The sequence below is a fragment of the Narcine bancroftii genome, chromosome 7 (assembly GCF_036971445.1).
Source record: "Narcine bancroftii isolate sNarBan1 chromosome 7, sNarBan1.hap1, whole genome shotgun sequence".
Lineage (NCBI taxonomy): Eukaryota > Metazoa > Chordata > Chondrichthyes > Torpediniformes > Narcinidae > Narcine > Narcine bancroftii.
This window is the reverse complement of record NC_091475.1, coordinates 210,681,467-210,787,380: the sequence shown is the minus strand read 5'-3', so window position 1 is coordinate 210,787,380 and position 105,914 is coordinate 210,681,467. Positions and strand designations below refer to the sequence as shown.

At 49.0% G+C, this 105,914-nt stretch overlaps 1 protein-coding gene across 4 annotated transcripts; it reads left to right on the top strand.

Moving 5' to 3' along the window:
- The first annotated feature begins 8,402 nt into the window (after positions 1-8,402).
- On the top strand, positions 8,403-88,215 carry arrb1 (arrestin, beta 1). 4 transcript variants are annotated; one of them, XM_069892175.1, is made up of 16 exons: positions 8,403-8,725; positions 48,770-48,800; positions 58,844-58,904; positions 59,708-59,752; positions 60,278-60,474; positions 64,570-64,629; positions 67,527-67,594; positions 70,652-70,787; positions 71,934-72,018; positions 73,946-74,018; positions 79,258-79,395; positions 80,472-80,555; positions 81,801-81,824; positions 84,996-85,066; positions 85,657-85,708; positions 88,002-88,215. In XM_069892175.1, exons 1-16 carry the CDS (start codon positions 8,706-8,708, stop codon positions 88,111-88,113), a joined length of 1,257 nt encoding a protein of 418 aa, XP_069748276.1. In that variant the 5' UTR covers positions 8,403-8,705; the 3' UTR covers positions 88,114-88,215. The 4 variants fall into 4 exon arrangements, with proteins under 4 accessions (XP_069748276.1, XP_069748274.1, XP_069748275.1 ...); XM_069892173.1 differs by lacking the exon at positions 8,403-8,725 and adding an exon at positions 15,515-15,674; XM_069892174.1 differs by lacking the exons at positions 8,403-8,725; positions 81,801-81,824 and adding an exon at positions 15,515-15,674.
- Positions 88,216-105,914: the final 17,699 nt, after the last annotated feature.

The window sequence follows — 105,914 nt, the reverse complement described above, 5'->3', positions numbered from 1 at the left end:
TGGGGAGAGGGTGGTGGGGATTGAGGGGAAGGGAGGGTTGGAGAAGTCAGCAGGAAAATACTGATTTCTGGAAAAGGTTCATGAGGATATCAGTGGAACTGGAGGGTGTGAGAGGTGAGAGTAACTGAGCAGACTGGAACCTTTCTCCCTGGGGTGTGGGGTAACCTTGTACAGGAATGACAAGTCACGACGGACATGGCAAACGAAAATGGTCAGTTTTTTAAAGCCAGGGTAGAGGGAAATGAAAGTCCGATTTAACATGAGAGGGGAACACTCAACATCTCACTTGTCAGGAAGGCACAACAGTGACTGCAGTTTCTGAGAAGACTGAAGCGGGCAAGGCCACCGGCCACCATAACTGTCACTCTTGTGCTCCATTTCTCTGTACCCACACAGTGATGCAGCCAGCAGGACCCTCTCAATAGAGCTCCTGTGGAAGGTTGACATGATGGTGGCCAGTAGCCTTGCCTACTTCAGTCTTCTCAGGAAGTGGAGTCGCTGTTGCACCTTCCTGATGAGTGAGGAGATGTTGAGTGTCCCCGATAGGTCACTAGTTAAGTGAACTCCAAGGAACTTGGTTTCTCTCCACTCTCTCCACTACAGAGTTGTTGATGTGTAGTGGAAGGTGGTTATTCCTGGTCGTCCAGAATCATCTCCTACATCTTGTCCACGTTGGGACTCTGGTTGTTCCCCTTGCACTAGTTTATGAGATTTTCCACCCCTTCTCTGTAGTGCGACTCATCGTTGCTGACAAGGCCGATGACCGTTGGGTCTTCTGCAAAACTGATGGCGCCGCTGTGGCTGGATCTGGCGACACAGTCATGGGTCAGCAGCATGAACAGGAGCGGGCTGAGGTGCACCAGTGTTCGGCGTGGTGGCGCTCGACGTTCTGCTACCGACCTGGACAGATGGCCTTTCCATTAGGAAATCCAGTATCCATGGTGTCCAAATCAAAGAAAATCTCTCTGCTGCAAATGGTCCATATCACTCCATCTGCATGTTCACAAGTCAAACAAGAAGCCTCTCAAAAGCTCTGCTTTCAGCGCACCAGAAAAGAAATGGTGGTGTACCAGGGCTGCTGTAATACTGGTGCAGACCTGCGGAAAGCACAGATGCAGTGCTCCATCTGACCTCTCGAGAACTGCACTGGTTCACAATGCTCACCAACACCATCTCCCAATAGCCAGAAGGCCCTTCAACGTGCTCCAGGTGAAGGGAGGAAAGTTTAGGGGAGACTCAGAGAGTGGAATGTATTGCACAGAGGCTGGAATAACAGGAACTTTCAAAACACTCCGATTAAACCCATGGATATAAGGAAAATAGAGGGGTTATGGGTGTGAGGGTTAGATTGTTTAATATCTCTTTCCGTTCTGGGGCAATTCAATGAAACATGGACGTCTGCAGATGCGGTGATTGTAGTAAAATGAAAGAAATGCTGGAGGAACCCAACCGGACTTGCAGTGTCCACTGAAAGGGGGTGGGGGGGGGGGGGGGAGATACACTATATAACCAACGTTTCAGGCCTGAGCCCTTCTTTAATGTACAAGCAAATGTGACAGAGTATATGGGTATGTTTTGGGGAGATAAATTGGAAAAGGTTTGTTAGTGAAGGTCACATACAAACACTTTACAACATCTTATTTGAAAGACTGGAACTCAGCTAATGCTGTACATATCAGCTCCACAGGTTTCGCAAGAGTTTTGCAGAGTACCCAAGAGTCTACACTAATGGATTGTTGTTTACAAAAAGGCAACAGATGAAAGAGCTTGTCAGAGTCGATTCTGTCTAGACCTGTTCTAAGAGGGTCATGTGGTTTTGCAAGCAGAGAGAATCAAACAAGGTTTTTCTCAGAGAGAGAGAGACACACACACACACACATCACTTCTAGAGCGTTACAGCCAGCAATAGAAGTTGGGACTGGAACAGGACAAGCTGGCAAGCTTGTGGAAAGCCCCATTTGGAAGATGGCCTGGTCAAAGCCCTTGTGGTTCATGCAAGAGGAGAGGACTGGCTGTCTAATGTTTCACTTGGAATAAGTGAAACAAAAAGGAACTTTGGTGACCTGAAAGAAAGAGGTTATCATCTGGAGAACCCTGAAGGGGGCAAGTTTCGTCAGCAAGACACTGGAATGGCTGATTAATAAGGAATCAGTTGTGAGTGCCCTAGAACAACAAATCTCTCTGAAAACCAGCAAGAACCTTCCTGAGTGGTAACCATTTACTTTTCAAGCACCAAAGCCTGGTGAACTTTATAAATGTTACATTCTGTGCACAGTCTAAGAATTGCCTGCAACAGTGAACTTGGAGGAATGGGAAGTGAGATTGGACTGTGAACCAAAGAACCTTTCTGAGCTTACCCACACAATACATACATGCGCTTAGAATTAGAAGGGGGCTAAGTTAGGTTAGTTAAGTTAAACTGTGATTCTGTTTTCATGTTCAAAGATAAAAGCAACTTTTGTCTTGGTGAATATCTATTGCTGCTGGGTTTATGGGTTATAACACAAAAAACTGAAAGTTGTCAGAATAAAGACTGAAGAATGGTAATTTAACGTACAGTATTGGAGTTGTTCCCACCCCCCCCCCCCCCTTCCCAAAATACCTACTTGTTTGGTAGCAGGAAGTAAGAATCCCAGAGTGCATATGACAATAAACACATGATCATCTCAGCGTTCCGATCCAATCCGGACCTCCTGTCTGGTCAGGCTGTTCCATTCTGGTCCACGCCATCCCAGAAACCCACCTCGCTTCTAAACCTTGGAATGTTCCACCGGGATGAGCACGGAGAAAACTTCCCAGCCACTGGAGGGGAGATTGGCCATCGCTCCACAGAAGGTGAGTCAAACAAGGTGCTTCCTTTTCCTCACCTACTGCCCCACCAGCCTCCAATTCCAATGTGGCATCCTGTGGGACGTGCCACTTCCAACAGGGTCCCACCACCACACATACCTTCCCCTCCCATCTCCGCTTTCCATGGGGGGGTTCACTAACTTTGTGACTCCCTCATCCACTCATCCCTTCCTATCAATCATCTCTTGATACTGTAATGGAATATTTAGGAGATAAATTATTAAAATTAGAGTAGGTTACATACATACACACACTTTAAAATAGATCTTATTTGAAATATTGAAGAATTCATATTCAGTGACTTTACAGAAACTATGGAGAATGCTGTGCACATTCCACAAGTAGGTCTTAATTGAAATTATGTCATTAAAGCAACAAGCAGGAACACTCTGGCTGTTGAAAGCTCTTTGCAAGGGTTTTAACAGAGTGCACAGAAAGATCACTCCTGGGTTTTTGTTTACCTAAAGACAACAGCTTGTCCAAGAAGACTAACTCCTATTTGCTGGAGAAGGTCAAGGGTTTTGCAAGTGTGAGAGTCACATGGGCTTTCTGGCAGTTGGTATCTCAGATGAGAGAGAGAGAGAGAGAGATTCACAGCTGAAACAAGCCAGGAGAAGCTGGTTGGAACAGAAACAAACTCCAGAGTGGCGGATGGCTGGAAGTGCTATCTGTCTGATGTTTCTCTTGGAATAAATGGAACAGAAATCTGATGTAGCCTGAAAGAAATAGGTTATAATCCAGAGAACCATGATGGGGCAAGTTTCATCAGCGAGACATTGAGTTGACTAATGGTGGTACCTCAGTTGTGGAAATCCTGGAACAACAAATCTCTCTTTGCCAACCCTACGAGAACCTTCCTGATCAGTAAACATTTACCTTTCGAGCACCAAAGCCTGGTGAACTTTATATGTGTTAAATGCTGTGCACAGTATAAGAATTGCCTGCAACCAGAAAACTTGGAGGAGTGAGAAGTGAGATTGGACTGTGAACCAAAGAACTTTTCTGAACTTACACACAAGTGTGCTTAGAATTAGAAGGGGGTTAAGTTAGGTTAAGTAAATAAATAGAGTTAAGTTAAAGTTTGATTCTATTTTCATGGTTAAAGATAATGAAAGCAACTTTTGTTTTAAGTAGTAACTACTTGTCTTGGTGAATGTCTATTGCTGCTGGGTTTTGGGTCCTTTGGGCTCGTAACAATAACCCTGTGACCACAGTAATGTTCCACTCTGATAGACAGCCATGAGACAATGCATCAGGATGCCTTCTCAATTATTGTGAGAGATTTCAATCAGGCCAACCTGAAGAAGTCTCCACCAACATGTCACATGCGAGACCAGGGGAATCAACACACTCGACTACTGCTACACCACCATGAAAATGCCTACTGAGCCATACCACGACCACACTTTGGCATGTCTGATCACCTGCTGTACTTCTAGTCCTGGTGTACAAGCAGACACTGAGGACCACACCACCAGTGGTGACGTCAGTGAAGGAGTGGTTGAGGAAGGTGGAGGAGTGTCTGCAGGACTGCCTTGAATCAGTGGCCTGGAACGTACGTATTCAGGAACTCATCCGTAGACTCAAATGAAATTGCGACAGGTGTCACCGACTTCATCAAGACCTGCATGGATAAGTGTGAGCCCACACGCACATAGTCACTGCTCCCCAACCAGAAGCCCTGGATGAATCAGAGAATCTGCCACTTGCCGAAGGTGGGAACAAGGGCGTTTAAGGCCAGGGATCAGGATCTTTACAAGGTCCAGGTACAACCTGCGGAAGGCCATCTCTGAAGCAAAGTGCCAATTCTGGAGGAAGCTATAGTCAGAGACGGATAGACACCAGCTATGGCAGAGAGTACAGGCCATTACAGTCGACAAAGAGAGGGCAAACACTATAGATGGCCGCAATGTTTCACTACCCAATGAGCTTCTATGGCCACTTTGAGAAGAAGAACTAAACAGTGCCTACTGCAATCTCCGAAAAGGCTGAGGTCCCTGGGATCTGTGACTCTGAGGCTGACGTCAGAACAACACTCAAGAGAGTGAACCCTTGCAAGGCGTCAGGCCCTGACGGCGCACCAGGCAGGGGACTGAATATCTGCCGGAGTGTTCACGGACATTTTCAGTCTCTCATTGCTGCAGTCAGAGATTCCCACCTGCTTCTAAAGGGCATCAATCATCCCGGTACCCAAGAAGAGTAGTGCGAGCTGCCTCAACCACTACCACCCAGAAGCACTAACTTCTACTGGGATGAAATGCTTTGAGAGGCTGGTCATGGCCAGAATTAACACGTACCTGAGGAAAGATCTGGACCCGCTACAATTCACCTATTGTCACAATCGCTCCACAGCAGATGCAATATCGCTGGGTCTCCACTCAGCTCTGCATCACCTCGAAAACAGTAACTCACACACACAGCTTCTCTTCATCGACTACAGCTTGGCCTTCAACACCATCATTCCCTCAGAGCTGGTCAAAACGCTACAAACTCCAGGCCTCCGTACCCCCCTCTGCAACTTCGACTTTCTCATTGGAAGACCACAGTCAGTACAAATTGAAAACAGCGTCTCAACCTCACTGATTACCAACGTAGGCTCATCCCAAGGATGTGTGCTAGCCCACTGCTCTACTCCTTATTCACCCACAACTGTGCGGCCAGGCACAATTCCAATGCTATCTACAAGTTTGCCGATGACATCACAGTTGTCGGCAGAATCACAAATGGCGATGAGGAAGCGAACAGGAGGGAGATAGAGCAGCTCGTTGAATGGTGTAATGACAGTGATGGAGAGGGTCAAGAGCTTCAAATTCTTGGGTGTCAACATCTCTGAGGATCTGCCCTGGAGCCTCCATGTTGATGCAATCAAGAAGGCTCACACCAGCGGCTATACCTTGTGAGGTGTCTGAGGAGATTCAGTAGGTCACCGAAGACTTTCGTAAACCTCTACAGGTGTACCGTGGAGAGCATTCTGGCTGGTTGCATCACTGCCTGGACAAGAACTCTCAGGACAAGAATAAACTCCAGAGGGTTCTTAACTCCTCTGCGACATCACAGGCACCAGACTCCACTCCATCGAGGACATCTACATGAGGCAGCCTCTATCCTCAAAGACCCCCACCACCCAGGCCATGCCCTCTTCACTCTGCTACCATTGGGGAAAAGGTATAGGAGCCTAAAGACAAACACTCAGCGGCACAAGGACAGCTTCTTCCCCACTGCCATCAGATTCCTGAATCATCAACGAACCGAAGACACGGCCTTACTTTTCATGCAGTTTTGTTGTTATTTTTTTACAGTAACGTCGTAAGATGGTTATAATATGAATGTTTGCCCTTTGATGCTGCAGCAAAACCCCGAATTTCATGTCAATAAATCCTGATCCTGATTCTGACTCGCTGCCACTTCATGTGGAGGGCCCCAGTCCCTCCACATGAAGCAACACTTGTAACTCAATCAGAGACTAATTTACGGTCTCTTGCCTTGCACATTATTTAGTTCTGAATATTTTTTTCTGTATTGTTTACATTCCTTTCTTTATATTTCTCTCTTTCCATCTCATTTTCTTGAGTAAAGTAGAAATTCTGCCTGACCCGTGGGAAAAGAACGTCAGGGTTGTCCGTGATGTCATGTTCGTAATAAAACTGAACTTTGAACTTTTAAAACTCTGGGGAAAGAAAAGAACAATCTCGATTCATTGACGGCAGTTCGATTGGAAGGTGAATCTGCAACACTCATCTAGTGCTCCCGATGTGGCCTCCTCTACATCAGGGAGACTGGACGCCAACCGGTACGTCGCTTCATTGAGCACCTTTGCTCTTTCCACTGCAATAGCAAGGACCTCCCAGCGGCCCCTCATTTCAAGTCCGCACTGACATGTCTGTCTGTACTCTCCCGTTCTACCAAGATGAGGCCACCCGTGCATTGGAGGAACGCCTCGTGTTCCGTCTCGACGCTCAACAACAAGACGGCGTGAACCCCAGCGGATCCAATTTCCCTTCATTCTCCCCCCTTGCTTTCCCTCCTCCCCAAATCCTTTCCTTCCCTTTCGCCTGCCCGTCGCCCATACCTTGCTCCTGTGAGAGAGCGCCATTTTCAGCCCTCCGCCCTGCCCCAGCACCGCTTCACTCCTTTCTTTTCTTCCCTCTCCCACTGGCATTCACATCACCTGATCCCAACGCTCCTCCCTAGCTCTGTAACCCCCCTCTGGCCCCGACAACCTTCACGATCTCTCTGACCCCCCTCTGGTCCCCACAACCCTCAATATCTCTCTAACCCCCCTCTGGTCCCCACAACCCTCACGATCTCTCTGACCCCCCTCTGGTCCCCACAACCCTCAGTATCTCTCTGACCCCCCTCTGGTCCCCACAACCCTCAGTATCTCTCTGACCCCCCTCTGGTCCCCACAACCCTCAGTATCTCTCTGACCCCCCTCTGGTCCCCACAACCCTCAGTATCTCTCTAACCCCCCTCTGGTCCCCACAACCCTCACTATCTCTCTGACCCCCCTCTGGTCCCCACAACCCTCAGTATCTCTCTAACCCCCCTCTGGTCCCCACAACCCTCAGTATCTCTCTGACCCCCCTCTGGTCCCCACAACCCTCAGTATCTCTCTAACCCCCCTCTGGTCCCCACAACCCTCAGTATCTCTCTAACCCCCCTCTGGTCCTCACAACCCTCAGTATCTCTCTAACCCCCCTCTGGTCCCCACAACCATCAGTATCTCTCTAACCCCCCTCTGGTCCCCACAACCCTCAGTATCTCTCTAACCCCCCTCTGGTCCTCACAACCCTCAGTATCTCTCTAACCCCCCTCTGGTCCCTACAACCCTCACTATCTCTCTGACCCCCCTCTGGTCCCCACAACCCTCAGTATCTCTCTAACCCCCCTCTGGTCCCCACAACCCTCAGTATCTCTCTAACCCCCCTCTGGTCCCCACAACCCTCAGTATCTCTCTAACCCCCCTCTGGTCCTCACAACCCTCAGTATCTCTCTAACCCCCCTCTGGTCCCCACAACCCTCAGTATCTCTCTAACCCCCCTCTGGTCCTCACAACCCTCAGTATCTCTCTAACCCCCCTCTGGTCCCTACAACCCTCACTATCTCTCTAACCCCCCTCTGGTCCCCACAACCCTCAGTATCTCTCTAACCCCCCTCTGGTCCCTACAACCCTCACTATCTCTGTAACCCCCCGCCCCCTACACACCCCAGTATCTTTGTATCCCACCCATCCCCTGCACCTTCCATAACTCCTCCAAGTCCTCAGCACCATACTCTCCTCCTACAACCTACCCCTCCGACCTCCTATTTGACTTTCTTCCATCAAACCCCTGGAGCTGATTCACGGGGAGGTGGGGGGGGGGGGGGGATGTTTCGGGGTCTCTGCCACCTGCCTTTTACAGACCATCATTTTCCTGTCTCCAAGAGGCTCAACAATGTTTTAACCAGTCCTGCGTCTTTAATCGGCCCTGCATTTCTACCCCTGCAGTCTTTTATCTCTCTTTCTTTCTTTTTCTTCCTTCTTTTTATCTTTCACCCCCCCCCCCCCCCCCCACTCTCTCTCTCTCCCATTCCCAAACGCCAGGTATTCCAGATCAAGACATCATTCCCCTGCCCAGCGGCGAAGAGGGAAGAGGCGCGGCTTCGAGCCGTGTTGGGAGGGAGGGAGCAGCTATTCAGACGGTGTTTGCTGCCTCTCTGGCCCCTCCACCCTCGGAATGGGGCAAGAATAGAGGGCGTTCATAGCTGGAACAGTTTCCCAGGAGGGGTGCGTGTGTCAGCAAGAGCAGAGGACGAGCGAGGCGGGACAGAGACAGAGGGAGAGGGACATCGCCCGGAGCAAGACGGCGAGGAAGATGAGCGACAGGGGGACGAGGTGAGTGAGGACTGTCTGCGGGCTGGGTGACGGGGTCCGGGCAGGGTGATGGTCTGGGTGCAGGGTGCTGTGTGATGGGGTGTGGGTGAAGGGTGCTGTGTGATGGGGTGTGGGTGCAGGGTGCTGTGTGTTGGGGTGTGGGTGCAGGGTGCTGTGTGATGGGGTGTGGGTGCAGGGTGCTGTGTGTTGGGGTGTGGGTGCAGGGTGCTGTGTGTTGGGGTGTGGGTGCAGGGTGCTGTGTGTTGGGGTACAGGCTGGGTGCAGTGTGATGGGGTGTGGGTCCAGGGTGCTGTGTGTTGGGGTGTGGGTGCAGGGTGCTGTGTGTTGGGGTGTGGGTGCAGGGTGCTGTGTGTTGGGGTGTGGGTGCAGGGTGCTGTGTGATGGGGTACAGGCTGGGTGCAGGGTGCTGTGTGATGGGGTACAGGCTGGGTGCAGGGTGCTGTGTGTTGGGGTACAGGCTGGGTGCAGGGTGCTGTGTGATGGGGTGTGGGTGAAGGGTGCTGTGTGTTGGGGTGTGGGTGCAGGGTGCTGTGTGATGGGGTACAGGCTGGGTGCAGGGTGCTGTGTGTTGGGGTACAGGCTGGGTGCAGGGTGCTGTGTGATGGGGTGTGGGTGCAGGGTGCTGTGTGATGGGGTGTGGGTGCAGGGTGCTGTGTGTTGGGGTGTGGGTGCAGGGTGCTGTGTGATGGGGTGTGGGTGCAGGGTGCTGTGTGTTGGGGTGTGGGTGCAGGGTGCTGTGTGATGGGGTACAGGCTGGGTGCAGGGTGCTGTGTGTTGGGGTGTGGGTCCAGGGTGCTGTGTGTTGGGGTGTGGGTGCAGGGTGCTGTGTGATGGGGTGTGGGTGAAGGGTGCTGTGTGTTGGGGTGTGGGTGCTGGGTGCTGTGTGATGGGGTACAGGCTGGGTGCAGGGTGCTGTGTGTTGGGGTGTGGGTGCAGGGTGCTGTGTGATGGGGTGTGGGTGCAGGGTGCTGTGTGATGGGGTGTGGGTCCAGGGTGCTGTGTGATGGGGTGTGGGTGCAGGGTGCTGTGTGTTGGGGTACAGGCTGGGTGCAGGGTGCTGTGTGATGGGGTGTGGGTCCAGGGTGCTGTGTGATGGGGTGTGGGTGCAGGGTGCTGTGTGTTGGGGTGTGGGTGCAGGGTGCTGTGTGATGGGGTGTGGGTGCAGGGTGCTGTGTGTTGGGGTGTGGGTGCAGGGTGCTGTGTGATGGGGTACAGGCTGGGTGCAGGGTGCTGTGTGTTGGGGTGTGGGTCCAGGGTGCTGTGTGTTGGGGTGTGGGTGCAGGGTGCTGTGTGATGGGGTGTGGGTGAAGGGTGCTGTGTGTTGGGGTGTGGGTGCAGGGTGCTGTGTGATGGGGTACAGGCTGGGTGCAGGGTGCTGTGTGTTGGGGTGTGGGTCCAGGGTGCTGTGTGTTGGGGTGTGGGTGCAGGGTGCTGTGTGATGGGGTGTGGGTGAAGGGTGCTGTGTGTTGGGGTGTGGGTGCAGGGTGCTGTGTGATGGGGTACAGGCTGGGTGCAGGGTGCTGTGTGTTGGGGTACAGGCTGGGTGCAGGGTGCTGTGTGATGGGGTGTGGGTGCAGGGTGCTGTGTGTTGGGGTGTGGGTGCAGGGTGCTGTGTGTTGGGGTACAAGCTGGGTGCAGGGTGCTGTGTGATGGGGTGTGGGTGAAGGGTGCTGTGTGTTGGGGTGTGGGTGCAGGGTGCTGTGTGATGGGGTGTGGGTGCAGGGTGCTGTGTGTTGGGGTGTGGGTGCAGGGTGCTGTGTGTTGGGGTGTGGGTGCAGGGTGCTGTGTGTTGGGGTACAGGCTGGGTGCAGGGTGCTGTGTGATGGGGTGTGGGTGCAGGGTGCTGTGTGTTGGGGTGTGGGTGCAGGGTGCTGTGTGTTGGGGTGTGGGTGCAGGGTGCTGTGTGATGGGGTGTGGGTGCAGGGTGCTGTGTGATGGGGTGTGGGTGCAGGGTGCTGTGTGTTGGGGTACAGGCTGGGTGCAGGGTGCTGTGTGATGGGGTGTGGGTGAAGGGTGCTGTGTGTTGGGGTGTGGGTGCAGGGTGCTGTGTGATGGGGTACAGGCTGGGTGCAGGGTGCTGTGTGTTGGGGTACAGGCTGGGTGCAGGGTGCTGTGTGATGGGGTGTGGGTGCAGGGTGCTGTGTGATGGGGTGTGGGTGCAGGGTGCTGTGTGTTGGGGTGTGGGTGCAGGGTGCTGTGTGATGGGGTGTGGGTGCAGGGTGCTGTGTGTTGGGGTGTGGGTGCAGGGTGCTGTGTGATGGGGTACAGGCTGGGTGCAGGGTGCTGTGTGTTGGGGTGTGGGTCCAGGGTGCTGTGTGTTGGGGTGTGGGTGCAGGGTGCTGTGTGATGGGGTGTGGGTGAAGGGTGCTGTGTGTTGGGGTGTGGGTGCAGGGTGCTGTGTGATGGGGTACAGGCTGGGTGCAGGGTGCTGTGTGTTGGGGTGTGTGTGCAGGGTGCTGTGTGATGGGGTGTGGGTGCAGGGTGCTGTGTGATGGGGTGTGGGTCCAGGGTGCTGTGTGATGGGGTGTGGGTGCAGGGTGCTGTGTGTTGGGGTACAGGCTGGGTGCAGGGTGCTGTGTGATGGGGTGTGGGTCCAGGGTGCTGTGTGATGGGGTGTGGGTGCAGGGTGCTGTGTGTTGGGGTGTGGGTGCAGGGTGCTGTGTGATGGGGTGTGGGTGCAGGGTGCTGTGTGTTGGGGTGTGGGTGCAGGGTGCTGTGTGATGGGGTACAGGCTGGGTGCAGGGTGCTGTGTGTTGGGGTGTGGGTCCAGGGTGCTGTGTGTTGGGGTGTGGGTGCAGGGTGCTGTGTGATGGGGTGTGGGTGAAGGGTGCTGTGTGTTGGGGTGTGGGTGCAGGGTGCTGTGTGATGGGGTACAGGCTGGGTGCAGGGTGCTGTGTGTTGGGGTGTGGGTCCAGGGTGCTGTGTGTTGGGGTGTGGGTGCAGGGTGCTGTGTGATGGGGTGTGGGTGAAGGGTGCTGTGTGTTGGGGTGTGGGTGCAGGGTGCTGTGTGATGGGGTACAGGCTGGGTGCAGGGTGCTGTGTGTTGGGGTACAGGCTGGGTGCAGGGTGCTGTGTGATGGGGTGTGGGTGCAGGGTGCTGTGTGTTGGGGTGTGGGTGCAGGGTGCTGTGTGTTGGGGTACAGGCTGGGTGCAGGGTGCTGTGTGATGGGGTGTGGGTGCAGGGTGCTGTGTGATGGGGTGTGGGTCCAGGGTGCTGTGTGTTGGGGTACAGGCCAGGTGCAGGGTGCTGTGTGATGGGGTGTGGGTGCAGGGTGCTGTGTGTTGGGGTACAGGCTGGGTGCAAGATGCTGTGTGATGGAGTGCGGTTGAAGTGTGCTGTCTGATGAGTCCAGGCAGGGTGATGGTCTGTGTGCAGGGTGCTGTGTGATGGGGTGTGAGTGCAGTGTGCTGTGTGAATGGGTCCAGGCAGGGGTGATGGTCCGGGTGCAGGGTGCTGTTTGATTGAGTGTGGGTGAAGTGTGCTGTGTGATGGGGTCTGGGCAGGGTGATGGTCTGGGTGCAGGGTTCTGTGTGATGGGGTGTGGGTGCAGGGTGCTGTGTGATGGGGTCCGGAAAGGTTGATGGTCTGGGTGCAGGGTGCTGTGTGATGGGGTCTGGATGCAGGGTCCAGTGGAGGGGAAAGTTGGGTACTGTTGTGGGCTTGGGGCACCAGCGTCTCTGGCACTCCTGGGTCGCTAAGGCTCCTTGTAATGGAGATAGCTGCAACCCTCTCCATGGCCGTTGGAGCAGATGGAGCGTTGCATTTGTGGGAGGGGGAGTAGTAAGGGAGTGCCTCACCGCAGGAGGCGTGGGATTGAGGGAGCACCTCACTGCCATCCTGGAAATATATGAATGAGATTGAATGAGTGCAGAGAGGATTTACTTGGATGTTGCCCGGACTTCAGAAACTGAGTGCCAGGGCAAGGTTAAAAAGGTTAGGCTGGGGTTCTCCACCTTTCCCTCTCCACTCACATCCTACTTTAACTAATCCCTATGCCTTCAGGGCTCTGTGATAGTAAGGGATTGCTTAAGGTGGGATTTGGTTGGGAAGAAAAAGTTTGAAAACCCTTGTTTTAATCGTCGCTCATGAACTTGTTATGTGCACGGTTTCAGAACTCCAAAGGAAATGGACCAATGACAATTTTTCTCAAGCCAACTATTTCACTAGCAATTGGGTCTAGAACAGTGATTCTCAACCTTCCCTTCCCACCCACATCCCACCTTAAACAGCCCCTGACTAATCACAGAACACCAATGGCACAGGGATGACTTAAAGTGAGTGGGATGTGAGTGGAAAGAAAAAGGTTGAGAACCACTGGGTTAGGATTTTATCTGGAGCATAGAAGAATGAGGAGAAATTTGATTGAGGTATTTAAAATTGAGGGGAATAGACAGAATAAATGCAGGTCGGCTTTTTCCACTGAGGGAGGTCAGGTACATATCAGAGGACATGGGTTAAGGGTTAAAGCGGAAATGTTTAGTGGATAGATGAGGGGGAACTTCTTTATATTGAGGGTGTTGGGAGTGTGGAACAAGCTTCCAGCTGAAGTGGTGAATGCAGGCTCAATTTTAACATTTAAGAAACATTTGGAGAGGTACCTGGATGGGAGGGGTTTGGAGAGTTATGGACTGCGTGCAGGTCAGAGGGTCTGGACAGAACAATAGTCCGGCACAGACCAGAGAAGCTGAAGGGCTTGTTTCTGTGCTGTGATGCTCTATGGTTCCATTTAAGCAATGCTCCTGGTCAACATCATCAGTACAGACCCCAGTGATCTTTTAAGTACAACACATTACAGATCCATTGGCCCATGATGTTGTATCGACCTCTATTAGCCTACTCCACAACAATCTGACCCTCCCCTCCCGCACATCCATAAGCCTCTCTTTTTCTTACATCCATGTGCCTGTCTAAGAGTCTTTCAAATGTCCTGATTGCGCCAGCCTCCACCTCCACCCCTTGGCAATGCATTCCAGGCACCCACCACTCTCTGGGTTTAAATTAAAATGACCCCTAATGTTCATCCACTCACCTTAAACAGATGTCCTCTGGTGTTCACTACTCTCACTGTGGGAAACAGGCGCTGGCTCTCCTTCTTATCTCTTCCTCTCATAATATCTTGTCAACCTCTATTAAATCTCCTCTCATCCTTCTTTGCCCCAGCTCTGCTAAACTTTGCCTCGTAAGACACTTCCTCTACTCCAGGCAACATCCTGGGTAAATCTCCTCTGCGCCCTCTTCAAAGCTTCCACATCCTTCCTATAATGAGGGGACCAGAGATGAACACAAATATGGTCCCATCAGAGATTCACACCTCCTCTCTATCTTGTCCTAAATCTGCTTCCCCCCACCAAACTTTGAGGCATTGTTCTAGTCTCACCTGCCAGTGGAACCAGCCTCGGGGTGTCAGATCTTGCAAAGAAGATACCGATTGAGGTCTTGGGGGGGCGTGTGGTTGATCACAAGTGGTAGAGTCTGTTGGAGTCAAATTCTTCCCTCATTTTTCTTTGCCATGTGATGAATTAATTAACAGCTGAGGTATTTCCATCTGCACTTCATTCTGGCAGAGAGACTTCTGCTCAATGCAATTATTCAGGGGCCATCTGTTCCACATGCTGTGGATGTCCACAGAACAGGGGAGTCACGAGGATGTTCCCTTCTCTGGGAACGGAGCGGTTAGCGTAGAGGCTAGTACAATGCCAGCGACCCGGGGTTCGAATCCCCCGGTGTCTGTAGGGTGCTTGTATGCTCTCCCTGTGTCTGCGTGGGTTTCCTCCAGGTGCTCCAGTTTCCACCCATCATTCAGAAAACTTAAGTCAATCGGGTGCAGTTGGGCAGTACAGGCTCGTGGGCCGGAAAGGCCTATTACCATGCTGTATGTCTACATTTTAATTTGTTGTTGGAATGCTCAGCCAGTTGAGCAAGCTCAGCGACGCAGAAACAGTCAACGTTTCAGACCTCCCAGTTCCAGTGACCCCGGGTTTGGCAAAGGTTTGGTTCAACTTGCATTGCTTTCACTGGAGTGTCAGAGGCGGAAGGGAGACCTGATAGAGGCTTATAAAATTTATGAAAGCCATTGATATCTTATTCCCATGGTAAAAATGTCACGTACAGCACAGAAACAGGCCCCTGAACCATTGCTGAACCATTTTTCTGCCTAGTGCCACTGACCTGCACCCAGTCCATAGCTCTCTGAATCCCTCCCATCCATGGACCTCTCCAAATTCTTCTTAAATGTTAACATTGAGCCCACATTCACCACCTCAGCTGGCAGCTCATTCCACACCCTCCCCACCTCTCTCTGTGTGAGGAAGTTTCACCCCATGTTCCCCCTAAACTTTTCCCCTGTCAATCTTAACCCATGTCCTCTGGTTTTTATCTCACCTACCCTCAGTGGAAAAAGCCTACTTATATTTACTCCATCTATCCCCCTCAGAATTTTAAATACCTCTATCAAATCTCCCCTCATTCCACAACACTCCAGGGAATAAAGTCCTAACCTGTTTAACCTTTCCCTGTAATTCAGTTCCTGATGTCTGGACAACATCCTAGTAAATCTTCTCTGCATTCTTTCTATTCTATTAATATCTTTCCTGTAGTTAGGTAACCAGAACTGCAAACAATACTCCAAATTTGGCCTCACCAACATCTTATACAACTTTACCATAACATCCCAACTCCTGTTCTCAATACTTTGATTTATGAAGGTCAATTTGCCAAAATCTCTCTTTACAACCCTATCCACCTGTGTCGTCATTTTCAGGGAATTATGTATCTGTATCCCTGGTCCTTCTGTTCTCCTGCACTTCTCAGTGCCTGACCATTTACCATGTACTTCCAAAACCCTCACACTTGTCTGCACTTTGGAAGGATTGAAGATGAAGGGAGATGTGTGGCCCATATATTACATCAAGTGGACGCAGATACAAAATCAGTAAATCAGGATCAAAGGTAAGGTTAACTGGCATAGGGAACCCTAGTTTTCAAGGTATGGTATTGATCTTGTTAAGAAGACATGAAGTTGCTTTGGTAGATAATGTGAAGGTAACCCGAAGGGTTTCTACAAGTATGTTAAGAGTAGAAGGATAGTAAGGGTCCCCTAGAGGACCAGAGTGGTCATCTATGTGTGGAGCCCCACGAGATGGGGGAGATCCTGAACAGGTTTTTTTGCATCAGTATTTACTCAGGAAACTGGCATCGTGTATAAGGAAGGAAGGGAAACAAGCAGTAGAGACATGGAACATGAAGAGATTAAAGAGGAGGAGGTGCTTGCTGCTTTACAACGAATAAAGGAAGATATATCCACCGGGCCTGAGAGGATTTCCCTCAGACCTTGAGGGAGAGGATGGTAGAATTTGCAGGGGACCTGGCAGAAATATTTCAAATGTCTTTAGCCACTGATCCGGAGCTGGAGGATTGGAGGGGAGCTCATGTCCATCTGCTGTTTAAAGAAGGCTCAAAATGTAAACCAGGAAATTACAGGCCGGTGAGCCTGATGTCAGTAGTGGGCAGATTATTGAAGTGTGTTCTGAGATATTTGGACGGCCAAGGGCTGATTAAGGATAGTCGGTGCCTTTTGTCCGTGATAGGTTGTGTTTAACCAATCTTATAGAGTTTTTCTAGGAGGTTACCATGAAAGTAGATGAAGGAAAGGCTGTGGATGTTGTCTACATGGACTTCAGTAAGGCCTTTGACAAGGTCCCACATGGAAGGTTAGTTCAGAAGGTTCGGACATTAGGTATCCATGAAGAGGTTGTAAACTGGATTCGAAATTGGCTGAATGGGAGAAGACAGGTGGATGGTTGCTTCTTGGATTGGAGGTCTGTGTTGAGAGCTGTGCCTCAGGGATCGGTGCTAGGATCATTGTTGGCTTGTCATCTATATCAATGATCTGGATGATAATGTGGTAAATTGGATCAGCAAGTTTGCAGGTGACACTAAGATTGGAGGGGTTGTGGACGGTGAAGAAGGTTTTCAAAGTTTGCAGAGGAATCTGGAAAAATGGGCTGAAAAATGGCAGATGGAATTTAATGCAGACAAATGTGAGATGTTGCATTTTAAAAGAACAAACCAAGAAAGGCCGTACACGGTAAATGGTTGGGAACTGAGGAGTGCGGTAGAACAGAGACACCTGGGAATACAGATACATAATTCCCCGAAAGTGGCATCACAGGTGGATAGGGTTGTAAAAAGAGCTTTTAGCACATTGGCCTTCGTAAATCAAAGTATTGAGTACAGGAGTTGGGATGTTATGGTAAAGTTGTATAAGACATTGGTGAGGCCAAGTTTGGAATATTGTGTGCATTTCTGGACACCTAACGATAGGAAGATATCAGTAAGATTGAACGAGTGCAGAGATTTACTAGGATGTTGCCGGGTCTTCAAGAACTGTGTTACAGGGAAAGATTAAACAGGTTAGGACTTTATTCCTTAGAGCGTAGAAGAATGAGGGGAAATTTGATAGAAGTTTACAAAATTATGAGGGGTATAGACAGAGTAAATGTGAGAAGGCTCTTTCCAGTTAGATTAGGAGAGATAAATACAAGAGGTCATGGCTTTATGGTGAAAGTGGAAAGGTTTAGGGGGACCGTATTCATTCAGAGACTGGTGGGAGTTTGGAATGAGCTGCCATCTAACATGGTAAATGTGGGCTCGATCTTAAGGATAAATTGGATAGATAAATGGATGGGAGAGGGCTGGATTGTTATGGACTGGGTGCAGGTCAATGGGACTAACGGAATTATGTTTTTGGAACAGACTTGAAGGGCCAAAGGGCCTGTTTTCAGTGCTGTAGGGTTCTATGGTTCAGTGTTTTTGGCTTCTCGGTAGGCACGTGACTATTGAAGAATATCATTTCAAGCAGGAGGGTTTAGTTTGATTTGGACATCATGTTCAGTACAGATACACGGGCCAAAGGGCCTGTACTTGTGCTCTTCTGCTCTGTGTTCTGAGTCGCTTTTGATGGCCCTGATTGATTTCTCTGTCACCTCCCCTCTCTGCTGATCCCTTCTTGGGAAAGGTGCCTTAGCCTTTTACTTGGGCAACCTTGCGCGCCCAGCAAGATCCCGCAAAGAGCAGCGTGCTGACAAGCTGACCCAGCAGCTTTAATGGCGTTGGGACCTTCGAGGAGCGCGCTCCTTCTCCAAACGCGGCTCCCTCTTTCGCTTTGTTGCACAGAGTCCCCCAGCCAAAGGGTCTGCTCTCTTTCCGACTGCCCCCCCATCAGCTCAGCCATTTTCTCCTCTACCCACCCACCTGTATCCACCTATTGTTGCGGACCCCTTCCACCCCACGCACAGCGTCTTTCAGCTGCTCCTGTTGGGGAAGAGATACGGGAGGATCAGAGCCAGCACCGCCAGGCTGAGGAACAGCTTCTTCCCACGGGCAGTGAGAATGCTGAACGACCAAAGGAACTGCTCACACTGACCCTCCATTATTTATTCTATCTATAATGGTGTGATTTCAACTTCCCTAATATTGACTGGCACCTACTGACTACAAGGGGATAGATGGGGCCGAATTTTTCTGGTGTATTCAGGTAGGATTTTTGATACAGTCTGTGGACCAGCTGACGAGAGGAGAATGAACCTGGTCAGGTGGCAACCTCTCGGTGGGGGAGCATTTTGGTGAGAGTGACCATAACTCACCGAGCTTCAGAATAGCCATGGATAAGGATAAAAACAGACAAAGTGGGGAAGGACTAATTATGAAGGGATGAGGAAAGAACTATTGAGAGAAAATTGGAACCAGATTTTCAAGGGTGAAAGCACAGAAGTAGGGTGGAGGAAAGTTAGGGAATAACTGTGCAGGCTTCAGGATAGGTTTGTCCCACTGGGAGAAGGAAAAGGGAACCGTGGCTGACGAAACAGGTGAGGCAACTAGCGAAGAGGAAGAAGGAAGCGTCTATTAGATAGAGGAGGCAGGAAACAGGAAGGGCTCATGAGAAGAATACGGTAGCCAGGAAGGAGCTTAAGAAAGGATTTAAGAGAGCCCGAAGGGGGCATGAGAAGGCCTTGACATGTAGCATTAAGGAGAACCCCAGGGTGTTCTATGTGTATTGAAGAACAGAAGGATGACGAGAATGAAGGTACGGCTGCTAAGACAGTGGTTTTCAATCTTCTTCTTTCCACCCACATCCCACCTTAAGCAATCCCACAGAGCATCTACGGCATAGGGATTATTTAAGGTGGGACGTGGGTGGAAAGAAAAAGTTTGAAAACCACTGTTTTAATTGACTCATTGACTCGTTATGTGCACGGTTTCAGAGCTCCAAAGGAAATGGGCCAAATGACCATTTTTCTCAGGCAAAATATTTCAGTAACAATTGGGTCTAGAGCAGTGATTCTCAACCTTTCCTTCCCACCCACATCCCACCTTAAGCAACCCCTTACTAATCATAGAGCACCGATGGCATAGGGATTACTTAAAGAGGGATGTGAGTGGAAAGTAAAAGGTTGAGAACCACTGCGCTAATGGATAAAGGAGACAACATGTGTCTGGAGGTGGAGCAGGTCGGGGTCATCCTAAATTAATACTTTGCTTCAGTATTTACAAGAGAAAAGGACCTTGATGAGGGTGAGGTTGAAATTGAACAGGACTGTGTGTTGGGCAGTCTGGAGATTAAGGATGAGGAAGTGTTGGATCTACTTAAAAAAAACTTCAAGATTGTTAAGTCCCTGGGGGCATCTGCAATGTACCCCAGGCTGCTGTGGGAAGTGAGAGGAGAGATAGCTGGATCAGTAGCTATGATCTTTAAATCCTCTTTGGCTGCAGGGAGGTGCCGGAGGATTGGAGAATGACAAATGAAGTCCCCTTATTTAAAAAAGGTGTTCTAGGAGCCGTAGGTGGTGCCGGTAGAGGACCCATGATTCGGAGCCGAACAGGAGTGTGGGTATGACAACGGCTCTGTATACGCTTGTCTTTGTGAGGTTTTTCAGTTGGTTGTTTTTCCAGACTCTTTTGTGTAGTCTTCCAAAGGCGCTATTTGCCTTGGCGAGTCTGTTGTCTATCTCATTGTCGATCCTTGCATCTGATGAAATGGTGCAGCCGAGATAGGTAAACTGGTTGACCGTTTTGAGTTTTGTGTGCCCGATGGAGATGTGGGGGGGCTGGTAGTCATGGTGGGGAGCTGGCTGATGGAGGACCTCAGTTTTCTTCAGGCTGACTTCCAGGCCAAACATTTTGGCAGTTTCCGCAAAGCAGGACGTCAAGCGCTGAAGAGCTGGCTCTGAATGGGCAACTAAAGTGGCATCATCTGCAAAGACAACCAGCGTTGTCTCCGCTCCATCCTCAACATCCATTGGAGCGCTTACACCCCTAACGTCGAAGTACTCGAGATGGCAGAGGTCGACAGCATCGAGTCCACGCTGCTGAAGATCCAGCTGCGCTGGATGGGTCACGTCTCCAGAATGGAGGACCATCGCCTTCCCAAGATCGTGTTATATGGCGAGCTCTCCACTGGCCACCGTGACAGAGGTGCACCAAAGAAAAGGTACAAGGACTGCCTAAAGAAATCTCTTGGTGCCTGCCACATTGACCACCGCCAGTGGGCTGATAACCCTTCAAACCGTGCATCTTGGCGCCTCACAGTTTGGCGGGCAGCAACCTCCTTTGAAGAAGACCGCAGAGCCCACCTCACTGACAAAAGGCAAAGGAGGAAAAACCCAACACCCAACCCCAACCAACCAATTTTCCCTTGCAACCGCTGCAATCGTGTCTGCCTGTCCCGCATCGGACTTGTCAGCCACAAACGAGCCTGCAGCTGACGTGGACTTTTTACCCCCTCCATAAATCTTCGTCCGCGAAGCCAAGCCAAAGAAGATTTAAAAAAGGTAATAGGGAGAATTCTGGGAATTATGGACCGGTGAGTCTTATGTCAGTGGTGTGTAAACTATTAGAGAGGATTCTGAAGGATAGGATCTATGAGCATTTGGAGAAGTCCAGTCTACTCAAGGACAGTCAGCAGGACTTTGTGAAGGGAAGGTTGTGCCTCGTAAGCCTAATTGAGTTTTCTGAGGAGGTAACAAAAGGAATTGATGAGGGTCGGGTGGTAGATGTGGTCTACGTGGATTTTAACAAGGCATTTGACAAGGTCCCCATGAAAGACTCGTCCAGAAAGTCATGAGGCTCAGGATCAGTGGAACCTTGGGTGTGTGGATAAAAAAAATGGTTTGTAGGAAGAAAGCAGAGAACAGTAGTAGAAGGGAAGTATCTGCCCGGAGGTCGGTGACTAGTGGAGGGGCCGCAGGGATCTGTTATGGGACCCCTGCTCTTAGTGATTTTTATAAATGACCTAGATGAAGAGGTGGAAGGATGGGTCAGTACGTTTACAGCTGACATGAAGGTTGGAGGAGTTGTGGATGGAGATGAAGGTTGCAAAAGGATATAGACAGGATGCAGATTTGGGTAGAAAAGTGGCAGATGGAGTTGAATCCGGATAAGTGTGAAGTGATGCATTTTGGAAGGTCAAACCAGAAGGCTGAGTACAGGGTTAATGGTCGGTTACTTAAGAGTGTGAATAAACAGAGGGACCTGAGGTTCAAATCCATACATCCCTCAAGGTCGCCGCACAGGTTGATAGGATGGTGAAGAAGGCCTATGGGATGCTGGGATTCATTAATAGGGGACTGAGTTCAGGAGATGAGAGGTTATGTTGCAGCTGTACAAATCTCTGGTAAGAGTTGTGGAGTAGGCTTATATAGGACGATACAACATCATGGGCCAATGGGCCTGTAATGTGTTGTACTTAAAAGATCACTGGGGTCTGTACTGATGATATATTGAGTGCAGTTCTGGTCACCTCATTAGAGGAAGGATGTGGAAGCTATGGAGAGGGTGCAGAGGAGATTTATCAGGGTGTTGCCTGGATTGGAAAACAAATATTATGAGGCAAGGTTGGGCAGAGCTGCGACTTTTTGGAGCATAGAAGGAGAGAGAAGACTTGATAGGGGTCTACAAGATTAATAGAGGCATAGATAGGGTGGACGGCCAACTCCTGTTTCCCAGGGCAGGAAAAGCAAACACCAGAGGACGTGTGTACAAAGTGAAGGGAGGGAAGTTTAGGGGAGACATCAGGGGTAAGGTTTTTACACCGAGGGTTGTGGGTGCCTGGAAAGCCTTGCCAGGGATGGTGGTGGAGGCTGGAACATTAGGGGCATTTAAGAGACTCTTAGGCAGACACATGGATGGAAGAAAGATAGAGGGTTATAGGGTAGGAAGGGTTTAATATGGGTCAGCAGAACTTTGAGGGCTGAAGGGCCTGTACTATGCTATAGTGTTCTATGTGCATACCTGTCCTACATATGTATTCTTTGTCTGTACGTGTGTTATGTCTGGTTGTGTGTCTACGTGTTTTGCACCGAGGACCAGAGAACGCTGTTTCGATGGGTTGTACTTGTACAATCAGATGACAATAAACTTGACTCAGTGACCTCTTTCCTGTCAGCTTGTGCTTGTCCCCATGCCCCTTCCTCCCTCCACTCCTCTTCCCCTTTCACCCCAGCTGCCTGCCTGTGTTTCTTTCCCCCCCCCCCCCCCCCCCCCAAGTTCCTCACGAAGGGCTCAGGCTCGACACCTCGACTGCCTTGCCCTCATTTCCCTGCTCCGACCCTTCTTCGTCCTCTCCATCCAGAGAGTGGCCCCCTCCCCATTACCTCGACTTACTGCTCATCTACCCTTCCACTGTTAACCTGTGCTCCTCATCCTTGCCCCTCCTCTCCCCCCTTCCCCCTCCCCACCTTTGCATTCAGGTCTTTTTTTTTGCTTTTTAGCTTGACCAAGGGTCCAGGCCCGAAATGTTGGTTCCCCTTGACTTCCTGCAAATGCTGCGCGACCTGCTGAGTTTCTCCAGCACGTTTGTCTGTGGCCCTCAACTCCAGTGCCTGCAGACGTTCTTGTTTAACTCTGCAGGCCAGGAACATCTCATTCAACGATCACAGAGAGGCTGCTTTTGTATGGCCTGATAGTCTTATTAATTCAGGGCATCCCGTTCATGTCAGCTCCTGTTAATTTGGCTTTTGCAATGTTGCTGGGGTCACCGATGCTTTGAGTAATTCCTCTCAATAATGTCTTCAACGTCTGATAGTCAGCACTAATGGGAAAAAAGATCGGAACTTTGCCAGGTCTAATCTAATCCGCACTTTTAAATTTAAAAAAAAATTAAGTCATACAGCACAGTCAACCCCCATTTCAGCCCATGAGTCCATGCCTGCCCAATTACACTACAAGCCCCGGCATATTTCGAATGGTGGGAGGAAATCGGAGCACCTGGGGGAAAACCCACGCAGACAGGGGGAGAACGGACCAACTCCTTACAGACCGCGCCGGATTTGAACCCAAATCGCTGGCGCTGTAACATCGTCAAGCTAACTGCCATGCAAACGGTGCCGACCCTTCACCTTTCACTGAAAGGGAGTTGCCTTGTTTAAAAAAATGACCCTGATGAGGAGAGACATTTTGGGAAGTGGTGGTGGATGAAGGAGGTGGGGGGTGGGGGGTGGGGGAGGACAGAGAGACTTTTACACTGGCCTTGAAAGACAGTAATTAACTGCCTTTTTACCATCACACTAACCTGTGGGAACACGGTGAACATGGGATGGGAATCATTCTCACCCTGGTACTTAGCTGCCAAGGTCGGTAGTACCACACCCGATATGTTTTGCGTAGGCTCCTGTGTAAAAGGCTTACTTCCTTCCCAGGATGCCCATGCTGTAACGCTGCAGGTCCCACCTCCTTTTGACCTGGGATGCCATGTTGCTGTGTAAAAGGTCACACTGAACCAGCTTTTCTTGCTTCAGTGTGAATGCTCCAATCCGACCTGGCTTTAAACACAGGTCATTGACGGGTCATTTACCCAGAGAAGTGTGAATCTGTGGAATGCTCTGCCACAGAGGGTGGTAGAGGCAGATTCGCTGATTATGTTCAAAAGAGAGTTAGATAAGACTCTAGTGGGCAAAGGAGTTAAGGGTTATGGGGATAAGGCTGGAAAGGGGTACTGATGGTAGTGATCAGCCATGATCTGTAAAATGGCGGTGCTGGCTCGACAGGCCAAAGGGCCTACTCCAGCTCCTATTGTCTATTGTCTATTGTCTAATGGGCAAGGAGGTGGCATACAAGAGCAGGGATGTAATGATGAGACTCTATCAGGCACTGGTGAGGCCTCACTTGGAGAACGGGGTCCAGTTTTGGGCTGCCTATTTAAGAAAGGATGGGCTGCTAATGGAGAGGGTTCGGAGGGGGTTCACAAGAATGATTACTGGAATGAAGGGATTAGCTCATGAGGAACGTTTGATGGTTCTTGGACTGGACTCCTTGGAGTTCAGAAGAATGAGGTGGGGGGGGACCCCATAGAAGCTTTTCAACTGTTGGAAGGCTGGACAGAGTTGATGTAGTGAAGTTGTTTCCCACAGTAGGACAATCTAGCACAAGAGGGCGCAACTTCAGGGTTGAAGAGTGTCAATTTAAAACAGAGACGCAGAGGAATTTCCTCAGCCAGAGAACAGTGAACTTCTGGAATTTACTACTGTGGAGGTCAGGTTGCTGGGTGTATGTAAGGAAGAGTTTGATCAGTATCTGAATGGTCAAGGTGTCAAAGGTTGTTGGGAGAAGGCCGGGGAGAGGGTCTGAGTGGAAGATTGGAGCAGTCCATGATGGACTGGGCCATCTTCTGCTCCTATACCTATGGTCAACAGGGGGAAAGGGAGACCCCAGGGATCTTCTCGGCCGTTGTGACGATCCTCTGTATTGACGTCTGGCCCGAAGCTTTTCAGCTACCGACCCCCACAGCGATGCAGCGGACAGGACCCTCTTAATTATGCTCCTGTGAAAATGGTCAAAATGGGGGCCGGTAGCCCTTGCCCTCCTCACCCTCCTTTAGGAGTGTAGGTGCTGGTCTTGCTCTGTTTCCCAGACAGCCGGTGGGTGAGGTCCTTGTTATCCAGTGAGAGGTTCCATCTTGCCCAACTGATTTCTATTTGCCTTTTGAAGCTTTCCTTTTGCACTCTAGACATTGACCCCACCCCCCCCACCCCCCAACCCCACCCCACTCACCTGGTGAAATGTACAAGTCAAGTTTATTGTCATCTGATTGCACAAGTACAACCTGACGAAACTCCGGTCCTCGGTGCAAAAAACACTCAGGCACGACACACATGCTGACAAATAATACATAGGCAGGACAAGTATTTCATCTGTACAAGTAATTAAAGACTGTTTTGTGTATATGAGAGTCGCGGGTGATTCGTGTGAGCAGTTCCTTTGGTCGTTCAGCGTTCTCACTGCCCGTGGGAAGAAGCTGTTCCTCAGCCTGGTGGGGCTGGCTCTGATCCTCCTGTATCTCTTCCCAGATGGGAGCAGCTGAAAGATGCTGTGTGCAGGGTGAAAGGGGTCCTCAATGATTTTGCGTGCCCTCTTCAGGGCGAAGATCCCAGTAGATCATATCAATGTGGTGGGCGGGGGGGGAGGGAGACCCCAGTGATCCTCTCTGCCACTCTTATGGTCCTGTGGATTGACCTCCTATCCATTTCTCTACAGCAACCGTACCCACACGGTGATGCAGCCGGCCAGGACGCTCTCGATAGAGCTCCTGTAGAAGGTTGACGTGATGGTGGCCGGTAGCTTTGCTCGCTCCAGTCTTCTCAGGAAGTGCAGTCGCTGTTGCACCTTCCTGACCAGTGAGGAGATGTTGATGAAATTTGAGTGAATACACTTCCTTGTAATATTTCCGTCAACTAGGATAAAGTCCATTAGTGAGCCCCCTCTGTGATCATCCACTCATCCCTTCCCGCTTATCACCCCTTGGCACCTTCCACCAGGACTGCAGGAGATAGTCTGCGTGCACCCACACCTCCTCCTTCACCGTCATTCGAGGCCCCGAACCGTCCTTCCACCTGAATCTGCAGGGGTCGTGCGGTTCTCCCGCTGTGGTCTCCTTTATGTCACAGAGACTGGATGCAGACCAGGAGATCGCTACGTTGGGCACTTTGGCTCTGTCCGCTGCAGGAGCGGGGACCTCCCAGAGGTCCACCCAATTCAATGTCCTGCGCCAATCCCTTGCTGTCATGTCTGTCCTTGGCCCTCATACACTGCCAGACTGTAAATCGGAGGAATCGCACCTCATCTTCTGCCTGGGCATCCTCCGACCAGATGGCATTAACGTCGACTTTGTTTCCGTGAGGCCACTCCTCTGTCTCCTTTCCTCCTGCCCACCACTCCATTCCCTCTCCATTCAGAGAGCTACACCCCCCACCCCCATCACCTCCCGGCTCTTTTCCCTTCTACCCTGCCCTTCCATATCCACCGCTGACCTCTTGACCATGGGCCACTCCTCTCCCCACCACTTTTTTCAGCCACCTGCCTTCTTTCTTTTCTCATTCCTTAACAAAGGGCTGGAGAGGATGGTCTCCTTATCTTTTCTGCAATAAAGAACTCTGCGTGACCTTGCGCTTGCAGACTTTCTCATTTAACCCCATCGATGCCATTTCCTTCGAAAGGGTTGAATCTTTCCCAAGAGTGGCTTGGCTAAAGGGGTCTTGGTGCCTTGGCAGAAGTTCTTCAAGTTCTGATGGGATCCACAAAATGACGATTAATTGGAGCTTTATCCACTCGACACCGAATTAACCTTCCCCAGAGCTCTCCCAACCCACAGAACGAATGAGGACCTGATCCCCAGGAGCAAGAGGCTTTCTTGCGAGAGATTTTGAACAGAGAAAGAGGGTGCGGTGGGGGGGGTGGGCGCTTCTCACTGCAGCTGTGGGTACCAGGCTCTCCCATTTTGAGGAAGAACATTCCTGCTATTTAATCGGAGGCTAAACTGGGAGGCACACGGCTCTGATAGGGAATCATCTGAATGGTGAGGAGTTAGGAAATGGAAATGGGAGTCGTGGTACATCAATCTTTGAAGTTTGGAATGTAAGCACACCAGGAGAGCAATCTTGATTGATTTGTCAGATAACTGCATCATAAATGTAACACATGATGTTTTTCAACTTGTGCCAGTTGTAAAGGCAACTAAAGAGCTACCATGAGCTTTGCTTAGCCCCCCTAACAATAGGAGAAAGAGAAATTCTTGTTGGAGCCAGGCAGATGCTTTGTAAAAAAAGACAATTCCAATTATTTCCGCTGAATTAACGTTGGAAAGAGATGATAAATATTCACATTTGCAGTTGGTTCAAGGGGAAAAGAAATGACGTTTTAATCGTGTGGAGCCATCTTTTTGTGGATCTAGAGTAGGTTATAGTTAAGTGGTACAAGGGGGAGGTTCAAGAGCCTGATAACTGCTGGAAAGGATCCAAGGGGTGCTGGTCTTCAGGCTTCTGTGCCTTCTGCCTGAGAAGAGGTGGTGACCAGGGTGATGTGGGGGGGGGGGTTACATTTATGGTGTCGGCTGCCTTCTTGAGGCAGCGCCTCGCGTCGATGTCAGCAGTGGACGGGAGGCCGGAGCCTGTGATGGGCCTGGCTGTGTTTTTATTTTCCTTCTGGAGCTTTCTACGTTCCTGGGCAGTCGAATTCCCAGACCAGGCTGTGATGGAGCTGGACAGTGAACTTCCCACAGGACAGCTGTAGAAGTTTGTTAGAGAAACTGATGACATGCCAAATCTTTTTTTTAGATTTAGACATATAGTGCGGTAACAGGCCATTTTGGCCCATGAGTCCACGCCACACGATTTACCCCCAATTAACTGACACCCCTGGTACGATTTGAACAGTGGGAGGAAACTGGGGCCTGAGGAGAAATCTCCTCAGACAGGCATGTGGATGAAGAAAAAATAGAGAGTTTTGGGGTAGGGAGGGTTTAGTACTGTTTTAAGGACGACATTGAGGGCTGAAGAGCCTGTACTGTGCTGTAGTGTTCTATGTTCTTAGAAAGTGTGAGATGGAAGGCATTTGACACATCGGTCGATCTTAGGAAAATTGTAACCCTGCCTTCCCCCATGTCATCCATCCTCCCCAAATTCCCAAATCCTACCCCTCACGTACACCCCGGGGGAGAATTCGCAGTGGCCAATTAACCCATCAACTCCTCCCCTCTCCCCTCTGCCTTTGGGACGTGGGAGGAATCCGGGGTGGGACAATGGGGGTGGGGTGAAACCCACAAGGTCACAGGGAGACCATGGAAACTCCTCGTTGACAGTGCTGGAGCAGGTCAGGATCGAACCAAGGTCTCCGGGACTATGAGGCAGTGGCCGCTCGGGATCAGACTTAGATTGCAGGGTCTTTGTGGACTTGGATCACGGCCGCAGCAGAGGGAGTTCAGAGAGGGGGAGGTCTGTTTGCACAGAGGGGTAGTGGATATTGGGCGCGGGTTACCAGAGGACGTGGCAGAGGCTGGTTGAATCCTGAAGCCTCCATGTCGATGTAATCACGAAGAAGGCTCGCCAGTGGCTAAACTTTGTGAGGTGTCTGAGGAGATTCGATATGTCACCGAAGACTCTCGTAAACCTCTACAGGTGGACCACAGAGAGCATTCTGGCTGATTGTACGAAGGCGCCAACTCTGAGGACAAGAGAAAGCCAGAGGCTTGTTAACTTGGCCTGCGACATCACAGGCACCAGACTTCCTCGAGGACATCGACATGAGGCCGCGTCTTAAGAAAACAGCCTCTATCTTCAAAGATCCCCAACACACAGGCCACTCTGCTACCATCGGGGAAAAGGTACAGGAGCCTGAAGACGAGCACTCCGCGGCACAAGGACAGCTTCTTCCCCCCGCCATCTGATTCCTGAATAATCAATGAACCACAGACACTGCCCGACTGACTTTTCGTCCACTAATTTTGTTGATTGTTGTAAGGTGGTTTATATGAGCATTTGCCCTGTGACGCTGTCGCAAAACAACACACTTTGTGGCTTGTTCATGACAGCAAATTTTGATTTTGAATTAGAACATTTAGACAGCTGCTTGTGGAAGGGTGTTGGGGCCAGGGTGTGGTTGGTGGGATATGGGCCTGCAACAGGCAAATGGGATCAGAGCAGGTGGTGATGGGTCAAGGGGCCTGATTCTGCACTGCTCTGTTCTACGACTCAACGATCTCAGTGCTGAGATTGTTAAAATGTTCTGGGAGGATCACTGAGCTCCTGGGAACGGAATTTAATCATCCACCAGAAGAGAGTGGTTGCCAAGGGAAACCACAAGGCTTGCTTAACTTGAGAGGCTGCACTGAATACAAATCATTAAAAATGCTCAGAGCCAGAAAGCTTTGGCAGGAGATTCTTTTGCCAAATGTGTTTATTTCCTTCAGGGCCGAGCCTTTCTCCTCTCTCTCACGAGAGAGTTTAAAAAGGGAACAAGCATCTTTTTTTATTGGTTGACAAAGCAAACTTCTTTGCAGATCAATCTCTCCTTCCTCCGGGACACAGCCCCAGTCAGCTCGATAAGGCTTGGCTTAGGCCGCACTTGGAATGCTCGTGGGCATTTCTGGCCGCCCCATTACGGGAAGGATGTGGAGACTTTGGAAAGGGTCAGAAGAGGTTTACCGGATGCTGCCTGGTGTGGAGGGGATGAGCTCTGCACAGACTCTGGTTGTTTTCTCCAGAGCACTGGAGGCTGGGGAGAGACCCCGATGGAGGCTGATAAAGTTGTGAGAGGCTTCGATAGGGTGGCCAGCCTGAATCTATTTCCTCAGAGCCAAAGCATCTCATGCAAGTTACATTCCAAATGTAGTATTACGTGACAATAATGGAGCCTTTACCTTTATTTACATACTTTTTATTTATTTATTTTAATTATTAACAATAACTTCAGGGCATCAACATTATTACAATGCCAGAGACCCGGGTTCGAATCCGGCGCTGTCTGTAAGGAGTTTGCAAGTTCTCTCTGTGGGTTTCCTCTGAGTGCTCCAGTTTCCTCCTTCAAATATTTACTGGGGTGGGGGGGGTTGTAGGTTAATTGGGGTATTTGGGTGGTACGGGCACATGGGCTGGAAGGGCCTGTGGGTCTAAATTTAATATTAAAAAAATCAAAGTAATTGTGACCTCTATTTAATTTAATTTAATGAATGCTATTATATATTTTTTATTGGCGAAGTATCTGTTCGGCTGCAGCAAGCAGGAATTTTGGTGAATCTGTTCATCGTACAATGGGCATGACAATAAACTCCTCCTTGTTATTACATGCTGGAGGCAGAATTTTAGTTGAAATTGGACATCGTGTTTGGTGTAGACATGTGGGCCAAAGTCCCCGCTCCCGTGTCAGCACCGAACCAGGCCCTTCAGCCCATCACCTCCATGTTCCCTTTTCTATTTGTCCAAGCTAATCCCATGTGCCTTGCCAATTCAAGCACTTGGTCCAGACCATAGTTAATGTCTTTTCCTCAACTACAGTGGTGCTCAAACCTTTTCTTTCCACTCATATCCTACTTAAAGTAACCCCTCTGCCATCGGTGCTCGTGATTAGTAAGGGATTGCTTTAGGTGGGATGTGGGTGGAAAGAAAAAGTTTGAAACCCACTGTTTTAATCGTCCCTCATGGACTCGTTATGTGTAAGGTTTCAGAACTCCAAAGGAAATGGGCCAAGGACCATTTTTCTCAAGCCAAATATTTCAGTGAGAAGTGATTCTCAACCTTCCCTTCCCACCCACATCCCACCTTAAGCAATCCCTTACTAATCACAGAGGACCGATGGCAAAGGGATGACTTAAGGTGGAATATGAATGGAAAGAATAAGTTTGAGAACCACTGCTCTACAATCTTAAGGTGATCATAGTTTATAGTTCAGATTTATTGTTAGCGTACCTGCATGACATCACACATAAGCCTTTTATTAATGCCTCTCCGAGACCATTACAGGCCATGATGTTGTCCCGACTTATGTAAACATACTTTACAATTTCAGATTTATTATCAGAGTGCATCCAACTCTGAGATTCCTTTTTCCTGCAGCCCAGGCAGAATTTCCATGAATTGTTAGAGGAAAAAAATAACTGCACACAGCGTGAACATGTAAACAAACAAAGGAACTGTAAACTGATAACGAATGTAAACAAACTGACTGTGCAATACAGGAAAGAGCAAACAAAATCAATAAAGTGCCCAAGTCGGAGTCCTTAAACGAGTCCCTGATTGAGTTTGTCGTTGAGTGGTCTGATGGTGGAGGGGGAGCAGCTCTTCCTGAACCTGCGGGTGCGAGTCTTGTGGACCCCGATACCTCTTTCCTGATGGCAACAGAGAGAACAGAGCGTGAGCTGGGTGGCGTGCGTCCTTGATGTTTGCTGCTGCTCTCTGGTGGCAGCGTTACCTGTAGATGGTCTCGATAGTTGGGAGTGAGGCTGTGTCCACTACCTTTTTAACCTTTCCCTACCTCACACCTATAAACCTTCTAATTTTCTTGCATTCATGTGTGTCTAAATGTTGTTATGAGCCCAGAGGACCCAAACCCCAGCAGCAATAGATATTCACCAAGACGAATGGTTACTTAAACAAAAGTTGCTTTTAATTATCTTTGAACATAAAAACAGGATCAAACTTATTAACCTAATTTAACCCCCTTCTAATTCTATGTAATGTGTGTGGTATGTAATGTGTGTGTAAGTTCAGAAAAGTTCTTTGGTTCACAATCCAATCTCACTTCTCACTCCTCTAAGTTCACTGGTTGCAGGCGATTCTTAGACTGTGTACATTTATAAAGTTCACCAGGCTCTGACGCTTGAAAGGTAAATGGTTACCACTCAGGAAGGTTTTAGTTGTTCCAGGACACCCATAGCTGATTTACTTCCATCAACCACTTCAGTGTCTTGCTGAAGAAACTTGCCCCCTCAGGGTTCTCCAGATGATAACCTCTTTCTTTCAGGTCACTGAGTTCCTTTTTGTTTCTCTTCTTCCAAGTGAAACATTAGACAACCAGTCCTCTCCTCTTGCATGAACCACAAGGGCTTTGACCAGGCTGAACTAAGCACTCACAACCCGTCTTCCAAATGGGGTTTTCCACAAGCTTGCCAGCTTGTCCTGTTCCAGTCCCAGTTGCTGACTGTAATGATGTAGAAGTGATCTGTGTGTGTCTTGTCTCTCTCTCTCACACTCACACACATACACACACACACACACACACACAGAAAGTCTGTTTGACTCTCTCTGCTTGCAAAACCACTTGACCCTCCTAGAATAGCAAGTTCCCTTCCAGACAGAATGTGGCTCCAAGAAGCTCTTTCATCTGTTGCCTTTAAATACATATCTATATAAATCTCACGATGTCCCTATTATTCCAGCCTCCCCCACTGGGCATAAGCATGCCTCTGACATCTTCCCTAAACTTTCCTCCATCCCCCCCCCCCCCACCTTAAACAGATGTCCTCTGGTGTTTGCTATTGTCACTCCAGGAGAAATGGTCCACCTCTGGATCTCATAATCTTGTCGACCTCTATTAAGACGTCCCTCATCCTTCATCACTCCAAAGAGGAAAGCCCATTGGATGTCTTCTCCAATGCAGGCAACATCTTAGTAAATAACCTTCTCCACATCCCTCCTGTAATGAGATGACCAGAACTGAACACAATTCTCCAAATGTGGTCTCACCACAGATGTGTAGAGCTTCATGGCTCTTCTACTCAATCCCCTAACCAATGAAGCCCAGCACCCTGTTTACCTTCTTAACCACCTTGTCAATTTGTGCGGCCACCTGGATCTTGCTGTTCTTCCACACTGTTCCTGCAATTAATCATGATTTTTATAGAACTCAAAAGGTCTCCCCCCCACCCCCTGAACCTCCTACACTCTTGGAACAAAGACCTTCTAGTTCTACAATTAGCTTCCCTGGGAAAAAGATTGAGCATTCACTTTTCTCTCGGCCCCTCCTGATTTTATAAACCATGCACTCCAGGGAATAAAATCCCAACCTCTCCCTGTAACTCACCACCCCCCCCCACAACATCCCCAGTCCCGTCAACATCCTGGTAAATTTCTTCTGCATCCCTTCCAACATTTTGACCTCTTTCTGACAGCTGGACAATCCGAACATCACACAGCACTCTGTAAAGGCACTGATTTACCGCAGCTTACAGAACAAATAAAAAATACATGTTCATTTCTTTCGGCACACCATGAAGTCGGGCAGTGTCTGTGGTTCATTGATTATGCAGGAATCTGATGACAGGGGGGAAAAGCTGCCCCTTGTGCCGCTGAGTGTTCATCTTCAGGCTCCTGTACCTTTTTCCCCGATGGTTGTAGAGTGAAGAGGGTGTGGCCTGGGTGGTGGGGGTGGGGGGGGGGCCTTCAAGATTCAATTTATTGTCATTGCAATAAAACAGGGTCATCTTACATAAAATTGCATGCTGCCTGCTGTAAGGCAGACAGATTCGCTGCCGGCAGAAATTTCCTGATGTGCCTCTTACAGAGAAAGAGAACCATTGGAGTCCTCCACCCCCAGATCACCGAGCATCCGTCGATCCACCTCCAGTGTTTCCACAGCCACACACACTCCAGTCCCAAACCATTGGCAGCCCGAGCTCCAGATTCTAACTTACGACATGGTCAGGAACCCCTCAGTGCCTTCGGCACCGCCTCGCATCCCTTTTCCGATACCTGGTACCTCTTCAGCCAGTTTTGAGCCAGTCTCCAGCAGCCTGCAGTGTTCATGGGTTTCTCGCCCCGAGCCTGCCACATGCATTGGTCTTTCAGCTGCAGATCCCCCTTGAGAATAGAGGCTGCTTTCTTAAGACACCACCTCTTGTAGATGGAGCGAAATCTGGAGCCCGTGATGTCATGGGCCATTTTTTTCTTGTCCTGAGGGTTGGCGCCTCCATACCAGGCAGTGATGCAACCAACCAGAATGCTCTCTACGGTACACCTGTAGAAGTTTACGAGAGTCTTCGGTGACGTACTGAATCTCCTCAGACCTCACAAAGTATAGCCGCTGGCGAGCCTTCTTCACAATTGCATCAATATGGAGGCTCCAGGACTGTTCCTCGGAGATGTTGACACCCAGGAATTTGAAGTTCTTAACCCTGAGACCTCAATGGGCCAGGGGAAGGTGGCGGCCAACTCCCCTTTTAAATACATCTAATGAACTGGCCTCAAGAACTTTCCGTGGTTGGGAGTACCTCAAGTTCACAACTCTCTGAGTGAAGATGTTTCTCCTCAACTCAGTCCTAAATGGCCTCCCCTTCCCCTCAGACCCCTTGATCTGTTCCTGTGCTATTCCGTTTTATATTTTCTGGTGACTCCTTGTAATCAGGATCAAGTTTACTGTCATGAGCATGTGTCACAAAGTATTGTGATTTTGCGGCAATAGTTATTGTGCAAAATTACTATAAATTGCAATTCTGTTAATACCTCATTTAAAAAAGTAATTAGTGCAAAAGAAGAGAGAAGGTGAGGGAGTGTCTGTGGTTCATTGTCCATTCAGAAATCTGATGGCGGAGGGGAAGAAGATGTTTTTGTAACATTGAGTGTCTGTGTTCAGGCTCCTGTACCTCCTTCCTGATGGTCGCAGAGCGAAGAGGGCGCAGACTGGGTGGTGGGGTGTCCTTGAGGATAGAGGCTGCTTTCTTAAGACATCACCTCTTGTAGATGTCCTTGATGGAGTGAAGACTGATGCCCGTGACGGCGCTAGCCGAGTTCACCGCCCTTTGTAGCCCTTTCCTGTCCTGAGCTTTCGCCCCCTCTGTACCAGGCAGTGATGCAACTGGTCAGAATGCACTCTGCGGTCCACCTGTAGAAACCTGTAACTGTCTGTGGTGACATGCTGAATCTCCTCAAACTCCTCACGAAATATCGTCTCTGGTGAGCCTCCTTCATGATCGCGTCTACACGATGGCCCCAGGATGGGTCTTCAGAGACGTTGGTACATTGCCAATAGTGTTGAAGGGCGGTCCCCCACTGATTACTTTTCCAGTTTAATCGCAGCTTTCCCTGCAACACAGTGACCAGAGCTGGTCCCCCACACGATTAGCGTAGCAGTCATTGTGACCCTATTACAGCACCAGCGACCTGGGTTCGAATCTGGTGCTGTCTGTAAGGAGATGGAACATTCCCCCCCCCCCTTACCTGCGTCTGCGTTTCCTCTCACGTTCCAAAGATGGATGGGGGGAGGGTCAATTGGTCACATTGGGTGTAATTGGGCCACCCTTCCCCTAAATCAGCCGCGCAAAAGAAGATGGGTTTTGTGATCTGATGCGGAGGGATGTTGAGAAATTGGAAAGCGCTGGCCTTCAGAGGGACCTGGGAATCTTCATCCACAAATTGCTGTAGCCTTATGTGCAATTTCAGCAGGGAGCGAAATAAGATGCTGGCCTTGCGGAAGGGTTTGAGTGCTGAAGGGAGAGATCTTATGGTAATTGCGTTGGGCCCCGGTGAGACTGCACTTAAGAGTATTTCAGACACATTTCGTCTCCCTTCCTGAGGAAGGACAGATTCATGATGAAGTGCAAATCTCCACTTCGGTTAAGTTCAACATCAGCTTACTTCTCAATAAATACCTAATGCAATGAGAGTGGCTTGTCTGCGAGCAGTCTGGCAGGTTACCTCTAACATTCTTACAGCCGCGTAAACAGCATTAATGTCGGACTCTCGGCTTTCATTAAAACCCGCCTTCCCCCTCACCTCTCCCCCCAGCTTTGTCTCCCCCTTCCCTCTCTCCCTTTGCACAGGCAGGATCAATTCTTACCTGTCCCGATTAACACTCTTTTGCTGGTCTGGCCCCTTCCCTCTCTCCCTTTGCACAGGCAGGATCAATTCTTGCCTGTCCCGATTAACACTCTTTTGCTGGTCTGGCCCCTTCCCTCTCTCCCTTTGCACAGGCAGGATCAATTCTTACCTGTCCCGATTAACACTCTTTTGCTGGTCTGGCCCCTTCCCTCTCTCCCTTTGCACAGGCAGGATCAATTCTTGCCTGTCCCGATTAACACGCTTTTGCTGGTCTGGCCCCTTCCCTCTCTCCCTTTGCACAGGCAGGATCAATTCTTGCCTGTCCCGATTAACACGCTTTTGCTGGTCTGGCCCCTTCCCTCTCTCCCTTTGCACAGGCAGGATCAATTCTTGCCTGTCCCGATTAACACCCTTTTGTTGGTCTGGATTCCTCCCCTGGCCAGGCTCTGTCTGAATTTTGAAACTTTCCGATATTTCCTGCTTCTGGCTTCTTCCTCGAGGAAGGGTTCAGGCCTGAAATTTCGTCGACGTATCTTTGTCTCCTCTGGATGCTGGAAAGACCGGCTGAGTTCCTCCAGCATTTCGGTGTGTTTTTACTACAATCAGACTATTATCACCTGGTGTAAAGGGCACAATCTACACCCTACAAAGAGTGTATAGCTATAAATTTGCACCAAGCAAAGGTGTCTTGCAAGCACTGTTGTGAGGTCCCTTCAAGAGCCTGATGGCAGCGGGGAAATAAACTATTGGTGCACACTTTCACACTCTTAAGCCTTCTCCCTGAGGGGAGGAGGGAGAAGACAGTGTGCCCGGGGTGGGATGGGTCCTTCAATGTATCGGCTACCTTTCCAGGGCAGCGGGTGGAAGGGGGGAGGATGATGTTCTGAGCTGTATTCCTTACAGCACGGGAACAGGCCCTTCAGCACACGATGTGTGCGCCGAACACGAGGCCAAAGTCAACTAACCCTCTGTCGCCTGCACATGATCCATATCCCTCCTTCCTCTGCAGGTTCATGGAATTATCTAGGAGGCTGGTAGTGGTCTTCTTCCGCCACTCCCCTGGCCACCCATTCCAGGAACCTAGCACTCCCTGTGTAAAACCATTTGGCCTGCACACCTCCTTTAAAATTTCACCCCCCCCCCCACCCTAAATGTGCATCCCCTAGAATGCGACGTTTTTACTTAATATGCATCAGGAGCAGGAGTCGGCCGTTCAGCCCATCGAGTCAGCTCGGCCACTCAATAAGTTCATGGCCGTGGACTCAGCTCCACTTACCTGCCTGTTCCCCATTCCTTAAATCCCCTGCTATACAAAAAAAAATCAATCTGTATCTTCAATACATGAGGCGGCCTCCACTGTTTTCTTGGGCAGAGAATTCCACAGATTCACTACTCTCTGGGAGAAGCAGTTCCCTCCCCCCCCCCCAACTCATCTTAATCAACTCCCCCAAATCTTGAGGCTCTGCCCCTTAATTCTAGTCTGGCCTGCTGGTGGAAACAACCTCCCTGCTTCCAGCTCATCTCTTCCTGCCATCCTTCTAAATTCCAGCCACTCAATTTCTCCACATGCTAACCCCCAAATCAACCTGGTGAACCTGCTTTGCACCCCCTTCAAAGGCTGTCTATCCTTTCCCCAGCCAGCAGACCAGAACTGCCTGCCAGCATTCCAGCTGTGGCCTCACCTATCCCCTGTACAGTTGGATCAGAACAGATCTGTTTTAAAGTGTTTGTATGTGATCTACATGAACAAACCTGTCCCAATTTATCCCCAAAAACACATCTATATTCTGTTACATGAACAAGTCACAAAATTCATGGTTTTGCGGCAGCATTCCAGATGGAAAATGTTCATAGAAATCACCTTACAACAAGAAATAAAACTAGTGCACAAAAGGTCAAAGTAAGACCATCTGTTTAATGTAGGCATCCAGCACGGTCGCCATGCACCTCACCACCCAAATACACTCAAGAGGTGAGAGGAAACTGGAGGGCCCCCCCCCACCCACCTCACTCTGGGGAAGCCCCACGCAGGTACAAGCTCCTCACAGCGCAGGATTCAAAACCCGGGTCTCTGGTACTGTAATAGGGCTGCGCTAACTGCCTTCTTGATAAGCTGCTCCAAGTCAAACACTCTGACCACCCACTGTGTGAGGTCGAGTGGATGTAAAGAGGCTTCGGGGGGGGGGATGTGAGGCAGTGGGTAAGAAAAGTCCGTGCGAGGAAACGAGGGCATGTACCCTGGAACACAGCATTTGTTCAATGGTGTGAGATCGGGTGGTGCTGATGTTCAGAGAGACCTGGCAGACAGGTGAATGAAGATCAAATCCAAGTAATGTGCTTGTCTTCATGACAAGGAGATGTTTGTGAATAATTAAGACTGACCTTCTGTAATTAAGACTTTAAATTTTATTTACAACACGATCGAAGCCGATTCCGGCCATTGAAACCCACGCGGGATTCGAACCTGGATCTCTGGCGCCATAGCAACATTGTGCTAATCGCTATGCTACCGTAGTGGTGCCGGCCAAATGTGCAGGGCACGCAGCACCTACAGGAAGGAAAGGTGGTGGGGGTAGGTCAGACGTTTAGGGCCTGAGCCCTCCAACAAGGCACGAGCAAAAGGCAGGCAGGCAGCTGGCTCTAGAGGTGTGGGGAGGAGAGGAGAGAAGAAGGGGCAAAGGTGTAGGCCAACAGGCAAGAGGTCACAGGTGGGTAGAGGCTGAGAGGTGATGGGAAGGGGGGAGCTCTCTGAATGGAGAGGGAAGCAGGCAGGGAGCTGGTGTAAAGGAGACAGAGGGACAAGGAGAGAGAGAGAGATACAGGAGATGGGTTTAACCGAAACTGGTGATCGATGTTAATGCTGTCAGGTTGGAGAGAGCCCAGATGGAGTATCAGGTGTAAATTCTACTGCAATCACAGCATCTGGAGACATTCCTCTCTGTAATAACAACTCCGTTCTCAGTAATTGGCCTCCATTGCCCTCTGAGGCATAGAATCCAAAGGTTTCTTTGGAATCTGCTATTTGGGAGAAGAGAGATCACGTCCCCTTCATCCTTAATGGTCAACTACTTGTTCTGAGATGCTTAGGTAAAAGAAATAGAGGGTTAAGGGTGTGGGGAAGGAAAATATTAGATTGCTGTGGAGTTAGTTTACAGAGGTTAGCACAACATCGTGGGCCAAAGGGCCTGTACTGTGCTGGATCATTCTATCTTCTGAGTTACAACCCAGGGCCTCCTTTTAAAGATGAGTTCCCTCCCCGCCAGGGATCCATCTAAACGTGGGTCTCCTTGTCAAGGAAAGTGGGTCTCCACATAAATGCTATTCCTGGTGATAGACCTCCAAGCCAGGAGAAGCCTGTGTCCTTCTTGTCAAAATCTTTGCCAGTTTTGACGAGATCTTCTCCCATTCCAATCTCTGGATAACACCAATCAGATCGAGTCAGCCCCCCCGTGTCTGATGGTCCTACCATCCCTGGACTCAGTCTGGCCAATCTTCACTGGCGACAATGAGTCCCCAGGCAGATCTAAACTCTCAATGCTGGAGAAACTCAGCAGGTCAGCATTCCCTTACATAGCCACCAACGTTTTGGGCTTGAACCCTTCATCAAGGGTAAAATATAGGCAGGAGCATGAACAAAATGGTGTGTGGGAGGGGGGCAGGGGGAGGAGCAGAGGGCAACAGACAGGAGGTAATAGGTGGATAAGGGAGGGAGGGCGCAGCAGAACCTTTGGTTATGGACACACTTCAGGTTTCAGATTTTTTATCAGAGACCATATCTGATGTCACTTCCAAACCTGAGATTCTTGTTCCTGTGGGCATGGCAGAATTACCACTTATTGGGGGTGAAAAAAGACATGAACAAGCAAAGAACTGTAAACAGATAACGAATGTAAACAAACTGCAATACAAAGAGAACAAAAAAAATCTGTAAAATGCACAAGTCAGAGTCCTTAAATTAGTTTGTCCTTGAGGAGTCTGATGGTGGAGGGGGAGCAGTTGTTCCTGAACCTGGAGGGGCGAGTCTTGTGGCACCGATACCTTTTTCCTGATGGCAGCAGAGAGAACAGAGCGTGTGATGGGTGGTGGGGGTCCTTGATGATTGCTGCTGCTCTCCGACGGCAGCGTTCCCTGTAGATGTTCTCAATGTTGGGAAGGGTTTTGCCTGCGATGTCCTAGGCTGTATCCACTACCTTTTCCAGGCCTTCATGCTCGGGGGTATTGGTGTCCCTGTACGAGCCGTGATGCAGCACACTTTCCACCACACCTCTCTAGAAATTTTCCAGGGTTTCTGGTGTCATATCAAACTTTTGCAAACTCCTGAGGAAGTAGAGGTGCTGACGTGCTTTCTTCATGATACCATTAGTGTGTTGGGTCCAGGAAAGATCCTCCAAGATGGTGACTCCCAAGAACTTAAATTTGCTCCCCCTCTCCACCTCTGATTTCCCCAATGATCACTGGATTGTCCACCACTGGCTTTCCCTTCCTGAAGTCAACAATCGTGGTGAAGGGTTCATGCCCGAAACGTTGGTTATGTACATACCTTGATGAAAAGCTTGGGCCTGAAATATTGGTTCTATATTTTTGCTCCATATAAAGGACGCTGTCTGACCCACTGAGTTTCTCCAGTATTGCGATTTTACTCCAGTCACGGTGTCTACAGACTTTCGTGTCTTATTCCTTTCACAGACAGTTGGTCTTTTCTCCTTGCTGTAACAGACGATGATAGAGGCTTTTCCCCCAGGGCTGTAATGAGGGGGTCAGAGTTTTAAGGTGCTTGGGAATGCAAGAGGTAAGTTCTTCACACAGAGAATGGTGGGTGCATGGGATGCGCTGTCAGCAATGACAGGTGGAGAAAGGGACAATAGGGTCATTTAAGAGACGGTTAGATAGGTGTGTGAAATTGAGAGAAACAGAGGGTCATGCAGTAGGGAAATTACCGGTTATTGGGTCGGCACCACACTGTGGGCCGAAGGGTCTGGCCTGTGCTGTAGATTTCTACCGTATGTCCAGTAAAGAAGCCAAAACTTTGCACGATTTTCCAGGTGCCAATTCACCAAGGCCCTGGTACCGTTGCAGTGGGGGGGCCCAACACCATGTGGAAAGAATCCATCCAAGGTTTCAACAATGATTGTGCTGGGTTTCGGAGGGCCAGGTCAATATTGAGAGTCAATATTGTCAAGGCTTTCTCGAGAGCATGTCAATAATTATAGCGATTTAATCTCAACCTTTTATCAATATCCCAGGAACACCAATTTTCAGGGATTCCACTGCTCTTTGAATTGCGTCAAAGGTCCAGGATTTCTTGCTCCCTTGATGGATTTATTTTTGGGAGTCAGGTAACAGTCACAGAAATGCCCGGTTCAGGAGTGTGTAGAGGGCGGAGGGATGGGGTGTGTAGGGTGGAGGGAGGGAGTGTGTAGGGTAGAGGGAGGGAATGTGTAGGGACAGAGGGTGGGAGTGTGTAGGGGACGGATGGAGCGAGTGTGTAAGGTCGGAGGGTGAGAGTGTGTCGGGGTGGAAGGAGGTAGGGATGGAGGGAGGGAGTGTGTAGGGGAGGGAGGGAGGGGGTGTGTAGGGATGGAGGGAAGGAGTGTGTAGTGGTTTTAGGTGCCTACCCCTGACCTCTGGTGAGTAGTTCCCAGTAGCTCAGTCCTGACCCCACGGCCAGGCCACTGACCCAGCTCTTTCTGAAGCCACGTCATGTTTCTGTGAGGGCCTGAGTTACTGTTCTCGAATGTGCATCAGCAGGTCCATGAGTTAGTGCATAGCTGTTCAACAAGGAACACTTGGCCGATCACTCTCTCCACAGATTAGAACATCAAAGTGATTTTTGTAATTAATATCAACCTTTCTCAGCAGCCGTATTGATTGGAACCAAGAGTTGGCATAGCAACGTCTAATAAATGTGGAGACATCCAACTGCCTTTCCTTGCCTCTCCCTCTCTCTCTCTCTCCCTCTCTCCTATCTCTCTTGCTCCCATCTCTCCCTCCTCTCACTCCACCCTCTCTCTCCTTCCCCTTCCCCTCTCTTTCTCCCCTCTCCCTCTCTCCACTTCTCCCACTCTCCCTCCGTCCCCCTCTCTTTCTCCTTCTGTCACATCCCTTCCCCTCTCACCCTCTACCCTCTCTTCCCCCCACCTTCCCCCTCTCCTCCATTCTCCCCTCTTCTCCCCTTCCCCTTCTGCCCCTCCCCTCCACTTTTCCTCTTCTTTTCCCCTCCCTCCCCTCCCCCTCTCTTCTCCCCTCTATCTCCTTCCCCCTTGTTCCTCTTTCCCTCTCTCACTTTCTTCCCCCCGCCTCTCTCTCTCTCTCTCTCTGAAGAATATCCCAGAGCTACTTATCAGTTTAATTAGAGAATGGGAACAATTTGAAAATGTTTGAATCAATTTGAATTCTAACCGAACTAAGAGGCCACAGAGTGTGGAACCCAGAAGACTGCAGTTGCTGGAGTCTGGAGCCAAAAACAGACATTTAGAGCAACTCTGTGACGCAGGCAGCATTCGTGAAGGTTGTGATTTCATCCTGAGACCCTCAGGGGCAGTGACAGAGGTTGTTTTGCGAGCAGTCCAGTGGACAACAAGTAAGACACTGTACAGAAACAGAGAGTGATTCAAGTGATCAGTTGGTACAGTGCAGCGGCATTGATCTTAGGTGGGGTTCATTCAGGAGTCTGATAACGGCAGGAAAGAAACTGTCCTTGAATCTGGGGCTGCGTGATCTCACGCTCATGATGGTCTTCAGATTTACCGTTAGAGTACATACATGGCATCACATACAAGCCTAAGATTCTTTTTCCTGTGGGCCAGGCAGACTTGCCACTTATTGGTGATGTAAAGAAATACTCAATGTGCGCATAAAGAATTGTAAACAAACTCTGCATTACAGAGAAAGAAAATAAATGCACAAGTCAGAGTCCTTAACTCAGTCCCTGATTGAGTTTGTCATTGAGGAGTCTGATGGTGGAGGGGGAACAGCTGTTTCTGAACCTGCTGGTGCGAGCCTTGTGGCACCGAGACCTCTTTCCTGATGGCAGCAGTGAGAACAGAGCGTGCTGGGTGGATTCTTGACAATGGGAGGGAGGACGGTGGGGGGCGGGGTGAATCTTTTAATATGTTGGTCGATTTTCAAAAGCAGGGGGTATGCGGATGGAAGGAAGGAGGGGTGTTATTAGGTACAGATGGAGGAGAGAGGTGTGCGCGCGTGCGCGTGCAATAAGAGTCGATAGAGTGCAGGAAGGCATGCGATGGTCTGAGACATCCCTCTGCCGTTTCTTGCGGTCTTGGCCGGGCCAGTTCCTCACCCCAGGCAGTGACGCACCCTGACAGGATACTGCCAATGGTGCACTCATTGAAGTTAAGGGATACAGGTCACATGCTGAATTTCTGCAATGTCCAGTGTTTCTGGGGAAGGCCCCGTTAAGTTGGGCAAACCAGTGCCAACTCCTGTTAACCCTGATGGGATCCCAGGAGCTGGCAATGGCTGACCGATGCCTGAACTTCATTTCACCAATCCGAGAGCATGGAAAACCATGGTGTGGCGCTTCACCGCTGAGAGACCGTCGGATAACTCTACCCTTGTGTTTAAAAAAAAAGCAATGAAGTGCAAATCTCAAGTCAAAGCAAACAATTCTGGGGAGGTTCAACATGAGAGAGATTTTTAAAAAATGTTAATTAAATTTATACATAGAGCACGGTAACAGGCCCTTTTGGCCCACGAGCCCATGATACCCAAAGCTCTACCTTTCATTTACCCGCTCGAGCTGCTGAATTCAGAATCAGAATCAGGTTTTTTGTCACAAAGATTTGTTGCTTGGTGCAAACCTGGTAAAAATGACAGTTCAACGAATACACGATTTGAAAAATAAATAAATCGTGCAAGAGAAGAGAGAGAATGAGGTCATGTCCGTGGTTCGTTGTCCGTTCAGGTATCTGACGGCGGAGGGGAAGAAGCTGTCCTTGTACCACTGGGTGTTCGTCTTCAGGCTCCTACACCTCCTCCCTGATGGTATCAGTGAGAAGAGGGCCTGGCCTGGATGGTGCGGTGGGGAGGAGTGGGTTCCATGAGGATGGAGGCTGCTTTCTTGAGACACCGATGTCCTCGATGGGGTGGAGACTGATGTCCGTGATGGTGCTGGCCGAGTTCACAACCCTCTGTGGCCTTTTCCTGTCCTGTGCATTGGCCCCTCCGCACCCGACAGGGATGCAGCCAGTCAGAACGCTCCTCGCGATCCACCTGTAGAAATTTGCAAGAGTCTTTGGTGACGTGTCAAATCTCCCCAAACACCTAAGGAAATGTAGCCTCTGGTGAGCCTTCTTTTTTTTTTTTTTTTTTTTTTTTTTTTTTTTTTTTTCCACACCATAAATCACAATAGCCATGATATACACTTTTTCTTTTCCACACATTTATAGTGACTTTTTCTCCCTCCCCCCTCCCTCCTCCCAAGCCACCCCCCCACCCCCCCCCTCTCATCCATTTTAGGTATACAATCTAGGTTGCATTAATTCAGTTAGACAATGTTGTCATTCAACAAAAATACACCAGAAATTCTACTGAGTCCATTCTTTTCTTTTCTTCTCCTTCCATCAACTTAGGTAATGTTTGTTCCCGGTAGGTTTTCGCTATTGTATTTAATGTAAGGCTCCCATACTTGTTCGAATATTTCAATATTATTTCTTAAACTATATGTTATTTTTTCTAATGGAATACATTTATTCATTTCTATATACCATTGTTGTATTTTCAAATTATCTTCCAATTTCCAGGTTGACATAATACATTTTTTTGCTACGGCTAGGGCTATCTTGACAAATCTTTTTTGTGCATCTTCCAAGTCAATTCCAAATTCTTTATTTTTTATGTTACTTAGGAGAAAGATCTCTGGATTCTTTGGTATATTGTTTTCTGTTATTTTATTTAATATCTGATTGAGATCATCCCAAAATTTTTCTACTCTCTCACATGTCCAGATTGCATGAATTGTTGTTCCCCTTTCTTTTTTACATCGAAAACATCTATCAGATACTGTTGGGTCCCATTTATTTAACTTTTGCGGTGTAATGTATAGTCTGTGTAACCAATTATATTGTATCATACGCAGCCTCGTATTTATTGTATTTCTCATCGTTCCAGAGCATAACTTTGTGAGCCTTCTTCAAGGAATTTGAAGTTCTTTACCCTCGCCACTGGTAACCCCTCGATGAGGACTGGTTCTTGTTTGTTACTGTGTCTTCTTGTTGCTGCCACGTGACAGAATTCTTTGGCTTGGCTTCGCGGACGAAGATTTATGGAGGGGGTAAATGTCCACGTCAGCTGCAGGCTCGTTTGTGGTTGACAAGACCGATGCGGGACAGGCAGACACGGTTGCAGCAGTTGCAGGGGAAAATTGGTGGGTTGGGGTTGGGTGTTGGGTTTTTCCTCCTTTGTCTTTTGTCAGTGAGGTGGGCTCTGCAGTCTTCTTCAAAGGAGGTTGCTGCCCGCCGAACTGTGAGGCGACAAGATGCACGGTTGGAGGCGAGATCAGCCCACTGGCGGTGGTCAATGTGGCAGGCACCAAGAGATTTCTTTAGGCAGTCCTTGTACCTCTTCTTTGGTGCACCTCTGTCACGGTGGCCAGTGGAGAGCTCGCCATATAACACGATCTTGGGAAGGCGATGGTCCTCCATTCTGGAGACGTGACCTACCCAGCGCAGTTGGATCTTCAGCAGCGTGGATTCGATGCTGTCGGCCTCTGCCATCTCGAGTACTTCGATGTTAGGGATGAAGTCACTCCATTAATGTTGAGGATGGAGCGGAGACAACGCTGGTGGAAGCGTTCTAGGAGCCGTAGGTGATGCCGGTAGAGGACCCATGATTCGGAGCCAAATTTTGCTGTATATTACCTTTAAAATTTGCTGGTGCAAACAAGGAGAAAGTGAGAGGGAGCCTGTGGTTCATTGTCCGTTTGGGAATCTGATGGCGGAAGGGAAGAAGCTGCTTTTGCACCGCTGGGTGTTCGTCTTCAGGCTCCTGGACCTCCTTCTCGGTGGTAGCAGTGAGAAGGGGGCATGAGCTGGGTGGTGGTAGTCCTTGAGGATAGAGTCTGCTTTCTTGAGGCACCGACTCTTGCAGACGTCCTCGATGGAGTGGAGACTGAAGCCCGTGATGGCGCTGGGTGAGTTCACAACCCTCTGTACCTTTTCCTGTCCTGTGCATTGGCCCCTCCGCACCAGACAGCGATGCAACCGGTCAGAATGCTCCCCGCGGCACACCTGTAGAAATTTGAGAGAGTTTCTCCAGCAGTTCACTCCTTGCTCCAGATTCCCCAGCGCCTCCAGTCTATTCTGCTCAGTCTTGTTTGACAATGTTGGCGTTGTCGCCTCCCTCAAGTTGGAAGAAAGAGATTGAATTCCAACAGTGTCGACGTGTTTGATGAGCGCTACACTCGATGCATTTCGCATGGTAGCTGTGATCTTGTCTCTGTTACTGATGACGCGGCTATTTTTCTCACTCTCAACACCTTGTTGTAATTTCCTGCCCATTTTTGGAAAGCTCTACTCTGCGTTCTGCCAAAGTCACCCAGTGTTTGATGTGACTTGTGCAGATTTGGCTAAATCTTCCCTCGACCTTCCCTCTGTGTCCTGCCTCAAGTCAGAATGTCATACACAAGTAAACCGCGAAGGTCTGCAGACCATGTGGTGGAAATACAAACATGAGGCTGGAGAAACTCAGCAGGTCAAGCAGTATCCTTTATGGAGCAAAAATACAGAGCCAGTATGCTGGCCTTGAGCCCTTCATCAAGGTGTGAGAGAATGTCTGTAGAGACATGGAGATCTTGATTCGAAGGGGGAATGTGCGCAAGTTTGTTTTTATGAAGCATTTCATAACCCAAAGTGAGGGCCAAAACCCGGGCTTACACAGGTCGAGGGAAAGGTGGGAGTGGGACTTGGGAACAGTAATCCACGAGCGGTGCTGGACAGACTTGTTCCGGGATAGCATGACGGCAGTTATTAATGCCAGGTACAGGTTGGTACAATACAATCTCCTGCCCCCCTCACCACAAAAATTACAAAAACCTATATTAGAAATCTCAAAATTGTGGTTCAGATGTGGTGTGAAGGTTGGAACCTTTACCCCTTCCACCTGGCTGTGTACAAGGGTGAGAACCTTCTGGGTGGACCTGGGGGACACTCAGGGAAAAAAAAATTACAGAGGTGGGTTGCCCACAGGGTACCTTCTGGGAAACATTATGGACATGTGTTTTAAACTGTCCAAGCACCAAACTCAGTTTGTAAAAGTCATCTTATCAGTTTATAGGGGTCAGGTGGAAGTCCGACTTCCAACTAAACATGACATGATGGAACATGAAAATGCAGAGTTGTATTCCCCTGGAGAAAATCGCGCACAATTACTTGGTAAAAAGAAAAAGTTTGAAAGCCCCGTTTTAATCGTCCCTCATTGACTCGTTATGTGCATGGTTTCAGAACTCGAAAGGAAATGGGCCAATGACCATTTTTCTCCAGCAAAATATTTCATTAACAATTGGGTCTAGAGCAGCGATTCTCAACCTTCCCTTCCCACCCACATCCCACCTTAAGCAACCCCTTACTGATCACAGAGCCCCGATGGCATAGGGATTACTTAGAGTGGGATGTGAGTGGAAAGAAAAAGGTTGAGAACCACTGGGTTAGAGTGTCACCACCCTATCTGAAACAAAGTTAACCTGTCCCAGCAGGGAAACGATTGGGATCAAAGGAGGGGCACGTGGCATAGACGACGGGCTCTTGGGTGTTTGTCCCTGACCCCTTTTTATTTAAGTACTGGGGGACTTCCTCAGTTTTTCACCAGGGTCATCGACCTCACTGGGGATTTGTGGATTTTTTTGTATTGATTCTGTATTTTATACGTGTTGTAAGAAAATGTATTGTCTGAATTTATATGAGTCTTTCAAAATCAAAATTAGAATATTCAAAAAAAAGGCATAGAAAACTGTTAGCAGGCATCTGGAAAAAAAGGGTAAGGGGGAATCCTTGATGATCGCTGCTGCTCTCCAATGGCAGCGTTCCCTGTAGATGGTCTCGACAATTATTCCTGCGATGTCCTGGGCTGCATCCATTACCTTTTGGAGGGCTTTATGCTCAGGGGAATTGGTGTCTCTATACCAGACCATGATGCAGCCGGTCAGCGCACTTTCCCCCACACCTCTGTAGAAATTTGCCAGGGTTTCTGGTGTCATATCAAAACCTCTGCAAACTCCTGAGGAAGTAGAGGTGCTGACGTGCTTTCTTCATGATACCGTTAGTGTGTTGGGTCCAGGAAAGATCCTCTGAGATGGCGACTCGCAGGAATTTAAATGTGCTCCCCCTCTCCACCTCTGATTCCCCCAACGATCACTGGATCGTCCACCTCTGGCCTTCCCTTCCTGAAGTCAACAATCAGCTCCTTGGTTTTGGGGACATTGAGTGCGAGGTTGTTGTTGGTGCCCCATTCAGCCAAGTTTTCCATGTCCCTCCTGTACGCTGATTCATCCCCCGCCCGCCTTTTTATACAACCATGGTATTGTCAGCGAAGTGTATAGTATAGTGAGTAGAGCAGGGGGCCCTGTGATGCTCCGGTACTGATGGAGATTGTGGAGGAGAAGTTCTTACCAATCCTCAATGATTGGGATCTGGAGGTGAGGAAATCCAGGATCCAATTACCCAGTGAGGTGTTGACTGTGGCCTTGGAGTCTGCTGATCAGTTTTGAGGGGTTGCTGGTGGTAAATGCCAAACTCTTGTCCACATAGATAGGTGTCTATCTGGAATCCTCTTAAATGTTCTGCTGTACCTGCTTCCACCACTACCCCGGCAGCCTGTTCCAGCCACCCTCCACTCTCTGCGTAATGAAAAAACTCCTTCCCCCTCGACTTCAGGGTGGTACCGTCGGCACAATGCTGTCACATCCTGGGTTTGAATCTGGCACTGTCTGTAAGGAGTTTGTCTGTTCTCCTCATGTCTGCGTGGGTTTCCTCCCACCCTTCAAAACATGCCGGAGTTGTAGGTCAATTGGGTGGAATTGGGCGGCACGAGCTCGTGGGCCGGATGGGTGTCTGTCTAAAATTAAATATTAAATTAAAATTAATGCGTGCCCCCCAGTGTGTGACGCTTTTACCCCGGAAAAAAGATTCTGACTGTCCACTCCATCAATGCCTTTCACGATTTTATACACCTCTATCAGGTCTCCCACCCGCCCACCTCCACCTGAGCCTCTCCAGGGAAAAGCAAACCAAATTTGTCCAATCTCTCTCCCCCCCACACTTCATACCGTCGAATCCAGATCCGTTCAAGGACTGCACCTACAAGCAAGAGGTAGACAGATACTGGGAAACTGGAGCCACACACAGAAAGAATGCCGTGGGGGTCAGGCAGCATCTGTGGAAGGCACTAGACAGTCACTGTGTTTTTTGTTGTGTTCCACCAGGTCTTCCTTTAACTCTTTCTCACTTTGCATTGCAGAGTCTTTAAAAAGTCAAGTCCAAATGGAAAGGTAAGGCCTTTTTATTTTGGCTGCCTGGGGATTAGGGTTTCTGCCTCACATCTCCACACACATGGAATTCGATCCTGACCTCAGAACGCTATCTGTGTGGAGTTTGCACATTCTCCCTGTGACCCAATGGGTTCCCACCCCGTTCCAAAGTCGTGCGGTGAGTTGATCCTAGTGTACGGCTGAAGGGTGGAATCTGGAGGGGGGGGTGGGGGAGGGGAGAAAGAGATACAGGGAAATCACAGGGGAATGGCTCTGGTAGCTAGCAAACACTTGATGGGTTGAATGTTCCCCGCATAAGGAAATGTGAGATACCTGATGTGCCAGTGAGAATTCCTCCCAGTTTAAATGATTGATTAGTGGCACTAGAACAACAAAGATGGGCTGAATGGTCTCATTGCTGCTGAATAACCACAGGTTAATTTATCATGGTTTCATCAGGTAGAGAATTGAATGGTATTTCTTCGGATAACCAGACCTGGCACCTTGCATGTGCGCAAGGTATCGTTGCAGCTCGACAAAACTCTGGTTAGACCACACTTGGAATATTGCATTCAGTTCTTTAAATTTTTTAATTTAGACCTACAGCACAGTAACAGAGCATTTCAGCCCACAAGCCCAATTTACATCTAATTAACGTCCACCCCTGGTGCGCTTCGAACAGTGGGAGGGAACCGGAGAACCTGGGGAAAACCCTCGTAGACACGGGAAGTCCATACAGACTCCTTCCAGATTTGAACGCCCGTTCCTGATCACTGGTGCGGTAACAGTGTTGCGCTAACTGTGCTGCTGGCCCGGTCGCCTCATTACAGGAAGAATGTAGATTTGGAGAGGGTGCAGAAGAGATTGACCAGGATATTGCCTGGATTGGAGAACGTGCCTTATGAGGAAAGGTTGGCCGAGCTGGGGCTTTTCTCTTTGGAGTGACAAAGGATGAGAGGTGAACAAGATCATGAGGGGCTTCGATAGGGAAGACAGCCAGCACATTTATCCTGGGGTGACATGAGCAAATTCCAGAGGGCATCGATTATATGTGAAGGGAGGAAAGTTTAGTGGGGGGAGTTGCCAAGGATAGGTTTTTTTTAAGAGGGTGGTGGGTGTCTGGAATGCATTTCCAGGGGGTGGTGGTGGTGGCTAGGACAACAGGGACATTCAGAAACTCTTGGACAGGCCAGTGGATGCAAGAAAAATTGAGGATTATGAGTGTGAGGGAGGGAAAGGTTAGATTGTTGTGTAGGTTGGCACAGCATCGTAGGCTGAAGGGCCTGGACTGCGCTGGAATGTTCCATATTCTATGCAAGGAGATACCAGCATGCCTTCAGCTTTGGGCAGAGGGTTTGTGCCTGAAAAGGAGGGTGGGGGGTAGTTTGAGAGCTCGAGGTCCGGGCACTGATCGATGGGGAAGCAGCTCAAGAGAGGTCAGAACTGGAGGGGATCTCAATGAAAATGACCAAATACTTCCCATGGAGTGTGGGACCAGAGAGTACAGGCTCAGAGGTGAGGAGGGATTTCTTCAGCTAGAGGGTGGTGAATCGTTGGGGTTCGTTGCCACGGACGGTTTTGGAGGCCAAATCATTGGGGATATTTAAGAGTGAGACAGATAGATTCTTGATGAGGAAGGGAATCAAGGGTTACAGAGAGAAGGCAGGAGAATGGAGTTGAATTACTTAAATTTAAATGTAGGCACACAGCGCGGTAACAGGCCCTTCCAGCCCATGAGCCAGTGCTGCCCAATTACACCCAACTGACCTACAACCCCTGTGGGAGGAAACCAGAGCCCTCGGAGGAAACCTGTGCAGACACGGGGAGAACGTACAAACCCCTTACAGACAGCGCCAGATTCAAACCTGGGTCGCTGGCGCTGTAACGGCATTATGCTAACCGCTACTCTAGCCGTGCTGCCCCAGGATAGTAGGGTGGCAGGGCTGACTCGATGGGCTGAGTGGCTGAATTCCGCTCCTTTGCCTCACGGGCAGCAGTGACCTTGAGAGGGCCATTGGGCTGGAAGGGGTTAAATCGGGAGGGAGCATTCAGGTTACAGAAGGACTGGAGAACTGCTGGTGATGTGTTAGTGGGGAACATGTACTGACAATAACCACCCCAGCGGTGCGAGTATAAGAGAGCTTGAATGAACTAATATGTACACATGGAGGGTCTTGTCTCTGCAAGGCGAACCTGGAAGGGAGACCTTTATAGACAAGGTCACCGGGATGACCCCTGGTGACCTAGTGGCGGAATTACATCTCACCACAGAGCAGACCCAGGGAAATAGTTGTCCCCCTCCGACAGCCCGCCCGCTGGCCCAAATGCACTTCTCATCTTCCAGCGGACACTCCCAGCGAGTGAGAAAGTGTTCCATTAGTAGCTGTCGGGCTGTCTTCCTGCACCAAGGAACATTTACAGGACAGGGTAACAGTTATTCTGCAAAATTGCAGATCACAGTTCGGGATGTGTTAATTGGATCCACAGGTAACGATTGCCATGCTATTTGTTCCAAATTGGCCATGTATCTCTGATCCCAGAGGCAATCAGAATGAGATAGTGCTCCGGGGGAGGCTGTTCGGCCCCTCGAGACCCTCCTGTCATTGAGTTCACAATGAACATACCTCATCCACAGAGCAGGTGGGGCCCCCAGACCATTAAATTTGGACCTACAGCACGGTAACAGGCCCCTTCGGCCCACGAGCCCGTGCCGCCCAATTACCTATGACCCTCCCCCCCCGCCGGTACTTTTTTGAAGGGTGGGAAGAAACCGGAGCCCCCGGAGGAAACCCACTCAGACACGGGGAGAACAGACAGCGTGGAATTCGAACCCCGCACCCGATCGCTAACGCTGAATCGGCATTGTGCTAACCGCTATGCCAACCGTGCCGGCCCAATAGAACATAGAAATCAAGAGCGCAGTACAGACCCGTCAGCCCTTAGTGGTGTGCTAACCTAATAATTAACAACGGCCTAGAACTTCCCTTCTGCATAACCCTCTGTTTTCCTCAGTACCATGGAGCTATCTAACTGCCTCTTAAAAGATGCTATTGTCCCTCGCTTCACTGCCGTTGCCGACAGCATCACTCTCATTTCATCTTGCATTCGGATGTGTGAGATCTTAAGACAACATGTGGATGAATATTTTAAAGTTGATGTAAACAGCGCGAAGCCATGCGGCTGCAAGTCTCCATTACAGATCTGCAGACTGTGTGTCTCCTGCTCTGTGTCAGCCTGTGGTGGCAGCCAAGTCTAATCAATCAGGAACTATAATCAAGGCCTTGCTAGTGGCCAAGCAACTACGATTACGACCATTACATCTCCCTTTCTTGAAACAAAAGTAGTTACTTTCAATTAACAACTCTGCAATTTTAACGGTAACACCAGGAACTTACATTTTCATTATTGTTAACATTTTTTAAACTTGTTTTGTGTGTTCATATTTACATCCACTAAAACTTGAAGAATGAATAAGATAGCACTACTTCATTCTAGAACAGGAGTCTTTAAATGTGCTCAATGACTCCCTTAGGAGGACTCGCGTGTCTTGACGATCTCCTGATTGATTGTTCTTGAATCTGAGTTGTTGCCTCAGATGACGTCTTCTCGGATCTGCATTCAGATTGTTTAACAGTATCCGTCTTTCTATCTACTGTGGCTGGTCCCATTTGAAGATCTCGACGATTTCTTCACAGAACAGCACCTCCATCTGTCTGAATGGTTTATGATCTCGGTTGGACGTCACTAAGGACAGTTCCCTTCTGAGTCCATGTTTGTTTTGTCATTTAGCCTGACTTGGTCATCAGTGTGGAGTTCCGGTAGGTTCTTTGTTCCTCTGTCAAATTAGTACTTTTGCTTTTCTTTCTGTTGTTCTTTAAACTTCCTCACTTTCTCCCCCTCTTTTGTTTTTAGGAGGTTCTCCTGAATGGGTAGGTTTGATCTTAGCCCACATCCCATAAGAAGTTCTGCTGGTGACAGACCACACTCGAGCAGCGTTGTGCGGTATACTACCATGCTCTGTGAGACGTCCGTTCCACTGTCTTTTGCCTTGTTCATCAGCCTTTTCACTGTCTGTACTGATTTTTCCACTAGACCACTGGACCGTGGGAAATGAGGACTTGACGCGTTGTGTACAAAGTCCCCCTCTTTGGTAAACTGTCGGTTCTTTAAATTGCAAAACTGGGGTCCATTGTCTGTGAAGACCTCGCTTGCTACACCATGTCTGGAGAATATGGCTTTCATACCTGTTATTACAGATTCTGCAGTGGTGGTGTTCAGTTTACACACCTCTGTATGCAGGGGGTAATCGTCTGTGACTACAAGATAGTCCTTCCCTTGACATTTGAATAGGTCAGCGCCTACCTTCTGGGAAGGTCTGTGTGGTGCTGGTTGTGGCTTTAGTGGTTCTGCAGGATGGCTTGCTTGAGATTTCCGGCACATTCTACAGTTTGACACTTCATTTGTTGTACCATTGGTGATTCTTGGCCAGTACATCACCTCTCGTGCTCTTTTCTTAGACTTTTCGATTCCGAGATGTCCTCCATGGATCCTTTTTAGCATCTCTTTTCTCTTTGGGATAAGGATTTTACTTCCTTTGTAGATGATGTCTTCAACCACTGATGGTTCCGCCCTGCAGTTCCAGTTCTCTGAAACGTCAGGTGAGCAGTCCTGCTTCATGTTGGGCCGTCCATCCAAGGTGTTTCTTCTCAGTTGTCTCAGTGTTTCACCTTTGTTTGTCTCTGACTTGATGACATTCATTTTGGATCTGATATGGGCCGTGCACGTGATCATGTCCACGAAGGCGTTCACGTCTTCATCCATTCTCGTGTCAGCAGCTCTAGACAACGCGTCTGCTGTGTACATTAGCTTACCCGGAGTGTACACTACATTCAGTGTATAGCGTTGCAGCCTAAACATCATTCTTTGGATTCTCAGTGGACATTCATTTCATGGCTTTTGGAACAATGCAGTCAAGGGCTTATGGTCAGTCTCTACCCTGATTGCTTGTCCTGACACAAACTGAGGAAATCTTTCACAGGCGAATGTGATGCCGAGCAGCTCCTTTTCCATTTGAGCGAATAGCGTCTCCACGTCTGTCATTGAGCGCGATGTATATGCAGTGGGTTCCCAGTCGTCATATTTTTGCAGAAGAACTGCACTGACCACACGATGTGATGCATCTGATGATATCTTGATGGTCTCGCTGGGTCGTAAAACCTCAGAACTGGTTCCTCTGTGAGCGGTTTCTTTAGTTTGTTCCATAACTTTTCATGTTCATGATTCCACTCCCATTCAATGTTCTTTTCTGTTTGTCTTCTCAATGGAGCCATCTTTTCTGAGAGGTTGGATATGAATTTACCCCTATAGTTGACCATTCCATTAAACCTTCGTATGTCCTTTTTGCATTGTGGCCTTGGCATGTTCCCAATGGCGGACACCTTTCTGGAATCTGGTCTGATGCCCTCACTGGAAATAATATCTCCGACAAATGTTAGTTCTGTCACCCTGAGCTGGCATTTCTCTCTATTCAGCTTCAAGTTTGCTTTCCTTGTTCCTTCCAGCACTTTCCTTAGTCTCTCATCATGCTCCATTCTCGTGGTTCCCCAGACTATGGTGTCGTCCATTGAGGTGTCTGCTCCGTCCAGGTGCTCATAGACCATATGGATAGTTTTGTGATCCACTTCAGGAGCTGAGACAATTCCGAATGGTCACCTTAGGAATCTGTATCTGCCCAATGGACTATAGAACGTGCACATTCTTGAACTTGCTTCATCCAATTTTAACTGCCAAAATCCTAATGATGCATCTAAACTTGCTGAAAAACTTTGCATTTGCAAACTGAGACATGGTTTCTTCACACATTGGAAGCTTAAAATGTTCTCTCTTTATTGGTCTGTTTAGATCTCTTGGATCCAGGCAAATTCTAAGCTTTCCACTCTTTTTGTCCTCAACGACGAGTGAACTCACCCACTCTGTTGTCTCATCAATCTTCTGAATCACGTTCAGGTTTTCCATCCTGTCCAACTCGACCTTTAGTTGCTTTTGAAGAGCAAATGGAACTTTTCTGCATGGATGTATTATCGGTGGCACACGTTTATCCACTCTGGTCGTGTGTTCTCCTGGAAGGCAGCCTAGACTCTGAAATACTCTTTCCACCGCGAGGACTCTTTTTACCAGGTTCAGTTTCTCACAGGCTGTTAAACCTCGTATGGCCTGTTCATCCTTTGGTACCATGATGAATGCTGGCATGTGCTCTTTGTCCTTGTGTTTCACATTGACCCTGCATTCTCCTTGCACTGGTACATCGGTACCTGAATATCCTGTCACCTTCACTTTTGTTCCATACTTTTGGTCTGGGTCTAATCTTCTTAAAATCAGTCTCTGGAATTATATTAATTTGTATCCAGTATCCAATTTAACTGAAATGTAAATGTCATTTTCTTTTAATCTCAACATCCAGTCTCTGTTTTCTTTCTTGTTTCAGTCACAACATCTACATAGAATTCTTCTATCTCCCTTTCATCTACTGCACGAACCTTGCTTTGTTGCACTTGGTTCCTACTGCAACGGGCATAATGGTTGCTTTTGTTCTACATATAGCATGTTTTACCATATGCTGGACACTTTCTTGGTAGGTGTTGTGCGCTGCATCGACGACATGGCTTTCGATTGACCCTTTCATTTTTGTTCACTGGCCACGCCTCTCTTTCCACTTTGGCGCACTCTTTGTTAAACGGTTTATGTCCATTCTTGCTCACTGCATCCACATTGCAGCTGGTTTCATTGAACAGCTCTTTTGCCTGTGTTTTTACAGTTTCTGCAGCCCTACAGAATGCTATGACTTTTTCCAGGTCTAGATTTTGCTCTTTTAGCAGTCTTTCCCTTAGACAATTATCTTAAATACCACACACAAGTCTGTCTTTTATCAGCGAGTTGGTCAGTCCATAAAATTCACACATTTTGCTTCTGTTTCTGAATTCAGTCACATACTAATCAATACCTTCTTCCATTTTTTGTGCACACGTGAAAAATCTGTGCCTCTCAAACATCATGTTATGTTTAGGTATGCAGTTTGACTCAAACTGTTCCATTATTTCTTCCAGTTTCATTTAGTCTCCTTCAGCTGCAAATGTGAAGTTATTATACACGTCCATGGCTTCATCACCCTCGACATGTAAGAAAACTGATGCTTTCACTTTATCACTTTTCTTGCCAGCTCCGACTGCCACGAAATACAATCAAAACTGTTGTTTAAATCTGTTCCAATTTTCAGCCACATTACCTGTCAGCTGAAGTTTCGCTGGTGGATTTAATCCTTCCATTTTTCACTGTGTTCGCTTCTCTTCACTGATCAGTTGCTGACTTTAGATTTTACTTTTTAATGTATTTTCTTCATCCCACTTCTGGCACCAGGTTTCATCTTGTATTCGTACGTGTGAGTTCTTAGACAACACATGGATGAAGGAAAAGGTCCTTAGTTTAAAGTTGATATGAACAGCACCATGAAGCCACGAGGCTGCAAGTCTCCGTTACAGCTCTGCACACTGTGTGTCTCCTGCTCTGTGTCAGCATCTGGTGGCAGCCATGTCTAATCAAACTGTAGGGTATTGATAGTTGCTTTGCAACCACATCATTATCCTTACAAAAACTTGCTTCTTTCATCTCCCCTGCACTTACTTCCAATGCCCCCTCATGTTAGCCATTTCAGCCCCAGGGAAAAAGCCTCTGGCCATCCACATGATTAATGCCTCTCATCATCTTGTACACCTCTATCAGTTCACCCCTCATCCTCTGTTCCCCACAAAGAAATAAGACCAAGTTCACTCACCTCTCCTCATCAGGCGTGCTCTCCGATCCAGCCAACATCGGAGATTCACCAGGACAAGTGGTGTACACAAACATACTGGAGAAACTCAGCAGGTCACATAGCACCCATAGGAAGTTTGTGCTGGGCCTTTCGTCAAAAAAGCAGAGCGTGGTGGGGGTGTGGAATGAGCTGCCAGTTGTAGTGGTGAATGCGTGCTCAATTTTATCATTTAGGAAGAATGTGGAAAGGTACATGGGTGGGATGAATATGGAGGGCTATGGGCAGTGGGACTCAGCAAAAAAAAAGATTCAGTACAGACTAGAAGGGCTGAAGGGGCCTGTTTCTGTATTGTGATGTTCTGGAATTCTAGGTTAATTAAATCCACGAGTGACGTAGATATCGTGAATGTTCACAGTCTTTTCCACAAGGAGCTCCCTCACCCTGACCCTCAGACAATGAGTTTCTCCTTCTGCACCGACCCTCGGACAATGAGGTGCTCCTTCACCCTGACCCTCAGAGAGTGAGTTGCTTTTTCACCCCGACCCTTGGAGAGTGCAGAGCTTCCTCACCCCGACCCTCAGTCGGTGAGGTGCTCTCTCACCCCGCCCCTCGGACAGTGAGTTGCTACTCCAACCCTCACGATCCAGCTGTACAAGGGATTGATGAGACCACAATATGTGCAGTCTGGTCACCCAGCTGTAGAAAGGACATCAAGAAGTTGGAAGGGGTGCAGAGGAGATTTACCAGTTTGTTGCCTGTGGTTGAGTGATAGGGGGAAGTTGGAGAGACTGGGTCTCTATTCCCTGGAGTGTAGGGGACTGAGGTTTGGCTTTGTAGAAGTTTATAAAACCACGAGATGCGCGGATAAAATGAATGTTCCCAATCCTTTTCCCTAGCATAGATGATTCTAGAAACTGAGGGCATTGGTTTAAGGTGAGAGGGGAGAGATTTAAGGGGGATTTGAGGGTTGACTTTTTCATTCACAGGGTCCATATCTGGAATGAGCTGCCAGAGGAGGCTGTGGAAGTGGGGACAATTACAAAGTTCAAAGGACATTTGGACAGATGTATGGACGGGAGGGGTTCAGAAGGATATGGTTCAAATGCAGGCAAATGGGACAACATGGACAGTTGGGCCAAAGGGCCTGTTGAACACAATTTGACTCTATCCCAAAGTCCAAAACTGCTGAGCCTTGTATTGACTTAAAGGCTGTGACCTCCTAGGGATCCAAAGATTCACGCCTTCTTGTGAGAAGGGATTTCTCCACTGTCTGAAACGATTGATCCATTGACCCATGAGTGGATTTAGGACATTCGACCCATTGAATATATCCTGCTTTCTATTGAAATAGGCTAGTCAGAGTCTGCCCACAGTTGATCCATTTTCCCCACTCAGTCCCACTACCAGGCCTTATCCCCATAACCTTTAATGTCCTGGCTAATCAAGAACCTATCAATCTCTGCCATTAATGACCCGGCCTCCACAATCACCCGTGGCAACAAATTCCACAGGTTCACTACCCTCAGGTTGAAGAAATTCCTGTTCTCAATGGACTTCCTTTTATTCTGAGGTTGTGTCCTCTGGTCCCAGACTTCCCCACTGTAGGAAACATCCTCTCCACATCCACTCTATCCAGGCCTTTCAGAATCCAATAGGCATCAATGAGATCCCCCTCCCCCATTCTTCTAAACTCCAGCAGATACAGTTCCAGAGCTGGGGAACACTCCTTGTATGAAAACCCTTTCATTTCCAGGATCGTTCTTGTGAACCTCCTCGGGACCCTCTCCAATGCCAACACACCCATCCTTGGACATGGATCCCAATACTGTTTACTATACCCTGTTGACCCTGGTTCAGTGTCCCACCACCTGAATAAACATCCTCTGCCTGTCCCTCTCAGGACCCAGTGTCTCAGTCAGGTTCTGACTTGCCCTATCCTGGGTATGGCTCAGTAGCAGAGTGAGTGGAGGTGCTACCTCAGAGACCTGAGACCTGGTTTCATTCCCCGCTGCCGGTCCTACCTGTGTGGAGTTTGCATGTTCTCCTTTTGACTAGGGAGGGGAGAAGGGGGGAAGGGTTCCTGTTTCCTCCCATACCCCAAAGCCCTCAAGTATATTGGTTGGGGGGGGGGGAAGAATACAGTGGACTGAGTGCAGCATCAGTGAGAATGGGTGGGTTGGGGTCAGGAGGGGGATGGACCAAAGGGCCAGTTCCATGCACAAACGTAATGCTTTGCCTCTTTCTGGCCATCTCCCAGCTCACCGTCTATCTTGGCAAGAGGGACTTTGTCGACCATGTGGATTTTGTGGAGCCAGTTGGTGAGTCTATGGGGGAGAATTTCTGTGGGTGAGAATGTCTGTGGGGGGAGTGTCCAGGGGAACAGTGTCTATGGGGGAGAGTATCCGTGGGGGAGAGTGTGCGTTGTTTGAAATAGCCCTGCCTGCTCGACGTGTGACCAGTCTCCCAACTCCCCCACTTCTTGATGCTCCCTCCTCACCACCCTTTTTATCAAATAATATATTTATTTTAACACCAGCATTTCAATACATAAACTACTTTCATTAATAGAAAAAAAATTCACTTTACATTTTCAAATTATTCTTCATGAAGCACTCGACCTCCTGCGGGGCCCACTGTTCCCGGAATTCGGCCACCATCCTCTTGAATACTGCATCCTCCCACTCCAACACTAACTCCTAAAGAGGGGCAGTCAGTCAGCTCGCCCCGAACCCTCAACCGCCTGCTGCCTCTACCCGTGACCAGCCAGCTTGGCCTAGCCCAGTGACAGCCCCACAAGGAGATCTTCCGAACGCCTGACCCCCTCCCCACAACGCACAGTAAATCAGGACTGAAGTGCTGCCGGAAGTTGAGGAGCGAAGAGGGGCTGGAACCCCTCGCCTTCCACAATGGTGGTACACCATCTCCTCCCGGCTGTGGAAGTGGTGGCCAAGGCCAGCGAACCGACTCAGGGGCCATTACATGGCACTGCTATGCTCCTCGATATGAAGGAGGAGGACTTCTGTATGGAGACCTCCACTGGGGACCCCCTCAGTAATGCCTCTCCCACAGTGTCACCCTCCCTCACTACCCGTGGTGATGACTCTTCTCCCTTCTCCCTCAGACGGAGTCGTACTGGTGGATCCGGAATATCTCAAAGAACGGAAGGGTAAAAATCTCACTGGGGGGGAGATTTCCTGGGAAGCGAATCTCTCGGATCAGTTGGAGGGATCTCCGGATGGCAAATAGACTGGACACCAGAAAGTGTTCATCTTGGTTCTTCAGTGTCGGTGGGGCGAGCGGGTGATGGGGGAGTCGGTGACAAGGGAGTGGGTGATGGGGGAAAATGTCCATGCGGGAGAGTGTCTGTGGGGAGGGGTGTCCATGGGGCGAGTGGGTGATAGGGGAGTGTCTATGGGGAGAGTGTCCGTGGGGGAGAGTGGATGAGGGGGGAGAGTGTCCGTGGAGGTACAGTATCCGTGGGGGAGAGAGTCTGCGGGGTAGAATGTCTGTGGGGAGAGTACATGATGGGGGAGTGGTGAGAGTGGGTGATGTGGGAGACTGTCCAAGGCTGGGGTTCAGTGGGTGGGGTGAGCAGCTGATGGCTTGGGGGCAGAAGGGGAGAAGTGCAGACAACTGGTGAGTTCCCCTCACTCACTACCGCCAGATCATTCAGTCTCCCTCCACCTTCCAGTGTTCGTGACCTTGACCTGCGCTTTCCGATATGGTCGCGAGGATCTGGATGTTCTGGGATTAACCTTCCGGAAGGATCTCTTTGTCGCTAATGTCCAAGCCTTCCCCCCTGTGGTTGAGGAGAAGAAGCCCCTCACTCGACTCCAGGAGCGACTGATAAAGAAACTGGGTGAACATTGTTACCCCTTCATCTTCGAGGTGAGACCTTCCAGACCCATCAGAGACTGGCATCTACTGTCCATCCCAATCTGCCCTCGAGAAGGTTTGGGCAGAGATGCCCCCTTGAATCAAGGTTCCTTTATCGTCGTGGACAGTGGGACAGAGGATTAGAGGGGTCTTAATCGAGGTGTATAAGATTATGAGAGGCTTACGGTGGACAGCCAGAGCCTTCTTCCCGGGATGACAATATCAAATACCAAGAGACCAGAAACTGTAAAACATAAGAGCAGACATAGACTGTTCGGTCCATCGAGTCTGCTCCGCCATTCCATCATGAGCTGATCCATTCTCCCACTCACCCTTCTCCCCATAAACCTTTGATACCCTGGCTACTCAGGTACCAGTCAAATACACCCAACGACCTGGCCTCCGCAGACCCACCATAGGTTCCCCACCTTCTGGCTAAAGAAATTCCTCTGTTTTAATTCGTGAGGTTGCTCATGCCAGAGGACACCCATTCAAGGTGAGGGGAGGAAACTTTTGGGGAGACGTCAGGGGTAAGAGAGGGGTGGGCACCTGGAATGCATGGCTGGGGGTGGTGGTGGAGGCTGGTACAGTAGGGGCATTTAAAAGACTCTTTGACAGGCCCACTGATGTAAAACAAAATAGAGGGTGTGAGGTGGGGAAGTGTTTTAGATTACTTTAGAGTAGTTTTTTATTGGTCAGCACAACATTGTGGGCTGAAGGGCCTGTACTATAACGTTAATTAAAAAATATTAGATAACAGGCCCCATTGGCCCACAAACCCGAGCCACCCAAATACCCCCTAATTAACCTACAACCCCCTAGTATGTTTTGAAGGGTGGGAAGAAACTCACGCAGACACGGGGAGAACGTGCAAACTCTTTACAGACAGCGCGGGATTCGAACCCCCGGTCCTGATTGCTGGCACTGTAACAGCATTGTGCCAACTGTACCAGTTCATCAATCTCACAGCCTGTGGGAAGAAACTATTCTCAGTCTGGCCATCCTGATTTTGATGCTCCTGTACCTCCTTCCTGATGGTAGTGGGGCAAAGATCCTGTGGGCTGGACAGAAATTCTTTGAGCCTTTTTCTCCAATGATAGCAGAGTGAAGAGGGCATGGCTTGGGTGGTGGGGTCTTTGAGGACAGAGGCTGCTTTTTTAAGACACCACCTCATGTAGATGTCTTCAATGGAGTGAAGTCTGGTAACTGTGATGTTGCAGGCCGAGTTAACAACCCTCTGGAGTTTATTCTTGTCCTGAGAGTTGGCAGTGATGCAACCAGCTAGAATACGCTCCACGGTACACCTGCAGAAGTTTATGAGGGTCCTTGGTGATATTCCATATCTACTCAGACACTTCACAAAGTATAGCCGCTGGCGAGCCTGCTTCGTGATTGCATCGACGTGGAGGCTCCAGGACAGATCCTCGGAGATGTTTACACCCGGTAAAAACCACCACTTCCAGGCTCCCTTCTGGATCAGACCCTACCTTGACATGGAAATCCATTGCTGTTTCTTTGCCAACACCAGGACTACCTGTGGACTGGGTCTCCTTTTCCTCTGTTCATCAGGAGTGTTGTGGCCTGTGACATATCACGGGCACCAGACTTCACTCCAGCGAGGACATCTACATGAGGCGGAGTCTTAAAAAAGCAACCTCTATCCTCAAGGACCCTCCCACCACCCAGGCCGTTGCCCTCCTGTCCATCTTCCCCTCTGCGACCATTGGGGAAGATGGACAGGAGCCTGAAGACGGGCACTCAGCTGCGCAAGGGTAGCTTCTGCCCCTCTGCCATCAGATTCCTGAATAATCAATAAACCAAAGACCCGGCTTTACTTTCCAGCACTATTTTTGTTGATTGTTGTAAGGTGGTTTATATAAACGTTTGCCCTGTGATGCTGCCACAAAACAACAAATTTCGTGACTTGTTCATGACAATAAATTCTGATTCTGGTGATGTTCCCCTGCACCCACTGCCCTCCTCCTAAGTGGGAGAGGGGCCAGCTTTGAGAGGTGCTGGGGAAGAAGTATTTGAGCATAGCTTCAGGAATAGGACAGGCAGACTTTCTTCATGAAACGTTGACATTAATATCTGGAGAAATAGGTTGAGGCTTTATAAGGCACTGGTGAGGCCTCACTTGGAGAACCAGGCCTAGTTTTAGGCTCCTTGTGTAAGAAAGGATGTGCTGGCATTGGAGTGGGTGCAGACGAAATTCAGAAGTCTGATGCCTGGAATGAAGGGTTTGGCATACGAGGAAAGTTTGACAGCTCTTGGCCTGGACTCCTTGGAGAATGAGTGGGGAACCTCACAGAAGCATTTTGAATGTTGAAAGGCTTGGACAGAGTCGATGAGGCAAAGTTGTTTCCCATGGTCGGGGAGCCTAGGTCAAGAGGGCACAACTTCAGGATTGAAGGACGTCCATTTAAAACAGAGATGCGGAGAAATTTCTTTATCCAAAGAGCGGTGAACCTATGGAATTTGTTTCCACAGGTGGCAGGTTGTTGGGCGTATTTAAGACAGAGATTGATCTGTATCTGGGTATCGCAGGTTATGGGAAGAAGGCAGGGGAGTGGGGCTGAGTGGGAGAATGGCTTAGCTCATGATGGATGAGCTTGATGCTATGGCGAACTCCTCGTGAAGGATAGACGCTGGTGGGTCATCTTCGTGATTGCGTCAACATGGAGGCCCCAGGAGAGATTTTCAGAGCTGTTGACATCCAGGAATTTGAAGGTCTTGATCCTCTCTACTGCTAATCCCTCGATGAGGACTGGTTGATGTCCTCCTGGTTTCCCCCTCCTGAAGTCCCCAATCCATTCCTAACGTTGAGCGCAGGGTTGTTGGTTGTGACATTGCTCAACCAGCTGATCTGCCTCCTTCCTGAGCCCATCCTCATGGCCGTTTGTGATTCTGAGGAATATAAATATGAGGAAAACGACCAGGAAGGGGACGGGAAGCTGGAGGAAGGAAGGTTCAGGTGACGGACAGGCCATGAGAGTGGGAGAGGGGAACGAGAAGGATCAGGGAAAGCAAGGTGGGAGTTCCCCAGAAACTGGAGATGTCAGTGTTGGCACTGTCTGGTTGGAATGCAAGGTGTCTTGACCTGATAAATTTGACTGGCTGTTTCTCTCCATGGAAGCTGACCATCTTGCTGCCCCTCCAGCATCTCGTTGCTGGCTGAATGTTCAGCATCTGTAGTTCTTGCACCTCTATTGTTCCCTCACTCACGGAAGGAAGGTGAGGTTAGGGGATCGATTCCTTTGTCCTGCCAATGTTGGACTCAGGATTGCTTCCCAAGCTACTGCCTGAGAGGGGCAGGTGCTGAGCTGGGCACAGATGAGCTGGTGGTGTACCAGTAGTCGGGCCCACCCACCACCTCCTTCCCACTCCTTCCCCCCAGGGGCGCAGGGACCGTGAGTGTTGAACATGAATATTCTGCAGACGGTGTGATTGTAATTCACACGAACCTTCTGGAGAAACTCAACAGTTCACTCAGCCAATCTACATCGTCAACGTCTCAGGCCTGAGCCCTTCATCACGTTTGAACAAGAGGCAGGCAGGTGCCTGAGTCAAACGTAGAGGGGACGTAGGGTTAGGAGGGAGGAGCACAGGACCGCGGGCAATAGGTCCAAGGTGGATATGGGTGAGAGGGTAGAAGAGAAGTGATAGGGGGAGAGAGTAGTTCTGGATAGAGAGGGAAGGAGAGATTCAGAGAGGAATAGAGGCTTGAGGAAGTGAGACGGGAGGAGGTAGAGGGTGGGGTAAGTCAGGTGAGGGGTGGAGGGTTGGGGAGGACAGAGGGTTGAGGTGGCAGGCAGGCGAGGTCAGAGGGAGGCAGTGGAGGGTTGGGGAGGTGGAGGGTAGGGGATGCCAGAGGGGGGAAGGTGGCAGGTAGGGAGTTGGTGAGACGAGAGTCGGAAGGCGAGGAAGGCAGAAAGGGGGAGCTGGGTGGGGGGGGGGAATGAAGGGATTTGAAAGTTAGGGGGGTGAGAAGAAAGAGAGTTCAGTTAGGAGAAGAGATGGGAGGTCTGAGGGCTGGGAGGAAAGGGGGTGCTCAAAGGGAATGTGAGGGAGTGGGATTCTAATACTGTGGATCCCTTTTCTTTCCAGATCCCTCCCAACCTGCCCTGTTCAGTCACCTTGCAACCAGGGCCCGAGGACACAGGGAAGGTACAGATCTGTTCTCTCTATCTCTCTCTCTCTCTCTCTCTCTCTCTCTCTCTCTCTCTCTCTCTCTCTCTCCTCCTCCATTCCCACATTACTTGATACTCTGCACCTTCCCTCCTTTCATATGCTTGGCTCGTTTTCAGATCCAACCAACAGAAGGATGTAATTGATTGCCCGCCCTCTCCAATCCCACACCGCAACTCACTCCACCCAATGAGAAACATCTTCCTCCACCTCTTGGAACCATACAGCACAGAAACGAGCCCTCCTAGTCTGTACCGAACTATTATTCTGCCGAGTCCCACCAACCTGCATCCGGACCATCCCCCTCCCATCCACGCACCTGTCCAAATGTTTCATAAATGTTAAAATTGAGCCCGCATCCACCAATTCAGCAGGCAACTCATTCCACACTCCCATCTCTCTCTGAAAGAAGAAATTCCCTCTAATATTACCTTTAAACTTTTCCCCTTAACCCACAAAACCAGAAGCAGAAATAGGCCATTCAGCCCATCAAGTCTGCGATGCAATTCAATCATGAGCTGATCCATTTTCCCCACTCAGCTCCAGTACCCGGCCTTCTCCCCATTACCTTTGATGCCCTGGCTAATCAAGAACCTGTCGATCTCTGCCTTAAACAGGCCCAATGACCCGGCCTCCACAACCTTCCGTGGCAACGAATTCCACAGATTTACCATCCTCTGGCTGAAGAAATTTCTATGAATCTCTGTTCTAAGTGGACACCCTTCAATCCTGAAGTTGTGCCCTCTTGTCCTAGACTCTCCCACTGTGGGGAAACAACCTTTCTACATCTACTCTGTCTATGCCTTTCAACATTTTCTAAATGTTTCAATGAGATTCCCCCCCCCCCCCAATCATTCCATCGAGGACAAGATGGGGTGCCTCTATCCTCAAGGATCGCCCACCTCTTCTCGCTGCTACCATCAGGAAGGACGACCTCCAGAGGTACAAAAATAGCTTCTTCCGTCAGATTTCTGAATGGACTCCCTGAGTATTGCACCAATTATTTTGCTTCATTTTGGGAAGAATAACCAAAGCAGGATGTCTGCAGTGAAGGGGAGGGGGTGGGGGGCATTGAGGAATGCAGATGATCAGAGATATCTTGGAATAACAGTTCATCGTTCTTTGAAAGTGGAATTTCATGTGGATAGAGTGGTAAAGAAGGCTTTTGGTAGGCTGGCCTTTATAAATCAAAGCATAGAATATAGGATTTGGGAGGTGATATTGAGACTGTTCAAGGTATTGGTGAGGCCAAATTTGGAATATTGTGTGCAGTTCTGGTCCCCAAATTATAGGAATGATATCAATAAGGTAAAGAGGGGGCAGAGAAGATTTACTAAAATGTTGTCTGGATTGCAGTGTCTAGAATATGGAGAAAGATTGAGTAGACTGGGTCTTTATTCATTGGAGCGTAGAAGGTTATGAATTATGAAGGGAATAGATAGAGTAGATGTGAATAGACTCTTCCCCATGAGGGTAGGGGAGATTGGAATGAGAGGCCATAAGTTAAGGGTTAGGGGGCAAAGGTTTAGAAGTAACATGAGAGGAAACTTCTTCACTCAGAGAGGGGTGGCTGAGTGGAATGACCTTCCGGAAGAGGAGGTCGCAGCAGGTTCAATGTTGTCAGTTAAGAGAAGGTTGGATGAGTACATGGATGTGAGGGGGTTGGAGGGTTATGGGCAGGGAGCAGGTAGGTGGGACTAGAGGTGATCACTTAAATCGGTACGGACTAGAAGGGCCGATGTTGCCTGTTTGCGTACTGTAATTGTTATATCGTTAAATAATTATTTAATTTTTAAAAATGTAATTTATAGCAATATTTGCCCCAATAACACTGCCACAACACAACATGTTTTGTGACATGTTCAGGACAATAAATTCTGATCCTTGTAAGTCTGCACCTCCACAGCTCCAGCCGCAGGAGAGGGGATGGAGTGAAGAATCACTTGACTGCTTCCTGGGATGGTGGGTTTGGAGTACGAGGCGAACCAGAATCAAATTTATCGTCATGAACATGTGTCACAAAATTCGATGTTTTGCGGCAGTGTTACAGGTTCAAAAGTTGCTGTAAATTGCATTACAAAATACACGATTTTATAAAATTTTATAAAGATTTTACAAAAGACGAGAGAGAGAGTGAGGTTGTGTCTGTGGTTCGTTGTCCATTCAGGAATCTGATGGTGGAGGGTAAGAAGCTGTCCTTGCACCACTGGGTGTTCATCTTCAGGCTCCTGGACCTCCTTCCTGATGGTAGCAGTGAGAAGATGGCAGGGCCTGGCTGGTGGGGGTCCCTGAGGATAGAAGCTACTTCCTTGAGACACCGCCTCTTGCAGACTTCCTCAACGGAGTGAAGACTGGTGCCCGTGATGGTACTGGCCGAGTTCACAACCCTCTGTCGCCTTTTCCTGTCCTGTGCATTGGCCCCTCCGCACCAGTCAGGGATGCAACCGATCAGAACGCTCCCTGTGGTCCACCTGTAGAAATTTGCAAGAGTCTTTGGTAGCGTACGAAATCACGAAATATAGCCGATGCGAGCCTTCTGAATGATTGGATGGATTGAGACTGTACTCTCTAGGTTTCAGGAGGTCAAGAGGAGATATTAATTTTTAAAATTCAATTTTATTTAGGGATTCAGGCCGCTCCAACTAAATACCCCCATGTGACCAATTAACCTAATTGTCACTCAGGGGCTGGTGAATGTTCAGGATTCTCCCTCCCTTTGGGACATCCACAGAGTATTCCGGACAGCAGGGGAATCAAGGAAGAGCAGGGAACTAGTACTCAATGAATGGGAGAGCAGATTCAAGGGGCTGAATGGCCTGCTCCTGATCCTTCTGCATTATTCATTGTGTTTCTCTCTTTCACTCTATCCCCTCAAGGCTTGTGGCGTAGATTTTGAGGTGAAAACTTTCTGTTCAGATAACCTGGAAGAGCGAATCCATAAACGGTAGGAATTGTTTCATCCATGGCATGGAAACAGGCCATTCAGCCCAACCTGTCTCTATTGGCTGTTTTGACTGCTGGGGAGTGTGTTTTCCTTAGATGGGATATCAATAACCAGGCTTTACCATAGACATCCAATCACTATACTCCTCCATCCCCCATATCAAAGGCCTCAAAATCCTCTTCTTCCTTCTGGACATTCGACCCAACCAGTCCCCCTCCAACATCACCCTGCTCCACCCGGCAGAACTTGTCATCACCCTCAATAACTTCTCCTTTGATTCATCCCACTTTCTCCATGTCAGAGGGGTGGCCACGGGTACCCGCACGGAACCTAGTTATGCCTGCCTTTGTTTTGGCTTCATGGAGCAATCCATTGCTACAGGCCTACACAGGCCAAGGCCCCTCAACTCTTTCTCTGCTACATGGGTGACTACTTTGGGCTGCTTCACGTACCCATGATAAACTCATCGACTTCATCCACTTTGCTGCCAACTTCTATCACGTCAAGTACACTTGGTCCATCTCCAGCAACACTTTCCGCGATCTCTCTGTCCCTGTGTCAGGAGACAAACTACCAACTGTCATCTTCTACAAACCCACCAACTCCCAGAGCTACCTCTACTATACCTCTTCCCACCCTGTTCCCTATAAGGATTCCATTCTATTCCCTCAATTCCTCCACCTCCATGGCATCTGCTCCCAGGACAAGGTCTTCCATGCCAGATCATCAGAGCGGTCCTCCTTCTTCAAACAATGTGGCTTTCCCTCTACCACCATCAACTCGATCCTCACCCACATATCCTCCACTACCCACGCATCCGCCCTGGCCCCCTCTGCTCCAATGCACAACAAGGACAGGATTCCTCTTGTCCTCATCTACCACCCCACCAGCCTCCACATCCAATACATCCTCCTTTGCCATTTCCCCCACCTAATACGTGATCCCACCAGATATTCCCCACTCCTCCCCTCTCCACAAGGTACACTCCCTCCATGTCTCCCTCGTCCACTCCTCCCTCCCCACCAATCAACCCCTTGGCACCTACTCCTGTGACTGCAGGAGATGCTCCACTTTCACCCACCCCTCCTCCATCAGCACCACTTCGGGCCCCAAACAGTCCTTCCAAATGAAGCAACATTTCACTGGTGAATCTGCAGGGGTCATCTACTACATCCGGAACTCCCATTGTGGTCTCCTCTACATCGGAGAGACTGGGTGCAGAGAGAGAGATTGCTTCGCTGAGCCCCTCGGCTCTGTCCACTGCAATAGTGGGGATCTCCCAGTGGCCGCCCATTTCAATTCCCCTCCCCATTCCCAGCCAACATATCTGTCCATGCTCTCTTGCACTGGCAGACTGAGTCCACCCACAAATTGGAGGGACATCACCTCACCTTCCATCTGGGAACCCTACCACAAGCTGGCTTTAACATCGACCTCCAATTTCCAATAGCCCATCTCCCCTCCCCCTATCTTACCCTATGTCTCTTTTCCTCTAACACTGTCTCTCTCTCTCTCCCTCTCCTTCTCACCTCTCTCTCTCCCTCTCTGCTTCTCTCCCTCTCCACCCCTCCCCCAGTTCTGCTTCCACAGAGCCAAAAAACAATCCCCTTTCCCCCCAGTCATTTCTCCCCTTTTCCTCTCTCCTGTGTCCCATCCACATCCAATCATCACCTTTTGTCTGTTGGTCTGCGCTTCTCCCCCCGACATTTCTTTTATCCAGACGCTGCCTGTTTTTTCCGTATCTTGAAGAAGGGCTCAAGCCCGAAACATCGGTAATAGATCTTCATCTCCAATGGACACTGCACGATCTGCTGAGTTCCTCCAGCATTTCCATGTTTTTATTATCAAGAACCAGGCATCACACTTCAGGATAAAAGGTCGGACATTTGGGACAAGGGCAAGTGCCATGGAGTTCCACTGAATGCAAACAGGCCATTCGGCCCAATTTGTTACTGCTGGTCAATTCTACCCAAATCTGTCCCATTTGCCTGCGATTGAACCATTACCATCTAAACCAGTGGTTCTCAACCTTTTTCTTTCCACTCACTTCCCACTTTAACTAATCCCTTTGCCATCAATGCTCTGTGATTAGTAAGGGATTGCTTAAGGTGGGATGTGGGTGGAAAGAAAAAGTTTGAAAACCCCTGTTTTAATCGTCCTTCTTGGATTCATTATGTGCACGGTTTCAGAACTCCAAAAGAAATGGGCCCAATGACAATTTTTCTCAAGCCAAATATTTCAATAACATTGAGTCTAGAGCAGTGATTCTCAACCTTCCTTTCCCTTTCCCTTAAGCAAACCCTTACTTATCACAGGGCACCGATGGCATAGGGGTTACTTAAACTGGGATATGAGTGGGAAGAGAAAGGTTGAGAACCACTCGCTTACAGGGTAGGGAGGGTTCAGTACTTTTTTTAAAGGATTATATGGGTCGGCACATCGAGGGTCAAAGTGTAGTAGCGTACCATGCTCTATGTTCTACATCAGGCATGATTTGAATGGGGAGCATATGCGATAGGCTGAATGGCCTTATTCTGCACCTTAATCTTCTGGTTACCCCTTAGCCTCCTGCACTCAGGGAGAAGGGTATGTCAGTGCAGAGCAGGCCACTTGAGCTGGCTCATCTCTGCTGAACATGTTGAATATCCATTGGTCACTCTCCCTCAGGGGAGAACAAGCCCAGCCTCACCAATGCTTCTCCCGAAGTCCTCCTATCCAGGCAACATCCTCTGCAACAGGAAGGTCCACAGACACTGGGGTGAAGCGCGATGCACAAATGTGCTGGAGAAACTCAGCTGGTCACAGAGTGTAGGCAGTTCAAGGATTGGGCCTGGGCCCTTCGTCAGGTAATCCACATCCTTCCCATGGAGGACAGAGCACAACACTCTCGCTGCGGACCAATCAGTAATCCAGGGTTTGGGTGGGGGGAAGGGTCTCCCATCCCGAGAGCCTCCCACTTCGCCCACGGTGAGGCGAGGGGACCTCATTGTCCAGTGCGCTGGGCCACAGCAGCTGGAGGAATTACGAGAGGCCGGTACTTTGTTGCGTCCGCTGCAGGAACTCAGTCAGACTGGTGATACGCAAGGTGCAGTTTGCTCCGGAGAAGCCCCGGCCTCAACCCACAGCTGAGACCACCCGGCAGTTCCTCATGTCCGACAAACCCCTCCACCTGGAGGCATCGCTTGACAAGGAGGTGAGAGGTGGTTGGAGACCGGGGTAGGTGGTGGGGTCGGGGGTTCGGGCGACTGAGGGATGGAGTAATCGGGTTATTGATCGACCAGGTGATTGAGGGATCATGTGATTGTGAGGGAGGCACCAATGAATTGGGTGATTGGACGATTGAATGATCAGGTGATCGCGGGACTGGGTGATCAGGTGATCGAGTGACCCAGGAATCAATTGACTGGGCACCTGCGGACGTTATTCTGCCCGGCCACCCACCGAGGCCCACAAATACATCCCAGCCTGTGATCCACTCCAGGGGATCTATTATTCTACAATTCCCCTCGATCCCTGGATTAGATCTCAGCTTGTGACCCACTCCCAGGTATCTATAAACCCCCTTGACCCCATCCCCAGACACCTGGATTAGAATTCCAGCTGTGCCTCACTTCTGGGGATCTGCTGTTCTATAAACTCCCCGAACCCCTGAATAAAGATTCAATTTATTGTCATGTAATAACAAGTGTTATATTAGACAAAATTCTGTTGTAAGGCAGACAGATTCACTATTGACAGAAATTGCCTGAAGCCCCTCTTACGACAGAGAAAGAGAAGCAAATGAGAGTACCCCGAGAGTCACCGACTACCCGTGAATTCACCTCTCCACAGCCACCCAGAGTCCAGTCCAACCAGCCCAGCCCCAGCTCCAGATCTAAACCTCTGACAGGGTCAGGAACCCTACAGCACAATCTTGAATCCCAGTACACCTTCAGCCAGTCTTGACCTCAGTCTCCAGCAGTCCGCAGCCCAGTGTGAATCTCTTGAGCCAGTCTCCAGCAGTCCGCAGCCCGCGTGGGTTCCTCGCCTCGAGTCGCCAGAGCCCCGTGCTGGTCCGCTGGCGTGGTCGAGGTCCCCTAGGGTCATCCCCTAAACCCCTGGATCAGATTCCAGCTTGAGGCCCACTGCAGGGGAGTCTGAAAATAAACCCTTAGTCCTCTCTTTTGCTCACTTCGGTGTTTCACTCCGTGATACCTTTTGAACAAGAGGAGTGCAGGATGTGGAGAGACTTCCTGTGCTTAAAACCAGGATTGGTTGTGGGGACGGGAGTGAGAGAGCTTAACCCCTGAGTTGTCACCACCGCCTGCCCCCAAGTGATGTGGTCTTCTTGTTTCTTCAGATATATTATCACGGGGAACCAATCAATATAAACGTGCACGTGACCAACAACACCAACAAGACTGTCAAGAAACTAAAGGTCGCAGGTAGGAGAGCACAGGCCAGTTCCACAGGTTAGATCACCATCTGGGGATGATCCAGATGCTTCAGAATGGAGGTCATTGACCTGTACCACCTCAACAGGGTGCCAGCTTTTATTCACCCAGAGGATGGTGAATCTGTGGAATTTGTTGCCACAGGCAGTTGTGGCCAAGTCATTGGGTTTATTTAAGGCAGAGATTGATAGGTTCTTGATTAGTCAGGGCACCAAAGGCTATGGGGAGAAGGCCGGGCAGTTGGACTGCCTGGGAAAATGGATCAGCTCGTGATCGAATGGCAGGGCAGACTCGATGGGCTGAATGGCTATGTCTCATGTTGAGAGAGGGCTCTGTTGCAGAGGGCTTTCCAGATGTTCAGGGCCAATTGTAGAGGGTGATCCGCATGTTGAGAACTGCTGCCAAGGCCTCTGGACAGAAGTTGGTGTGGTTACCGATATTTAGGAGGGGACTTTTGCAAAGGGGGCTGCCCAGATGTTCGGAATGGGAGCAACGGCAGAGGGTATATAATGAAGCTGATGATGGAGAACAGGGTCCAGATGTTGAGGCTGATGTTTGTAGAGGATGTTACCCAGTTGTGGAGCGTCCTGGGTGCAGAGAAGATACAGTGGACAAAGATCAGAACTGACGTGAGTGATCCAGATGTGGAATGGACCTCAAATGTGGATGAATGAGGCCCAGATGTGGGCGACCGGGACCCAGGTGTGGAGGGTGGAGCCTGTGTTCAAAGGTCGCAGGGTCTGAAAGAAGCTGGCTGATGGATTAAGGGTGCTGTCCATCTACAGAGTGCGGGTACCAGATGTGGGCCCACATGTGGTGGGGTTGGATCATGTCTGTGCTGGCAGTGATGCCCAGATGTGTGGGTGGGGGGGGAACAATGGACCCACATGGACAGGGATGTGGCAAAGGTTTGGGTAGGCAATAAATGCCCAGATGTGTGTGGTGGTCTATGCCAGGATGTGGCAGATCGAATTTAATGTAGATAAGTGTGAGGTGCTTCATTTTGGGAAGAATAACCAAAACAGGACACATGCGGTGAAGGGGAGGGCAGAGGAACAGAGAGATCTTGGAATAACAGTTCATCGTTCTTTGAAAGTGGAATTTCATGTGGATAGAGTGGTAAAGAAGGCTTTTGGTAGGCTGGCCTTTATAAATCAAAGCATAGAATATAGGATTTGGGAGATGATATTGAGACTGTTCAAGGTATTGGTGAGGCCAAATTTGGAATATTGTGTGCAGTTCTGGTCCCCAAATTATAGGAATGATATCAATAAGGTAAAGAGGGGGCAGAGAAGATTTACTAAAATGTTGCCTGGATTGCAGTATCAAGAACAAGGAGAAAGATTTAGTAGGATGGGTCTTTATTCATAGGAGCGTAGAAGGTTGAGGGGGGGTGGTTTGTTAGAGGTATTTAAAATTATGAGGGGGATAGAGAGTGGTGGCTGAGTGGAATGACCTTCTGGAAGAGGTGGTTGCAGCAGGGTCAATTTTGTCATTTAAGAGAGGGTTGAATGAGTGCAGGGATGTGAGGGGGTTGGAGGGTTATGGACAGGGAGCAGTTGGTGGGACTAGTGGAGTTCACTTAAATCAGTGCGGACGAGAGGGGCTGAGATGGCCTGTTTCTGTACTGTAATTGTTATATGGTTGTATGTGAAGGGCCAGGAGTCCGGGGCGGCTCCTGAGAGCGCTCATGGGAGTGGGGCCAAGCGTAAACTGCCTTATCACAGAGCAGCAAGGCAACGGCCCTGCGGAATTGGCTGCAGAAAGTTGGAATGGAAGTAGGAGGGGTGCAATGAATCAGGTGGCCATCCAAGGTGGGTCAGTGGGACAGGGTGAGGGGGAGGGGGGTTGTCAGAGGAGAGATACCTGTTGGCAGGACATCTTGGAGCTTCTCCAACAAGCCTCTGTTGTGTTGCAGTCCGTCAGTACGCCGACATCTGCCTCTTCAACACTGCTCAGTACAAGTGTCCTGTGGCCACAGCCGAGCCTGAGTAAGTAGTCATCTCCACTTTTTATTTTTAATGTACAAACTTCACTTAAAACCACAATTACAACATGACCAGACCTACACAGGGCTACAAACCAAGAAGCGGTAATCACCATGGTCTCTCTTGTAACTCAGTAGCCCCTCTTACACAGGTGGGAATATTACGCCTCGCCATTCTGTGTAAGAGGTATGAACACAGAATTGGGGGTGGGGGGGGGGGAGCCCCGCCTTTAAGCCGGCAGTGGAGGTAGTCACAGCACTGAATCGAGGTCTGTGTAAAAAGTGTGAGCTGTCTCACTGGACGCTGACCCTGGGGTTTTACACGTCACGCCTCTTGCTTCCAGAGTGCCGGCATGCTTTGTAAAATGACACCCTGGGGCACCATTATGTTGTTTGGTTCAGCGTAAACAAGCAAAGCTGGCTTAACGATGAGTCTTCTTTACCGCAGTATTGTGGGATCTCCGTGCAAAAAGAGCTAATGCTTCACATTAAATTAGAACACCATTTTCACCATTGACCCCCGGAACTTGGCCACTGTCCCCTCGGTGTCCCCTCCAGGACCACACGGGCCCGGATGAAACCCTAAAAAGGGGCAGGCAGCCAGTTCGCCCCAAACCCTTGACCCATCCACTTCCTCGACCTGTGAATGCCCAGCTCGGCCAGGGCCCCCCCCACCCCCATCCCAAGGAGATCCTCCGAATGCCCTGACGCCGTCGGCCGCTGATCTGGAGCGCAGGGAATGAAGTGCAGCCAGATCTTGAGGAGTACCCCTTCAGGTAACCGATCAGAACCAGAATTTATTGCCATGGACAAGTCACAGAACTGGTTGTTTTGCGGCAGCGTCTTGGGGCAAACATTCATATAAACCACCTTACAAAAAAAATAATGAGAATAGCAGTGGATGAAAAGTCTTCAGTTCATTGATGATTCAGGAATCTGATGGCAGTGGGGAAGAAATGTCCTTGTGCTGCAGTCACCCCTTCCCACAATCTGACCCCCTCCCCCCCCCCCCCCCCACATTCTGTCCTAAACCCTTTTTAGTGGGAAATCAATACTACCCTTTATTATTCTAAGTTACAGGACTATGTTTGTCTATAATTCAGTTTATTCACACAAAACACAAGCTACAAATTGAAACTGATTATCGCTGTCGACACCGTCAAACCCTTGGGGAGCCGACCGCTCCCGGAAACCCTCCACACTGCCCTTGAGCACTAAGTGCTCCTTCTCCAGGGAGACACGGGCACAGGCAGTCAGCCCAAGCTGAACCCTTGTTTGCCCGGACCCATGCGTGGTCACCTTGGCCAGCACCCAGACCGGTGAGGACAGCCCTCGACCAACCCTCCCTCCTCCGTAACCGGGTGCTCCAAGATCAGGAGCGTGGGGCTGAAATGCAGCCGGAACATCCAATCTTCCAGATCATTGATATAGACAACAGACAACAATGGTCCCAACACGGATCCCTGAGGCACACCACTCGACACAGGCCTCCAGTCTGAGAAGCATCCATCCACTACCACTCTCTGTTTTCTCCCACACATCCAATTTCAAATCCAGTTTATAACCCCTCTATGTATACCTCATGCCTTAACCTTCTGAACTAACCTCCCATGTGGGACCTTGTCGAAGACCTTACTAAAGTCCATGCAGATAACATCCACAACCTTTCTTTCATCTACTCCTCCTCAAAAGACTCGACAAGATTTGTTAAACATGACCTACCAAGAACAAATCTGTGCTGACTGTCCTTAATCAGCCCATGGCTGTCCAAATACCTATATATCCTATCTCTCAGAACTCCCTCCAATAATTTACCATCTCCTGACATCAGGCTCACCAGCTTATAGTTACCTGATTTATCTTTGGACCCTTTTTAAACAACAGGTCAACATGAGCTACCCTCCAATCCTCCAGCACCTCAACTGTGGTTAAGGACATTTTGAAGATATCCTTCAGGGCCCTGCAATTTCAACACTTGCCTCGCTCAAGGCCTGAGAGAATATCATATCCGAGCAGGGGGATTTATCTCCCTTTATTCACTGTAAGGCAGCAAGCATCTCCTCTCCCTCCATCTCTATATGTTCCATGACACTTCTGTTTGTTTCCCTTCCATCCGTATGCACGATGCCAGTTTGCTGAGTAAATCCTGATGCAAAACAAACTCTTTACGATCTCCCCCTTTACGATTTTGTGAGGCCCCGTGCGACTCCCTTAGAGTCCAGGTCTTTCAGAAGACACGTCTGGCATAGTTATGAGAAACAAAAAAGTAGACCACTGTAAAAAACAAAGATCCACAACAGAGGGCAGGTCTCCCATGGGAGAGTCACCTGATGTTAAACTTTTATTGAGTAAATTAGGCGAAAGATAGTATTTCTGTGGTGGAGTAAATCCACCCTGGCAAACTGCCAGCTCATTGCTGGAACTGCGTAGTTGCAGACAACAGAGTTTTACTTGCAACCAGCAGATTTCTTCCACACAAAGTCTGCCCAAGGACTCCCACACCCCACACACAAAACCTCCTTTCCATTCAAATCCCATTTCAGACGTTGAAATCATTTATCTTCCTCTGTCTTCCGAGCAGTACAGACCCTGACTTCTGCTCCGCTGTTCCCACAGTATGACCTTCCCTTCACGCATCCAATCCATAAGGTCACTTCTTTCCAGTGCCTGTATCGTCCTAACCCCAGACCCCGAGGTCCCCTTCCCTCTCAGCAGAGATGTGTGCTTGTTCCCCAGGCAGGCAAGTCTCCATCAGCAACTCTGGAGTCTCTGCGTGCACCATTGACCTCTCACAGACCCATGGAGAATGTGGACAGTCCTGTGATGATCCATGATCGGGCCCCAACCCTGACGTCCAAACCAGGCGCCGTTCTGGTTGTCCCATGATCTCTCCCACTCTCCTGCTGCCCAGGTGACCTTACAGAAAACAGCACAGGAGCAGGACATTTAGCCCATGTGTCTGTGCTGGACATGAAGAGCTGAATATGATTTAAAGGGTGAGAAACTACAGCATGCTGTTGTGCAGAGGGACTTGGGAGGGCTTGTGCATGAATCGCAAAAAGTTAGGTTGCAGGTGCAGCAGGTTATTAAGAAGGCAAATGGAATGTGGGCCTTCATCGCTAGAGGAATTGAATTCAGGAGTAGGGAGGTCATGTTGCAACTGTATAAGGTACTGGTGAGACCGCACCTGGAGTACTGTGTCCATATTTGAAGAAGGATATACTGGCTTTGGAGACGGTCCAGAGGAGGTTTACTAGGTTCATCCCTGGGATGAAGGGGTTGACTTAAGATGAAAGATTAAATCGTCTAGGATTGTATTAGTTCAAGTTCAGAAGAATGAGAGAAGATCTTATAGAAACATTTAGGATTATGAAGGATATGGATAGGATAGATGTAGGAAGGTTTTCTGAGCTGGCCGGGGAAACTAAAACGAGAGGACACAGTCTCAAGATTCGGGGGAGTAGATTTAGGACAGAGATGAGGAAAAATAGTTTCTCCCAGAGAGTAGTGAATGTTTGGAATTCTCTAACCAGGGAAGTGGTTGAGGCTGCCTCATTAAAGATATTTAAAATTCGGTTAGATAAATTTTTACATGATAGAGGAATTAGGGGATATGGGGAGAAGGCAGGTAGGTGGAGTTAGGTCATAAATGAGATCAGCCATGATCGTATTGAATGGCGGAGCAGGCTCAATGGGTCATTTTTGGCCGACTCCTGTTCCTACTTCCTCTGTTCTTATGAGTGTCTGACCCCGAGGGTGTGTGATAGGACGGTGTGGAGGGAGCTTCACTTTTACATGATAGAGGAATGAGGGGATATGGGGAGAAGGCAGGTAGGTGGAGTTAGGTCATAAATGAGATCAGCCATGATCGTATTGAATGGCGGAGCAGGCTCGATGGGCCTTTTTTGGCCGACTCCTGTTCCTACTTCCTCTGTTCTTATGACGGTCAAATCAGTCTCGATCTCTGCACATAATCTACACCCTTCCATGTTCATGTGTCCATCTAGCAGGCCTCTTAAACTCGATTATTATATCTGCTCCCACCACTAGCCCTGGCATCCCGCTCCACACTCTGTGTCAAAAAAATCTTGCCCCCGCACATCTCCCTTAAACTTAACAGATGGGAGCAGAAATAGACTATTCGGCACATCCAGTCTGCCCCGCCATTCAATCAGGAGCTGATCCATTTCCCCACTCAGCCCCACTGCCCGACCTTCTCCCCATAACCTTCGATGCCCTGGCTAATCAATCTCTGCCTTAAATGCACCCAATGTCCCGGCCTCCACAGCCACCTGTGGCAACAAATTCCACAGATTCACTGCCCTCTGGCTGAAGAAATTCCCCCATCTCCCTGTTCTAAGCAGACGCCCTTCAATCCTGAAGTTGTGCCCTCTTATCCTAGACTCCCCCACCGTGGGGGAACAACTTTTCCCCATCTACTCTGTCCACGCCTTCCAATTCCTCACCCTCACCTTAAACACATCCTTTAGTGTGAGATATATTTACCCTGGGGGAAAATGATTCAGACTGTCCCCCCTAGCAATGCCTCTCATAATTTTACAGCCTTCTAGCAGGCCTCCGATACTCCAGAGAAAACCACTAAAGTTTGTCTGACCTCTCCCCACAATTTCTGGATCAGAATTTACTGTCATCAACACGTCATGAAATGTGTTGTTTTGCAGCAGAAACACAGGGAAAACATTCACGTAAACCACCTTACAACAATGAATAGAAATAGTTCACGGTTATGTCAAAGGCAGGCAGTGTTTGTGGTTCATTGTCCATTCAGAAAGCTGATGGTGGCGGGGAAGAAGCCGTCCTTGTGCTCGTCTTCAGGCTCCTGTACCTTTTTCCCTGATGGTAGCAGAGTGAAGAGGGCCTGGCCTGGGAGGTGAGGATAGAGGCTGCTTTTTTAAGACACCGCCTCATGTAGACATCCTCGATGGAGTGAAGTCTGGTACTTATGATGTTGCAGGTCGAGTTAACAACCCTCTGGAGTTTATTCTTGTCCTGAGTGTTGGCTCCACCACAGGCAGTGATGGAACCAGCCAGAGAGAATGCTCTCCTCCTGTAGAAATTTTCAAGATTCTTCTATGACATGCCTTCTAATCCCGGTAGCATCTTGGTAAACCTCTTCTGAACCCCTTCCGAAGTCCCCACATCCCTCCTGTAATGGGGCAACCAGAACAGTACACACAAACAGCAGAATCCTTCCTGCTTTACCTTTCCTTCTCGTTTTTCAGTGACACGGTGGCGCCGAGCTCCACCTTTTGCAAAGTCTACACCTTGACGCCTTACCTGGCCAACAATCGGGAGAAGCGTGGCCTCGCTCTGGACGGCAAGCTCAAACACGAGGATACCAACCTGGCCTCCAGCACCCTGTAAGCACTTTGCCGTATCTTTATCATTCCGTGATCCTCTGGCCCAGAGGTCTTCCCATCCCACCACTGGACACTGGCCTGTGAGTCTCTGACCCACCACTGGACACTGGGTCAGATAACCCACGACCCACCACTGGACATTAGCTCAGAAATTCCCTCTCCCAGCACTGGTCACTGGCCTGAGAGTCTCTGTCCCAGCACTGGAAACTGGCCCAGTGATCCTCAGATCCATCAGTGAACACTGGCCAGAGTGTCTCTGTCCCAGCACTGGGCACTGGCATACAGGTCTCCCATCTGACCACTGGGCAGTGTGCCAGAGATCTCCAACTCAGCACTGGACACTGGCCCAAGTGCTCTCCCCAAATTGGACACTGGCCCAGAGATCCTCTGTCCAAGCACTGGACACAGATCCAGGGATCCGATCACCACTGATCCAGAGAACCCCTTGTCCCTTTATTGGACACAGACCCAGAGGTTCCCTTGTCCGTCACAGGACAGCAGCCTTGAGATCCTGTTCCCATCACAGCACTGGACATTGATCCAAAGGTTATAGGACTCAAGTAAAGAAGTGGCGCAACTCCAGAGCCCTAGGGTTGATTCCATCCTCCGGCGCTGTCTATGTGGAGTTTTCATGTTCTTCCCAGCATGCTGTGAGTTAAATTGGCCAAACTCTTCTTAAATGTTAAAACTGACCCCGCATTCATCACTTCAGCAGTTTATATTTTCTTTTTTCAAAAAATTCGATCTGTGATTCTGTACCTTCTGCCTGAAGGGAGCAGTGAGGAGAGGTTGTGTCCAGGGTGACGGGGTGGGGGTGGGGGGGGGGTGGTGGTGCGTGGGTGGTCCTTTTTGATGTTGGCAGTGCCTCATGTCCGCAAGGGTTGGGAGGTGGGAGCCTGTGATGTTGCTGGCTGCATCTGCAGCTTTCTGCGTTCCTGGCCAGGGAGTCATGCTGGTTAAACTCATGCTGGTTAAATGGATGTGGGGAATTGTGCTATCTAAAGGACTCCGTGCGATGAGCAGTCGGTTTACCGAGGCTCTAAAGAAATGCAGGTCTTCCTCTCTTTATTTTCCAGACTAAGAGATGGAGCCAATAAGGAGATCCTGGGCATTATCGTGTCCTACAAGGTGAAAGTGAAGCTGGTGGTTTCGAGAGGGGGGTGAGTCTGAGTGTTCCGCTCTGAAACGTGGAGTGGGGTTGGTGGAGGGAAGGGGCGCAGGTGGCAATCAGTGCCCACAGTCCGATTGACTCTCAAGCAGATGGATGGAAAGCAATCGATGGCCTGTGTCCCATAGAGTTTGTAGAGCAGGCTCCGTCCATCAGTACGGTGAGAGTGGGTTCCCAAGTCGTGGGAATGGGCCCCCCCCCCCGAAACACAAACCGCGATGCGGGATGGTCCCTGAGGGGTTCAGGAACGTGGATTTGGAGAAGTGTGGTAGACTGGTGGAAATTAGGAGTGGGGATCTACCATTTCTATAATGTGGGTGTTGGATGTTGACAGTAGGAGCTTTCAAGCTGCCGTATAAAATGGGGTTGATCGGAAAATTTGCCTGGCTGGTGCCCCTCTCACAAGACAGCTTGAAAGGGTCGGACCCGGTCAGCGGGCTTCAAAATCAACCGGGTCCCTGCCCTACCTCGGAAGGGGGCAGGGAACCCAGTTAAACTTAACCATGACGCGCTGGAAACATCCTCTTCACGCCTACTCTATCCAATCCTTTCACTATTAGGCAGGTTTCAATGAGAGTCCCCCAACCCACCCGATACTTCTAAATTCCAGTGAGTACAGGTCCAGACCCCTCATTTGTTAACCCAGGGACATATCGCATACAGGGGCTGGCAGGGGAGTGGGGCAGGAAGGTTGTTGATCCCCATGCACGGAGATGCAGTGAAAATCTTAGTTTGGCGGTCTATCCAGACAGATCACAAATGTTTTTTATATAATGTCGACGTACAGCATGGTAACAGGCCCTTTCGGCCCACGAGCCCATACCGTCCAATGTATAAACTCCTTTCAGACAATGCGGGATTCGAACCCAGGTCCCGATCACTGCCACACAAAGGTCCCAAAATTTTGATCCACAAAACTCAATGGTCACAGGACGCAGTGGAAGGATTAACTCTGAGTTTAACACTTACCCCCCCCCCCACCCCCGCCCTCTCTTGGTGCCTCTCGCTCTCCCCTTCCCTCTTCCTCCACTCCCAGCCAACCCCTCTCCCAAACACACCTGGTAGGCGGGGCAGTGCGAGCCGGCAGCCTGCTCTAGCTCACCGTGTCCCGACCACTCCCCCCACCCCACCACCCCGCGCAGACGTCCGGCAGGGGCAGATCTCTGTGCCCGCACTCCGTGTAGGTCACGCTGCCAAGCTGATGGAACCTCTCTCCCTCTTTGTTTCCTTCCGCCAGCATCTTGGGAGACCTTGCCACAAGGTAAATGGCGATGCTTTACACACACTCACACCCCACCACCGCCCCCCCCCCCCCCATCTGGACATCTCATCTCATCATGCATGTCTTGTTCATCCCGCCCACGCATGCTCCACCGAGAAACCATTTCACGTTTAGGTCCTGCGTACTGAAGTGCAGCAAGCTTCTTCTGCAAAGCAATCCAGCTGGACCACGCACTTAGTGGTGCAGAGCGCACACCGACAGAGGGAGATCCATTGGTACGGAGCAAAGCCCACATCACTTTACTATTTAGGGGCTCATTCAGGAGCCTGATAACAGCAGGATAGAATCTGTGGCACGTGATCTCAGCCTCTTCCTGACGAGAGGAGAGGGGAGAAGAGTGTGTGGCCAGGGGTGGGACGAGTCTTGAAATATGTTTAAATTTACATTTCAAATTTAAATTATTTTTTAGATTTAATTAAAATTTTTAAATTTGAACGTACAGCATGGTGACAGGCCCTTCCAGCCGTGCTGCCCAATTGACCTACAACCGTTCCACATTTTGAACAGTGGCGGAAACTGGAGCCCCAGGGAAAAAATGCAAACTCCTTACAGACAGCACAGGATTCGAACCCCGGTCCAGATCGCTAGTACTGTAACTAACCATGCTGGCCTGCTTCTCCCAGATAGCAGGAGGTATAGATGGAGGCGAGGGTGTGCGTGGTAGTCTGAACCATGTTCAGGAGGGTATCTGGAGAGGTTGGAGGGACAGAGTGGGTAGGGACAGAGGGAGGGAGTGAATAAGGACAGTGGGAGGGGGTACATAGAGACGGAGGAAGGAAGGGTGTAGAGATGGAGGAAGGAAGGGTGTAGGGACAGAGGGAGGAAGGGTGCAAGGACAAAGGGAGGGTGTATGCAGGGGATGGGGGAGAGAGTGTGTAGGGGATGGAGGAAGGGAGGGAGTGTGTAGGTGCGGAAGGAGGGAGTGTGTAGGTGTGGAAGGAGGGAGTGTGTAGGGACAGGGAGGGAGTGTGTGGGGCAGAAGGAGAGAGTGTGTAGGGACAGAGGGAGGGAGTGTAGGGACAGAGGGAGGGAGTGTGTAGGGGAAGAGGTAAGGAGCGAGGGAGGGATTGGGTAGGGACGGAGGGAGAGAGTGTGTAGGGGCGGAGGGAGGGAGTATGTAGTGGATGGATTGGGTATCTCCATCTGCCCTGGATGGTTCACCTTCCAAGTGCTGTAGCATCAGCCGGATAAGTGGAGAGGGTGGTGTGTGTTGGGCAGTTACCACAGTGTCCACTGCCTCTGACCCACTCTTGTCGCCTCAGACGTTATGAGTTCAGTGCAGTCAAGCTTCTGGTCCTCACTGATCTCTGGGATGTTGATGTTAAGGGCAGGACGTGGATTGTCTTGTTGGAGACTGGCATTGCTGGCACCTCCTTGATGTGACAATCACCCCCTTCATCTGCCCCTGCCGAATGTTGCCTGGGTCTTGCTGCATCGATCATCACACCCTTCCCTCGCCATGCATTCCATTTCTGACATGGGGACTGTTTTCTGCATTTTGAGGGGATGTGGTGAGGGAGCAGGAGAGTGAGGTTGGTGTCGGGGATCATCCACGTGCTCTCCAGTTCCCAAGCAGGAAGGGGACGGAGGGTGAGAGTGACAAGGCAGGCTGGAATCCCCTGCCATAGTGAGAACGTCATCAGCTTCAGGTCTCCAACGAGAGAGAGAGAGAGAGAGAGAGAGACACACTCAGTGCGTGCTAGAACCCCTATCTCTCCACCTCTTTCTCCTTCCCCTTCCTCTCCCTCCACTCCCTCTCCCATCCCCTTGCTCTTGCTCCCCCTCCTTCCCCTTCCCCCTCCATTCCTTTCTCTCCCCCTTCCTCTACTCTCCCTAACCTCCTTTCTCTCCCTCCCATTTTTCTCTGCTCCTCTCCCTCTCTCCCTCCCCCTCTCTCCCTCCCTCGCTCTCCCATCCACTTCCCTCTCTTCATCCCTCTCCCTCCCTCCCTTCCTCTCTCTCTCTCTCCCTCCCTTCCCAACCCACTCCCACCCCCTCCTTCGCTCTCTCTCCACCTGCCCCTTTCTCCCTCCCCTTCCCCTTACCTCTCTCACCCCCCCCCACCTTTTCTTTCTGTCTTCCACTTTAGTTCCTTTCTGTATCCTCCCTTACCGTCCTACCTTTGGCCCAACTTATCCACACTCATTCCCACCTGCCTCCGATTAGTCCATATCTCTGTAACCCCCCCCCCCCACCATTCGTTCTTTAAACATTGCAAATAGTACCTGCCTCATCCACCTCCTCCTGCAGCCCGTTCCATATAGCCACTTTTTTGTGGTCTCCAGCAGTCATGGTCGACCAAGGGTACAAGCGATGCTGGAGTGGCCTCTCCAGGCCTCAGGCCAGGGCAGACTTGATATGGAGATCCGTCTGTTGCCCATGTACTGGGACCCCCCCCCACCCCCCATCTCTATGCTAATGGCAGGTCCAAAGGAATGACGAAGGTTGATACAGTTTGGTGCCATCGCAGGAGTTTCCGAGCCAGTGCTGGCTACAGCAGTCAGCCGTCTTCGGGGCTCCAAGTCTGGATTTTTCCCTCAGGATTTACTCCCGAAGCCCTTCTTGTGAGCGGGTTTAGCCACAAGGCAGGAGTGGTTTGGAAATCAGAGTTCTCCCTCTCCCAGATGAGTCACCATCCGTGGTTAACGAGCCCCCTCTGCCCAGAGCAGAGTTTCAAGGTGCCAGTGGCCCAGCCTTGCCCCTTGCTCTGCTGGGCATAAGAACTAGGCCCCACGTGAAGGCCGGGAGTTGGTTGTCAGAGGTTGTTTGAGACACACACCATGAAGAGCATTTGTATCAGTGGGAGCTCATCCCCATGACCACCCTTCAGCTACGACAACCTTCAGAGTTCATACACCCACCACCCTCTGCGTAAAAATATTACCCCTCAGGTTCCTTTTAAATCTCTCCCCCCTCATCTCTCCTCTGGTTACCAATTCCCCTACTCTCTGTGTTCACTCGATCTATCCCTCCGGTTCCTTTTTCTTTCTCTCCTCCCTCTTTGGCTTGTTTCGATTCCCCCCTCCCACTTTCCCACTCTCCCTCCACCAATACCGGAGAGACTCCCTGCTGCCCGCGCTTTTGATGGGGAGGGACGGGTGGATGGTTCCTCACCACTGCCCCCTAATGACCTCCCTCTGCACCTTGCAGCGATGTGGTGGTCGAGCTTCCCTTCACCCTCATGCACGCCAAACCAGAGGAGGAGACACTTCACAGAGAAGGTAAGAGACGTGCTTCCCCCCCCCCCCCCAACCCCAGAGAAGGAACTCGTTCCTCGCATATAAATTCCCAGTGCATGAAGAAGGTTCTCCAGGGTGATTCCTGGAGCAGGGAGATCGCATGGGTGTTGTCTTCCGTCCGTCCGTAGAAGCCGATTCCGGCCATTAAAACTTCTATGTTTACAGAGAAATATCTAAGGTTGGGGGAAGAATGGGTGGGGATACAGGAAGAGATCCAGGAGGATCAGAGCCAGCACCACCAGGCTGAGGAACAGCTCCTTCCCATGGGCGGTGAGAATGCTGAACGACCAAAGGAACTGCTCACACTGACCGTCCAGGACTCTCATTTGTACAAAACCCTTATTTATTTTTATAGATGAAATACTTTTCATGCTTATGTGTTGTTTATCTCTATGAGTGTTTTGTCTGGATGTGTGTCTGCGTGTTTTGCACTGAGGACCGGAGAAGTGTTTTGTCAGGTTGTACAATCAGACGACACTTGACTTGACAGAGGGAGCGAAGGTAAAGATGGGAAGAGCTGTCAAGGTGCATGTCTCACCAATGACCTTCTGATCTGTGAATCTTCTTTACAGCGACAGAGAACGAGGACCCCATCGACACCAATCTGATTGAATTCGACACCAAGTAAGGTTCAGATTGTGCTCTGTCGGCCTGTTTGCCTCTGCTTACTCTCCCCAGGACTCCCCCCCCCCCGCCACCTCTACGAGTCCCTCAGCCTCCGACACCTCCTGGACTTGGTGGTAGAGCCAAGGAGTTGTGTAGCAGGCAAACAGGCCCTTTGGCCCAGCTCCCCCATGCTGATCTGAGTTGGCTTCCTGACCTTGTCCCGGCTACCTGAGTTTGAGGCCCAGATTTTTAAAATTTTTTTAGATATACAGCACGGTAACAGGCCATTCAGCCCATGAATCCATGCTGCCCAATTAATCTACAATCCCTGGTACATTTAGAACAGTGGGAGGAAACTGGAGACACCGTAGAAAACCCACGGAGATACGGGGAGAATGTACAAACTCCTTACAGACAGCATGGGATTCGAATCCTAGTCTCGATGATTGGCACTGTAAAGGCGTTGCGTTAACTGCCATGCCAACCGCGCCGCCCGTTCACCAAATAGATAAAAGCCCTCTGAACATTTCCTGTTCATGTGACAAAGGATGAGAGGTGACTTAATAGAAGTCTAAAAATTATGGGAGTCATGGAATGGGTGGACAGTCAGTGCCTTTTTCACCCCAAGGTGGGAGTAGCAGCAGAAGACACATGTACAAAGTTGAGGGAGGGAAGTTTTTAGGGGAGATGTCAGAGGTAAGTTATGTTTTACACAGAGAGTTGTGGGTACCTGGAATGCCTTGCCAGGGGGTGGTGGTGGCAAGCACAAGAATGCAAGCAAAATAGAGGGTTATGGGTGTGAAGGTTGAGTTTGTTGAGTAGGTTTATATAAGTCAGCACAACATGGTGGGCCGAAGGGCCTGTACTGTGTGTAACATTCTATGCATCCTTCCTGCCACATGTATGATTAGTGCGTTTGCAGGTGCCAATCAAATTGCCAGGAGAATAACCTTAAACTATAGCGGATCAATTGGGTAGAGCGCCGGCTTTCAACACAGAACACTACAGCATAGTAAGGCCCTTCGGCCCTCGATGCTGTGCCGACCCATATCGAGCGCAAACGATGCCAAGCTTGTCCAGCCTCCCCATCCCTCATGTCCTCTCAACCAGGCTGCATCCTGGTAAACTCTTTCCCAAGCACCACCCACCCACCCCCCCCCCCCACCCCCATCCTTCCTGAGATGGGCCGACCGTAATGCGTAAAACCTGACCTAAGTTTTGCATTGCTGCCCACCTCAGCCTGCTGGCTTTGACAACCGATACACCGTCCAATGCTGGCAAGTATTCCCCACACTTTGTGGAGGACAAGGTTTGTTTGGTGTGACTAGGGGACATGGGTTAACAATAGAACAGAACAGGCCCTTCAGCCCACAGTGTTGAGCCAACCTTTACACCCCGTCTCCCACATCACCCTCCACTTTAAATTAATTCACAGGCTTGTCTAATAGTCTCTTGAAATTCACCAATGGACCTGCCTCCATCACCGACCCAGGTCGTGCACTCCACACACTCTCTGGGTAAAAAACCCTCTAATATCTCCCTTAAACTTCCCACCAAAGCGTAAAGCCCTAGCTCCCTTAATCTTTGCTCACGGAAGCTCCGATAGGTCAGTGGTTCGAGCACTGGCCTTGTAAACCAGCGGTTGTGAATTTGTTGCTCGCTGGGGCCTCATCTCTGTAAGGGGGCGCTGGACAAAGTGGAGACTCTCTGTCCGCCCTTACAGTGGACAAAAAGTATTTCATGTATGTTACATTCTAAATGTACTATCACGTGACAATAATGGGACCCTTTGAAGGGGAACATGATGGGGAACTTCTTCAACCAGAGAGTGGTGGGAGGTGCGGAACGAGCTGACAGCTGAAGTGGTGAATGCATTTAAGAAGAATTTGTACAGTCCCATGGATGGGGGTGTAGGTCAGCGGAACTGGGCAGAAAAATAGTACACCAAAGGGCCTGTTTCTGCCTGTAATGTTCTATGGTTCTAATGTTGTAGAAGCTGGGGAAATTTGGATAATCTATGTTGGCAGAACAGTACCAGGATGAAGAATGCTTCTGTAAGTTAGCTCACCATGAGATCCCCAATTTGACCAGCCGTGTGTCTATCTTCAGTTCTGTTGAAGGGTCCCTTTCCGTAATGTCCCCCAAACCTCTGCTTTTAAATCTGCCAGGTTTTGACTCTGCCCTGCAGCCTCTCAACAGAGAGCAGGGACATGGGCTCAGCCCAAGTCAGTCAAATCGGCCAGAGGGGACAGGAAGGGCCGAGCAGCCTCCTCCTCCATTGACCCCGTTGTTCTGCCTTTTTTTTTTGCAGCGACGACGACATTGTCTTCGAGGACTTTGCTCGCCAGAGGCTGAAGGGTCTGAAAGACGACAGTGGCGAAAATGAAGATGGCGCAAATTCGCCACAGCAGAACGACCGATGAATTCCCCCCCCTGGTCTCTGCTCCTGGTCGCAACTGGGACGCAAAACAGCTGCCAGTATTTGTAATCTCCTCTTCCTTGTAATATTAAAAAAGTACTCTGCATTCTTTTGAGTCTGAAACTCTTTGGCTGTGAACAGAAGATTGTGCTAGTTCCTGCCCCGCCTCTTGGCAGGTCTCAATCCCCTGTTCTAGAGGTCCCAATCCCTCCCCGAATATCCAGGGCAATCCAGGGAATTAATCCACAGAAAGTCTGAAAATTCTGGAAACTGTGGATCAGATAACTATGAAAAAGGCTATTCAGCCCATTAAGTCTGCCATGCCATTCAATCATGAGCTGATCCATTTCCCCCACTCAGCCACACTGCCCGGCTTTCTCCCTGAAACCTTTGATGCCCTGGCTAATCATGAACCTGTCAATCTCTGCCCCAATGACCTGGCCTCCATGTCCGCCCGTGGCAACAAATTCCAAAGATTCACCTCCCTTTGGCTGAAGAAATTCCTCCACATCTCTGTTCTAAGTGGATGTCCTTCGATCCTGAAGTTGTGCCCTCTTGTCCTGGACTCTCCCACCATGGGAAACAACCTTTCGACATCCACTTCGTCCACACCTTTCAACATGCAAAATGTTTCAATGAGATTTCCCCCCCCCCAACCCCACTCTATGTTTGATCCTTGGAGTGTGTGATGGGACGGTGTGGAGGGAGCTTCACTCTGTGTCTGACCTCAGGAATGTGTGATGGGACGGTGCAGAGGGAGCTTCACTCCGTGTCTGACCCCGGTAGTGTGTGATGGGATGGTGTGGAGGGAGCTTCACTCTGTGTCTGACCACAGGAGTGTGTGATGGGACGGTGTGGAGGGAGATTCACTCTGTGTCTGACCCTGGGAGTGTGTGATGGGACAGTGTGGAGGAAGCTTCACTCTGTGTCTGACCCTGGGAGTGTGTGATGGGTCGGTGCGGAGGGAGATTCACTCTGTGTCTGACCCTGGGAGTGTGTGATGGGACAGTGTGGAGGAAACTTCACTCTGTGTCTGACCCTGGGAGTGTGTGATGGGACGGTGTGGAGGGAGCTTCACTCTGTGTCTGACCCCGGGAGTGTGTGATGGGACGGTGTGGAGGGAGCTTCACTCTGTGACTGACCCCGAGTGTGTGATGGGACGAAGTGGAAGAAGGTTCACTCTGTGTCTGACCCCGGGAGTGTGTGATGGGACGGTGTGGAGGGAGCTTCACTCTGTGTTTGACCCTGGGAGTGTGTGATGGGACGGTGTGGAGGAATCTTCACTCTGTGTCTGACCCCGGGAGTGTGTGATGGGACGGTGTGGAGGGAGCTTCACTCTGTGTCTGACCCTGGGAGTGTGTGATGGGACGGTGTGAAGGGAGATTCACTCTGTGACTGACCCCGAGTGTGTGATGGGACGGTGTGGAGGAAGCTTCACTCTGTGTCTGACCCCGGAGTGTGTGATGGGACGGTTTGGAGGGAGCTTCACTCCGTGTCTGACCCTGGGAGTGAGTGATGGGACGGTGTGGAGTGAGCTTCACTCTGTGTCTGACCCCGGAGTGTGTGATGGGACGGTTTGGAGGGAGCTTCACTCCGTGTCTGACCCTGGGAGTGTGTGATGGGACGTTGCGGAGAGTTGTTTTACTATTGTTCAATTATATCAGATATAAAGATGTGGAAATCCTTGCCATTTCCACATTGATCGACATTAATGAATAAAATTGCAAAACCACATTTTAACCCTGGGCCTTAATTAGGGAGTAGTGGAGCACTCTGTACTAGTCTAATATGTTAACTTTGAGGCATGCAGATTGTGAAACAGATTCTTGGTGGTTCTACGATCTGTTCCAGGGTTGGGTCCTCTACAGCAGGCAGAGATCATCTCTCTTCTCTCTCCTGCCTCACGCAGTGACACTCCCCCGACGGAGAACCAAGGGATGTTCTGGGGACATGCACTCCATGGGAGGGTCTGGGTCTGGCTCAACCTCACGAGCTAGATTTTCACCACTCCACACTCCTTCAGCACCAAAGAGCGACATGGTGTGCCTTGGTCCCTTGTCAGGGAATGGAGGCTGAATTCGGAGGTGGGAGGGTTTGAGGAAGGTTGAGAGCGGCAGGGTTAGCAGAGTGAGACTCTTACAGGGCACTCTTCAGAGAAAGGAGGAGGAGGAGGGCCTCTTCAGGGTAGATATTCCTCGAAGAGACTTTGCAGTGAAGCAGCTCAATGGGCTCGAACGAGAATGGCTGCCGATGCTGGGGTCGAATGCGACACCGAAACATGCTGGAGAAACTCAGCAGGTCACACAGCATCCTCGGACATAAACATTTCAGGTCTGCACCTTCCATCCAGAATCAGGTAAATCAAGAGTTGGTGGGAGAAGGGAGGGGAGGTCATGGTTGATGATGAGTCAGCGTGGGGGGGTTGGTGATTGAAAACTTGGCTGAACAGTGCACCAACAACAAACTCACACTCAATGTCTCCAAAACTAAGGAGCTGACAGTTGACTTCAGGAAAGCACGATCCACTATCCCCCTCATTGTTCACCTTAGCAATAGAACCTTTGGTAGAATCAATTAGAATAGAAAATAAAATAAAAGGGATAAAAATAAAGGAGGAGTATAAAATCAGTTTATTTTCAGATGACATCATAGTATATCTAACAGAACCAGAGGTATCAGTAAAAGAATTACATACGAAATTGAAGGAATATGGAGAAATATCGGGGTACAAGATCAACGCAAATAAAAGTGAAGTGATATCAATGAGTAATGCGGATTATACAGAATTTTACAAAGAATCACCATTTAAACGGCAAACACAAACAATCCGATACCTAGGTATTAGGTTAGATAATAACTTAAGCCACCTGTACAAATTAAATTATCAGCCACAAATAAAGAAATTGCAGGAAGACTTAGAACATTGGAAAGAATTACCGTTATCGTTGATAGGGAAGGTAAATTGCATTAAAATGAAAGTCTCCCCAAGGAGACATACTTATTTCAATCGTTGCCAACTCCCTTAACAGAGAAATTCTTTAATGAACTAAAGAGAATAATAAGGAAATTCTTGTGGAAAGGGGGGAAACCGAGGGTAGCGTTAGATAAATTAACAGAGAGGTATAACCAAGGTGGTTTGCAGTTACCAAAGTTTAAAAATTATTATAGAGCTGCACAATTAAGGTATTTATCAGATTTTTACCAGACAAGGGAAAAATCAGACTGGACTGGTTTCATATAGAATGCATCCGCGATAGCTTTCTTGAGCAGCATGTTAAGGAACCCACAAGAGAAAATGCTCTCCTGGATCTAGTGTTGTGCAATGAGATAGGTAGAGTAAGAGAGCATCTGGGAAATAGCGATCATAGTATGACTGAATTTCTCATTCAGATGGAAGGGGAAATAATTAGATCTAAAACTAATATATTAGGCTTCAATAGGGGTGACTACCATAGGATGAGGGAGGAATTGGGCAGAGGGGACTGGGAGCACAGGCTCATTGAGGAAACAGTTGAGGAACAGTGGAAGAAAGGAATATTTTGTAATGCTCAACAAAAATATATTCTGGTCAGGAAAAAGGGCAGCAAGGGAGGGAAAAATCAACTGTGGTTAACAAAGGAAATGAATGAGAGTATAAAATTGAAGGTGCAGGTGTACAAAGCTGCAAAGAGCAGTGGGAAACTGGAAGGTTGGGAAAACTTTAAGAGACAACAAGGGGTTACAAAGCGGGTAATAAGAAATGGGGAAAAAGGATTATGAAAGTCAATTGGCACAAAATAGAAAAACAGAAAGCAAAAAATTTTATAAATATATAAAACGGAAGAGGGTGGCCAGAGTTAACATAGGACCCTTGGAGGATGAGAAAGGAAAACTGGTAGCAAAACATGAGGAAATGGCCGAGGCATTGAATAAATATTTTGTGTCAGTCTTCACGATGGAAGACACGTCCAGCATGCCCAAGTGCGGAGTTAAGGATGCGAATGTTGGGGAGGGCCTTGATAAAATAGTTGTTACAAAGGAAGTAGTGATGGAGAAACTAAAGCCAGACAAATCACCTGGACCTGATGATATACATCCAAGGGTTCTGAAGGAAATGGCAGAAGTTATAGTTGATGCATTGGTGGTCATAGACCAAAATTCCTTGGATTCTGGGCAGGTCCCGGCAGACTGGAAGACAGCAAATGTCACGCCACTTTTTAAGCAGGGATGTAGGCAGAAGACTGGAAATTATCGGCCAATTAGCTTGACGTCTGTAGTTGGAAAAAATGCTTGAAGCCGCCATTAAAGATGAAATTGTGAAACTTTTGGAATGTAAGGGTTCAATCAGGCAGACGGAGCAAGGTTTTAGAAAGGGAAGATCTTGTTTGATAAATTTGTTAGGATTCTTTGAGGATATAATGGGTGCAGTGGATAGAGGGGAACAGGTTGATGTTGTATATTTGGATTTCCAGAAAGCATTTGATAAGGTGCCGCACAAGAGACTTATCAGTAAATTACAGGAAAGTGGAGTCCGGGGAAGTCTATTGGCCTGGATTGAAAATTGGTTGTCTGACAGGAGGCAGAGAGTCGGGATAAATGGGAGTTTTTCAGGTTGGCAGAGAGTGGTAAGTGGGGTGCCACAGGGGTCGGTGTTAGGCCCACAACTGTTCATCATTTACATTGATGACTTGGAGGAGGGGACAAAATGTGGTGCAGCCAAGTTTGCGGACGACACCAAATTGAGTGGAAGAGCAAATTGTAATGAGGATGTGGAGAGTCTGTAGAGGGATAGAGTTAAGCTGGATGAGTGGGCAAAGGGCTGGCAGATGGAGTACAATGTTAGTCAGTGTGAGGTTATCCACTTTGGCAAGAAAAATAAAAGAGCTGAATATTATTTAAAGGGTGAAAAACTACAGCATGCTGTTGTGCAGAGGGACTTGGGAGGGCTTGTGCATGAATCTCAAAAAGTTAGATTGCAGGTGCAGCAGGTTATTAAGAAGGCAAATGGAATGTGGGCCTTCATTGCTAGAGGAATTGAATTCAGGAGTCGGGAGGTGATGTTGCAACTGTATAAGGTACTGGTGAGACCGCACCTGGAGTACTGTGTCCATATTTGAAGAAGGATATACTGGCTTTGGAGACGGTCCAGAGGAGGTTCACTAGGTTGGTCCCTGGGATGAAGCGGTTGACTTATGATGAAAGATTAAATCGTCTAGGATTGTATTCGCTTGAGTTCAGAAGAATGAGAGGAGATCTTATAGAAACATATAGGATTATGAAGGGTATGGATAAGATAGATGTAGGAAGGTTTTTTGAGCTGGCCGGGGAAACTAAAACGAGAGGACACAGTCTCAAGATTCGGGGGAGTAGATTTAGGACAGAGATGAGGAAAAATAGTTTCTCCCAGAGAGTAGTGAATGTTTGGAATTCTCTAACCAGGGAAGTGGTTGAGGCTGCCTCATTAAAGATATTTAAAATTCGGTTAGATAAATTTTTACATGATAGAGGAATTAGGGGATATGGGGAGAAGGCAGGTAGGTGGAGTTAGGTCATAAATGAGATCAGCCATGATCGTATTGAATGGCGGAGCAGGCTCAATGGGCCATTTTTGGCCGACTCCTGTTCCTACATCCTATGTTCCTATGTTCTTATGGACTGAGATAGAACTAATAAAATAGGGGAGAAGGTACCAGAACATATACTTTATAAGTGGGATGAAAAGCTGGTGCAATATAAAAGCTCACCAGTATTGCATCATTTACTTAATACATGGAAGAAGATTCACGTAGAAAGGAAAAAAAAATGAATGATCAAATACCAAAATTATGATTGATGCAAAATCAACGAATCCCTTTCACAATAGATAACCTTTCCTTTAGAGAATGGGAGAGAAAAGGAATCAAAAGAATAGAAAATTGTTTTTTGGGAAATAATTTATTTTCTTTTGAACAAATGAAGTACAAATATGGAATAACTCACGGTACAATGTTTGCATACCACCAACTGAAAACCTACTTGAAGGACAAATTGGGAAGCAGTCTGAGGTTACCAGAAGGAAGCAGCTTTGAATATGTGATTACAGACAAAATGATAATTAAAAGATTTATAACCAACATGTACATTAAGCTGCAAGATAAGAAAAATGATGAAATAAACTACAAACCTAAACAAAAGTGGGAAAAGGATCTAAATATAAAGATAAAAAATGAAACATGGGAAAAGCTATGCTCTGGAATGATGAGAAATACAATAAACACGAGGTTACGCATGATACAATATAATTGGTTACACAGGCTATACATTACACCTCAAAAGTTAAATAAATGGGACCCAACAGTATCAGACAGATGTTTTCGCTGTAAGAAGGAAATGGGAACAACAGGACATGCAACATGGGGATGTGAGAAAGTGGATACGTTTTGGGAAGAATTAAATCAGATACTAAATAAAATTACAAAAAAAATACCAAAAAATCCAGAGATCTTTCTTTTAAGTAACATAAGAAGTAAAGAATTAGGCCTCCAATTGGATAAAGCGCAAAAAAGATTTATTACGATAGCCTTAGCTGTAGCAAAAAAATGTATAATGTCAACTTGGAAAATGGAAGAGAGCCTGAGTATACGCAATGGTACATGGAAATGAATAAATGTATTCTATTTGAAAAAATTACATATAATTAAAAAAAATAAAGTCACAATGTTTGAACAAATTTGGGAACCGTACATGGAACACAACAGAGAGGGCCTACCGCGGACCTCCACCCACTAAAATGAGAAGAAGACAAAATGAACTGACCCAGTGTGTAAAAGTGGATGACACAATTTTCTTGTTTATTTTTCATTGTGTGATGATGTTGTTTAATGGTTTTATTGTATTGTATATGTTGAATATTTATTGGTTTTGGAGGGGGTGGGTAGAGGGGAGGGAGGGAAAGGGGGGAAAAAAAGAGAAAAGACCACTGTGTAAATTTAATGAGGAACGTTTGTACATGCTAGGAGTTTCACAACGAGTTCACGACCGAGTCAAATGAACCGGTAACAAACTGCACCTGCAAGGTGTTTCCCAATGAGTGCACGATTGAGTCAAACTAAAAAACCGGAAACAAACTGCGCCTGCTAGTAGTTTCACAACGGGTGCCTGGGTGAGGACAGACAAAATCAGTGAACCGGTGTGGACTCGAAAGGCCAACAGGGCCTGTTTCTGCTCCGTAAATGGTTATATGGTGATATTTTGGTTGATATGCTTCATAGTGTGAAAAATAAAGATATATAAAAAAGGAAAGCACGACCCAGTGATCAATTGAGGATCAGAGAGTAAAAATCAGCCGTGCCGCTACGGTACAGATGCACTGATGCAGGTCTGGGGCGTGGTGTCTGTTGGAGACGGTGGTCCCTGTCCCACAGTGATGGGTGTCGGGGAAAAGGTGGGTAGTTTGCTCCAGGAAGTGGAGCAGTCCCAGCTGCACTGAACCCCGTTCAGCCGGCGGTGCTCGCCAGACCCAAAGCCCGAAGGGTTTCTGCAGGAGCCGGTCTGGCACAAGGTGAGCCGCCTCGCGGTGATTGGCGCTGTGCCATTCTGGGTGTGCTCCTGCATTTCCTTGTCCGGACCCGCAGTGGCAGTTGGTTTTACTGCCTGGCGGTGAGGGGGGTCCCCCCGGTGGACGTCCCTGTACGCAGGAGTCCTCCTCCCCTTTACATCGGGCCCTGGGGTGGAGCGTGCTGCACCGAGTAGTGCCGTATAACCACTTCCTGAGTTGGTTCACCGCCACCCCAGCTGCCGGTCACTTCTGCAGCTGGGAGGAGATGGTGTCCCCACATTTTTGTGGAGTGCGTGAGGTTGTAGCCTCTCTACGCCCACCTATATCCAATTCTGGTTGCACTTTAGCCCCCACGCTTCTGATCTACGGCTTCCCGGAGCACGGGTGGGGATCAGGCCCCCCAGAAGATCTCCTTGGGGGGGGTTGCTGTTGGGGTTGGCCAAACTGGCCATTCACAGGACCAGGAGGCGGGCAGTCGAGGGAGACGGGGGCAAGCTGACTGCCTGCCCGTCTTTCAGGTTGACGTCTAGGCCCATGCAGTGTGGGGAGCAGGAACACGCAGTGCCCGAGGGGATGGTGGCCAGGTTCTAGGAACTTTGGGCCCCCCAGGGGTGTCACATGTGTAGTTAATGGTGAAAATCATGTTTTAATTTGATATGATACTCAGTAACGGGGGGTGAGGGGGCTCATGATTGCTGCTTCTCGTAGGTTTTTGCCATGATAATGGTGGCTTTTAGTTATAGCTCTGTGTGTGTTTTGCACCTTGGTATCAGGTATCATTTATTTTGTTGCCATTAATACCATTACCGTATTAAAACTGAGATAACGTTCCCCCGACCCAGTACAAAAATTGTCTAACAATACGATGTACGATCAATTTTCAGAAACCAGACAATGGTACAAGGAGACAGGTTACAGCTCAATGTTATAAAAACCCGCCAGTTATGAGTGAAGAACATTCCCCGAGCCTGCAGGCTCTGTTTGTGCAGCCTTGAACAGGGCCAGGTTTCCAACCCCCTCACAGATGTTAAGTCCGCCAGCGGCAGGGAAATCTGGTCATAAGTTCCCGCAGCCCGAGCCCTCCTTCCCGTGAGGCCCAGACATCACAGCCTCAAGCCCTCCGTTGGTCCCTGAGGCCTAGGCGCGTCTCTCCTGACCTCCTCAGCGCCCCGCCACATCAGATGCCTCCTCCGACTCTGCCACAGCCCGATGACGGTAGGCGCTTCCGACAATGCTGCCAACGAGCCGAAGAATCGCTCACCTTTAACAATGCAGCGGTTCATCCTCTCGACCCTCTGAAGCTCCATACGTCGGTCGGGTGAGCTCCCCAACTCCGCAGTGTCCACTCAAATCCACTCCCGTTCATATGTAAAAAAAATAACTAAAGGGATAATTGTGGTTTATAACCACTGTATCCACAACTAGTTTCAAAAGTGTGCCACGAATTGCAATAACAACATCCTTTTTTTAAATCAGTGATTTTGCAGTCAGAGTTTGTGTTCTGTTTCCTCTGTCTCCCAATGTTGAGCTGAATTTGCTAATTGTTAAGTTAGAGATACAGTAATGAAACAAGCCCTTCTGGCCCATGAGACCGCACCACCCAATTACTCCCTATTAACCTTCAAACACCCCCCACCCGCACCCCACCCCATAAGTCTTTGGAGGGTGGGAGGAAACCTGAGAAAACTCAGGCAGAGTTGGTCAGAAAAACTCCTTGCAGACAGCACCGGGTCTCTGGCGCTCTAATAGCATGGAACTAACCCTGGCGCCCAGGCTGGGACTTTCTTGGAGGCTGAAAGGGTGCCCTTCATCACAGGAAATAAAATTAGGATGGTTCCAGTCTAGGAGAGTCTAAAACTTTTGTGCATCCTTTTAAGGTGAATGGGGAAAGATCTAAAAACTATAAGACACGGAAACAGAAATAGGCCATTCAGCTCATCGAGTCTGCCCCCGCCATTTCAATCATGAGCTGATCCATTTTTCTCACTCAGCCCCATTGCCCGGCCTTCTCCCCATAACCTTTGATGCCCTGGCTAATCACAAACCTACCTGCCAATCTCGGCCTCAACAAATTCCACAGATTCACCACCCTCTGGATCAGTGGTTCTCAACCTTTTTCTTTCCACTCACATCCCACTTTAACTAATCCTTATGCCATCGGTGCTCTGTGATTAGTAAGGATTTGCTTAAGGTGGGATGCGGGTGGAAAGAAAAAGGTTGAAAAACCACTGTTTTAATCGTCCCTCATGGACTCGTTATGTGCATGGTTTCAGAACTCCAAAGGAAATGGACCAATGACCATTTTTTTCAAGCCAAATATTTCAGTAACAATTGGGTCGAGAGCAGCGATTCTCAACCTTCCCTTCCCAGGGCCCAACACATTGGGCAGAGACCGTGGAGCCGGTTGGCGTCCTGATGTGGGTTTTTAGAGCCGAATTGATGACTCTCTGTCTCCCCCATCCCCCAGAGGAGCTGCCCGACGCCCTGAGTTCCTCCAGCGACTTGTTTCTTTGCTATTTATTTGCCCTCTGGGATGTCCCCTCTGAGGATAGGGTGGACAGCCAGCACCTTTTTCCAATCCCAGAGGAAATCTGTTTAAAGTGTGAGGAAGAACGTTCAGGGGATACGTCAGGGTTTCGTGTTTTACACCGATAGTGAGTGCCTGGAATGCATTTCAGGGGTGCAATAAGGACATTTAAAGGACTTAGAAGGACATGTTCATGGAAAAAAAATAGAGGATTATGGATTTGGGGTAGAGAAGGGTGAGATTGATATGGCTGGTGGCAAGGCTACCAGCTACCGTCTACAGGAGCTCTATCGAGAGCGTCCTGGCCGGCTGCATCACAGTGTGGGTACGGTTGCTGCAGAGAAATTAATCAGGTCAATCCACAGGACCGGAAGAGTGGCAGAGAGGATCACTGGCGTCTCCCTCCCCCCACATCGACATGATCTACCGCACACAGATTTTTCAGCTACTCCTGTCGGGAAAGAGATACAGGAGGATCAGAGCCAGCACCGCCAGGCTGAGGAACAGCTTCTTCCCACAGGGCAGTGAGAACGCTGATCGACCAAAGGAACTAGACGTAAGAATAGTTAAGCTCAGGGAGGTTTCACGGAGAAGACACAATGGGCCAAATGGCCTGCTTCTGTCCCTTTTTCTTGTGATCTCATGAACTGCCCATACCATCTGAGAATCTCATTAGTACAAAACAATATTTATTTATTTGTATAGATGAAATACTTGCCCTGCCTGTGTAATATTTGTCTGCATGTGTGTTATGTCTGGTTGTGTGTCTGCGTGTTTTGCACCGAGGACCGGAGAACGCTGTTTTGTCGTGTTGTACTTGTACAATCAGATGTCAATAAACCTGACTTGAGTTGGAGTCGGTTCCATAAGTTGGAGCAACATCATGGGCTGAAGGTTCTGGATTGTGCTGGAATATTGTTTCCCAGAGATCTTATACTGGCAAAAAAAAATGCCTTTGCACTGTTTTTAAACTGTATTTTCTATCTTCCCTGCATGAATTGACTCATTGCAACATGACTCCCTGAACTGTTGTCATGATGTGTTTATTTTCTAATGCTTTCTGCATGAATTGACGTGCCTGAATACCACGTACATCAAAGTTTCTCTCTGTAATTCAGTGCATGTGACTATCTCCTTCATTGCATCACAGTTCAAGTTAAATAAGCTGCAGGAGGTTGCTGTGGTTGTGGACAAGAGAACGAGGTCTTAATGGCGTCCTGGGGATTCAAGTCCCCACTGGTTGGCAGGGGTCCCGTCCCGCCCCGTCACGCCCCTGCTCGCAGGCAGAGACTGCTAGCTCTCATGTGGAGGCTGGGTTTGGATTGTGGCGGCCGCTAGGGAGCCCTCGCTCCCTCTGGTGCTCTGCCATGCATTGCTTGAACTCCCGCACGGGCTCCTGGCACCGGCGCCAGTCCTGGTGCTCGGCCATGCAGTCCTGCACAGCATGGTGGAAGCGGGCGCAGCCTGTCCGTGAGATCATCTGGTCCACCGGATCCTTCTCCTCCTCCTTCTCCACAGCTGACATCCCAAACGCTCCCCTGCCACGGGAGATTCTCTCACAATAACGGCCGTGGGATCTGTATGACAATGTGGTAAATTGGATCCGTGAGTTCAGATTTATACAGGGCATCACGTATAACCCTGAGGTTCTTTGTCCTGCGGAATGTATAACCATATAACAATCACAGTACGGAAACAGGCCATCTCGGCCCCTCTAGTCCGCACCGATTTAGTGATCTCCTCTAGTCCCACCAACCCGCTCCCTGTCCATAACCCTCCAACCCCCTCACATCCCTGCACTCATCCAACCTCCTCTTAAATGACAAAATTGACCCTGCTGCCACCACTCTCTGAGTGAAGAAGTTTCCCCTCATGTTACTTCTAAACTTTTGCCCCCTAACCTTTAACTTATGACCCCTCGTTCCAATCTCCCCTTCCCTCAAGGGGAAGAGCCTATTCACTTCTACTCTATCTATCCCCCTCATAATTTTAAATGCCTCTATCAAATCCCCCCTCAACTTTCTATGCCCCAAAGAATAAAGACTCAGTCTACTCAATCTTTCTTTGTATTCTAGATACTGCAATCCAGGCAACATTTGAGTAAATCTTCTCTGCCCCTTCTCTACCTTATTGATATCCTTCCTATAATTTGGAGACCAGAACTGCACACAATATTCCAAACTTGGCCTCACCAAAGCCTTGAAAAGTCTTAACATCACCTCCCTGCTCCTATATTCTGTGCTTTGATTTATAAAGCCCAGTCTACCAAAAGCCTTCTTCACCACCCTATCTACATGAGACTCCACCTTCAAAGAATGATGAACCATTATTCCAAGATCACTCTGTGTTCCTCTGGTGGTGTAGTGGACAGTGAGGAAGGCTTTCAAAGCTTGAAGAATCTGAAGCAGCTGAAAAAATGGGCTGCAAAATGGCAGACGGAATTTAATGCCGACAAGTGTGAGGTGAGGTGTTGCACATTTTAAAAAAAATTTAGACACACATCGAAGGCCAATTCGGCCCATGTGTCTGTGCCACCCAATTTACACCCCATTAACCTACACCCCTGGTACGTTTCAAACAGTGGGAGGAAACCAGACCCCTGGGGAAAGCCCAAGCGGACACGGGGAGAATGTACAAAAACTCCTTGCGGGATTCGAACCCCAGTCCAGATCGCGGGCGCTGTAAAAGGCATTGCACTAACCACTACGCCAACCGTGCTGCCTTTTTGGAAGGCCAAACCAAGAAAGGACATGCATTGTAAATGGTCGAGTACTGAGGAGTGCAATAGAACAGAGGGACCTGGGTATACAGTTGTATAATTCCCTGAAAGTGGCATCACAGGAAGATAGGGTCATAAAGAGAGCTTTTGCCACATTGGCCTTCATAAATCAAAGAATTGAGTACAGGAGTTGGGATGTTATGGTAAAGTTGTATAAGACATTGGTGAGGCTGAATTTGGAGGATTGTGTAGTTTTGGTCACCGAACTACAGGAAAGATATCAATAGGATTGAATGAGTGCAAAGAAGATTTACTAGGATATTGCCCGGACTTTAATTCCCCATTCCATTCCCACACTGACATGTCTGTCCATGGTCTCGTGCACAGCCAGACTGAGACTATCTCACAGACTGGAGGAACAACACCTCATTTTCCATCTGGGCACCCTCCAACCATATGGCCATTGACTTATCTGGGTTCCGTTAGCCCTCCTGTCTTTCCCTATATGTCCTTCACTCTCGGTCTGTCAGTTCTAGGCCTTTCCACACTGCCGAGTACATGCGAGTTAACCCTCCAAACTGGAGGGTCATATCGCGGGAACTGCACTGGTGACAGCCCCCTGGCCTTCTGCCTGACAGCCCTCTCTCCACTGTCGCGTTACCCATGGGAGTGGCGTGTGGGAGCAGATGGTGTGAGGAGAATGGGGCGGGGGAGTCATTTTGACAAATTAACCTAATTATGAGTCTGTGTTTGTGAAGATCATATTATCCAAAGCTCTGACAGCTGTGAGGTGTAACCGTGCAGTCAGTTGGGCCGTCAGAGCGCTATTCGCATTCACAGAGCCATCCAAGCCATAAAAAAGGGATTAAGGGATATGGGGAAACAGCATGTGGGTGGGGTTGTGTCCATGATCGGGTCAACCATGATCACATTGAATGGCGGAGCAGGCTCGACAGGCTGGATGGCCGACTCCTGCTCCTGTTCCTTACGTTCCTATGTAAGCACTCCTCCCCCAATCAATTCTCAACTTTCCTCTCTCCCCGTCCTCATCTCCAATTGTCCATTGATCTCCACTACACTCCCCGCACTTCCTTTTAATTTAGGCACCTGCCTGCTTTTTACCTACATCCTGAAGAAGATATAACTACCTACCCCTTCCTCATCGTTTATAGCTTTGTGTTTTGGAGAAAATGTATGCGTAACTAACTTGCAAAGTAAAATAAACTGTAGCTGCTGGAATCACTCAGCACTTCCAGAGAGAGGGAATGAACATTTGAGATTAGTGATCTGCATATAACCATTTACATCTCAGAAACAGGCCTCATGCACTGAATTACAGGCCTCAGAAACCTTCCCTTCCCACTCACATCTCACCATAAGCAATCCCTTTCTAATCACAGAGCACCAATGGCACAGGGATGACTTAAAGTGGGATGTGAGTGGAAAGAAAAAGGTTGAGAACCTCTGAAATGTAAGGTATGAATCAGACAACTCTCGTGGATGCCAACATAGGCTATAGAACATTACAGCACAGAAACAGGACTTTTCAGCTCTTCTAGTCTATGTCAAACTTTTTATTTTGCCTAGTTCTACTGACCTGCACCCAGTCCATAGCCCTCCATACCCCTCCCATCCATGTACCTGTCAAAATTCGCCCTTCTAGTCCGTGCTGAATATTTTCTCCCACCTAATCCCACTGGCCCGCATTCACCCTATACCCCTCCACACCTCTCCCATCCATATACCTATCCAACTTTTCCTTGAATATTAACATCGCTCTTGCTTCTACCACCTCTCCTGGAAGTTCATTTCACACCCCCACCTCCCTCTGTGTGAAGAAATTCCCCGTTTCCCTTAAAATTCTCCACTTTCACTCTTAATCCGTGCCCTCTTGTTTGAATCTCCCCCACTCTCAGTGGAAAAATCCTGTCCACGTTGACTCTATTTGCCCCCCTTATAATTTTGAAAACCTCTATCAAATCACCCCTCAACTTTCTATGCCCAGGGAATAAAGTCCCAGCCTGCTCAACCTTTCCCTGTAATTCAAACCCTGAAACCCCGGCAACATTCTCATAAACCTCCTCTACACTCTCTCTATACTGGTTATATTCTTCCTGTAATTCGGCCACCAAAACTGGACACAATATTCCAAATTTGGCTTCACCAAAGACTTAGACAATTTCAACATGACATCCCAACTCCTGTGTTCTCTACTCTGATTTATGAAACCCACATACTAAATGCCTTCTTCACCACCCTATCCACGTGATTCAACCTTCATAGAATTATGTTCCCTGACTCCTAAATCCCTTTGTTCCATTGCACTCCTCAATTGTCCACCATTTCACGTGTATCTCCTATTTTGATTAATCCTATCAAAATGTAGCACCTCACATTTATCAGCATTAAACTCCATCTGCCATCTTTCAGCCCACTCTTCTATCTGTCCTGTATCACCCTGTAAGCTCTGATCATCTTCCATGCTGCTTGGAAACATTAGACAAGTTGCAACTGAGGGGAACAGAAGATATACCTGTGATAGGGTTGAGCCAATGGACACTAAATGATACAAGTGGCTGCGAGAGGCTGGTGATGGCTTTTTAATTGTAGCAATCTGTCTGGAGCATCTGAAGATAACGAGGACATAAAAATCTAATCAAGAATAATATTGATCAGAAAGAATCCCTGCAGAATGTAAGCGATCGCTTTTTGGGCATTTGTAGGACTGGGTATTCAGTAAAGAGAAAAGTTACCCTAATGGAAGGTCTCACACTACACCCCCACCTCATAGATTCTGCTCCCCTCCAGCAGTTTGATCACAACACGAGGAACAGAAGTAGGTTATTCGGCCCATTTAATCTGCTGCACAATCCACCGTGAACTAAACCATTCTTACATAAAGTTCCAATTTCCGGCCTTTTCCCCATATCCCTTGATACTCTGACTCAGGGGTTCTCAACCTTTTTCTTTCCACTCACATCCCACTTTAAGTAATCCCTATGCCATCAGTGCTCTGTGATTAGAAAGGGATTGCTTAAGGTGGGATGTGGGTGGGAAGAAAGAGTTTGAAAACCACTGTTTTAATTGTCCCTCATGGACTCGTTATGTGTACGGTTTCACAACTCCAAAGGAAATGGGCCAATGACAACTTTTCTCAAGCCAAATATTTCAGTAACAATTGGGATTCTCAACTTTCCCTTCCCACTCACCTTAATCTCTTACTAACCACAGAACTCCGATGGCCTAGGGATTACTTAAAGTGGGATGTGAGTGGAAAGAAAAAGGTTGAGAATCACTGCCCTGACTAATTAGATACCTATCAATCCCCTCAAACTCCCCCAGAGATCGGGCCTCCACAGCTGGATGTGGCAACGAATTCCACAAATCCACGACCCTCTGGCTAAAGAAATTTCTCCTCAGCTCAGTTTTAAATGGGTACCTTCTAATTCTAAGACCGTGCCCCCTTGTCCTGGATTCACCCACCAAAGGGAAACACCTTATTCACATCGACTCTACCCATTCCTCTCAGCATTCAAAATGTTTCTATGAGATCCCCTCTCATTCTTCTATTCTCCAATGAACACAGTTTGGTTCTTTTTTTTGCACTAGACTCCACCTTCGGCAGAATCTTGTGTCTCTAGTTAGTAACCATGGAGTGAAGGATCATTGGGGAAAAATGGCCATAATATGACAGAATTTTTATTAAGGTGAAACTTGTTTAGTCTGGAACCTGGTACTAAATCTATGTTTGAAACTAAGGAAGTTACTGGAGGACACAAGTTCCAGGGAAAGGTTAAACAGGTTAGGCCTGGAGCGTAGAAGAATGAGGAGAGATTTGATAGAGGTTTTTAAAATTATGAGGGGGACAGACAGAGTAAATTGGACAGGCTTTTTCCACTGAGAGTGGGGGGTGGGGGGGAGGAGATTCAAACCAGAGGACGTACAGGAGGAAATAAGTTTATAGGGGACAGGAAAATGAGGAGGGTGGAGGGCAGTGGTTCTCAACCTTTTTCTTTCCATTCACATCCCACTCCAACAGTAGGTCCCACACTGCCCCATCTCTAGTGGGACCCTCAATGTATTGCTGCAAAAAACTATCCTGCACACATTTTACAAATTCTAATCCATCCAGCACCTTCACAGAATGTGTCTCCCAATCTATATCAGGAAAATTAAAATTCCCCACTACCACAATCCTTTGCTTTTATTACACATCTCAGCTACTCCCTTACACATTTGCTCTTCTATTTCTCGCTCCCCACTAGGTGGGGATTATACACCCCTATAATTATACACCCCTATAATTGTAACCTCTCCTTTTCCATTTTTTAATTCCACCCATACCGCCTCCCTTGACGAGCCTCCAATCTATCCCGCACCAGCACCGCTGTAATGTTTTCACAGAAAATAAAATTAGGATGGGTGAATGGCCCCAATCTAGGGAGTCTAAAACTTTTGGGCATCTATTTAAGGTGAGTGGGGAAAGATCTAAAGACCATAAGACACAGAAACAGAAATAGGCCATTCAGCCCATTGAGTCTGCCCTAACATTCAATCATGGGTTGATCCATTTTCCCACTCAGTCCCACAGGCCAGCCTTCTCCCCATAACCTTTGATGCACTGGCTAATCCAGAACCTTTCAATCTCTGCTTTAAAAATACCCAATGACCCGGCCTCCACAACCGCCTATGGCAACAAATTCACAGATTCACCACCCTCTGGATCAGTGGTTCTCAACCTTTTTCTTTCCACTCACATCCTACTTTACATAATCCCTACACCATCGGTACTCTGTGATTAGTAAGGGATTCCTTAAGGTGGAATGTGAGTGGGAAGAAAAACTTTGAAAACCCCTGTTTTAATCGTCCCTCATGGACTCGTTATGTGCACGGTTTCAGAACTCCAAAGGAAATGGACCAATGACCATTTTTCTCAAGCAAAATATTTCAGTAATAACTGGGTCTAAAGCAGAGATTCTCAACCTTCCCTTCCCACTCACATCTCACCATAAGCAATCCCTTTCTAATCACAGAGCACCAATG

Coding starts and splice junctions, on each gene's coding strand:
- arrb1 (XM_069892173.1), top strand. CDS start 15,553: ATGTACTTCCAAAACCCTCACACTTGTCTGCACTTTGGAAGGATTGAA. Junction 48,801..58,843: donor AGTCAAGTCCAAATGGAAAG/GTAAGGCCTTTT, acceptor GCCATCTCCCAG/CTCACCGTCTATCTTGGCAA. Junction 79,396..80,471: donor AACCTGGCCTCCAGCACCCT/GTAAGCACTTTG, acceptor TTTATTTTCCAG/ACTAAGAGATGGAGCCAATA.